We start from the raw sequence: 112,797 nt of genomic DNA, 5'->3' as shown, positions 1-112,797 counted from the left end.
CTGTCCTATGTAGAACTTGTCGCAATTATTACATTTGAGTTTGTATACACCTGTGTGGTCGTATTTATTTGTTTGTGTTTTTTATGTGTTGAGATGTCTTTGTAGTGTGTTTTCTGTTCTGTATGTTATGTTGTATTTCTGTTTCCTGAATGAAGATGCAAATAAATACGACCACACAGGTGTATACAAACTCAAATGTAATAATTGCGACAAGTTCTACATAGGACAGACAGGCAGATCATTCCAAACACGCTACAAAGAACACATTAAAGCTATAACCAGAGGACACAATACATCTACATACGCCGATCACATAACCAATACTAACCATACATACAATAACATAAATACGGACATGGAAATCCTACACACACAACCCAAGAACCAAAAACTCAACACACTGGAACAATATGAAATATACAAACACACTAAAACACACCCCGATCAAATCCTCAACACACAGATCAATTTCAGTACACACACACACACACTATTCGACTCCACAATTCAACACCTTCCAACAATAAAAACACACCCTCCTAACAGGCAGAGAAGTTCGAGATGACGCCGCGATCTAGTAGGCTCTATATTTCATATTTAACACGAGTAAGTCCACTAGTTCATCAATTAATTATATTCAAGTGTTAAAAGTGGTGTACGCAAGATTCAAAATGGAGTATAAGGAAAATATTTTTGATGTCACTGTATTTCCTTTACGTTGCCTATTCCTATAGTTGATTCTGGTTGAGTGGAAGGAAAGGCCTGATGGCCTTAACTCTGCCAGGGAAAATAAAACTATTATTATTATTATTGTTATTATTATTATTATTATTATTATTATTATTATTATTATTATTATTATTATTATTATTATTATTATAGTTCCAGTTTTGTATGAAAGCACCCAGTTAGATAAATATAATATTTTACATTAATTTTGTATTCAACAATGATTAAATCAAAGTGTGTGCTATACCATATATTAGGCCTATTGTCTTTCGTCTTCAGGGATTTGAGTACCTTAGGTACTGTACTAGATATCCTACTGATGCAAGGGTCCAATCCATGCTACTCATGCTGTATCAGAAGATTGTTTTAATCGTAATTTTTATAATACTCATACACCGACCATTATTATTATTATTATTATTATTATTATTATTATTATTATTATTATTATTATTATTATTATTATTATTATTATTATTATTTCCCTGTCGATAAAATTAAGGAACTAGTAATAGAGTTAAGAATAATGACAGTATAACATTGTACCTGAAACGATTTTATGTGTTTTAAAATACCTGTACTTTTTAAAATTCTGTATTTATATTTATGAAAGTATATTCTAATACATACATGAAAGGTATATGTATTTAAGAATGAGTCCACGGAGTGTTGCACTTAATATTGTAACAGCTTAAATTTTCACGAAAGTAAGGGAATGAGTGTTTTCTAAAATGTTTTATTTATTTTATACTTTTGTAAGTGGTGACTTATTCTTACATGAGTTTAATAAGTGAAAAAATTAATATCGAAACTTAATGTATTTGTATTGAAGCTATTTTTAATTTCGTATTGAAAATTGTACTGGTACGTCCTAATATTGGAGAACTGCACGTATTTGAAGTAATGTTTCCTTTATTATTCAAAGATTCATAAAGCCTTATGCTGTGGTTAAATTTTTATTGCATATTGACCCATATGAACAGTATCGATCTATCGATCGATGAATCAATCACTAAAATAACACCACAACTTTTAAGGTAGGAAGGTATTGCCAATCTCGACAATTAATTTCATGAAGTTTGGTGCACGTTACTAAAAAATTGTTATAGATATCTGAACAAGATTTCCAGGAAATATTTTTACAATCTTCATTTTTAATAATACCTACTAAATATTAAAGAGTGTTAACAGGTATTGAGATATAATTTTTTAATGTAAAAAATGTAAAACTGAGAAAAAATGATTGATGCATTTTTTTCAAAAACTATTCATCCAAAATATATGAAAATTTTTGTGTACATTAACCAGAACCAAACGACTAAAAATAGGTATGGATTTTGCTGTGATATTCTTGGAATGTAAAAGAAATACTTGTTATATTAAATTTTAGTCAAAAAAATTGTGGAGTTTAAAAAACATATCTCAATGTCTGTTAATATTTTTCAATTTGTAGCAGGTATTATTAAAGATTAAGAAAGTAAAAACGTTCCCTGAAAATCTTGTTTAGATATCTATAACAGTTTTTGAGTAACGAGCACTAAAATGTCATGAAATTAACATTTTCGAGTTAGATAGTACCTTCTTGCCTTAAGTAAATCTTTCTATGCAATAAGAACAATAAGCTGCTCATTTATTTCCTATGAAAACACTTAATAAGAAATGACACTTCAGTACTAAGTGCTGTAATGGAATTGCAGGATATTATACCTCTAGAGCAGCATTTCTCAAACTTTTTTTAAGTGGGGACCACTTAAGTCAGAACAGTTCCGCAGACCACCTTACTCTTGTTCCCTTCAAAAGCAAATTTATCATTTTCGTAGCATATTTTAATACCAGTATACTTATATTTTAAAATTGAATTAAGGTTCGGTACTTTGGTCCTCTGGTTATGAATTCGGGTGGTCCCTGCCTGAGTTAAAGGCGCGGCGCCAGATGTGCAGGGAAAAGATTTCGAGAAACACCACGTATATAGTGCTTTGAATCCCTCTTTTGCTGCTGAGAGTAGAATGGGAAGTCGATAGACGGGTAGTGTAATAAACTTCATAAAATGCAGTACTTGGAGAAGAAGCGAAATTCGATTGCCATGTGTCATTTCCAAACTCTGAGACTTTAAGCTATAGTGTGATACGCAATTCGTTTGAATTTTATTTTTTCTTCTGTATTTTTTTGAAGGACCACAGGTGGTCCGCGGACCATAGTTTGAGAAACGCTGCTCTAGAGCATCTCAGTTCACTTAAGCTGCATCTACAGGGTTCAACTTTCCATATGCGTATGCATACAATCTGGGAAGAATATTGAAAGGATCAAGATTAAAACACGCGTTCAATTAAGATGCTTGAAGATTTTGTGTCTATGGTGTGCCATTTAAATGTCATCTTCACTACGTACGGTATATATATTAATTAATATTAGGCCTATATATAAATCTTGCATTGCTTGAATGCGTAAAGTTGAAAGAAAAGTTGAACCGTGTAGATGCATCTTTAAGGTTTCTTTACTCAATGTGAAATGTGATAAGATATGTCTCGTTTGTCGTCACGTCTAGTGCGGAATTATCTTCGCACAATATAAGTAGACTTAAGATGTAAAATCGATTTTTAAATGTTGTAAATAGTATTTAATGTATTTATTAAATTGTATGATTTTAGTTGACTTCTTGTTAATATGTCTTGTATTACTTTCAAATGTAAATGAAGTTCTGAACGAAGACAGGGTCTCCTAGTCAAACAGTGTGAGTGAATGAGTTAATCTAATCAATTCAGTCCGACATTATAATCAAGTCAGTTGGTTAAGTTGTTGGTAGAAAGCACAGTATTTTAAATTGTATACTGTACATAAAGAAAAAAAATTATGAGATGAATGAACCAACTTGGAGAGGCAGTAAACTGCTGTGCAGTGATTGGGGGGAAGGGAAAGAATTATCGTAACTCTGTTACTATTCAGCTGACAATAAAACTACTGTCAGTGACACAGTTCATCTCCCCTGGAAGGAATGCGGAGTTGGGGTAGTAGTTTCGCACTAGTAGTGGATGAAGGGAAAGTTAGAAATACAATGTAGCATGCATTATAAAAACATTGATTTACCAATTCCGCGCCACTTTACTATGGAGTACACTACACATGAAAGTTATATTGCTACGTCTTAATTTTGAATATATATTTACACCAGCAATTCTATTAAGCAAACGTTCACCTTCGTCTTCCAAGTACAAATGAGGAGAGAGGAATGTTTTTTTTTTTTTTTAAGAAAATAGAAAGGGGATTAAGCAGAGGGTATTCACACCAAAAGTACCGCTAGCCAGCCGCTTGCTCCAAAGTTAGCCTCACACCCCTCTAAACAACATCCCTAACTTCCCCAAGGTTCAGGGCAGATGAGATGTGTCATCGACAGTAACCTTGTCTCATTCATAATGCAATCTGCGATGAACTCTGAATTCATCCAAATGGACTTAAGTCAAAGAGATAAAAATATGTTGTAATAGTTTCTAATATAGTAACGCCTGGTGACTAATCGCTGAATTACTCTTGTATTCCAACGAAAACTGAATACCTGTATTCATATTTTACGTAGTTAGTACTTTTGTGTGTTGTGTTACTTGTACTGTTAAATTATTTTACCTAAATTATATCAGAAATACAGAAGTACTAGTAGAGTCAGAAAGTATCGGAACTTCGAGTGGCAACGCCATGCTCTATAGGCAACTTCTCTGCCTTGTCCGTGTGGTATGTGATCTACTCTCCAGGCATATAGACTCAGTGCAGCTACGCATGAGAATGGGGAAGACTAACGTAGCCGAAAACCAATCGAAATACAGTACAGTCTTCCGCTTCGTTTAGTGAAGACGTGTATATATATGTGGTAAAATGAGCTTGAAAAGCAGAGAGGTAACATTAAATTTTGTAAATAATTGGTTAAATGGCGATCTTACTCGTGTTAATTATGTAAGCATGTGTGGCTTGCAGCTGTTTCGGTGCTACTTGACACCATCCTCAGAGTCTACTAGATCTCGGCGCTATCTCAACTTCGCTGCCTGTTGTGTGGGTACGTTCGTGTGATGAAGAGTTGTGTGAAATAGTGTGTGTTCTGAAATTGATCTATGTGTTGAGAATTTGATTAGAGTGTGTTTCAGTGTGTCTGTATATTTCATTTCGAAGTTGAGATAGCGCCGAAATCTAGTAGGCTCTGAGGATGGTGTCAAGTAGCACCGAAACAGCTGTAAGCCACACATGCTTACATAATTAACACGAGTAAGATCGCCATTTAATCAATTATTTATATTCAAGTGTTAAAAGTAGTGTACGAAAGATTCAACATGGATTAAATTTTGTGTTAAACTCGGTAAAACATTTATTGCCACTTTGGTACTCGTGCGCCAAGTGTATGGAGAAGAAGCAATGTCTCGGACTCTAGTGTATGAGTGGCACAAGCGCTTCACATCAACGGATGATGATCCACGATCAGGAAGACCCAGATCGGCAAGAACGGAAGAAATGATAGCTCGAGTTGCACAAGAAATCAGACGAGACCGCAGAAAGTCAATAGATGGTGTGGCTACTTTGTTAGGCATTTCGCTTGGTTCTGTGCAGTCCATTCTCCAAAGTGATTTGAAAATGCAACGTGTGTGTGAGCACGTTGTTCCAAGAAGCCTAACAGATGAGCAGCGGGAAGAGCAGCAACTGGTTAGCAGAGACCTGATTGACAGGGTGGACCAGGATCCAACTATCTTGCACAGAGTGATCACAGGTGACGAGACATGGTGCTTCCTTCACGACCCGCAGCCAAAGCGGCAGTCTTCAACGTGGAAATCTCCCGACTCACCACGACAAAAAGAGATTCCGTGCCGACCGATCAAAGGGGAAAGTAATGCTAGAAGTGTTCTTTGATATCCAGGGTCTCGTACATTTCGAGTTTATTCCTGAGGGTCGAACTGTAAGTAAGGAGGATGTGTTGCAATTCTTCGGCGTCTTCGTGTTGCAGTTCGACGAAGAAGACCCAACTTGTGACAAGGACAGAATTGGGTTCTCCATCATGACAATGCCCCAGCACATCCGTCGCTCTTGGTGAGCGAATTCCTTATACAGCACGAAATACCTGTCCTTCCACAGCCACCATATTCTCAAGATCTTGCTCCAGCAGATTTATACCTATTTCCAAAGGTCAAATCCCTACTCAAGGAACGGCGGTTTGCATCAGCCGAAGAGGTAAAAATTCATGCGACGCGCGCGGGCGTACTTTGAAGGCGGTGTTGTGTAAAGGTACGCGTTCACTACATCTTATCGGACGAATCGCACGTATCGGAAAAAGACTATCTTTGCTGTAATTGTTATGTAACCGCGTTCACTACATCGTATCGGACGCATCGCCTCTCGGCAAATCCATCCACGTTTCTCGGATGGGCAACTTTTCCGATGCGTGCGATCATGGCCTTCTTTAATAAATCGATTTTAATTGGTCACCTGTTACTATTATGTTGTGGCATGTTCAGTGTCGCGCCAAAATGGCAGACGGAAAAGTTATTTCGCGTGTAGAAAATTGCGAAGAATTATATAATTTGAGGCGTTCCCATTACAGTAATCAAGTAGTTTCTTGCAAATATATTATGTAACCAATATTTCTTTCGTTTCTTCCTCTTCAATTAAGACGCATGAAGCAATTACAAATATTCTTATTCGCTAACAGACGTAATTAATAGATCTCAACTCCTCTGTTTTCAGCAATGTCAATATCGTACGACGTCATGTTTTAAACAGCTGGTAGGGAAATCCGATGAGGCGATGAGGTGGAGCCGTTACAGTGAACGCACTGCACTTAAAATATCCGTTGCGTGCGATTCGTACGAGGAGTGCGATACGATGTAGTGAACGCTTACTTTTAATGGTTATATGCCATCTGCAAAAAAGGTATCCACATGCTAGCACTGAATCTATACGCCTGGAGAGTAGGTCGAATACTACATGGAGAAGGCAGAGAAGTTGCCTGTAGAACATGGCGTTGCCACCCGAAGTTCCGGTACTTTCTGACTCTACTAGCACAGTCTAGTATATACAGTCAAGAAGCTCAATACGTAGTAAATATGCATCCATAGATAGTTGCTAACCACTAGGATCGCTACTATCGCCTCATTACAGATAATGTGAAGTAGTACCTGCACAGTCGTATTGTATTGTATCTATTAACATTCCATGGTATTCATACATTGCTTCACAGCTAGAATATGGAACAAGTCAAAAAACTTAATACTATTATAAGGTTTTAATTTATAGTCACAGTCTAGATGAAATATATACAGAAGAGATTTACAATATAGTCTACTAGTACAACACAAAGTTTTAGTATCAATTTCATGAAGCGTTATTGAATATCATGAATTCACCTACAGAATAGAAGGTGTGAGAAATTAGGTACTTCTTTAATTTGGCCCTAAATAATCTTATGTTTTGAGTTTCATTTTTTATATCGATAGGGAGGCTATTAAACATTTTTACTCCCATATAACACACTCCTTTTTGATATCACGATAGACTTGCCGATGGAGTATGAAAGTCATTTTTTTGACATGTATTTATGCTATGAACTGTTGAATTAGTTACAAAGTTTTCACGATTACATGAGAGGAAGATTATTAATGAAAAGATATACTGATAAGCCATGGACATTATTTGTAGTTTTTTGAAAATAGTCCTACAAGATTCCCTAGATTTGGCACCTACTATTATTCTAATTACTCTTTTTTGTAATAGGAATATACTGTTACTATCTGTGGAATTTCCCCAGAATATTATTCTAAAACTCATTACCGAGTGGAAGTATGCAAAGTATATTGTTTTTAAGGTATTGATATTTACCATCTTTTGCATAGATCTAATAGCAAAACATGCTGAATTTAGTTTGGGGGTAATTTCTTTAATATGATTTTTCCAATTTAACACATTACCGATATCGATTTTTAGGCCAAGAAATTTGTTCCTAGTACCCTCATAAACTCAAGCTTCGTGACTGTATATACTAGACTGTGCTACTAGTATATAATATTACTAATTTTAATACACTGAAAAGTTTTGACATTAAGATCTTCAAATCATTGTAACAATGGCAGCAGAGAAGTGAAGGATTAATTTTTAAATTGTTGGACTGGCAACATTCTACTCCTTTCAATAACCTTTAGTCTCGGAACCAAAACCATTACACAATATTACGTGTTCATGAAGATAATAAATACTGTACAGGAATAAAGCAGAAGTAGGCGAAGAGAGTAAGTATAATAATTATCATGACCCAGAGTGTAATTTGCAACACAGTAGGCCTAAAGTAGACAAGACATATTTAATGTTAAGGGATATTTACTGAGATTATGTATGTTTTATACTGCATATATGTTAACAGAAAGTGATATGTTTGCAAAGTTTGTCTCTCTCCATATTTAATTCTGAATGAAATTAATATGGATAATTGCTTTTCATCAAGACTGTAAAAATACAATTCAGAAGAAAATAAACAGTCAATATCTAAATATGTTTCTTTTTCTTATTCTGGGGTGAGGGGGAGAAGGAATGAATCGATAAAAAATGAACAAGACAATGTGATGATTGTTGATGATTATGAATGTTAATGATATTCACAGTGATGTTGGCGATTACTTTTATATTGAATTGGCGAAATAGATTTAAGATGAACCTACATGGTTCAACTTTTCTTTCAGCTTTATGCATTCAAGCAATGCAATGATTGATATTTAATATTAATTAACACAGACACCCATTTATCTTGTGCACCTATTATAACTTTTTTGTTTGGATAGGTATTGGAATTTTTTGTTTTTGAGAGTTATGTCAGAACGAGGGGCTAACGTGAGTGTAGAGATTTAGTGCATGTAACTATACGTGGTACAGTCATTAAGTTCTAATACTGAGCGCATAGTGGCGTTGTGGTTCACTTTAGTGCATAGGTGGCGCCATGGTATGATACCTTGTCAGTTAGTCTCTCGACCCAACAAGAGACAGTTGAGTGCATGCACTGTAAGCAGAACTACGGTCTTTGTTGTGACGGTGATTTGAATGCGCGCGTCGGAACTCGAGTATGTTGCAGTTTGAGCAACGGGCAAACGTCACGTTCTGTCAGAAATTAGGCGAAACTGCTATAACCGATCATAACTGGAGACGAAACATGGTGTTTCCTTTACGATCCGCAACTGATGCGACAATCCGCCACCTGGAAAACGCCATTATTTCCACGACAGAAAAATCCGCAACAAGACAGGTCAAAAGGCAAGGTGATGCTTTAACAGTTTTTTTTATTCAAATGGAATTGTTCACATAGAATTCATCCCACAAGGTGCAACTGTAGACAAGATCCTCTACAAAGAGATTCTTGGCCGTTTAAGCATTTCAATTCGTCGTAAGCGTCCTGAGCTTTGGCATAGGAAGAATTGGCTGTTGCTACACGACAACGCCCCTGCACATCGCTCCATCCTTGTCCAAGAGAACTTGCAAGGCAACAGGTCGCTGTTTTGCCACACCCTCCGTACTCACCTGATCTCGCACCATGCGATTTTTTTCTCTTTCCCCTCATGAAATCAATCCTACGAGGGCGTAATTTTTATGCGGCCGAAAAGGTCATGACTGCCACAAGAGAAGCCGTGCGGCATCTTCCTGCCAACATCTTTCAGCGGTGCTTCCAGCAGCTACACCAACGTTGGCAGACGCGCATAGCGGCCAACGGCGACTATATTGAGGGAGGATGTCGATCTGTTTAAGTGTACGCCGTATCACGCGACATCTTCTGAGATATCCAGATTCTTGTGGGTGCCTACCCTTCAGGCGTCAGTGTCAGAACTTAATGACTGTACCACGTATTATGGTACAAGATACACGTGACGTCATAGCACTACATACTTTAATCATGTTACATTGATTACACACATTAAGACTAGTTCAAAAATGTATCACAATGTCACCTTCCCAATCAATAACAACAAAATGCAAAATGAATGCCATCAGAATGTGCCATATGTTGTGGTGCCCCATTCATCTTGTGCATTAACTTACACAAAATGAAAGACGACTGATGTCCGTACACGTCGTGTGTTGTGTGTTTGCTATCTTAACATGTAAACAAACCACAACTGTCGATGCCACAATCCACGTACAGTGGCCTGCACGTTCTCCGGACCTGTCGTCACTCGACTTCTTCCTGTGGGGAACTGTAAAGGACAGTGTGTACCAGAACATTCTGACAACACCAGACGACATGTAGCAACGCATTCGACAGGCTTGTGTGTCCATTCACCCAGCAACATGCCGGGCAGTCATACGGTCTTTCGGGGAACGCCTTCGAATGTGCACGTATAAGGGTGAATACATGAGGGTAAATATAGTGTATTTATCATACATGTTCATAATTTGGACGACTCAAAAGGAAATCAATGTAAGTCATTAAATGAAGGAAAAGGGAAAATGTGGGTTTTATTAGTGTTTGTTCCAAAATCCCATTAAGATTTAAAAATTAACTAATCAGTTATTCATGTGTGACATTAATTGAAGTAATTCCATACATACATAAGTGACAAACAATAAATGTAACCATTAGAGACCAAAACATAAAAAATTACCAACTTATTGTTTTTGTCCACTGAAGTTTTTTCAAATATCTTTCTGGCAGTATTGTTCTGGATCTGCTAATCACAATAGTCGTCTGTATCATCACTGTGATCACATCTCTGCAGAAGTACTGGTAGTTTCAGTAGGTTGTTTTACAACGCTTTATCGACATCTTAGGTTATTTAGCATCTGAATGAGATGAAGGTGATAATGCTGATGAAATGAGTCTGGGGTCCAACACCGAATGTTACCCAGCATTTGCTCATATTGGGTTGAGGGAAAACCTCAACCAGGTAACTTGCCCTGACTGGGAATCGAACCCAGGCCACCTAGTTTCGCGGCCAGACGCACTAACCATTACCCCACAGATGTGGACATATTGGTAGTGCTATCGACTTTTGAATGTGGTCATTTACAGAATTATCTGAATTAAAAACAAACTTAATGTTGTGATATTCCATTTGCCATTACAGTTTTTCTGCTTGTTAGTTTGTTGTATCTCTTGTTGTTCTTAGTTTCGTTTAGTTAATTCATTCCATATTTTCTTTGTATTTGATATTAATGTATGAAGAGTCCACTGCAAGAATGATGGATGTCATTTGGAATACATTTTGCAGGAGAAGCAATTGAAAGTTTGAAATGCTTAGCGCTCAAAGCTTAACTGAGATTTTCCGATCATTACTGGACAATGACTATCAGTGTTAATGCCATATAACTCTGTATGTACATTCTATATGTCTTAAGCTATGCATTGACAGTCTTGGTTCATTTTCGACAAGAAAGTGACATCCATCATTCTTGCAGTGGACTCTTCATATGCAATATCTTAGTTTCCTCTATTATTTTAAAAGTTGGGTGAAGTAAATAAATAAAATAAAGGTAAAAAACTCTCAAGCTAATTTGACTGTGTTAGTTCACTTAAAAGTTAGCTAAGTTATAGGTTACGATGGCTCCAGAAACATCTGAATCAGATTCGTGAGTACAACATTTTCTTGACTTACTTTGAATGAACACTAAAATTTTATGTAATTTTTCCACAAGCACTAATGTGCTGCTCTCTTCCGGTTAAAAATCATACTACTGGCTTAATTCAATATAGGCCTACTACTGAAGAAATGTCATAATGAAACCCTCAAGCCCACTATATCAGAATTGGATATTTAGTGACTTACACTGATAGGCATCTGAGCCGTTCATTTAAAGATCTAATTATACCCTTTTTATTAACAGATAATTAAGTAGAATTATTAATACCATTTGCAATGAATTAGAAAATTAGCATCACTGAGGCCAGTATCTCCAGTACCCCTTTCATCACTTTGTCTAAGCAGTTTGTTCCAATTGTATGTTATGCTTTGATAATGTAAATTTATTCTTTTAGTTCGTTATTTAACAATGCTGTATCAACTACTAGATTTACTGTCGATGGAATTGGTGGTATGAGGTCAAGTTGGCAATGGTACTGATAGTATAACCCAGCGTTTCTCAAACTTTTCTGAAGTGGGGACCACTTTTTTAAGTCAAAGTTCCGTGGACCACCTTACTCTTCTTCCCTTCAAAAGCTAATTTATCATTTAGGTAGCATATTTTGATACCAGTATAATTACATTTCAATGTAGAAATAATTAATTAAAATTAATTTTAATTCAATCAATTTTATATTAGTATTAACTAAGTTAATGTTAATAGAAGAAAATTTCTTATATCGTCAACTGCAAAAACAGAAATAAAAAAAATTAATGCAGAAACATGCCCGATTTTCAACAAGTAAAGATGCAATTTTGCATGTTCCATTATTGGTGTACGATGTACAGTATGTGACCATTTCAATGTGCAGACTGGGTGTCGCCAAACTATTAAGAAAGTCATCAATACATGAGAAGGTTCGGTACTTTGGTCCTGTTATGAATTCAGGTTGTCCCTAGCTGGGTTACAGGCACGGCGCCAGATGTGGACGGAAAAAACAGCGAGAAACACCATGTTCATAGTGCTTCAAATCCCTCTTTTGTTGCTGAGAGTAGAATGCGAAGTCAATAGACGGGTAGGGTAAATAAATTTCATAAAATGTCAGTACTGGGAGAAAAAGTGAAAGGTGATTGCCATGTATCATTTACAAACTCTGAGATTTTCAACTATAGTGTGATATGCCAATTCGTTTGAATTTTATTTTTTCTTCTGTATTTTTTGAAGGACCACAAGGGCAGACCTCAAGGACTACAGGTGGTCCGCGGATCATAGTGTGAGAAACGCTGGTATAACCTATTCTTACAGAAAACCTACTTTGCAAATTCACACGTATAGCCGGACCATCAGATCTGTGCCCCCGTAAGATATGCAAACTGAACTCTGATTCCTTCTCAGCCTCGGTAATTCATTTCTCTCCCTGCATTCCTATCTCTCTCCCTTTCTGTCCCCCACTACTCACAATTTTGGCCTTCTTGAGGGACAGTTTACAATATTTGCACTTGCAGTCCAGTGTTGTCAACTCAGCATGAATACTGTAGCACGGAGTGGCGAAAGAAATATTATTAAGCAAGTACGTAATAGCATTTTGCAATGAAGGGAAACACGTCAATATCTGTTTCCTATAAATCAGGCAACGAAAAGGGCAACTGATATCACAGGTGAGGCTTATTTTATTTCAATTGATTATGTACTAAAATTAATTACTTAACTAATACTAATAATACAACATTTTATGTAATTTATATAGACTGGTCAGAGCTCCTAATAAAGAAAATCAGGAGAGAGGCAGTCTGTGCAGGAGATGAAAAGCTAGAATCACCAGAGAAGAACAGACCAAGGGAACTTTTAGTTATTGTAGATGATATGAACCGATGTATTTTAAGAAGAAAGATACAAGAATTTTATACCGTTCAGAAAGAAGTTTCAACATTGAAGAAATTAGCGAAGCTTGCGAGAGAAGTAATAATTTCCAAGATTGGAGAGAAAAACTATGGAAAGTGATTCGAGACATGCGATTTAGGTTTAAAAAATGTAGAAATACAAGATGTACAGTGAAACCTGTTCAAGACAGAAGTGACATGGTCCTAATTTTTTTCCGTTGTGGACAGGTTTCCATATTATTCAGGTATGACATTAAAATGGAATATTTTGTCATTCATATACATGAAAAACAAAATGGCATGCCGCAAACTACAAGAATTACAAAATATTCCATTTAACACTCATCACATTAAATCAGCTTTCAGTCGCTCATCACGTTGGTGAATCATCTTGATTAAAATTTCATTTTCTGTATAAATATTATCGTAACTCACTCATTAGTCATTAAACATTACTAAAGTTTACTAATCTCATTCTATTTAATATCTAACACTATACTCTAATACTGTACTGCATATCACTGCACATTATTAATTAATTGGACTAGGAGCCATCTATTAGAAGCCTTGAATTCTGGTTTATTTAATTTCTTTCCCAGTTCAATAGCTTGCTTTGCAGAATAGATCCAGAAATTGGCTTGTTCTTTGAAAGGTCATGAAGATCCCACTCCCACAACAGTTCATTTATTTCCACATAAACAGTTGCTTTCTGGTTCCTTTTGTGTCACCAATATTGGCCGGACGCCACTCATTATGATCTTTATTTTTTAAAGTGTCACACCTGAGTTTTCCATAACTGTACTTCAGTATTATTCCACATAGACTTTGTTTCTAATTTTCCTTTATCTCGATAACTTTTACTTCATCACTTAATGTTAATGCCACATTTTATGCAACTTTTTTTTTTACCTGGAAATCACTACACTTGCGCTCTGTTTAGCTACGACAGTATACGGGTGTGAAGCATTGAAAATCTTTAAAGGGACTCGTCTGCCTAGTCAACAGGGTAATAAATTTATGACCGACTGGCCAACACACCCTCGTACCCTCTAGAATTTTGCAAAGAAAACTTGTTTTTATCTTAGTGACCTACATATTTCGTATATTCCTTGAAATTACACAATGTTTCAAAATATAGTATGTCCAAAATATTGTTTCCGTTTTGGACAGTAGCAGACAGTTTCAGTTTCCGTGTTGGATAGTTTCCGTTTTATTCAGGAAAAATTACACATAATACATACAAATTTCGCCAGGACCAATAAATTGTTCCGAAATAGACAGGATTCCAGATTATTCAGGTTCCGATTTGAACAGGTTTCACTGTATTTTGATTGAAAGAAATAATATTGTAGCATGGAGGACCAGTTATGCATGACACCGTTTGACGGAAGTTTGGCAACATCCCTATTCGGCAAGGTTCGTGGCCTGCTGTTTAACGTGGTGGGAGGAAAGCGGGTGGAATGGAGTGAGTACAGGTGTTAACTTTTCCAAGAACGAGGACAGTGCTGAAGGGGCACAGATCCGATGGTCTGACAATACATGAAAACAAACAAAATGGTACAATAATTTATTTGTAATTTGTTTTTTGTACAGTATCAGCACAACTTACTGAATATGGAGGGAAAAAATAAATGCTTGAAATTGTCTACTCATAAACCTAGATATGTCACAAAGAAGTTATTGGTCACTTTATGAGGAGCAGGAATGAAGTGCGTTCCTTTCACAAGATATTCGAGTCCTGCAGTAAACATCTGTTTAGCTATTTCTACACTTTGCACATTGTGATCGTTTTGCCATGACCTCACAATATCACTACAATTTTTGTGATACATATATAAAAGTTTGACAGTTTTCTTTACTTTCAGTTTACATTCTAACTTCACTTTTGTTAAATGTTCTGTATTTTCTTTCACGCTTGTAAATTCATCTTCACCTCCACTCACAAGCACATCGAGATTTTTATCCATTGCCCAGAGAAGAAGATATTGAGAATCTTTGTCGGAAAGCTTTACTTCTAACATGACACGGCATGTAATACCGAAAGTGTTATTAAATGCATTTTTCACTGTAAGTATGAAATCTTCCAAAGCTGTTGAAGTAGAACTGCCTTCATACGAGGTCGTACAGCTCCATAACTTGGCTGCTGAACTTGAACTATCACAAGTACCTAACCAGGCCAGACACCTACTGCACCTCAAAACTCGTTTAGGGCTAATATTCAGTATCAGAGTACTCAGCAATATAAAGCATAATCCATAAAAACAATCATTATCCTTGGGAGCAAGGGTAGGAGCTGGCAGGCTGGAATGTTTATGACAAAACCAATCACTGTTATCCAATTCTCCTGTTGATGGAAGCGGCAAAACTCTTGAAAATGACAGACCTTGTTTCGATATCAATTTACCACAACACTTACAAGCCAGACTACATGGTTCATCACATGGAATATTTGGCGATAACAGTTCAGGATCACTACTCATTATATCCAAAGTTTTGTCAAATGGTAATATTTCACTCGCAAACGATCCCGAAGTATTGACTGTAGGTTCAGTTTGTATACGAAAGGATACTGAATTCTTTTGAATGTGCAAACCTGAGAGACTAAGTGGTTTCAATTTGTAATTATGCAGATCTATGACTTGTACGGTTTCACCATTTTCAGACAACCATCTCACATCAACTCCTGAAGTCTTAACATTTATCTGAACAGTGTCCTCTTTGGGTAAGTCTTCTTTCATAATTAGAAAAACGTTACAGACTTGCAGTCGAGGTCTCATTTCCACAATCACTGACTGCGTCATGATTTAGTGTACCAACAACTCCTACGAAACTTTTTCAGGTTTTGAGAGAGAATGTCTCTTGACTATCCCTTTCTCTTCATACTTCAGGAATAGATTTTCTGTTTCCTTCACTACAAATGACAGTGTTGTCCTTTGATAATAATCTGATGCAATTTCAATATTACCAATGACAGTCGAGAGGAGTTGTGCTCTCTCTGCATAAATACCTGAAATGAGATGATGCACTTATTACAAACAAACTCCACATCAGAGACGGGTAACCAACCAGGAAGTTAACAATATCATTGCTCACAATTACAAACTGTGAATACAACTTATTAAACTAACAAATTCATTTAACTTTACAGATTTCCAAAACTACCAGCAGCGAAGCTCTTAACCCTTTCCGATCTGAATTTTTTTGTGTTTGAAAAAATTCTTTCTTTGCATTGATCTTGTATTCTGACCTAAGAAAAAAAAAAAAAGCAATCCTCTTCCTAATAACAGCTGGCCAAGGAACTGGTGGGTGCTGCACTCTATCAGTAAAGAACGAAACTACTTCTGGAGGATACCAAATGGAACCATCAGACAAATCATGAGTAAAAAATTACAGAAATGTTAGTGATTCCAAATGGACTCACTCGAGCGGAAAGGGTTGAGGCTTTTGAGGTTTAACCGATCCCAAAAATGTGAGTTATAATATCTAGTAATAGCAGTGGAGAACGCAGAATTTTGTCAAGGGGGAGGTCATTGTTAAAACTGTTTACAATTTACATTATATCAGTATGTTAAATGTTGTGTATTATTATTATTATTATTATTATTATTAAAATATAAACTGTCAAACACACAATACATTGAACGTTTCACAAAGTCAGAACTCTAACAGTTGAGTGAATACCGCTCTTAAAATGAGTTTAAAATCGACAACGCACAATATTTAACATCATGCAGAACTGTCAAAACAACCTTTTCAATTATATTTCACAACAAGTTAATTTCATATCGTATATAGTATGTGTGTTACATTCTAATTTTATGTAAAATGGCTCATACTCAGAGAACACTGAGATCGTTATTTGTAGAATTAAAAGAGAAATCGTTTTCAAGTTGGACATATGAAACAAAATGAGTTTACAAAGATAGGAGATCGACACTACATTTATATATGGATGGAGGAAGTCAAAATAGGAAATTTGAATTTTCATGTTAGAAGAAATATCTTTGGGTAACAGAATGCTCTGAGACAAGTAAGTTATATTGTTATACTTGTATTCTGCTTGAGGGTGAAAATGAGTGGTCATCATCTTTTTGTAGGGTCTGTGTTAGAAAAAATTGTTATAGAAAAGCCAAGAAGCATCTGCTATACAGTATAAAAAAATACAAGGTAAGCAGATTTTTCTCAGCCTACTCAGTATTTATACCTTAGCTTCGCCACTGAAAACTACACAGAATAAATGACTGAAATAATAGTCTATCAAACAGTAGTTTGGAAGTTGGATTGCAACTTTAAACAGTTTTGTGTACATAGCTTTATGATCTTTCCTCAGTGATATGCAGAGAGAAAAGATTTCTCACTTCTATTGTAGATTATTTTCTGAATGATTGTCATACCTGGTGCATCATACTTCAAATATGTGAAATGCACGTGAAGATGGTAAAACGTCGGCTGGTAGTGAATATAGATGCGTAACTGACAACTTGGGATGTTGTATTTTTCTTCGATTGCTTTCTGGAAAAATTTAAAAACAATAGTTTCAATGTTAAAAGAAAAAAAATCAATTTGTTGAAATTGAATACTGTATACAGACAGATACTTACGATTCCCTTTTCTTCTATGTTTTTCAAAAGAGGCAAATGGCTTGCTCTCAAGTCACGCAGTGATTTGATCCCTTCCTTGTGGACAATGGCTAACAAATACAGATCCTCGACTTGTTTGGCATCCCATTTTAAATCTGGCAGTAGAATGAAACCAGTTTCAGGGTCAGGATCTTCAAATATAATTCTGTCGGTTTCTGATTTATGTTCAAGAATGTTCGTAACCCACTGAAAACAGATAAAAATAATCAGTATTACATTTTATTACATCATATGTGTGTATGCAATGCCTATCTACTTCTCTTGCGTGATTCGGGTTCCGCATATTGCGGATAGATGGCAGGACTGCGACCCATTTTCAACTTGCACACCACTTTGCATGTGTAGTATCTGTGGAGAGTTATGTCGTGTACTAGGGTGAGTGTATGTGTAAGTGTAGTGTAGGGAATGAAGATGAAAATGGGGAAGGGAGAAGGGGAAACCTGATGCCGGCACATAACCTACTCGTGTCGAATAGCATCAAGGGGGCTGTCAGGCTTAATGCCCCGTCTGACTGATGAATCACTATCAACAGTGACTTATGTCTTCTCTTCATATGCACTGCTAAGAGATTTGGGATTTAACCCAGGCATATTGGTGCACAATCTAGTGATTAGAAGTTCTGCACCACCATCTCTCCTAGTTCAGAGGTAAAAAATTTCTGACCTTGCCAGGAATCTAACCCAGACCAGCTAGGCTGGGAGACAGACGTGGTGCCACAGAGCTAACTCAACGGACTTTACATCATCTATAGGATGGACAGAATAGTGGAAACAGAATCTCGACATTTCTCTATTAATATGATGGGTCACCACTTTCTCTTAATACAGCTTATAATGTATGTGTATTGTATTGTATTTATTAACATTCCATGGTATTCATACATGCTTACAGCTAGAATATGGAACAAGTCAAAAAACTTAATACTATTACAAAATCTTAATTTATAGTCACAGTCTAGATGAAATATATACAGACGAGATTTACAATATAGTCTACTAGTACAACACATAGTTTTAGTATCAATTTCATGAAGTGTTATTGAATGTCATTAATTCACCTACAGAATAGAAGGCGTGAGAAATTAGGTACTTCTTTAATTTGGCCCTAAACAATTTTATGTTTTGAGTTTCATTTTTATATATCGATAGGGAGGCTATTAAAAATTTTTACTGCCATATAACACACTCCTTTTTGATAGCACGATAGACTTGCCGATGGAGTATGAAAGTCATTTTTTTGACGTGTATTTATGCTATGAACTGTTGAATTAGTTACAAAGTTTTCACGATTACATACGAGGAAGACTATTAATGAAAAGATATACTGACAAGCCATGGGCATTATTTGTAGTTTTTTGAAAATAGTCCTATACGACTCCCTAGATTTCGCACCTACTATTATTCTAATTACTCTTTTTTGTAATAGAAATATATTGTTACTATCTGTGGAATTTCCCCAGAATATTATTCCAAAACTCATTACCGAGTGGAAGTATGCAAAGTATATTGTTTTTAAGGTATTGATATTTACTATCTTTTGCATAGATCTAATAGCAAAACAAGCTGAATTTAGTTTGGGGGTAATTTCTTTAATATGATTTTTCCAATTTAACACATTATCGATTTTTAAGCCAAGAAATTTGGTGGTTGTTATTTCTAATAGGGATCTATTGTTAATTATTGCGCTAGAAATTTGCGACGTTGAATTTGGACAGGATTCAAATTGAATTATGTTAGTTTTGTTACAATTTAATACTAATTTATTGACTGAGAACCAGTTACATATTTTGAAGAGAATTTCCTCTGTTGAAGATTGGAATGTGTTGGAGTTATTGGCTGTAATTACTATACTTGTGTCATCTGCAAATAATATGGGATGACCTACATCTTTTATAAGGGGGGCAAGATCATGTATAAACACTAGAAAAAGTAGGGGACCTAATATTGATCCTTGAGGAATTCCATTATTAATAGTTCCCCATGTCGATGTAGATTGAAATAAATTCTGAACAGAATCGAATTTTGGATCATAGGCCTACTTCATGCTGAATATCCTCACGTTTCTTTAAGTCCAACTAAGTAAGTATGAACTCTTAATATTCGACAAGTCTACCATTTTACATCGGATTTCACTTTCCAAACAGTGTACAATTCAGAGGCCATCTCTAAACATCACATTAATATCATATCTCAAGATACATGTATACTAAATTTTTTATTTTATTTTGCTTACTTACTGTACAGTTTTCTATTAGATTTGATTTTGAATTGATGTTTTATTCATCACATGTCTTCATCACTGCGACAAACAGATCAGAACTAATTCACCATTGTGTAATCATTTATAAGGACATTGTGTGATGTCTTTAAACTTTTCAAACTGATTACTCATGAGTAGCTATAATCCCCAGCACATTTCATAATCACCTGTAGACTAAATTTTTCTTCTTGCAAATGTGGCAGCGTAATTGTTTCATAGAATTCTGGTGTCTCCTTTATCAAATATAGTTCTTGTGCGGCATATTTTCTGAGATGTTTCTCCGTAGCCGGATGAATCACCGTAGCTTTAATACCTATAAAAACGAAAAAGTACGTACATACTACTACAGAATCATGTCAAAATTATAGAGATTTTGGTAAGCATATGGTATACGATTAATGCCATATACAATGATAATAAAATTATTAATTTCTATGAGTGTTCAACTGCACGGTGGATAAACTTAAAAGATTTCCTTCCTCTTCACAACCATTACACAGAAAAATAATAAAAAAAAATACGAATTTTATGAAGCTGTAATTGTGAACGCTTGTAAATAATTCAGTTCTAATTTTATAATTCCCCTATCGGACTTTCGCTCTCCTTCCAGTCACAGTCTACAAGATCATGTACCATCCTTCAACAGATCTTTAAAATTTCAAATTTTTATCACCTAATAGTCATTCCAATATTTTATCAACTTATGATTGATCAATTAATGTAGTACAACGTAGCTAAACATTTGCGGAGTTCACTCTAAATAGCACTGCAGACTTTTCATTTTTAAATTGAGCACACCGAACTGACAATAAAAAAAATAACAAATTTTCATTATCAGCCATATGGTAGAAGTGCAATGTTAGCTATATAATCACTTACTATTATATTTTACATCAGGAAAGCATTCATAACATCCATATATATCGTTACTGAATTCCTTAGTTAATGCACAATCAGAATTCAAACTTTTTTTTAATACTTCTTCATTAAAAGGCTTCTTTTCTAACAAAACAATTGCAGTTCCCTCTTTGTTACTGAAAGAACCTTCAATACAAATTGTTTTTCTCTGACTATTATCACTTAAAATTCGCTTCTGCTGGAAATCTGCAAAACTTCTTAACGCTGTATGTATAGTTTCATTAGACTCTTGTTTATCGCTTTGAATCTTGATCTTCTTCTTTGGAGACTCATCAGGTATGTCGCAGGCTTCAACAGTTTCCGCCATATTAACCCGCATTCACTTCTTCAATTGTTTCGATTCTTGCATGGCCTACCAAGTAACACCACATTGCAAAAGTAAGATTATAAGCAGGTGTACCAATACCTTTATAATTAAATTAATATTAAAAATAATTAATATATATAAACATTTCTATATGAAGTAGATGAAAAGCTATATAGACTCTATGACTACTAAGAACAAGAAACTTATTTTTAAATTTTAAAGCTACACACAATAATAATTAATTGTTCTTTATTTTCATATGTTGTCTATATTGATGAATAGTGGCAGAGGCCCACGGACCAGAATTGTTCCTACATTCTCGTCACCGGTATAAAGATGAGGTGGATAGGGTATGTATTTTCTAATTTTAGTGTTATTACATTTACTTTTAATATTCATTAACAATATTAGTGTATTAATTTCGATGTAGTGATTATTTTATATTTTTATTGTTCTGTACTTAACATACATTAGTAATTTTTTTATTATTATCCATTTCCTCGTGTTGGTCGTGTAATGATTTTAAAGATGCAATTCTGTAATTCCGTAACAATAATTCATAATGAGATTTTTTGAAGCAATGCCGCTCCTATTAGTATCATACTTTTTATGTTTATCGGTGATCATATATTATTTACTTAAGTATTGACAAGTTCTGTCGATGTCAATGTTATCTTTTATCCTTGAAGTAGGTAGGCTAAGACGTAAACATTCCATTCCAATCACTTGAGGGACTGACCTGTCCGAGTCCCACTACTTTAAATTGAATTTTTTGTCATATTATCAGTGACATCAACTTTGATTGAATTACATGTATGCAATAAATTTGTTTTTGTCAAAGGAGAAAAAAATATACTATATACAGACGAAGAATTTCAAAGATTTTTATATAAACTTACTTGTTATTTGTTCAGTAACTTCCAGGATACTGAGTCATATAGCATCACAGCTTTGACTTTCTAAATATCTTCAATTTTGTTTTGATAGTAATAATTTTATTCTACTCTTCCAAACTGAATAGAGTTGCACAAAGGCCCCATTTGCCTTTTAATTGTTTTACATCCTTTTCTACTCCTCCACCCTTAGCAGCTACACTCTCTATATCTGTAAAATTCTTCATAGGCCTATTCTATCTTCTGGGGTAAGCCCAGATAGGATTTCTATGTATTGGCAAAAAGCAACTGCAGATCGAGAGAACGTTGCTGATTGGCAGTTATTCAGCAAAGGAAGAATGTTACCTGTCCTCCACATTCAAGTCCCGAGAGCAAGAACAGGTCCGTATTAGCCAAGTCTTCAGCCTTCCGCTCTAGTGCCACGTTTTCCAAACAGATGGAATCTTATCTTCTAGCATTCAAGCTCATTGTCTTTATCTTTTATTGTTAAGTCTTCTTCTTCTTCTGACTTATTTTAGGCTCAAAACCTATTGCATACAGAGTCCTTCCATCTTTTCTCAGGGCAGCCAGGACTTTTCTTGCTTCTAGTAATGATTCCCTCGCTATTCTTACTGTTCTTTCATGTGACATTCTAAATATATGATTGTGCCATTCTATTCTTCTTTTATGACCCAGTCACTGATTGCTTGAATATTACATTTTTCCCTGATGGTATTACTTTTTACTCTGGCACATCTGGTTTTCATTACTATTTTTCTGAGTACAACCTTTTCTGTTGTTTCTAATAACTGGCCTGTTTTTATAATTTTTGCTCATGGTTCACCTGAATACTTTAATATTGGCCTTAATTCGTATTTTTGGTTCTTATTAAGATATTTATTTCTCCATTATAATATCGTCAACCTAGGTGACGCGGTCGGTAGAATGCTGGCCCGTGTCTGAGGTTGTGGCCAGGTGGATGGCACTTAAGTGTGCTTAAATGCGTCAGGCTCATGTCAGTAGATTTACTGGCATGTAAAAGAACTCCTGCGAGACAAAATTCCAGCACACCGACGACGGTGGTATAACCTCGGCAGTTGCAAGCGTCATTAAATAAAACATAATTTTAATTTTCCCTACCTATAATATTATTTAAGCATCCAGCTATTCTTGCAGCTTTATTTGCTTGAGTTTGTACTTCTGTATGCTCTGGTTATCATTAGGTAAATGTCATGATCTGTTCTGATACTTTTCCTTGGATTTCAAGTTTATAGCCTATCGAATTGGTTTTCTACGTACTACCATACATTTTGTGTTTAAGTACTAACTCAAATTTCCTTCCTGTTCCAACCAAATATCCTGAATCTGTTATTATATGCCTACATGATATCGTCTGCAAGGTCCAGGTCTTCTAGTTTTTCCCCCAAGTTCACATTGTATCTCTTCTTTTTCCTTGACAAGTTTTCTTCATTACAGTATTAAGGTACGAGCAGGAAGAGAAATGGTGACAAGATATTACCTTATCTAACTCCTGTTCCATTTCAAAAGTTTCGGTCATTTCTTCTTTGGCATTTACATTTTGCCAAGACTCTTTACTTATACCAGTACGTAATATCTTGTTGGGAATATCATGTTGTTGAAATACTGTCCACATAGTCTCTCTTGCTACCGAATGAAAAGCTTTTTCAGAATCTAAGAATTTCTTATATATATAATCTGGTATTCCACTTAATACATTATTTAATTTTTCTTTCTTCTTCCTCCTTTTCTTCTTCTTCTCCTCCTCCTCCTTCTTCTTCTTCTTCTTCTTCTTCAATTCACTTTATAGTGATAGATTGTGATAGATAGACAAGACTAACTGTAGTAATTTTCGAGGAATATCACTTTTGTTGACGTCGTACAAAATTTTGTCGAATATCCTGCTGAGAAGATTAACTCCATATGTAGATGAAATTATTGGGGATCATCAGTTTTAGGCGTAATAGATCGACTATTGATCAGATTTTTTGTATTCGACAGATATTGGAGAAAAAATGGGAGTATAAGGGTACAGTACATCAGTTATTCATAGATTTCAAAAAGGCGTACGACTCGGTTAAGAGAGAAATTTTATATAATATTCTTATTGAATTTGGTATTCCCAAGAAACTAGTTCGATTAATTAAAATGTGTCTTAGTGAAACTTACAGCAGAGTCCGTATAGGCCAGTTTCTATCTGATGCTTTTCCAATTCACTGCAGGCTAAAGCAGGGAGATGCATTGTCATCTTTACTTTTTAACTTCGCTCTAGAATATGCCATTAGGAAAGTTCAGGATAATAGACAGGGTTTGGAGTTGAATGGGTTACATAAGCTTCTTGTCTATGCGGATGACGTGAATATGCTAGAAGAAAATCCACAAACGATTAGGGAAAACGCAGAAATTCTAGTTGAAGCAAGTAAAGCGATAGGGTTGGAAGTAAATCCCGAAAAGACAAAGTATATGATTATGTCTCTTGACCAGAATATTGTACAAAATGGAACTATAAAAATTGGAGATTTATCTTTCGAAGAGGTGGAAAAATTCAAATATCTTGGAGCAACAGTAACAAATATAAATGACACTCGGGAGGAAATTAAACGCAGAATAAATATGGGAAATGCGTGTTATTATTCGGTTGAGAAGCTTTTGTCATCTAGTCTTCTGTCAAAAAATCTGAAAGTTAGAATTTATAAAACAGTTATATTACCGGTTGTTCTTTTGGTTGTGAAACTTGGACTCTCACTTTGAGAGAGGAACAGAGATTAAGGGTGTTTGAGAATAAGGTTCTTAGGAAAATATTTGGGGCTGAAAGGGTTGAAGTTACAGGAGAATGGAGAAAGTTACACAACGCAGAGCTGCACGCATTGTATTCTTCACCTGACATAATTAAGAACATTAAATCCAGACGTTTGAGATGGGCAGGACATGTAGCACGTATGGGCGAATCCAGAAATGCATATAGAGTGTTAGTTGGGAGGCCGGAGGAAAAAAGACCTTTGGGGAGGCCGAGACGTAGGTGGGAAGATAATATTAAAATAGATTTGAGGGAGGTGGGATATGATGATAGAGACTGGATTAATCTTGCTCAGGATAGGGACCAATGGCGGGCTTATGTGAGGGCGGCAATGAACCTCCGGGTTCCTTAAAAGCCAGTAAGTAGGTAAGATTGTAATAGATTTATTGATATTAGTTCACAAAAGTAAAAACTTAATAATTTCACAAAAAGATCTAGGCCTATATACAAAAGTAGTTACACATAATAAATATACAATTTCCTAAACTAATTAATTTATCGCAAATCTCAATAATTTATTGGTTCAAACTTGCACTTACATCTGGTTTTAGTGCATGTTTAAACCAATCGTAATAACCATTAAGACTTTAAACCTTATTTATCTGCTCCTTTTCACACTTTACTACCATAAATATTTTTAATACTTTTTTTTTAATTTTAACTCTACAATAAACAAATGTAAATCAATCTTTCCTGTTGCTCTATTTATCCAGTATTTATGTTTAATTTTTAGTTCTTATTTTACATAATAACTTATTATTTCAAATAGGTGAGCAGATGTCGACATACTGTAAGTCATGAATCTGAAATAGCTGAATCGGTACATTCCATATGTAGGTTAATCTTTACTCTTGCAATATTTTCTTGTCAGAAGAATCGTTTGCGTAACTTCTATGAAGACTACCGCATACCTGTTTAAACATAAACTTGACAAGTTGCTTACATAATCAACCTCAATTTAGTTTCATCATTGTATCGCATGCACTCATTTTCGATTCATTGCTATTATGACTAATAAATTTATTATAAATGCATTCTTATAATTCACTTTATAGGCTATTCCTGTTCTATCTTCACACTGCCTTCCTCCAGCTTCTCCTCAGCCATCGCACATTTCTTCCTCTTGGAGCATAATGGAGAGCTCTTTTCAACATGTTGTACCCATTTACTTCTGTAGGCTACGTCTGCATTCTTGAATTGATTGACTGTACTTGAAATTCTTACCTTGTGTCCTCATTTCTAAGCTTATCCTCTCTCTAACATCCTTCAGTTGTCTTCAAGAATTTCATTCGCAGTTCTTTATTATTTCGGTCCTTAAAATAAGTATTCTTCATGCACAAATTTGGTCTAGACGTATTTGAACGAAATGTTTCATGTTCTCTTCCAATCTTAGATTCCAACTTCTCATAAGATAACTCCAGCCATGCTTTGCAAATAAGTAGAAAATATGTAGAGGCCCATCAAATAATCTACAGGCTCACTTTCTTACTTGATTAACTGCTTCTTAAAAGCAGGCTGTTATATTTCATGTTATTGTATTGTATTTATTAACATTCCATGGTATTCATACATGCTTACAGCTGGAATATGGAACAAGTCAAAAAACTTAATACTATTATAAAGTCTTAATTTATAGTCACAGTCTAGATGAAATATATACAGACGAGGTTTACAATATAGTCTACTAGTACAACACATAGTTTTATATCAATTTCATGAAGTGTTATTGAATGTAATGAGTTCACCTACAGAATAGAAGGCGTGAGAAATTAGGTACTTCTTTAATTTGGCCCTAAATAATTTTATGTTTTGAGTTTCATTTTTTATATTGATAGGGAGGCTATTAAAAATTTTTACTGCCATATAACGCACTCCTTTTTGATAGCACGATAGACTTGCCGATGGAGTATGAACGTCATTTTTTTTTTTTTATGCTATGAACTGTTGAATTAGTTACAAAGTTTTCACGATTACATACAAGGAAGATTATTAATGAAAAGATATACTGACAATCCATGGGCATTATTTGTAGTTTTTTTAAAAATAGCCCTACACGATTCCCTAGATTTGGCAATATTCAATTTAAAGAAATATATATATTTTTTTCTCTAAGTGTAATTTGAAAAACTACATCCATATACCAACAATACCAAATTTTATTTTTCTCCTGCCAAATAATAACTTAACTAACATCTGCTACATCTAGCAAAAACCCGCCAAGTTGGCGACACTGATCGTTCAACATCAGTCGCATTTACTTTTAATAGAACTTAAATGCCATCAAAAACATCGTCTTTGGAATCTTGAAGTGACACTAAAAAAAAACAAGCCTTCTGCATATAGGCCTATATCATCATATATGGTCAGTTCAGTGAATAGTCAGGGCATGAAAGAAATTGCTGGTAAGAGAAAGTAAAAGAAACGGAGCACATGCTGTCAGGTTCCACCTTGTCCTTAGTGACGTCATGTGCTACCATACTTCACAGATTCCAGGGATGGTCTTTAGTGGTAGTAGCAAGTGTTGTAACGACGTACGTGCCTCTTATCGATCTGCTGTATAACACTGAAGAAAATTCTGGAAAAACAAGCGTTGAGGTAGTTCCGGTGATTTGGAAGTAAAAACAGTCCAATTTGTAAGGAATTTCTTGTGAAGATGGAAATGAGAGGTGCGTTGTAATGGAAGTCAAATGTTGTGGTTTCTACTGAAGAAAAGGGACACAGGGATATAAAAGACATGATACAATGTAATGTGAAGAACGGAAAACTGGTATTAATTCAATAACCACTGGAATACAGTGAAACACAACAAATAATGAAGTAGACACAAAATTCCCATATTGTAACTTCGTTTCCGCGTCATTCATTATGCTGACAACATCACTAAACAAAAATCTCTAGACTTACCTAACTTGTCACAGGTTCGTATATACAAGATATAAAATCCTAAACTAACCTGTCACAGATTCGTATATGCAAGACATAGCCTGAGTGTACACTAGCATGAAACTTTCATAATACCACCAAAGTTATGTTGGTTTTACAAAGGAGACAGCTGAAGGTGTAGAAGCGATGTGGGAATGGAACTACCTCAGTGCTTGTTTAACCAAAATTTTCGAAGAAGTATGCTCTAAGAACAAACATAATATAAGAGAAAACGTAATAGACATCGAAGTTTTAAAAATATGAAATATTCATTGCATAACGTGAATTTTTCGGTGATTTTCTTTTTAAATTCAGGTGCTTGCTGACACCAAAAACAATTTAGACATCCAGGACTTGTGGGCGTCTACTTATTTCCAAGTCTGTTCTAGGCAGAATCTTAGTTGGCACAGACAGCAATATAATTGCTCTTCAATTGTAGCAGTTAGTTAAATCTCCTTCATGTGTTGCATTAATTACAATTCTTCTTTTCCAGTCCACTAGCAATGTTCTTTTTTCTACTTGGTCTTATTTAAGGAAAATAACAAAAAAAAAAAAAAAAAATAATAATAATAATAATAATAAACACATTATGTTAAGAACATAATGAATATTAATAGGGTAATTATTTTGGGTCTTGTTTAAAATATTTAATCTGGTATTTTCTGTTTCAGGTTTACAATTTGGCTCCTCTCTGTTATTGATATAGCCCTCATATATCATGCTGATGCTGTTGATAGGAACAATTTCAAATCATGTCAGCAGAGTAGCTTTTGTCGGTATGTATGAAATCCAATTATTAAATTAATTTATCAGAATTAATTATTATTTTATCTCGGAATATGTAGGGGAGACTGTTGTACCTTTAAACACTTTTCACATTTTATTTTTTTTTAATTTTGGGAAATGAAATTTTTTAAATGAAAAAATGCTTGAAATAATTATTGAAGATTCCTTTATAACTTCCTGTATGTATTTTCCTGTTTTACAGATCTATTAAGGATGGAAAAAATAAAATGAAGGCATATGTAATGTGTTCAAAGGTACAACAGGATCATGTACCTTGGAACTTACACTCTTGTAAGTTGGAACACATGGAATATAGGAGGGAATGTAGCTGTAAAAACTGACAATCATATTTAAAATGTATTTGCAATCATAAACCAGAGCAGGCTTCTCTGATTTAGATTTTATTTCCTGGAGAAGCAATAACTGCTTCAACAGCTTTCTTCAAGGCATCCGAATCAATTGGGGACCTCTTTAATTCCAGACTTACTTCGGGACATGACCTTAAAATAAAAGAAAAACAAAAACCGATAGTATCTTGTAATTTGGAACATGTTCCATGGTACAAGATGTTTTGTGTTCAAAGGTACAAGAGGGTGCACGTTTAAACAAATATGGCTCCGAAAACTAAGAGAGTAAAATAAATCATGGAAATTAAAATATGTTATTACTCATTAGATGATAGGGAACACACCGTACTTGAAAGATATTAACAAATGCAATCTAGTTTTGTGTTAGAAAACATATATCAATGAACGAAATGTTTACTTTTGGTACTAAAAAAACTTCTTTTGTCTGCGGAACTCACACTTTGCAATAAATCAAACTGAAACTACGACCAGAGCTACTTAGCGGCTTTCTCTACAATCACTTCATTTTGAGTCCTCTAGGTAGCAGCAAAAATTAAAAAACAAAAAATGTTCAAAGGTACACTATGCTAAAGGTACAACAGTCTCCCCTATTACATGTCTTTCTCGTGTTAAATATTACTATACCTGGTTAACATGTTTCGGTCTGTTATTGACCTTCAGAACTGGTTGTTGCTGGTCTTGGCGCCTTTTGTTTTGTTTCCTTGTGGGGGTATGTTTGTGTAGTGTAATGTGGAGTCAAAGAGTGTGTGTGTTCTAAAATTGAGTTGTGTGTTGAGAATTTCATTTGGATGTGTTTTTGTGTGTCTGTATATTTCGTATTGTTCTAGTGTGTTTAGTTTCTGGCTTCTTGGTTGTGTAGAATTTTCATGTCTATGTTGATGTCTCTGTAGGTGTGGTTAGCATTTGTGATGTGTTCTGCATTTCAGAACACACACACACTCATTGACTCCAGATTACATTACACAAATACACCCCCACAGGAAACAAACCAGAAGACGCCAAGACCAGCAACAACCAGTTCTGAAGAAGGTGAATAATAGGCCGAAATATGTTAACCAGGTACAGTAATATTTAACACGAGAAAGACATATAATATATATTCCGAAATGATGTAGTGTTGAAAGTTGTGTAATCAAGATGTATAATTTTACATGATAGTGAAACTTGGATAATAATGCATTTGTCTGAAGCCCTAGTAAGTCCATTCATTTGCAGTGCCGCCAGGAAACTGAACTTGCCACATTCGACTGTCCGCAAAGTCTTTCGCAAGAATCTGAGGCTGTTTGCATACAGCGTTCAGCTAATGCAAGGTCTTCAGCCAGATGATCGTCCACACCGCACAGCATTTGCCGCGACATGCTGGCTAAAATTTACGCCAAGGAAGGGTTCCTTTGAACAAATGCACCTTGCACACATTCAGTGTCCTCCACACTTGTGCTTGCTACCCATTGCCCTTTTGCCGCAGCACACTCCCAATCTCCATGAATTTTCAGTGCCACCCTCGCATTGTTGGCCGCGATGGCAGTTCTCTTCCATATTGGGTCCGGATGGGACGTTGCACCTGTGTATCTGATCTGTCTCGATAAACCAGGATACACATTGTGCCATCTCCTGAGGTGTCCACACCTCCTTTAGTGTTATATTTCACCAAAATTCACACCTGCAACAAAAAAAACGCATTTCAACAATCCAACAAAATTCCCATAAAAGCTTCGACAGTTTCTGATTAACATGCTGAATAATTTGTTAATTACATCTGAAGTTGTAAAGGTTTGATGTGGACACCCTGTATTATATTAATGTGAAATATTTCTAGCACTTCAACAATCTTGTGGAAGTTTAATTAGCCTATGTCTTTTTTTTTCTGCTGAACAATTAAACTCCTGTTTTGACTAACATCTTCTGACAGCAATATTTATTCTCTCAGTATTTTGAAAGAAAACTGCCATATGCATTAAGTAGCAATGAAGTAACTGAAGATAGATACGAAAGGAGAATTGTACTTAGCAGACATTGGTTGCTTGCCTACTCAATATTCCTTCTCTTGACTATGATAGTATAGTGTGTTATCATTGTTTTTGTGTTTTTATTTCAGGAGGTGTCGAGGTTTACAACCTGGAAGATCAGCCTACGAACTTAATCTTAACACTTTGAAAGTGGATCCATCGAGCATTGAAGCTGAACTTGTTAACACCGAGAATGGTGTCAGATTTCACTTTCAGCTTTTTGCCTTAAAGGATGGAACGTTTAGAATGAAGATAAATGAATGGGAGCCACTTAAACCTCGATATGAAGTCCAGTATGCTCTTGTTGATGAGCCTTCCTTGGATAAGTAAGTGGAAATATCTAATTACTTCATATCACTTAATTTAAAGCATTTTCATTTTTTCTCTGCTGTGTGGAGTTTGTCTGTTTGCTGTGCAGGGCTGTAAAGTAATATGAATGGTCCAGTAAACTGCTCGCCGATTTTTCAAACTTAAAATCTTAATTTGAAAGTACGAGTAGAATTCTGAAGTGACTTGTGCTTGTATTAGCAGAATTTTACAACAAATTAATATTAATAATAACTGAAAAATGTGATGATTGAGAATGACTCGCCATTTTTCGTCTAACAGGATAAGCTCGGAAATATACGGTTTTGGGCAGGTTAAAAACTGAAGTTAGACTCCTCTCCTATCCTCTCCTCTCCTACCCTTCACTCTCCCTTCCTCTCCTATCCCTATTCCTATCCTGTCCTATCCTAATCCTATCCAATCCCTGTCCTATCCTATCCTATCTATCCTCTCCTATCCCTGTCCTGTCCTGTCCTAGCTCATCCTATACTATGCTATCCTACCCTACTCTATCCTATCCCTGTCCTGTCCTATCCTACTCTATCCTATCCTACCCTACTACAGCCTACCCTATCTTACTCTACTCTACTCTACTCTACTCTACTCTACTCTACTCTACTCTACTCTACTCTACTCTACTCTATCCTACCCTACCCTACCCTACCCTACCCTACCCTACCCTACCCAACCCTATCCTATCCTATCCCTGTCCTGTACTAACCTATCCTAATCTTATCCTATCCCTGTCCTGTCCTATCCTACCCTATCCTACCCTACTCTAGTCTACCCTACTTATCCTACCCTACCCTATCCTATCTTACCTTCCCTACCCCAGCTTATTCTATCCTACCCATCCCTGTCCTGTCCTAATCTTATCCTATCCCTGTCCTGTCCTATCCTATCCTACCCTATTCTACCCTACTCTAGTCTACCCTACTTATCCTACCCTATCCTATCCCATCCCATCTTACCTACTCTACCCCAGCTTATTCTATCCTACCCATCCCTGTCCTGTCCTACTCTTATCCTATCCCTGTCCTATCCTACCCTATTCTACCCTACTCTAGTCTACCTTACTTATCCTACCCTACCCTATCCTATCTTACCCTACCCTACCCCAGTTTATTCTATCCTACCCAACCCTATCCTATTCTATCCCTGTCCTGTCCTATTCTATTGTATCCTAATCCTATCCTATCCCCTCCTATCCCTGTCCTGTCCTAACCTACCCTACCCTATCCTACCCTAGCCTATCCTATCCTACCCTATCCTACCCTATCCTGTCCTATCCTAATCCAACACTCTCCTCTCCTATCCCTACCCTAGCCTATCCTACCCTAGCTTACCCTGTCCTATCCTATTCCTATCCTATCCTATACTATCGTATCCTAATCCTATCCTCTCCTACCCCTGCCCTCTCCTATCGTACCCTATCCTACCCTATCCTCTCCTACCTTACCCTACCCTACCCCACCCTACTCTAGCTTACTGTACCCTACCCAACCCTACTCAACCCTACCCTACCCTACCCTATCCTGTCCTATCCTACCCTATCCCTGTCCTGTCCTATCCTAATCCAACACTCTCCTATCCTATCCCTGTCCTGTCCTAACGTACTCTACCCTATCCTATCCCTGTCCTGTCCTAACGTACTCTACCCTATCCTATCCCTGTCCTGTCCTAACGTACTCTACCCTATCCTATCCCTGTCCTGTCCTATCCTACCCTACCTACCCTACCCCACCCTACTCTAGCTTACCTTACTCTACCCAACCCTACTCAACCCTACCCTATCCTATCCTTTCCCTGCCCTATCCTATCCTATCCTACTCTAGCCTACCCTTCTTACCCTACCCTACCCCACCCTACACTAGCTTACCTTACCCTACCCAACCCTACTCAACCCTATCCTACCCTACCCTACCCTATCCTATCCTATTCCTGTCCTGTCCTATCGTATCCTAAGGAGAAGGAGAATGTGACGAGTGAAACAGGTCTGATACCGAAGAAATACACTGGATTTTAATTCCAGCGAAAACTCAGACCCTGACAATGAAGGTGAGTACAAAAACGGCATTAGTAACACCGGCGAATTATTCTCAATTACCCAGTATGTTATTAATACGGTAATGTGTTGTAAATAATCTGAATTATTTGATTCATTTATAAACGAACATAAGTTCGGCACTTGAAGTAGGTATCATGGACTGTTCTTAGCTGTTGTGTCCTAGTTAAAACCACTTCTACAATTTGAAAGCCCTTGTATCCAAATTATGGTGTGTGTCCCATATGTAGAGAGTGTGTCCACTGTTATTCAGTCTGCTTGATGGCATTGTGTCTTCCACTCCTGTGACTATGGATTTATTACTATCAGCTGGCAATGGTGTTCACATTTTCTGTAATCTGTATGATATACTTAGAATTAAACACTTTAATTTATATTAATCATATGTATTATTTTTTTCTGTGACAGATTGGAAATAGCAGAGAGGACTGCAGACTTTGTGACTGTTAAATCTGGATCAAACAAAGTTATTGTCCATGCTGCTCCATTTCGTGTAGACCTTTACTCCGGAGACCAGTTGGTCATATCTGCGAATGCTAGAGGCCTTATGAAGTTTGAACACCTTCGTCATAAGCCAGAGCAGTGAGTATGCAGTGTCTGTCTTTTTTCATCTTTACAAGTCTGCAAATCCAGTAGAACCATGTTCGATTCTCTCTTTTTTTTTTAAAGTTAAATGCATATGTTATTCAGTCAATTAGAGAAACATTTTCTTTGCTTTCTCATTATACAAAATGTAAGCAGAAGATTTTGTGGCGCTGTGAAATATTTTGAAGTTTAGGAATATTGAAAAAAAAAAATGGTTTTTGGCTTGTTGTCTGTAAGCCTGCCTGTATATCTACCGCACTTACTTACATACGGCCTTTTATTCAAATTTATTAGCTGCAATCCAATCTGAAAATATAATAATAATACTGAAAATAATAAGTTAACTGTAAAAAAGTAATAGAAAATGGCTATTTACTCAACATTGTTGGCCCCCAACCCACAATTCACGTCGAAATACATATTTACTTAATTATTATGTTTTTCTTACTTTACTTTAGAGTTCATATTTGCATACATTTTTGTACTGTTTGATACAGTTAGTTGATTAGCGTTTGTAGGAAACTTCTATTTTTGTATTATAATTGAGACTGGATGATTAGCATGGATTTTTAAGATTGATAAAATCTTTAGCATCGCTAAGCTAAGGTTCCATGTAGTAGATTTATAATTTATATGTCTCTGAATGGGAAGACTCCAATACAATTAACAGATAATTTGTTGCCCATGTGAAAATTCAACTCTGCTAGTCAGCATTCTAGTCATCATGCCGTCATGAATTCCATTTCCATGTGCTCCCACCTTAGAGATGAATAATTACAGAATTGCAAAGCTCAATAAGATCCTAGATGCCAACTCTATCTAGAAACACTGGAAACCTTCACAAAACTAGGGCTACCTTTGTTTCAAAGTTCTTGCTCAAACGAACGGGTATCAGTATGTGTCAGTTATGTATCATTCTTATCAGTGAAGACAGTGAGTTGTGTTGTACTTTCAAGCCTCTTATCTTGTTAATAAAACAACTTTATCACCGTCTTATACAGCTGGGGAGCACATGTTTGTTTCCCGTTTACAGTGGAAACTCTCATTTACAGTCATCAAAGGGACGTTACAATCTATCCGCATCTTGGAGGTGTCCTTTATTGGGAGGAAGGCTCACCAATCTAGCAGTAAATTTATAATATGCATTATGTATCCCTTCACGCTTTAAATGAAATGTATTACTGTAGTTTAATTCTAAATACAGTAAATTCTTTGCAACTTTGAACTACAGTAGATAAGACCGAAAAAGGAAAATACATACTGTGCTATGCAATTTTATTCTAGTGCTACAGTTATGCAGTACTGTAATTTACTTAACCTGTACATTCAGATACCATGTCTCTCGAAACAGAACAACTGATTGTAATGAAGAGAATAATCCTACTAACCCTATCATGTGTCGAATACAATTTCACAACCGCGGAAACCTTGACCCATCAGACAGGTTAAATTTTATGACTTTGTTTATCCACCTGCTTCCAGCTAACAAGGGGTAGCCGGCTGGGCTAGTGGTAGCCTACGAGACTCCTATTGTCTTCTTTCACGTTAAGGAATTTCTGTACAGTTCTCAAAACTAAATTTTCCATTTTTATAACACATTAGGTCTTGAAAACCAAGTTCTGTCAGGAGTCAGGAGGTAAAGCAAGCTTTAGGACTGTGAAACAGCTGTCCGTGTCCATGTCTGAGAGTTAAATTTATTATTATTTCTATATTATTTCAGTTGGGACATAAAAATCTTTCCATATCTTGGGGGTGTCCGTAAGGAGAGGTTTCACTGTATTTCTACCTACTCAGCAGAGTAGCCTCCTTTCTTTAGACACTTTCAGATACAATAGAACTTGGTTATAATGACATTCAAGGGACCTTGAAAATTATGTTGTTATAAACGAGTGTCGTAGTAACCGAGATTCATATTATGAGTCTAGTGAGGTGGAAAATGAAAAATAATAAACATAATTATGCTTATTTTAGATTTATGTATTCACTTTTAAGCATACAATGAACACAATAAAATACACGTACAATTATAAATACAGTATATTTACTTACTGGCTTTTAAGGAACCCGGAGGTTCATTGCCACCCTCACATAAGCCCGCCATCGGTCTCTATCCTGAGCAAGATTAATCCAGTCTCTATCATCATATCCCACCTCACTCAAATCCGTTTTAATATTATCTTCCCACCTACGCCTCAGTCTCCCTAAAGGTCTTTTTCCCTCCGGCGTCCCAACTAACACTCAATATGCATTTCTGGATTCACCCATACGTGCTACATGCCCTGCCCATCTCAAACGTCTGGATTTAATGTTCCTAATTATGTCAGGTGAAGAATATAATGCGTGCAGTTCTGTGTTGTGTAACTTTCTCCATTCTCCTGTAACTTCATCCCTCTTAGCCCCAAATATTTTCCTAAGCACCTTATTCTCAAACACCCTTAACTTATGTTCCTCTCTCAAAGTGAGAGTGCAAGTTTCACAATCATAAAGAACAACCAGTAATATAACTGTTTTATAAATTCTAACTTTCAAATTTTTTGACAGCAGACTGGATGATAAAAGTTTCTCAACTGAATAATAACACGCATTTCCCATATTTATTCTGTGTTTAATTTCCTCCCGACTATCATTTATATTTGTTACTGTTGCTCCCAGATATTTGAACTTCTCCACCTCTTCAAAAGATAAATTTCCAATTTTTATATTTCCATTTCGTACAATATTCTCGTCACGAGACATAATCATATACTTCGTCTTTTCGAGATTTACTTCCAAACCTATCTCTTTACTTGCTTCCAGTAAAATTCCCGTGTTTTCCCTAATCGTTTGTATTCTGTATTGAAACAGTTTGTTCATTATTCACCAAACTTATTTACTGAGAAGTGAAGTAATCAGTCATTTGACTCTGTTGTCTCCTACTTGCCCAATATACACTTTCTAAATTAAATTCTATGTTCATTATTTCAGTTGCAATTTCACTGCTCCTTCTGCTAGCTTCATACTCCCACCTCTAGCTTCATAGAAATGTTCACAATTCTAATGGCTTCCAAAGTGTCACTCACTTCTTTTAGTGGCCATACTGCGTTAAAATGCATGTATTTAGTGAAAACTTCCTGTCGAAACTGACCGCATGCAGGTACCATTAATACCACATGAATTCGGGCAGGTTACAATGGGATGGGGAATCTGCCTGCATTCCAGAGGTCTGTGATAGAAGGTGACAGTAAAGGATTTGCCAGATTTCAGTAAAATATTTTGGTTCTTAGAAAATTGTATTCTAAACTGAGGTTGAAAATGACTTTCATATGCGAGTTAGACGCATATACATTTGTCGTATTAAGCAAGGTAGAAAAGCATATGTCTTACGGGGAATTAGTTGGGACCACAGAATATTTGACGTTATAGGCGAGGTGTCGCACAAACCGAGGTCGCTATAACCAAGTTCTACTGTATATATAAAAATAGCCTCAGAAGAATATCAATTAGTTAATTCTTCTGTAATAAATATAACTGATAAATGGTAGCTGCTTCAGTTCCTTACATGTTCAGTTATGCCCTTCCAGTTCAAAAAACCCTCAAACCATATTGCTGTCACAAAAATTCTATGATTATAAGTAGGGCCTGCGTTTTTCATTTTATTTTTTTTTGGTAAAAATCAGTGTTGTTTTTAAGGATTTAAAATTAATTGTGCTATTTTTTTTAATGATGTTTGTTTTATTTTTATAGATTTTCCGTTCATTTATAGCATTCTGCCAGATGCCAAGTCTTTCACTGCAAACCCAGCTTTCTCCAATCTTTCCTATTTTCCGCATTCCTCTTAGTCTCCGCATATGATCCATGTATCTTAATGTTATCTATCATCTGATATCTTTTTCTGCTTCGACCTTTTCTCCCGTTCACCATTCCTTCATTAGGCAGTTTCTTCTTCTTAGCCAGTGACCCAGTCAATTTCTTTTTCATTGCCTGATCAGTTTCAGTATTATTATTTCCTCATCATGCCCCAGAGAAAGATGCATGCAAATATGCCCCTAAAAGTTACAAAATATGCTAATAAATATGCATTAATAAATGAACAGAATTATATATCCTGTAACAGTTCCAATGTTTCCATATTGATTTGAAGATCCATTATTCCATATGTGATGTTTACTGTTAAAGTCGCCAACTATGATAAACTTGCGATCAGATGGGATCAATTGTTTTGTATCATCCATTACTAGGTTTAAGCCTGGAGGTATATATACATTGACAAGTGAAAATGAAATATTATTTTGAAGTAATAATTTTGTCCTAATGTATTCAATTTGGCCTTTAAATTGTTGTTTAGATTCAATTACATGAATGGAGTTGTGGAACATGGTAACAACAGCTCCACCCCTCTATCTTCACGAAACAGATTAAAAATTTTGTAGTCAGCAAATTTGTAAAATTTTAAAATATCAGCAATCTGAAAAGATTCTTGTATGCATATTATAGAAGGCTTTTTGCCCTGAACTTCTTGCTTTAATAAATCCATTTTGTTTATTAAAGACCTAGAGTTGCAGTGTAAAATTTTTGGAGTGTCTATATCTTTTTCATTAATGTTGCCTTTTCGTTTTAATTCTCGGTCTTTAAATGTACTACCCAATGAGACATGGAATTTATTCTTTTTAGCCTCTTTTTTTATATTACAGAGAACGAATTTTGCTTCTGCATTGGACTGACAACATACTTCAATCCTTTTTGGTATTATATTTGCCTCTTTGTCTCATTACATGGTTCTTTTCAATATTAAATTTGGCTCTGATTGACTGGACGGTGTGACTTTTGGTGTTCCAAATAAGCACTTTAGTACGATTCCTGGCATCTCTCAGTGCAGTCCCTACCCGGAGATCCGATTGAGGGACTATTTTACCTCCGGAGAATTTTACCCCACCTCTGGCTACTAGCAACAGGCATCTATAATGAACACCGATGAAAATACCCCTCATTTCTCGTGAAAAACAACAACTGAATAGACTACAGTGGACTATAGTGGACTTTATGTTGTCAGCAAAGAGCTGGATACATTAAGAAGATTGATTGATTGACAGTTCCAATGCTAATGAGTGTGTTACACTTCAGAGGTTGAAGCAGAGGTGGTTCAGTTGTCTAAAATCAGCAAAGAGTTGCAGCTCATGACGAAAGCATGGCTGAGGTTTTCAATTGAGAAACTGTGTCTCTTGTTCCTAAAGACGAAATGACGTACTTGTGGAGAGTGCGTAGGGAATTGAGGCATTGCAGTACAGATTCTCATTGAGACTGGAAAAGTGCGAGTCTTTTAAACTTACTGTGACTATAGATCATGCTATCTGGGAGGTCGGAAGGAAGTTGTAAAATTCCTTTAAGGATACTCCGGATCATCTTATCTGAGTCTTCTAGGAATTTGAGGGGGATCCGTTCTAAAGACATCATTCTTTATTATTCATGTTACATTGTGTTGTGTTACAGTATTGTCGGACCATCGGATCTGTGCCCCTTCAGCGCTGTAGTCATTCTTGGAAAAGTTAACGCCTGTACTCACTCCATTCCACCCGCTTTCCTCCCACCACGTTAAACAGCAGGCCACGAACCTTGCCGAATAGGGATGTTACCAAACTTCCGTCAAATGGTGTCATAAATAACTGGTCCTAAATCCCATGTCTCGGACCACTTTCCATATTTTTCTCTCCAACTGTGGAAATTATTGCTTCTGTTGCAAGCTTCAGTAAAAAGGTAAAGGTATCCCCGTAACATGCCATGAAGTCACTTGGGGGGCATGGAGGTAGAGCCCCATGCTTTCCATGACCTCGGCACTAGAATGAGGTGGTGTGGTCGGCACCACGCTCTGACCGCCTTTTACCCCCCAGAAAGACCCGGTACTCAATTTTATAGGAGGCTGAGTGAACCTCGGGGCCGTTCTGAAAGTTTGGCAACGAGAAAAAATCCTGTCACCACCTGGGATCGAACCCCGGACCTTCTAGTCCGTAGCCAGCTGCTCTACCAACTGAGCTACCCGGCCGCCTGCAAGCTTCAGTAATTTCTTCAATGTTGAAACTTCTTTCTGAATGGTATAAAATTCTTGTATCTTTCTTCTTAAAATACATCGGTTCATATCATCTACAATAATTAAAAGTTCCCTTGGTCTGTTCTTCTCTGGTGATTCTAGCTTTTCACCTCCTGCACAGACTCCCTCTCTCCTGGTTTTCTTTATTAGGAGTTCTGACCTGTCTATATAAATTACATAAAATGTTGTATTATTAGTATTAGTTAAGTAAGTAATTTTAATACATAATCAATTGAAATAAAATAAGCCTCACCTGTGATATCAGTTGCTCTTTTCGTTGCCTGATTTATAGGAAAGAGATATTGACCTGTTTGTTTCTCTTCATCGCAAAATGCTATTACATACTTGCTTAATAATATTTCTTTCGCCACTCCGTGCTACAGTATTCGTGTTGAGTTGACAACACTGGACTGCAAGTGCAAATATTGTAAACTGTCCCGCAAGAAGGCCAAAATTGTGAGTAGTGGGGGACAGAAAGGGAGAGAGATAGAAAAGAGATAGGCATGCAGGGAGAGAAATGAATTACCGAGGCTGAGAAGGAATTAGAGTTCAGTTTGCATATCTTACAAGGGCACAGATCCGATAGTCCGACTATACATGATTTGAAGTTCTGTTACAGTATGTGATGCTGTATAATGATTGTTCATGCTTCAGGAAACTTACTCATAACTTTGTACTTTGCTTTTAGAAATGAAGGAGGAGAGAAGGCTGAAGGTGAAGACGCTCCTGTGCATGATGATACCGAAACAGATCCTGGAGCATGGGAAGAAAACTTCAAATCTCACCATGACACAAAACCCAATGGACCCTCCGCAGTGGCAATGGATTTCTCCTTTATTGGTGCCCACTATGCATATGGTATACCCGAACATGCAGATGCCTTTGCTCTCAAATCCACCAAGTAAGTTGAATCTTGATTTGCTGTTATTGTATTAAAACTATCGAAATATTATATTCCACAGAATAGACTCGTTTTACTTTCAAATGTTTCAGTCTACAGTTTTTTTGTGTAGTTCATACTTCGTAATATATTGATTGTATTATATTGTATTTATTAATATTCCATGGTATTCATACATTGCTTACAGCTAGAATATGGAACAAGTCAAAAAACTTACTACTATTATAAGGTCTTAATTTATAGTCAAAGTGTAGATGAAATATATACAGACGAGATTTACAATATAGTCTACTAGTACAACACAAAGTTTTAGTATCAATTTAATGAAGCGTTATTAAATGTCATGAATTCACCTACAGAATAGAAGGCATGAGAAATTAGGTATTTCTTTCATTTGTTCCTAAATAATCTTATGTTTTGAGTTTCATTTTTTATATCGATAGGGAGGCTATTAAAAATTTTTACTGCCATATAATGCACTCCTTTTTGATAGCACGATAGACTTGCCGATGGAGTATGAAAGTCATTTTTTGACGTGTATTTATGCTATGAACTGTTGAATTAGTTACAAAGTTTTCACGATTACATAAGAGGAAGATTATTAATGAAAAGATACATTGACCAGCTATAGGAATTATTTGTAGTTTTTTTGAAACAGTCCTACACGATTCCCTAGATTTGGCACCTACTATTATTCTAATTACTCTTTATTGTAATAGGAATATACTGTTGCTATCTGTGGAATTTCCCCAGAATATTATACCAAAACTCATTACCGAGTGGAAATATGCAAAGTATATTGTTTTTAAGGTATTAATGTTTACTATCTTTTGCATAGATCTAATAGCAAAACATGCTGAATTTAGTTTGGGAGTAATTTCTTTAATATGATTTTTCCAATTTAACACATTATCGATAGTTTTGTGTTTTATGATCTCAATACAGGTTACAGTTAGTGAGTGCATCTTACAAGAGAATATCACTCAATGTTCAGAAAACTTCAAAACAATTTATACACCATTCGAAAGAGCATTCTAAAATGTTTTTAAATCTCTAATATTACATCCCGCGATACACGTATGAACGAGCTAGAGAGAGTTAAAGAGGCGGAGGGGAGGTCTTCACCATCCAGTGGGATTACATTTGATCTGGTGAGCACGAGGATTGGATACATATGTTGTGTTGTCTGAAGTAACATAGGGAGCCAGTGGCATTGGCAAGCAGTGAACTTTCTAAATGTAGCAAGAGGAGTTACATACAGTACATTAAAAATAATAAGGAAACACATCTCTACAATAAGCAAAGATCTTTTAGAGGTTCATTGTCATCCCCACATAAGCCTGCCATTGATCCCTATCCTGAAAAAGATTAATCCAATTAATATTTGAGGAGAAAAATTCGCTCCAGCGCCGGGGATCGAACCCGGGTCCTTGGTTCTACATACCAAGCGCTCTGACCACTGAGCTACGCCGAATTCAATCCGCAGCACTGGATCGAACTCTACTCCTTCGATATTTTCCTTTGTGGCCTGACTCCAAGTTAGGCATATACATTGACGTTTTACGTCCAAGCTAACTGCCATTATACTGTACAAGGGGCGCACTCAGCTGAGTGACTGTTTGGCTGGGATTCCGCAGTTAAGTGCACAGTAATCTGTATAGACATATGCACTGCTAGCTATGAGAATATTAAAGATTTTTTTATTAATTTCTCCTCAAATATTAATTGTGAATATTACAGATATTATTCTGTAGGACAAATTAATAAAAAAATCTTTAATATTCTCATAGCTAGCAGTGCATATGTCTGTACAGAATACTGTGCACTTAACTGCGGAATCCTGGCCAAATAAGTCACTCAGCTGAGTCAACTTGTATAATGGCAGTTGACTTGGACATAAAACGTCAACATATGAGGAGCATCGTTTCAAAACGTATTATGTGCCCCTTACAATTTTTTTACACGAACGACGAAAAACTGGATTACTCGTAAACTGGAGAAGTTTTCAAAACACTACACAAAACCATTTTAAGTACTGGTTTAACAGTTTACAAATATGACGACTTGGAACCATCAGACTTCACAGCATGAAAGATAATTAAATAGAAAGTCATCATCATCATCATCATCATCATATCCCTCACGTATTAGACCCTACAGGATCTGTTACAGTCTCATGCCAGCGCTTTCGTGGTCTTCCCAATTTCCTCTTTCCTCTTGGTACATAAGTAAGAATCTGTTTAGGCCATCTAGTGCGATCCATCCTTTCGACATGTTTTTTCCACTGAAGTCGATATTGTTGAACAAAATTAACTATAGGATCCATTTTTAGTTCCTGCAATATGTCCACATTTTTACGGTGTTCCAGCAAAGAGCATCCCGCCGTTTGTCTCATGAACCTCATTTCCGCTGTCGTCAGCCTTTGCTCATCAGCTTTTCTGATTGTCCATGCCTCGCTACCGTAAGTGAGGACCGGTCGAGCTAGTGTTTTATATACCTTTAGCCTTGTATGTTTCCGAACATGGGAGGATTTGAAGACGGCGTTAATGACGCCAGTGATTTTTATAAATTTAGATATTTTGTTTGACATATCTTCATCAGTGATGTAAGAGAGGTTATAACCTAAATAGTTAAATGAATTAACACTTTCAATTAAAGTATTATTTATCATGATCTTACTTGGAATTGGGTTCTCTCCCGAAAATGCCATGACTTTTGTTTTCTCTTTTGAGATTTCCATATTGAAATCAGAGGCGATTATTTGCAAATTATAAATGGCTCTTTGTAAAGCATCCTCTGTTTTAGCGATAATAACCTGATCGTCGGCAAACATTAGTGTATCGAGAACTGTGTTTCGATTAATTTGAATTGCAGCATGATGACTTTGCCTCCAAATGTATAAAATATGGTTCATATATATAATAAACAACAGAGGGGAAAGACCGCACCCTTGTCTAACACCTTGGTTGATGGAAGTCCAGCTAGTAGTTCCGCTTTCAGTTCTTATGGCAATTTCATTTTGTTGATATAAATTATAAATGGAGAGAATGATTTGGTTTGGCACATTATCATAGCGTAAAATCTCTAAAAGTTTATTTCTATCAACTCTATCAAAAGCTTTTATGAAATCAATAAAAGCTAAGTGGGTTGGAATATAGAAAGTAACAAATTTAATTTCGTCCACTGGGGGACTTAATACGTTTTGAAACGATGCTCCTCATATATGCCTAACTTGGAGTCAGGCCAAAAGGAAAACATTGAAGGAGGACAGTTCGATCCGGTGCTGTGGATTGAATTTAGCGTAGCTCAGTGATCAGAGCACTTGGTATGTAGAACCAAGGACCCGGGTTCGATCCCCAGTGCCAGAGCAAATTTTTCTCCTCAAATATCAATTGTCAATATTACAGATATTATTCTGTAGGACAAATTAATAAAAAAATCTTTAATATTAAGATTAATCCAGTCTCTACCATCATATCACACCTTTCTCAAATCCATTTTAATATCCTCCCATCTACGTCTCGGCCTCCCAAAGGTCTTTTTCTCTCTGGTCTTCCTACTAACACTATATGCATTTCTGGATTCGCCCATACATGCTACATGCCCTGCCCATCTCAAACGTCTGGATTTAATGTTCCTAAGGTGAAGAATGCAATGCATGCGTTGTGTAACTTTCTGCATTCTCCTGTAACTTCATCCCTCTTAGCCCCATTGTCAGTAGTTTGTCATTTATGTTGTTTGTGATTGTAAATTTATCAAAGTTTTTTTTCCCGCACTTTTTCAGAAGCACAGATCCTTACCGCCTGTACAACTTAGATGTATTTGAATATGAACTCAATAATGGAATGGCTCTCTATGGTTCTGTACCTGTACTCTTGGCTCATGGGTGAGTATGTGTAGAGGGTGGAACAAATAGTCACGTGCATTTGTAATAGAATATGAAAAAGTTATGCTTCATTTCTGATATTTTAAATTACTAATTTGATTTAGTAACAATGCTTCATAAACATTATTAAAAATAAATTTGCATTATGCACGGACTTAGGACAGTTTAGAGTTTCTTTACAAGTGTGGTACCATAATTATGTTAACATTTCAGTTGTTCTCTGTTACAAGTTCTCATGACATCATGGTTTGCTGCTACATTGAAAGGACTTCAAATTTTTGTTACTTAATACAAACTGTCTTGTGGATTCCAAGCAGTAGTTTTTGTTTTTCTTAACCTTTTTCGTATTGAAGTTTTTTTTATGTCTACCTACCAACTATTAGTGAAATTAAAATTCGAAGTCTTTCAAATACGAAATATCCTATCACAAATTCTTAGGAACTCTTTACATATCATTCATATTTTAAAGAAAGATAATTTTGTCAATATATATTTTGACATCAAGCAAATCCCAAATCCAAATTTAGTTTTTTTTTTCTTAATTGACTAATGACTTACAGAATAATGTAACTGTTCTGTATTCAGGATCCTTGTGGTCACCCTCACTGGAGGGCTGATGAATTTAATAAAATCTTTCTCTCTATGGCCGGGTGCACACAGAATCGTGGTGTGACGCGATGTTTTGCTTTACAATGCCTCGTGACAGTTTAACACTGTCTGCTCACGACAACTGATTTTCTGGCTGTGTGAGTTTGGAAAACTGGCCTAGGCTAGGAAATGGCGTCAAGGATAGTATTTGTAGATAGTGAAAGTGTGCAGTCATAGCCACTACTAACGCATGTGCAGTACACTGCAGCTATCAGACAGTCTCCTCGCGACGAACTTCAAGCTGTCATTCGATGTTGTCTCTCTTGTCTCCTTGTGTCTGTTCGCGGCTGTAATGCCATGTCTGATTCTGTGTGCATCACACCATAAGAAATCAACGGGAGACAAGTACCAGAGGTCTGCATCGGACGTTTTCGCTCGAACGCCAAGTAGTTCATAGCATAATCCAATAGGTAGCACACATGCATGATGGGTAAAATTGTCACGAGCGATAAATCCTCGAACGGTATAAGCCGAGCGTTAGACATTCATTCTTGTTACAGTGATGAACTGTGTAGTAACATCATAGATGTTTATCATTTCAGAACTTTGCATTGTTTAACTAACCTCTCCATAGTACAACTACAAAACTTGCTTTAAAATGTAATATAAATGTTGTAGGTAAATGTTTTTTTTTTCCACACAGGAGTGATTTTGTTTTTGCCACATCTGATAGATGTCATTGGATGTAAATGTAATTGTTATAAACGGAGAACACAATCACGATAATGCAAGAACTGTATCAAGTTTTCTAGTAGTAGTAGTAATAATAATAATAATAATAATAATAATAATAATTAGTGTATCAATCTTTGCGTCTGTAACAGCTGTGCAGCATGATTATTTGTTTTATTATATTTTCTGTGACGTTATCTCTGTACTAATATTGTTATTAATCTACTGCTATATCAATATTATTTTGTAAAACGTTTCTACATTGTCGCAGTATTTAGGCGGAACACTATTTATGGATCTATCATATTATATATGTAGTAAATCAAATATTGAATAATTATTAATTAGCAATAATAACTGTATATCGAAGTTTTTCATACTATTTTATTTATAACTTCATGTTCCTGTTTTGGTACGTTCCATTGACTGTTCCATTAAACGTTTGTCATAAACGCAGAAAATAAAGCCTTATTTTTACCGTGTGAGCAAAACATATGTGTATCTTATCTGTCGCCTTCCATACGAGATAAGACATGTCGGTGAGATGACCTTGTACTGTGCTTCTATTTATTACGAGCGTATCACGACCGATCGTATCTCACTCGAGGGTGCGACACTCGACCGAGTTCAAGCGAGCGATTTAACTCCAATGCAGCACTCTGACAAGTACCATCAGACAAAATGTCGCTTCATGCCTGATTCTGTGTGCACTAACCTAACAGTTGACAAATGTATCATTTTTGTGTTGTCTCATCCACTTCAATTTTGCATTGTCTGGCATACTTCTGTCTGTTTTTTTATGCTTTGATCATTTGACTCTTTCCACTTACTGTTAAGGTGAGAGAGAGAGGGTGGTTTGTGTGTGCGTGCGTGCGCTCGCGTTTTTTTTTTACCATAATCCCTTCAGTTGTTTAATTTATAGTTATAATATTAATATTCATCGTAGTGGAAAATATTCAATGAAAAGCAAAGGGAAAAAAAGAAAGAGTGATCACGTTATTCCTTTAGATTAGTGATTGATCCAAGAATCTGGTAGAATTACTTTATTTTCTTAGACAACAATTAACTGCATGTTATTTTCTCACAATATGGCAGTAGCATGTTGCTTGTACTGAGCATCGGCACCAAATTGGGGTTTCTTATAATAAAACATTCACTATTAGGCTCCTGTGGAGTTGGTGTCTTGGTTGGTGCATTGGTACAGTAATTACTATTGTGCTGGTTCTAAGGATGAGTTTGAATTTAAAACTGGTTATCCTGGAAAAAACTGCCCTGACATTGCCTGGTCAGCACAAATTCCACTTGGCTTCACAAGGTTTTAAACTCTGGTCTCCAGCTTGAAAATCAATTTGGAATGATTTATAAGACTCTGACGCAGCAATGGAAACCAGTTATTTACAGCAGCATGCTTTTTTTTTTAACTTGGTTATTTAACGACGCTGTATCAACTACTAGGTTATTTAGCGTCGATAGGATTGGTGATAGTGAGATGGTGTTTGGCAAGATGAGGCCGAGGATTCGCCATAGGTTACCTGACATTTGCCTTACGGTTGGGGAAAACCTCGGAAAAACCCAACCAGGTAATCAGCCCAAGTGGGAATCGAACCCGCACCCAAGCGCAACTCTGGATCGGCAGGCAAATGCCTTAGCCGATTGAGCTACGCTGGTGGCTTGGCAGCATGTTACTGATAGCAATTTCAAATAAGTGGATGCTATGTTTTAGTGCGGTTGTTAACTTCTTATTTTTATTTTCATATCACTTTTAAATTATTTGAGAGCTGATTGCTGTACTGTCAGTGAATATAATTTTATTTAATTTACATTTGTTCTTATTTTAGACATTGCAAATGGATTGCAACCATTTTTGTGAAGTGCTGATATTTGAAGTCATCCGAGGTTTGATAATGCTTTAATTACATTGATTATCCAAATATCATTGTGATATGCACGATTGGAGTGTTTGTTTCTGAAGCACTGGTTTATATTCAAGGGCTTTTGGTGGCATGCATTATTATTTAATTTTGAGTTCGCAGTACCTTAGTTTGAAATGAAGTGTGAAAAATTATGCACCAGTCTGTTTGAAAGCATTTGAAGTGTGATCAGTTTTTCCCTGTGTCTTGGATAGGAAACATAAAAAAAAAAGAAGAAAATTAGATTTACAATTCATAGAAATTTAAGCAACACTAGAAGAGGGACAAAAATTCTTCCATTGTTCGTTATGTGTTACGTTAATTTTCAAACAAACATAATTTTGCTCAATGCAGGGTCTTCAAATACACAGTTTTTTTTCTGGAATGTACTGAGTTCATCATAATCATCCCATAAGTGATATTCAATAATTTCAAGGGAAAAATTGTTCCGGGGCCGGGTATCGATCCTGGGACCTTTGGCTGAGTGCACCAACGCTCTACTGACTGAACTACCCAGGGATTACACCTGACACTGTCTCAATTTTTTTTTATTCACACACCTCAATTGAATTGTGGCCAAAGGTCCCGAGATCGATACCCCTTGAAATTATTCAAATCTGCTTCACAGGGAGCTATGCCTGAAAGCCAGATTTGCATAAAAGTGATATTCCTCGAAAGTTACTACAGTTAGTCTCTTCCCCCATCTTAAAGATTAGATAAAATTATGGATTCCTTCCATTGTTCTGGTACAATTTCCTTTTCCCACATACAGTAGTAAGCAGAAGTTTATAAATTTCGCTAGATAATGTGCTTCCACCCTCTTCTATTTCTGCTGGAATTTGATCAACACCTGGAGACTTGTACTTTTTCAGCTTTCCTATTGCAATTTCGACTACAGAAATTGTGGTTCGGGTATAAATGGCTCAACAGTTTGTATTTGAATTTTATCTCGATCATTTCCACTTGGCTTACGTGCATTTAGTAGTTTCCCAAAATGTTTTTCCCATCTGTTCAGGATTGAATGAGTTTGCAAACAAGTCACCATTCTCATCCTTGGTCACATTTACCCTTGCCTGATATCCTTTCTTGAATTCCATTGTGCATAATAAATGAATAAAGGAATAGAATATTGAAATATCATTTGAAGAACAATTAGAAATGTAGCAGTGAATTTTTAGGTTGGCATAAAAGTAACAGTAGATTAGAGGTAGAACAGATTTGCAAAATCTATATGGAGAAAAGGAGATGCTTGGGAGTTTTCATATTTATTTCTGTAAGTTGCTTTAATTTTGAGGTTCATCTTGTATGTCCACACCTGTGGAGTAATGGTCAGCGCGTCTGGCCGCAAAACCAGGTGGCCCGGGTTCGAATCCCGGTCGGGGCAAGTTACCTGGTTGAGGTTTTTTCCGGGGTTTTCCCTCAACCCAATACGAGCAAATGCTGGGTAACTTTCGGTGCTGGACCCCGGACTCATTTCACCGGCATTATCACCTTCATTTCATTCAGACGCTAAATAACCTAGATGTTGATACAACGTCGTAAAATAACCCAATAAAAAAAATTCATCTTGTACAGGAAAGCGTCTTACACGTAGAAAAATAAGTTATTATTATTATTATTATTATTATTATTATCATCATCATCATTATCATAACGTGATTGTTACTTAATTTCACGGAAAGTTATGGACAAAATAATGAAATCAATTTTTGTTTCACAGTACTACCAATACTGTCGGAATTTTCTGGATGAATGCAGCTGAGACATGGGTAGACATCTTGGGCACCTCAGACCAGAATGTGGTTTCCTCGATAGTGAACTTCGTGTCTGGATCAGCCCCAGCTCCACAAGTCGACTCCCACTTCATGTCTGAGAGTGGAATCATAGACACGTTTTTCATGCTTGGTCCAAAGCCGAAAGATGTATTCAGACAATACATCAAACTTACTGGCCCTGCTCCATTACCTCAGGTACCACAGTTGCTTCGTCCACGCAAATCTCTGAAGTACATATGATATTTCCGTGCAGGAATTCTGCATTACCATGGTGAAGAATGGGTAGAACGGAGAAAAATTCTCTCCAGCACTGGGAATTGAACCTGGGTTTTCAGCTCTACGTACTGACACTTTATCCACTAAGCCACCATTCTACCCATTCTTCATCATAATAATTTTGGGTGTAAGTAAAGAAGGAATTGTTCATATATATATATATATATAATTTGAACTGGTAATGGAAATTACGGGAAAAAGGATGAACGGATTTTAATAAATGACCCCTCATTTTGAAGCTTGGAACTCAAAGTTTTTCAGAAAAATAGTAGTTTTCATTGAAATGTCAATTTTTCAACATAATTTTCCTCTTTTCCAAAATCCATCTGTCGTCAGTTTTGAGAACTAGCTAATTGCATTTCAGAATAAAACAAAACTCACACTACAGTAAACAATATTACACGAAGGCCATGATCTGGAAGAATGCTGACATATTTAGAGCTCAAATTAAATTGGTTATTAAAAACTTAACTTACTAAAAATAATATACAGGTTCGATTCTGTGGTATGTAATTTTCTGGGTACAGCTGTGTATTGGATATTAAAAACTACAAAACTTGAGGTGGTTTGATGACATTATTACCATTAGAAATGAAATATTATTGTAGTTAATGCCATGATTTGACTATTTTGCATTACTTATACATATTAATGCTATATTGATGATATGAAAGTGAAATGTTTTGGGGTTATATAAGTAGATGTAGAGAATAACTTAAATTAGATTTTGATTTCTATATTTTACTGAGTGGTGGCTATATAGTATATGTTACTGAAAGCTATAAAACTTACGTAAGATAATAATATTATTAAAAATCAAATATTTTTATAGTTATTAATCAAGTGGTGTTGGGTCTTTTTCATATATTTAATGGCGGTGTGGTGTAGATATTTATATGCGTGGTTCTCTTCAGTATTGGCTCGAGAGAGAGTATCTTTCATTATTATGGAAGCAAATAACTTTCAGAATGTCTGGTATTCTTCATTGAAAATAAATCTGAAAAATGTTTATTTGAACGTCTAATGAACTTAGTTTGCAGCATTTGCTGCACAAGCCACTAGTTTAATATAAATTGCTTCAAAAGACTTTATGATTTGACCATAATACTACAGTGAAACTTCCCTTAATGGACACTTCCCAATAGCAGACTCTTCTCAGTAGCGGACATTTTAAAATTCCCCTGCAAAATAACATTGGCCCTTATGATAAAATTCTTCCAAATAGCGGACATTCTCAATAACGGACGCGGACACTGAAATGTATCTCGAACAACAATTAAAACTTCCAAATAACGGACAGCGTGAAAGAAAGAAAAAACAGAAAGAAAAAGACGATTGTAAATTAAACTGAATTCTTTGCAACAATCATCGTGCATTTGAACGTTCTTGCACTTTATTGAAGGTAAGCAGCACAGTTGTTAGTTGTGATACTGTACGTGAGCAGTCCGTACTTTCTTAGTTTGTCAAGTTGAGTGTTCGGAAGTACAGTCACATTAAAAATGTCACAAAAACGTAAACTTTCGTCACTAAAAGAGAAAGTGGATATTGTAAAGCATAGTGAGAAGAAGAAATTAAGTGTTCGTGAGCTGGCCACAAGTTTAATGTGGGAAAAACTCAGGTTAGTGATGTTCATTTCCTTTACAAAACATTTACTGGTACGATTTCTCTCTGAATGAATACTGTAAACAATCTACTGTCTACTGTACTGTACTGTAAAATATAGTGTTGAATATGTATGAGAAATTTTAATGTACTGTATATAGGCCTATACTAACGATTTTCTAAATAGCGGACATTTAATTTTACCCTGGCAGTGTCCGCTGTTGGGAAGTTTCATTGTATTAGATTTGTTGTTGTTTTCTAATGCCAGGCGTTTGACAATAAAGTCATTTGACCTCTTGCACTCCAATATTTTTCAAAGATATTATCATGGTCAGCCACTGAAGATTTAACTTATACTAGTGGCTTGTGCAGCAAATGCTGCTGCAAACTAAGTTCGTTAGATGTTCAAATAAAAATTTTTCAGATTTATTTTCAATGAAGAATACTTGTCTTTTTGATAGTTATTTGCTTCCATAATAATGAAACATACTCCCTCTGAATGGATTTTTTAGGCCAAATACTTTTTCTTGAACCTATCCAACTTCAGTTTTTGAGTTTCAACGCAAAAACGCAAATATCAATACCATGACGATAGCAGTAGCTATTTCAGGTCATTGTGGATGTAGGAAAAAGTTAAAAAAATGTCAGGTTTGCTAAGCTTTCGAACAATAGCATTTTCGTACAGCTGCTGCATGTAGAACTTGAAATGTAGAGCATAAAATCATTTTATCCTACTAAGAGATCTTGCTGAAATGATCTGGAGACTACAAAATTTTCTAGGCCTCTTATTTTATCAGTAATACCTTTTTATCTTTCCTTAAGAACTGTAATTTTTCCGCTCTCTCGAGCCAATACTGAAGACAATGACACATATCAATATCTACACTACACCGCCATTAAGTATAAGAAAAAGACCCAACTCCACCAGGTTAATAAGTATAAAAATATTTAATTTTTAATAACAATATTATTATCTTAAGTTTTGTAGTTATATATAGCAGCCAATCAGTAAATTAAAGAAATGAAGATCTAAATTAAGATATTCTCTACATTTACTTACATAAACTCAAAACGTTTCACTTTCATGTCATCAATATAGCATCAATATTATGTACAATTAATGAAAAATGGATGCATCATGATATTAACTATAATAATATTTAATTTCTAATGGTAATAATGTCATCAAACCACCTCAAGTTTCGTAGATTTGAATATCCAATACACAGCTGTACTCAGAAAATTATACACTGCAGAATCAGTTTTTAATAACAAATTGAATTGAGCTCTAAATATGTCGGCAATCCTGCAAGTCATGGCCTTCGTGTAATAGCCTATTGTTTATTGTAGTGTGTTTTTTGTTCTGAAATTCAATCAAGTTGGCCGTGATTCAATAAAATTAGTTCTCAAAACTGACAAGAGATGGATTTTGGAAAATAGGAAATTTATGTAGGAAAATTGACATTTCACTGAAAACCACTACTTTTCCGAAAAACTTTGGATGCCAGGCATGAAAATGAGGGGTCACTCATTAAAATCCGTTCAGCCATTTTCCCGTAATTTCCATTACCAGTTCAAATTATATATATAGATTACAGTGAATCAATTGCATTTTATTTATTGCAGTATTTTGCCTTGGGTCACCACCAGTGCCGATGGAATTACAATGACCAGGATGATGTGAGAAATGTGGACAACAAGTTTGACGAATATGACATCCCCAATGATGTGATGTGGCTGGATATTGAGCACACTGATAATAAGAAGTACGTTTACAATTTTTATGTTTAAAAGAGCAATTCACATACATAAATAATCTAACATCTTGCTGTTTTTACAGAATGCAATGAGGATATCGTTTCTTTGATTTAAAAATTGTACTTTATACAAGTACAATGTCTACGAAGCACTCTTGATAGTAGTACTATACCACATATAATATTGAATGGGATTATTGTCAAGTACAGAGAAATAGTTAAAAACCTTGGCATTTTTATGGATAGCGATCTAAATTGGAACACTCAAGTAACACACACTTGCAAAAAAATATTTTCTCACCTTCACTCCTTGTTTCATATGAAAGAATTTCTACCACTTAGTCTAAAAAAGAATCTTATTCAGAGGCTTGTAATGCCCCATTTTGATTATTGCGATTCCTTACTAACTAATGTTGTTGTTTTCTAATGCCAGGCGTTTGACAATAAAGTCATTTGACCTCTTGCACTCCAATATTTTTCAAAGATATTATCATGGCCAGCCACTGAAGCACAGATTTTGAGGTGTTCCGAATCCATTTCTTGGTTTGAGTTGCACAATGGGCAGTTAGGGGACTGATATATTCCAATTCTATGCAGGTGTTTGGCCAAACAATCATGGCCTGTTGCCAAACTAAATGCAGCTACAGACGATTTTCGTGGTAAATCGGGAATGAACTGTGGATTTTGATGCAGAGAGTTCCATTTTTTCCCTTGGGATTGTGTTATCAAATTTTGTTTGTTGAAGTCTAAGTATGTAGATTTAATAAATCTTTTCACAGAGTAATACGTAGATTTAGTAACAGGTCTGTAAGTAGCAGACTAACTAATGTAAGTTCACGCTTAGCTGAGAGACTACAACGTGTTCATAATGTGTGCATACGATTCATCTGCAATACTCGTAAATTTGACGATATAACACCCTCCTTCCAGTTACTTTCATGGGTGCGTCTGAAGGAACGAAGAACAATACATTCACTGTCTCTTCTGTTTAGAATACTTCTACTCCGAATTATCTCTTATCATGCTTTCAATTGGTTACAACTCTTCGAAACCGCATCAAGCACTTCTTTCTATCCCTCGTCATAGAACGTCTTTATACTCATCCTCCTGCACTGTAGAAATACCTCGCCTCTGGAATTTGTTACCTAATGATGTCAGGGACTGCCGGACTTTATCACAATCCAAATTAAATTGGAAAATTTTGTCTTATTTAATGCTTTTTAGGTATTGCTAGAAGTGTTGATTTGTGTGTTTTTTTCTTTTTTAATCTAGACTAAAATTGCAAGTTTCTTGTTTATGTTAATTAGTTAGGATACAATTAATTATGATACTTAATCACTCATTTAAAGTTTGTGTGCCTGCAACCTGTGTATATTTTTGTGTGGCTTTACTTTGTTTTTAGTGTTTTTGTTTCCTTCTTATTTCTGTTATTGTATTTGTATTTCTGGTGGTGTGGAAGAGAAGGCCTGATGGCCTTAACTACACCAGAATAAATAAATAAATAAATGTAATATTTTATTTTTGAGCCACAACAATTTTATTTTTAAATTTGCTGGCTGTTCAGGAAATCCTAAGGTGCTGTAATTTATAACACGTAATTGTTCTGTTCCAGGTACTTTACATGGGATTCCATAAAATTCTCTCAGCCTATGGACATGGTTAATAATTTGACAGCTAAGGGCAGAAAATTGGTGACAATTGTTGATCCTCATATCAAGAGAGATGCAAGCTATTTCCTACATAATGATGCGGAAAACAATGACTATTATGTGAAAACAAAGGATGGCAAAGTTTTTGAAGGTATGCTAGTTTTAGTTTCTTGCATCATGTACCAAAGTAATAAATATGCAGGGGCATTTTTTATTTTCTGTAAATGAAGGGGCCAGAAAATTCTCATTATTAAATGTATGGAGAATACAAGATTCAATATTAATGCTCCTGAACCACCACAGTGGTCTAATGGCTAGAGTACTGGACTCATAATCCTGTGGACCCAGGTTCGTTCCCTGGGATAAACCCAATTTATAACGTGTGTTGGGCAAGCCCATGGTCCAGGTAACACGAGTTTTCTGTAGGAGTTTCAGTTCCCCTTCGGCATCCCAGCAAGTCTTCATCATCTAATATAATAGCAGGTGTAGCTTAGACCAGGTGTAGCGCATCCTGGCAACAACTCTATCGGTAAATTATTCTACACAACTGGCTTCATAAAGATCAATCTTCTTAATGTATCCAGCTGTTTGCTGACAACATAAAGTCCACTGTAGTCTATTCAGTTGTAAGCTGTAAGTTTATCATAGTTGGTGACTTTAACAGTAAACATCACATATGGAATAATGGACCTTCAAATCAATATGGAAACAATCTACAAATGGTTACTGAATAATGACATCATTTTACTTAATGACAACAAAACAGCTTCATATAGATGAGTGACGAACAGTGAAGTATTCGCCATTAGAAAAAAAAATACTGCATACTCAACAAGAGGGCTATAGTAGGAGAGAGGGGCATATAAGCCGGATTAAGTCTAATCTGTCAAAAAAGCTTCTTGCAGCCACGAGTGGAGTGCCACATTTACAAAAAATGGCGGGAATTTCAAACGACTTCTCTGCACCTCCCTGCTGTATTCATATTTACATTAATGTTTGAAATGTAACCATCCTTATTATACTTTTTTACTTTTTTCCCCTCCATTTTGTCACTAAATGAAAATCTATATAAATTGTAAAAACTGAAAATTGATGCCGAAAATACCCCTCATAAGTTTTTTAATACCTCATGCCAGAATTATAAAACTGGCTTATACCTATATATAATTTTAAAATAACACCGCCGAATTGGCAATAACACCTAAAGCTTCAAATTTTAAAGCCGAGCGTCGATGCAATTGGTGATAGCGAGATGAGGCCGAGGATTCATCGTAGATTACCTGACATTTGTCTTATGATTGGGGAAAACCTCGGAAATAACCCAACCAGGTAATCAGCTCAAGCGGGAATAGAACTCGCGCTTGAGCGCAACTCCAGACCGGCAGGCAAGTGTGAAAGTGATCTTCGGCATGTTACTAATAAAGGTGTATACTAGGGTCAGTGACGAGAATCGAAGTATGTACTGTTGGAGAAGAAAAAAATAACACACTGAAAATTGTGGGTTGCAGGTTGGTGCTGGCCAGGATCTTCCAGCTACTTGGATCTTCTGAACCCAGAAGTTCGCAGCTACCTGTCCTCCAGATACTTGCTTGAGAACTACCAGGGTTCAACATCAGATCTCTACATTTGGAATGATATGAATGAGCCTTCAGTGTTTAATGGGCCAGAAGTCACAATGCACAAAGATTGTGTTCATCATGGAGGATGGGAACATCGTGACATTCACAATATTTATGGTTTACTCCATGTAAGTATATTCTAGAGGTGTTCACAATCACGTAAATCACAAATACATTGCAAGCTATTCGAGTTTGAAAAATTGTCTTAACTGCTAGCTAATTAGTGATGGTTTAAAATAACTATAAAGTTGGATCATTGGTTTCATAACTACAGTACTACTAAGTCATTCACTTCCCCTCGCTTCCTTTCTATGAAAGGTTCAGAATAACTTGTGACAACAAGAGTACATTGTCTTTGATGGTCAAATGACTATCAGCTTGTCCTTGGACTTACATAATAGCCTATTGTGATATGAACTCCATTCAGGGTGGTGGCTTTTTAACCTGCTTGACTTAACTTCTTTGAAAGGGAACAAAAAGTAATAAGTTTCTAGCAGTGGCATATACTGGTTAAAGGTTTTGGGCTACCACTGACCCTATTATTACACAAAATATATTTTAAAATCCCTATAATAAAATTCCTTACATATTTATGTGAATTCCAGACGTCTTGATTGGGACGAAAATACGTTGATGACTTCGTCATTGAAATTACAGTTGGGCCACTTGCAAAGTTTCTGTAGAAATGACTTTTCAATGGATATTAGTGGCAAGCCGGATAAACGTTCTTGTGTATGAGTTGATCTACAGTAGGATTTTATTCTCTTCAACGCAGAAAATGTTCTTTCTACCGATGCTGACGTAGCTGGTATTGTCAGAATTAATGTTGCCAATTTAAGGACTTCAGGAATAACTTGGTTCAGCTGGTTTTCATATATGGCAGATAATATTTCATGGATAGGTTTGTTCGAAAAATCAAAGACTTCTGCTGAATATATTACACTTAATTCATTTTTCAAACATACTTGATCAAAGTGACTGTTATAGGACTGAAATAATTTGTTTAGTGCTTCATTCGGGAAGTTTTCTCTATAAGCAGAAAATTTTTGAGAATCTAGAAGATGTGTGAACTGAAGCTTTCCATAATCAGAAAATCTGTCAGTAATTTCCATGTGCATACGATCTAGTATGCTGTAATACAGCTGCCTGTATTTCAATTCATCATCTCCTTTTCTTCGCTTTAATGGTGGTTCCATTGTATTGGCTGAAGAATGTTCATTTTCCATATTACTCCATATGGACGGAAACCCACTACGTCTGAACTCGGATATAGTATTTTTTTTTTTAACTTTGATACCTCTTGCAAGTAGTATGCTATGTCTTGACTTTTTGTTGAAGAATATTGTAGAGCACATCTGTATGTGCGAACACTCTAGCATAGACTTCAAGAAGAAATATATTCTGAAACTGTGCGAAAAAATTCAAATATCCTTGAGCCTGCACAATTACAGCATCATCCCAGTTTTCTTCCGAGTCATTACAAATGATATTTTTAAAGAAAGCAGTCCGTTTTTCTCTGTATTCCTTTACTGTATTTACAAGCCGAGATGTAAAATTCAATCTAGTTGGTGCTACTTTTGGGAGTTTCTTGTTCATAAATTTCTTGAGTTTTCTGATCTTTTAGGAGATGATGAGAAAAATGCAGCTAAACCCGACAGTGTTTTGAAAAAAATGCGGCATTCTGGAATGGATGAAGTAGTTTGTTGCAAAACTAAATTGAGAACATGGCTGTAACAATGTACAAATAGTGCTTGAGGATACTTTTCTTGAACTTTTGTTTTTAAGCCATTAATATTTCCCGCCATAACTGAAGCACCATCGTATGTCTGTGCAATTAACTTATTGCCGACATTGTATTCTGCTGTAACACCTTCCACATGCTGAAACAAAGTAGCAGCAGTTTTGTCCGAACTGACATTTGTGAATCCTATAAACTGTTCTTGAACATTGGCAGTATTGTCGACGTATCTTAAAACAGTGGGCAATTGACTCTGATTAGAGCAGTAATTTGTTTCATCAACAACAATGGCCACAAAAGGTTTTATGTTCTTTATCATAACCCCACTTATAGCAAATATTAAGTCATTCTGAATTGCAGGAGAATTACCACGAAATACTGTTGAACTCTCAAGATGATTGGCCAGTAAATGGTCAAATTCACTTAAGGAACTTAAATATTCAATATAATTTCGTATATTGTCTGATTCCACACTCTCGTTATGACCCTGAAAAGCCAATTCTTGTTTTCCTAGAAAGCAGACTGCGTTAATAAGACGCAGTAAAATCTCCCGATTTTTTTTTTTCACAAGAGCATTGTGTTGGTTGATGTGTAGAGCTTTTTGCTTATCTAGCTGTAAATCAATTCTTGTCTTCCCAAAGTTTGCAAAGTTCATGCTACTACAAATATGAGCTTTTGATTTGTCGTATTCTAGGACTGCCGTTCGAAGGGAGTTCATATTAGAAAACCCCTCTTTTGATCACACATTAGTTTCGCGGCTAAATAACAAACATGGCCAGCAAAATAGTTTAGACAGTTTAGAACTACCACACAACCAATTCCACTTACCATATGATGTTGAAGTGAAATGGCGTGTGTACTCTCGCTGTTTTTCTTTTATGTCCATGGACAAATTTAACTCAGGAGTTGGTCTTTCCATTTTCACAATTTCAACTTTCTCGTTGTTATGTACGACTGTTAAAAGGCACTTTTAATAAACCTTCTATTACACAGCCATTTTCAACACAAACCTCTCCAGAAACTTGTTCTGCCATATTTTTCACAATATCACTTAATTGGGAAATTAAAAACTTAATAATTCACAATTAATATAACTCTTAGACACTCGAACAAATCACAGATTTAAAATAATGCACTGCAAGAACACAATCACATTCAATTGCTAGTGTACTAAGCATATTGCTGCTTCGCGCCTGCGAAGAAACCGATCACGAGAGCGGCAACTCGCCCGCCTACAGTGCACGATGGAAACAGAAGGGAGTGGGGGGGACGGGCAGTTGTGCGAAGGACAGCGTGAGTGAAACGGTCACAGGCTACCTCACGTAGCAAGCGGTTTCTCCAGCGATGCCGCCTTGACAACTTGTTTCTTTTCGAGAGCAGAGAGCGCATGTAAATCTAACAATTACTTTAATTTTAATTACTATGGTAAAACTAATGATACAAATTTATTACATTATGTTATATTATAAACTTTTTCATTTGTAATTTCCTTGGGCTACCGCTGGTAGCCCCGGTAGTCCGCAAAATACGCCCCTGATTTCTAGGAGCAAAAGAACCTCCAGTCAAAATTAATGGATAATAAAATTGTTTCTTTTCAACCAAACGAAGTTCCTTTGTTTCATGTCAAACATATCTCGAAGTCTAGAGACCTGCAGACAAGTCCAGAAATAAAGTTTCGATCTGCAATTTGTCAACGAACACTGCACTGACCTGCTCATTTCACCTACTAGGCTTTGTGTGTGTGCGAAGTAAATTTATCTTGCACAGAAGACTTCTTCTTCCACTTATATATTGTACTGTTTGCAGTAAATCAGACAAGACAATTTATTAAAACAGATGAGTTTTTTCTTTGCTTAACTTTAAATGTACATTGAGGGGTGGAAATGTTTAACTATCATGAAAATAGGTAGCATCCTCAGTACACGCTCCTTCTCATATCTCTGCAATGTTAATTTCACCTAACACTTTGATTTTAAGGTGCTTGATTGGAAGTTCTTGGCGTTGGTACAGTCTCAGTAGACTGCAAATAGTCACTTTATATCTACTCTGTACAGCGATTGTGGCATGCGTTGTGTTCAGTCTCTAGTACAGCTATAGTTGTGACTTGACTGACGTCATGTTTGATTAAAAGGAAAGAATTTTACTAAATAATGTTATGCTAGACTAGAAATAAAAAAAAAACAGATTATTATGTATAAGTTGGCATTTATTCAGATATTTCGAAAACAGTTTTATACAAGGCAGTGAAATACAATGCAGTCCTCTCCCCACCACCTTTCTTCATCTTCACTGGAGTGATATCCTGTTTCGTGGTTCAACAGTAGACACCAGCGTAGAGAGATTACGAAGAATAGTCACAGTGAATTTTCCTTTTCCTGGCATCTTTCTCTGCGTGTATAATTCCTGTTTGATGTAGGCACTGTGCATACTGTTAGGGTAGACACCAGCATGGAGAGATTACGAAGAATGGACACAGTGAATTTCCCTTTTCCTGGTATCTTTCTCTGCGTGTATAATTCCTGTTTGCTGTAGGCATTGTGCATACTGTTAGGGTTGACACCAGCATGGAGAGATTACGAAGAATGGACACAGTGAATTTTCCTTTTCCTTTTCCTGGCATCTTTCTCTGCGTGTATAATTCCTGTTTGATGTAGGCACTGTGCATACTGCTAGGGTAGACACCAGCGTGGAGAGATTACGAAGAATGGACACAGTGAATTTTCCTTTTCCTGGCATCATTCTCTGCGTGTATAATTCCTGTTTGATGTAGGCACTGTGCATACTGCTAGGGTAGACACCAGCGTGGAGAGATTACGAAGAATGGGCACATTGAATTTTCCTTTTCCTGACATCTTTTTCTGCGTGTATAATTCCTGTTTGCTGTAGGCACTGTGCATACTGCTAGGGTAGACACCAGCGTGGAGAGATTACGAAGAATGGACACAGTGAATTTCCCTTTTTCTGGCATCTTTTTCTGCGTGTATAATTCCTGTTTGATGTAAGCACTGTTAAAACTGCTAGGGTAGACACCAGCGTGGAGAGATTACGAAGAATGGACACAGTGAATTTCCCTTTTCCTGGCATCTTTTTCTGCGTGTATAATTCCTGTTTGATGTAGGCACTGTTAAGACTGCTAGGGTAGACACCAGCGTGGAGAGATTATGAAGAATGGACACAGTGAATTTCCCTTTTCCTGGCATCTTTTTCTGGGTGTATAATTCTTGTTTGATGTAGGCACTGTTAAGACTGGTAGGGTAGACACCAGCGTGGAGAGATTACGAAGAATGGACACAGTGAATTTCCCTTTTCCTGGCATCTTTCTCTGCGTGTATAATTCCTGTTTGATGTAGGCACTGTTAAGACTGCTAGGGTAGACACCAGCGTGGAGAGATTACGAAGAATGGACACAGTGAATTTTCCTTTTCCTGGCATCTTTCTCTGCGTGTATAATTCCTGTTTGATGTAGGCACTGTGCATACTGCTAGGGTAGACACCAGCATGGAGAGATTACGAAGAATGGACACAGTGAATTTTCCTTTTCCTGTCATCTTTTTCTGCCTGTATAATTCCTGTTTGATGTAGGCACTGTGCATACTGCTAGGGTAGACACCAGCGTGGAGAGATTACGAAGAATGGACACAGTGAATTTCCCTTTTTCTGGCATCTTTTTCTGCGTGTATAATTCCTGTTTGATGTAAGCACTGTTAAAACTACTAGGGTAGACACCAGCGTGGAGAGATTACGAAGAATGGACACAGTGAATTTCCCTTTTCCTGGCATCTTTTTCTGCGTGTATAATTCCTGTTTGATGTAGGCACTGTTAAGACTGCTAGGGTAGACACCAGCGTGGAGAGATTACGAAGAATGGACACAGTGAATTTCCCTTTTCCTGGCATCTTTTTCTGCGTGTGTAATTCCTGTTTGATGTAGGCACTGTGCATACTGCTAGGGTAGACACCAGCGTGGAGAGATTACGAAGAATGGACACAGTGAATTTTCCTTTTCCTGGCATCTTTTTCTGCGTGTATAATTCCTGTTTGATGTAGGCATTGTGCATACTGCTAGGGTAGACACCAGCGTGGAGAGATTACGAAGAATGGACACAGTGAATTTTCCTTTTCCTGGCATCTTTCTCTGCGTGTATAATTCCTGTTTGATGTAGGCACTGTGCATACTGCTAGGGTAGACACCAGCGTGGAGAGATTACGAAGAATGGACACAGTGAATTTTCCTTTTCCTGGCATCATTCTCTGCGTGTATAATTCCTGTTTGATGTAGGCACTGTGCATACTGCTAGGGTAGACACCAGCGTGGAGAGATTACGAAGAATGGGCACATTGAATTTTCCTTTTCCTGACATCTTTTTCTGCGTGTATAATTCCTGTTTGCTGTAGGCACTGTGCATACTGCTAGGGTAGACACCAGCGTGGAGAGATTACGAAGAATGGACACAGTGAATTTCCCTTTTTCTGGCATCTTTTTCTGCGTGTATAATTCCTGTTTGATGTAAGCACTGTTAAAACTGCTAGGGTAGACACCAGCGTGGAGAGATTACGAAGAATGGACACAGTGAATTTCCCTTTTCCTGGCATCTTTTTCTGCGTGTATAATTCCTGTTTGATGTAGGCACTGTTAAGACTGCTAGGGTAGACACCAGCGTGGAGAGATTATGAAGAATGGACACAGTGAATTTCCCTTTTCCTGGCATCTTTTTCTGGGTGTATAATTCTTGTTTGATGTAGGCACTGTTAAGACTGGTAGGGTAGACACCAGCGTGGAGAGATTACGAAGAATGGACACAGTGAATTTCCCTTTTCCTGGCATCTTTCTCTGCGTGTATAATTCCTGTTTGATGTAGGCACTGTTAAGACTGCTAGGGTAGACACCAGCGTGGAGAGATTACGAAGAATGGACACAGTGAATTTTCCTTTTCCTGGCATCTTTCTCTGCGTGTATAATTCCTGTTTGATGTAGGCACTGTGCATACTGCTAGGGTAGACACCAGCATGGAGAGATTACGAAGAATGGACACAGTGAATTTTCCTTTTCCTGTCATCTTTTTCTGCCTGTATAATTCCTGTTTGATGTAGGCACTGTTAAGACTGCTAGGGTAGACACCAGCGTGGAGAGATTACGAAGAATGGACACAGTGAATTTTCCTTTTCCTGGCATCATTCTCTGCGTGTATAATTCCTGTTTGATGTAGGCACTGTGCATACTGCTAGGGTAGACACCAGCGTGGAGAGATTACGAAGAATGGACACAGTGAATTTCCCTTTTTCTGGCATCTTTTTCTGCGTGTATAATTCCTGTTTGATGTAAGCACTGTTAAAACTGCTAGGGTAGACACCAGCGTGGAGAGATTACGAAGAATGGACACAGTGAATTTCCCTTTTCCTGGCATCTTTTTCTGCGTGTATAATTCCTGTTTGATGTAGGCACTGTTAAGACTGCTAGGGTAGACACCAGCGTGGAGAGATTACGAAGAATGGACACAGTGAATTTCCCTTTTCCTGGCATCTTTTTCTGCGTGTGTAATTCCTGTTTGATGTATGCACTGTGCATACTGCTAGGGTAGACACCAGCGTGGAGAGATTACGAAGAATGGACACAGTGAATTTTCCTTTTCCTGGCATCTTTTTCTGCGTGTATAATTCCTGTTTGCTGTAGGCACTGTGCATACTGCTAGGGTAGACACCAGCGTGGAGAGATTACGAAGAATGGACACAGTGAATTTCCCTTTTTCTGGCATCTTTTTCTGCGTGTATAATTCCTGTTTGATGTAGGCACTGTTAAGACTGCTAGGGTAGACACCAGCGTGGAGAGATTACGAAGAATGGACGCAGTGAATTTCCCTTTTCCTGGCATCTTTTTCTGCGTGTATAATTCCTGTTTGATGTAGGCACTGTTAAGACTGCTAGGGTAGATACCAGCGTGGAGAGATTACGAAGAATGGACACAGTGAATTTCCCTTTTCCTGGCATCTTTCTCTGCGTGTATAATTCCTGTTTGATGTAGGCACTGTTAAGACTGCTAGGGTAGACACCAGCGTGGAGAGATTACGAAGAATGGACACAGTGAATTTCCCTTTTTCTGGCATCTTTTTCTGCGTGTATAATTCCTGTTTGATGTAAGCACTGTTAAAACTGCTAGGGTAGACACCAGCGTGGAGAGATTACGAAGAATGGACACAGTGAATTTCCCTTTTCCTGGCATCTTTTTCTGCGTGTATAATTCCTGTTTGATGTAGGCACTGTTAAGACTGCTAGGGTAGACACCAGCGTGGAGAGATTACGAAGAATGGACACAGTGAATTTCCCTTTTCCTGGCATCTTTTTCTGCGTGTATAATTCCTGTTTGATGTAGGCACTGTTAAGACTGCTAGGGTAGACACCAGCGTGGAGAGATTACGAAGAATGGACACAGTGAATTTCCCTTTTCCTGGCATCTTTTTCTGCGTGTGTAATTCCTGTTTGATGTAGGCACTGTGCATACTGCTAGGGTAGACACCAGCGTGGAGAGATTACGAAGATTGGACACAGTGAATTTCCCTTTTCCTGGCATCTTTTTCTGCGTGTGTAATTGCTGTTTGATGTAGGCACTGTGCATACTGCTAGGGTAGACACCAGCGTGGAGAGATTACGAAGAATGGACACAGTGAATTTTCCTTTTCCTGTCATCTTTTTCTGCCTGTATAATTCCTGTTTGATGTAGGCACTGTTAAGACTGCTAGGGTAGACACCAGCGTGGAGAGATTACGAAGAATGGACACAGTGAATTTCCCTTTTCCTGGCATCTTTTTCTGCGTGTATAATTCCTGTTTGATGTAGGCACTGTTAAGACTGCTAGGGTAGACACCAGCGTGGAGAGATTACGAAGAATGGACACACTGAATTTCCCTTTTCCTGGCATCTTTTTCTGCGTGTATAATTCCTGTTTGATGTAGGCACTGTTAAGACTGCTAGGGTAGACACCAGCGTGGAGAGATTACGAAGAATGGACACAGTGAATTTCCCTTTTCCTGGCATCTTTTTCTGCGTGTATAATTCCTGTTTGATGTAGGCACTGTTAAGACTGCTAGGGTAGACACCAGCGTGGAGAGATTACGAAGAATGGACACAGTGAATTTCCCTTTTCCTGGCATCTTTCTCTGCGTGTATAATTCCTGTTTGATGTAGGCACTGTTAAGACTGCTAGGGTAGACACCAGCGTGGAGAGATTACGAAGAATGGACACAGTGAATTTTCCTTTTCCTGGCATCTTTCTCTGCATGTATAATTCCTGTTTGATGTAGGCACTGTGCATACTGCTAGGGTAGACACCAGCGTGGAGAGATTACGAAGAATGGACACAGTGAATTTCCCTTTTTCTGGCATCTTTTTCTGCGTGTATAATTCCTGTTTGATGTAAGCACTGTTAAAACTGCTAGGGTAGACACCAGCGTGGAGAGATTACGAAGAATGGACACAGTGAATTTCCCTTTTCCTGGCATCTTTTTCTGCGTGTATAATTCCTGTTTGATGTAGGCACTGTTAAGACTGCTAGGGTAGACACCAGCGTGGAGAGATTACGAAGAATGGACACAGTGAATTTCCCTTTTCCTGGCATCTTTTTCTGCGTGTGTAATTCCTGTTTGCTGTAGGCACTGTGCATACTGCTAGGGTAGACACCAGCGTGGAGAGATTACGAAGAATGGACACAGTGAATTTCCCTTTTTCTGGCATCTTTTTCTGCGTGTATAATTCCTGTTTGATGTAGGCACTGTTAAGACTGCTAGGGTAGACACCAGCGTGGAGAGATTACGAAGAATGGACACAGTGAATTTCCCTTTTCCTGGCATCTTTCTCTGCGTGTATAATTCCTGTTTGATGTAGGCACTGTTAAGACTGCTAGGGTAGACACCAGCGTGGAGAGATTACGAAGAATGGACACAGTGAATTTCCCTTTTCCTGGCATCTTTCTCTGCGTGTATAATTCCTGTTTGCTGTAGGCACTGTGCATACTGCTAGGGTAGACACCAGCGTGGAGAGATTACGAAGAATGGACACAGTGAATTTCCCTTTTCCTGGCATCTTTCTCTGCGTGTATAATTCCTGTTTGCTGTAGGCACTGTGCATACTGCTAGGGTAGACACCAGCGTGGAGAGATTACGAAGAATGGACACAGTGAATTTCCCTTTTTCTGGCATCTTTTTCTGCGTGTATAATTCCTTTTTGATGTAAGCACTGTTAAAACTGCTAGGGTAGACACCAGCGTGGAGAGATTACGAAGAATGGACACAGTGAATTTCCCTTTTCCTGGCATCTTTTTCTGCGTGTATAATTCCTGTTTGATGTAGGCACTGTTAAGACTGCTAGGGTAGACACCAGCGTGGAGAGATTACGAAGAATGGACACAGTGAATTTCCCTTTTCCTGGCATCTTTTTCTGCGTGTATAATTCCTGTTTGATGTAGGCACTGTTAAGACTGCTAGGGTAGACACCAGCGTGGAGAGATTACGAAGAATGGACACAGTGAATTTCCCTTTTCCTGGCATCTTTCTCTGCGTGTATAATTCCTGTTTGATGTAGGCACTGTTAAGACTGCTAGGGTAGACACCAGCGTGGAGAGATTACGAAGAATGGACACAATGAATTTCCCTTTTCCTGGCATCTTTCTCTGCGTGTATAATTCCTGTTTGCTGTAGGCACTGTGCATACTGCTAGGGTAGACACCAGCGTGGAGAGATTACGAAGAATGGACACAGTGAATTTCCCTTTTTCTGGCATCTTTTTCTGCGTGTATAATTCCTGTTTGATGTAAGCACTGTTAAAACTGCTAGGGTAGACACCAGCGTGGAGAGATTACGAAGAATGGACACAGTGAATTTCCCTTTTCCTGGCATCTTTTTCTGCGTGTATAATTCCTGTTTGATGTAGGCACTGTTAAGACTGCTAGGGTGGACACCAGCGTGGAGAGATTACGAAGAATGGACACAGTGAATTTCCCTTTTCCTGGCATCTTTTTCTGCGTGTATAATTCCTGTTTGATGTAGGCACTGTTAAGACTGCTAGGGTAGACACCAGCGTGGAGAGATTACGAAGAATGGACACAGTGAATTTCCCTTTTCCTGGCATCTTTTTCTGCGTGTGTAATTCCTGTTTGATGTAGGCACTGTGCATACTGCTAGGGTAGACACCAGCGTGGAGAGATTACGAAGAATGGACACAGTGAATTTCCCTTTTTCTGGCATCTTTTTCTGCGTGTATAATTCCTGTTTGATGTAAGCACTGTTAAAACTGCTAGGGTAGACACCAGCGTGGAGAGATTACGAAGAATGGACACAGTGAATTTCCCTTTTCCTGGCATCTTTTTCTGCGTGTATAATTCCTGTTTGATGTAGGCACTGTTAAGACTGCTAGGGTAGACACCAGCGTGGAGAGATTACGAAGAATGGACACAGTGAATTTTCCTTTTCCTGGCATCTTTTTCTGCGTGTATAATTCCTGTTTGATGTAGGCACTGTGCATACTGCTAGGGTAGACACCAGCGTGGAGAGATTACGAAGAATGGACACAGTGAATTTTCCTTTTCCTGGCATCATTCTCTGCGTGTATAATTCCTGTTTGATGTAGGCACTGTGCATACTGCTAGGGTAGACACCAGCGTGGAGAGATTACGAAGAATGGGCACATTGAATTTTCCTTTTCCTGACATCTTTTTCTGCGTGTATAATTCCTGTTTGCTGTAGGCACTGTGCATACTGCTAGGGTAGACACCAGCGTGGAGAGATTACGAAGAATGGACACAGTGAATTTCCCTTTTTCTGGCATCTTTTTCTGCGTGTATAATTCCTGTTTGATGTAAGCACTGTTAAAACTGCTAGGGTAGACACCAGCGTGGAGAGATTACGAAGAATGGACACAGTGAATTTCCCTTTTCCTGGCATCTTTTTCTGCGTGTATAATTCCTGTTTGATGTAGGCACTGTTAAGACTGCTAGGGTAGACACCAGCGTGGAGAGATTATGAAGAATGGACACAGTGAATTTCCCTTTTCCTGGCATCTTTTTCTGGGTGTATAATTCTTGTTTGATGTAGGCACTGTTAAGACTGGTAGGGTAGACACCAGCGTGGAGAGATTACGAAGAATGGACACAGTGAATTTCCCTTTTCCTGGCATCTTTCTCTGCGTGTATAATTCCTGTTTGATGTAGGCACTGTTAAGACTGCTAGGGTAGACACCAGCGTGGAGAGATTACGAAGAATGGACACAGTGAATTTTCCTTTTCCTGGCATCTTTCTCTGCGTGTATAATTCCTGTTTGATGTAGGCACTGTGCATACTGCTAGGGTAGACACCAGCATGGAGAGATTACGAAGAATGGACACAGTGAATTTTCCTTTTCCTGTCATCTTTTTCTGCCTGTATAATTCCTGTTTGATGTAGGCACTGTGCATACTGCTAGGGTAGACACCAGCGTGGAGAGATTACGAAGAATGGACACAGTGAATTTCCCTTTTTCTGGCATCTTTTTCTGCGTGTATAATTCCTGTTTGATGTAAGCACTGTTAAAACTACTAGGGTAGACACCAGCGTGGAGAGATTACGAAGAATGGACACAGTGAATTTCCCTTTTCCTGGCATCTTTTTCTGCGTGTATAATTCCTGTTTGATGTAGGCACTGTTAAGACTGCTAGGGTAGACACCAGCGTGGAGAGATTACGAAGAATGGACACAGTGAATTTCCCTTTTCCTGGCATCTTTTTCTGCGTGTGTAATTCCTGTTTGATGTAGGCACTGTGCATACTGCTAGGGTAGACACCAGCGTGGAGAGATTACGAAGAATGGACACAGTGAATTTTCCTTTTCCTGGCATCTTTTTCTGCGTGTATAATTCCTGTTTGATGTAGGCATTGTGCATACTGCTAGGGTAGACACCAGCGTGGAGAGATTACGAAGAATGGACACAGTGAATTTTCCTTTTCCTGGCATCTTTCTCTGCGTGTATAATTCCTGTTTGATGTAGGCACTGTGCATACTGCTAGGGTAGACACCAGCGTGGAGAGATTACGAAGAATGGACACAGTGAATTTTCCTTTTCCTGGCATCATTCTCTGCGTGTATAATTCCTGTTTGATGTAGGCACTGTGCATACTGCTAGGGTAGACACCAGCGTGGAGAGATTACGAAGAATGGGCACATTGAATTTTCCTTTTCCTGACATCTTTTTCTGCGTGTATAATTCCTGTTTGCTGTAGGCACTGTGCATACTGCTAGGGTAGACACCAGCGTGGAGAGATTACGAAGAATGGACACAGTGAATTTCCCTTTTTCTGGCATCTTTTTCTGCGTGTATAATTCCTGTTTGATGTAAGCACTGTTAAAACTGCTAGGGTAGACACCAGCGTGGAGAGATTACGAAGAATGGACACAGTGAATTTCCCTTTTCCTGGCATCTTTTTCTGCGTGTATAATTCCTGTTTGATGTAGGCACTGTTAAGACTGCTAGGGTAGACACCAGCGTGGAGAGATTATGAAGAATGGACACAGTGAATTTCCCTTTTCCTGGCATCTTTTTCTGGGTGTATAATTCTTGTTTGATGTAGGCACTGTTAAGACTGGTAGGGTAGACACCAGCGTGGAGAGATTACGAAGAATGGACACAGTGAATTTCCCTTTTCCTGGCATCTTTCTCTGCGTGTATAATTCCTGTTTGATGTAGGCACTGTTAAGACTGCTAGGGTAGACACCAGCGTGGAGAGATTACGAAGAATGGACACAGTGAATTTTCCTTTTCCTGGCATCTTTCTCTGCGTGTATAATTCCTGTTTGATGTAGGCACTGTGCATACTGCTAGGGTAGACACCAGCATGGAGAGATTACGAAGAATGGACACAGTGAATTTTCCTTTTCCTGTCATCTTTTTCTGCCTGTATAATTCCTGTTTGATGTAGGCACTGTTAAGACTGCTAGGGTAGACACCAGCGTGGAGAGATTACGAAGAATGGACACAGTGAATTTTCCTTTTCCTGGCATCATTCTCTGCGTGTATAATTCCTGTTTGATGTAGGCACTGTGCATACTGCTAGGGTAGACACCAGCGTGGAGAGATTACGAAGAATGGACACAGTGAATTTCCCTTTTTCTGGCATCTTTTTCTGCGTGTATAATTCCTGTTTGATGTAAGCACTGTTAAAACTGCTAGGGTAGACACCAGCGTGGAGAGATTACGAAGAATGGACACAGTGAATTTCCCTTTTCCTGGCATCTTTTTCTGCGTGTATAATTCCTGTTTGATGTAGGCACTGTTAAGACTGCTAGGGTAGACACCAGCGTGGAGAGATTACGAAGAATGGACACAGTGAATTTCCCTTTTCCTGGCATCTTTTTCTGCGTGTGTAATTCCTGTTTGATGTATGCACTGTGCATACTGCTAGGGTAGACACCAGCGTGGAGAGATTACGAAGAATGGACACAGTGAATTTTCCTTTTCCTGGCATCTTTTTCTGCGTGTATAATTCCTGTTTGCTGTAGGCACTGTGCATACTGCTAGGGTAGACACCAGCGTGGAGAGATTACGAAGAATGGACACAGTGAATTTCCCTTTTTCTGGCATCTTTTTCTGCGTGTATAATTCCTGTTTGATGTAGGCACTGTTAAGACTGCTAGGGTAGACACCAGCGTGGAGAGATTACGAAGAATGGACGCAGTGAATTTCCCTTTTCCTGGCATCTTTTTCTGCGTGTATAATTCCTGTTTGATGTAGGCACTGTTAAGACTGCTAGGGTAGATACCAGCGTGGAGAGATTACGAAGAATGGACACAGTGAATTTCCCTTTTCCTGGCATCTTTCTCTGCGTGTATAATTCCTGTTTGATGTAGGCACTGTTAAGACTGCTAGGGTAGACACCAGCGTGGAGAGATTACGAAGAATGGACACAGTGAATTTCCCTTTTTCTGGCATCTTTTTCTGCGTGTATAATTCCTGTTTGATGTAAGCACTGTTAAAACTGCTAGGGTAGACACCAGCGTGGAGAGATTACGAAGAATGGACACAGTGAATTTCCCTTTTCCTGGCATCTTTTTCTGCGTGTATAATTCCTGTTTGATGTAGGCACTGTTAAGGCTGCTAGGGTAGACACCAGCGTGGAGAGATTACGAAGAATGGACACAGTGAATTTCCCTTTTCCTGGCATCTTTTTCTGCGTGTATAATTCCTGTTTGATGTAGGCACTGTTAAGACTGCTAGGGTAGACACCAGCGTGGAGAGATTACGAAGAATGGACACAGTGAATTTCCCTTTTCCTGGCATCTTTTTCTGCGTGTGTAATTCCTGTTTGATGTAGGCACTGTGCATACTGCTAGGGTAGACACCAGCGTGGAGAGATTACGAAGATTGGACACAGTGAATTTCCCTTTTCCTGGCATCTTTTTCTGCGTGTGTAATTGCTGTTTGATGTAGGCACTGTGCATACTGCTAGGGTAGACACCAGCGTGGAGAGATTACGAAGAATGGACACAGTGAATTTTCCTTTTCCTGTCATCTTTTTCTGCCTGTATAATTCCTGTTTGATGTAGGCACTGTTAAGACTGCTAGGGTAGACACCAGCGTGGAGAGATTACGAAGAATGGACACAGTGAATTTCCCTTTTCCTGGCATCTTTTTCTGCGTGTATAATTCCTGTTTGATGTAGGCACTGTTAAGACTGCTAGGGTAGACACCAGCGTGGAGAGATTACGAAGAATGGACACACTGAATTTCCCTTTTCCTGGCATCTTTTTCTGCGTGTATAATTCCTGTTTGATGTAGGCACTGTTAAGACTGCTAGGGTAGACACCAGCGTGGAGAGATTACGAAGAATGGACACAGTGAATTTCCCTTTTCCTGGCATCTTTTTCTGCGTGTATAATTCCTGTTTGATGTAGGCACTGTTAAGACTGCTAGGGTAGACACCAGCGTGGAGAGATTACGAAGAATGGACACAGTGAATTTCCCTTTTCCTGGCATCTTTCTCTGCGTGTATAATTCCTGTTTGATGTAGGCACTGTTAAGACTGCTAGGGTAGACACCAGCGTGGAGAGATTACGAAGAATGGACACAGTGAATTTTCCTTTTCCTGGCATCTTTCTCTGCATGTATAATTCCTGTTTGATGTAGGCACTGTGCATACTGCTAGGGTAGACACCAGCGTGGAGAGATTACGAAGAATGGACACAGTGAATTTCCCTTTTTCTGGCATCTTTTTCTGCGTGTATAATTCCTGTTTGATGTAAGCACTGTTAAAACTGCTAGGGTAGACACCAGCGTGGAGAGATTACGAAGAATGGACACAGTGAATTTCCCTTTTCCTGGCATCTTTTTCTGCGTGTATAATTCCTGTTTGATGTAGGCACTGTTAAGACTGCTAGGGTAGACACCAGCGTGGAGAGATTACGAAGAATGGACACAGTGAATTTCCCTTTTCCTGGCATCTTTTTCTGCGTGTGTAATTCCTGTTTGCTGTAGGCACTGTGCATACTGCTAGGGTAGACACCAGCGTGGAGAGATTACGAAGAATGGACACAGTGAATTTCCCTTTTTCTGGCATCTTTTTCTGCGTGTATAATTCCTGTTTGATGTAGGCACTGTTAAGACTGCTAGGGTAGACACCAGCGTGGATAGATTACGAAGAATGGACGCAGTGAATTTCCCTTTTCCTGGCATCTTTTTCTGCGTGTATAATTCCTGTTTGATGTAGGCACTGTTAAGACTGCTAGGGTAGACACCAGCGTGGAGAGATTACGAAGAATGGACACAGTGAATTTCCCTTTTCCTGGCATCTTTCTCTGCGTGTATAATTCCTGTTTGATGTAGGCACTGTTAAGACTGCTAGGGTAGACACCAGCGTGGAGAGATTACGAAGAATGGACACAGTGAATTTCCCTTTTCCTGGCATCTTTCTCTGCGTGTATAATTCCTGTTTGCTGTAGGCACTGTGCATACTGCTAGGGTAGACACCAGCGTGGAGAGATTACGAAGAATGGACACAGTGAATTTCCCTTTTCCTGGCATCTTTCTCTGCGTGTATAATTCCTGTTTGCTGTAGGCACTGTGCATACTGCTAGGGTAGACACCAGCGTGGAGAGATTACGAAGAATGGACACAGTGAATTTCCCTTTTTCTGGCATCTTTTTCTGCGTGTATAATTCCTTTTTGATGTAAGCACTGTTAAAACTGCTAGGGTAGACACCAGCGTGGAGAGATTACGAAGAATGGACACAGTGAATTTCCCTTTTCCTGGCATCTTTTTCTGCGTGTATAATTCCTGTTTGATGTAGGCACTGTTAAGACTGCTAGGGTAGACACCAGCGTGGAGAGATTACGAAGAATGGACACAGTGAATTTCCCTTTTCCTGGCATCTTTTTCTGCGTGTATAATTCCTGTTTGATGTAGGCACTGTTAAGACTGCTAGGGTAGACACCAGCGTGGAGAGATTACGAAGAATGGACACAGTGAATTTCCCTTTTCCTGGCATCTTTCTCTGCGTGTATAATTCCTGTTTGATGTAGGCACTGTTAAGACTGCTAGGGTAGACACCAGCGTGGAGAGATTACGAAGAATGGACACAATGAATTTCCCTTTTCCTGGCATCTTTCTCTGCGTGTATAATTCCTGTTTGCTGTAGGCACTGTGCATACTGCTAGGGTAGACACCAGCGTGGAGAGATTACGAAGAATGGACACAGTGAATTTCCCTTTTTCTGGCATCTTTTTCTGCGTGTATAATTCCTGTTTGATGTAAGCACTGTTAAAACTGCTAGGGTAGACACCAGCGTGGAGAGATTACGAAGAATGGACACAGTGAATTTCCCTTTTCCTGGCATCTTTTTCTGCGTGTATAATTCCTGTTTGATGTAGGCACTGTTAAGACTGCTAGGGTGGACACCAGCGTGGAGAGATTACGAAGAATGGACACAGTGAATTTCCCTTTTCCTGGCATCTTTTTCTGCGTGTATAATTCCTGTTTGATGTAGGCACTGTTAAGACTGCTAGGGTAGACACCAGCGTGGAGAGATTACGAAGAATGGACACAGTGAATTTCCCTTTTCCTGGCATCTTTTTCTGCGTGTGTAATTCCTGTTTGATGTAGGCACTGTGCATACTGCTAGGGTAGACACCAGCGTGGAGAGATTACGAAGAATGGACACAGTGAATTTCCCTTTTTCTGGCATCTTTTTCTGCGTGTATAATTCCTGTTTGATGTAAGCACTGTTAAAACTGCTAGGGTAGACACCAGCGTGGAGAGATTACGAAGAATGGACACAGTGAATTTCCCTTTTCCTGGCATCTTTTTCTGCGTGTATAATTCCTGTTTGATGTAGGCACTGTTAAGACTGCTAGGGTAGACACCAGCGTGGAGAGATTACGAAGAATGGACACAGTGAATTTTCCTTTTCCTGGCATCTTTTTCTGCGTGTATAATTCCTGTTTGATGTAGGCACTGTGCATACTGCTAGGGTAGACACCAGCGTGGAGAGATTACGAAGAATGGACACAGTGAATTTTCCTTTTCCTGGCATCTTTCTCTGCGTGTATAATTCCTGTTTGATGTAGGCACTGTGCATACTGCTAGGGTAGACACCAGCGTGGAGAGATTACGAAGAATGGACACAGTGAATTTTCCTTTTCCTGGCATCATTCTCTGCGTGTATAATTCCTGTTTGATGTAGGCACTGTGCATACTGCTAGGGTAGACACCAGCGTGGAGAGATTACGAAGAATGGGCACATTGAATTTTCCTTTTCCTGACATCTTTTTCTGCGTGTATAATTCCTGTTTGCTGTAGGCACTGTGCATACTGCTAGGGTAGACACCAGCGTGGAGAGATTACGAAGAATGGACACAGTGAATTTCCCTTTTTCTGGCATCTTTTTCTGCGTGTATAATTCCTGTTTGATGTAAGCACTGTTAAAACTGCTAGGGTAGACACCAGCGTGGAGAGATTACGAAGAATGGACACAGTGAATTTCCCTTTTCCTGGCATCTTTTTCTGCGTGTATAATTCCTGTTTGATGTAGGCACTGTTAAGACTGCTAGGGTAGACACCAGCGTGGAGAGATTATGAAGAATGGACACAGTGAATTTCCCTTTTCCTGGCATCTTTTTCTGGGTGTATAATTCTTGTTTGATGTAGGCACTGTTAAGACTGGTAGGGTAGACACCAGCGTGGAGAGATTACGAAGAATGGACACAGTGAATTTCCCTTTTCCTGGCATCTTTCTCTGCGTGTATAATTCCTGTTTGATGTAGGCACTGTTAAGACTGCTAGGGTAGACACCAGTGTGGAGAGATTACGAAGAATGGACACAGTGAATTTTCCTTTTCCTGGCATCTTTCTCTGCGTGTATAATTCCTGTTTGATGTAGGCACTGTGCATACTGCTAGGGTAGACACCAGCATGGAGAGATTACGAAGAATGGACACAGTGAATTTTCCTTTTCCTGTCATCTTTTTCTGCCTGTATAATTCCTGTTTGATGTAGGCACTGTTAAGACTGCTAGGGTAGACACCAGCGTGGAGAGATTACGAAGAATGGACACAGTGAATTTCCCTTTTCCTGGCATCTTTTTTTGCGTGTATAATTCCTGTTTGATGTAGGCACTGTGCATACTGCTAGGGTAGACACCAGCGTGGAGAGATTACGAAGAATGGACACAGTGAATTTCCCTTTTTCTGGCATCTTTTTCTGCGTGTATAATTCCTGTTTGATGTAAGCACTGTTAAAACTGCTAGGGTAGACACCAGCGTGGAGAGATTACGAAGAATGGACACAGTGAATTTCCCTTTTCCTGGCATCTTTTTCTGCGTGTATAATTCCTGTTTGATGTAGGCACTGTTAAGACTGCTAGGGTAGACACCAGCGTGGAGAGATTACGAAGAATGGACACAGTGAATTTCCCTTTTCCTGGCATCTTTTTCTGCGTGTGTAATTCCTGTTTGATGTAGGCACTGTGCATACTGCTAGGGTAGACACCAGCGTGGAGAGATTACGAAGAATGGACACAGTGAATTTTCCTTTTCCTGGCATCTTTTTCTGCGTGTATAATTCCTGTTTGCTGTACGCACTGTGCATACTGCTAGGGTAGACACCAGCGTGGAGAGATTACGAAGAATGGACACAGTGAATTTCCCTTTTTCTGGCATCTTTTTCTGCGTGTATAATTCCTGTTTGATGTAGGCACTGTTAAGACTGCTAGGGTAGACACCAGCGTGGAGAGATTACGAAGAATGGACGCAGTGAATTTCCCTTTTCCTGGCATCTTTTTCTGCGTGTATAATTCCTGTTTGATGTAGGCACTGTTAAGACTGCTAGGGTAGATACCAGCGTGGAGAGATTACGAAGAATGGACACAGTGAATTTCCCTTTTCCTGGCATCTTTCTCTGCGTGTATAATTCCTGTTTGATGTAGGCACTGTTAAGACTGCTAGGGTAGACACCAGCGTGGAGAGATTACGAAGAATGGACACAGTGAATTTCCCTTTTTCTGGCATCTTTTTCTGCGTGTATAATTCCTGTTTGATGTAAGCACTGTTAAAACTGCTAGGGTAGACACCAGCGTGGAGAGATTACGAAGAATGGACACAGTGAATTTCCCTTTTCCTGGCATCTTTTTCTGCGTGTATAATTCCTGTTTGATGTAGGCACTGTTAAGGCTGCTAGGGTAGACACCAGCGTGGAGAGATTACGAAGAATGGACACAGTGAATTTCCCTTTTCCTGGCATCTTTTTCTGCGTGTATAATTCCTGTTTGATGTAGGCACTGTTAAGACTGCTAGGGTAGACACCAGCGTGGAGAGATTACGAAGAATGGACACAGTGAATTTCCCTTTTCCTGGCATCTTTTTCTGCGTGTGTAATTCCTGTTTGATGTAGGCACTGTGCATACTGCTAGGGTAGACACCAGCGTGGAGAGATTACGAAGATTGGACACAGTGAATTTCCCTTTTCCTGGCATCTTTTTCTGCGTGTGTAATTGCTGTTTGATGTAGGCACTGTGCATACTGCTAGGGTAGACACCAGCGTGGAGAGATTACGAAGAATGGACACAGTGAATTTTCCTTTTCCTGTCATCTTTTTCTGCCTGTATAATTCCTGTTTGATGTAGGCACTGTTAAGACTGCTAGGGTAGACACCAGCGTGGAGAGATTACGAAGAATGGACACAGTGAATTTCCCTTTTCCTGGCATCTTTTTCTGCGTGTATAATTCCTGTTTGATGTAGGCACTGTTAAGACTGCTAGGGTAGACACCAGCGTGGAGAGATTACGAAGAATGGACACAGTGAATTTCCCTTTTCCTGGCATCTTTTTCTGCGTGTATAATTCCTGTTTGATGTAGGCACTGTTAAGACTGCTAGGGTAGACACCAGCGTGGAGAGATTACGAAGAATGGACACAGTGAATTTCCCTTTTCCTGGCATCTTTTTCTGCGTGTATAATTCCTGTTTGATGTAGGCACTGTTAAGACTGCTAGGGTAGACACCAGCGTGGAGAGATTACGAAGAATGGACACAGTGAATTTCCCTTTTCCTGGCATCTTTCTCTGCGTGTATAATTCCTGTTTGATGTAGGCACTGTTAAGACTGCTAGGGTAGACACCAGCGTGGAGAGATTACGAAGAATGGACACAGTGAATTTTCCTTTTCCTGGCATCTTTCTCTGCATGTATAATTCCTGTTTGATGTAGGCACTGTGCATACTGCTAGGGTAGACACCAGCGTGGAGAGATTACGAAGAATGGACACAGTGAATTTCCCTTTTTCTGGCATCTTTTTCTGCGTGTATAATTCCTGTTTGATGTAAGCACTGTTAAAACTGCTAGGGTAGACACCAGCGTGGAGAGATTACGAAGAATGGACACAGTGAATTTCCCTTTTCCTGGCATCTTTTTCTGCGTGTATAATTCCTGTTTGATGTAGGCACTGTTAAGACTGCTAGGGTAGACACCAGCGTGGAGAGATTACGAAGAATGGACACAGTGAATTTCCCTTTTCCTGGCATCTTTTTCTGCGTGTGTAATTCCTGTTTGCTGTAGGCACTGTGCATACTGCTAGGGTAGACACCAGCGTGGAGAGATTACGAAGAATGGACACAGTGAATTTCCCTTTTTCTGGCATCTTTTTCTGCGTGTATAATTCCTGTTTGATGTAGGCACTGTTAAGACTGCTAGGGTAGACACCAGCGTGGATAGATTACGAAGAATGGACGCAGTGAATTTCCCTTTTCCTGGCATCTTTTTCTGCGTGTATAATTCCTGTTTGATGTAGGCACTGTTAAGACTGCTAGGGTAGACACCAGCGTGGAGAGATTACGAAGAATGGACACAGTGAATTTCCCTTTTCCTGGCATCTTTCTCTGCGTGTATAATTCCTGTTTGATGTAGGCACTGTTAAGACTGCTAGGGTAGACACCAGCGTGGAGAGATTACGAAGAATGGACACAGTGAATTTCCCTTTTCCTGGCATCTTTCTCTGCGTGTATAATTCCTGTTTGCTGTAGGCACTGTGCATACTGCTAGGGTAGACACCAGCGTGGAGAGATTACGAAGAATGGACACAGTGAATTTCCCTTTTCCTGGCATCTTTCTCTGCGTGTATAATTCCTGTTTGCTGTAGGCACTGTGCATACTGCTAGGGTAGACACCAGCGTGGAGAGATTACGAAGAATGGACACAGTGAATTTCCCTTTTTCTGGCATCTTTTTCTGCGTGTATAATTCCTGTTTGATGTAAGCACTGTTAAAACTGCTAGGGTAGACACCAGCGTGGAGAGATTACGAAGAATGGACACAGTGAATTTCCCTTTTCCTGGCATCTTTTTCTGCGTGTATAATTCCTGTTTGATGTAGGCACTGTTAAGACTGCTAGGGTAGACACCAGCGTGGAGAGATTACGAAGAATGGACACAGTGAATTTCCCTTTTCCTGGCATCTTTTTCTGCGTGTATAATTCCTGTTTGATGTAGGCACTGTTAAGACTGCTAGGGTAGACACCAGCGTGGAGAGATTACGAAGAATGGACACAGTGAATTTCCCTTTTCCTGGCATCTTTCTCTGCGTGTATAATTCCTGTTTGATGTAGGCACTGTTAAGACTGCTAGGGTAGACACCAGCGTGGAGAGATTACGAAGAATGGACACAGTGAATTTCCCTTTTCCTGGCATCTTTCTCTGCGTGTATAATTCCTGTTTGCTGTAGGCACTGTGCATACTGCTAGGGTAGACACCAGCGTGGAGAGATTACGAAGAATGGACACAGTGAATTTCCCTTTTTCTGGCATCTTTTTCTGCGTGTATAATTCCTGTTTGATGTAAGCACTGTTAAAACTGCTAGGGTAGACACCAGCGTGGAGAGATTACGAAGAATGGACACAGTGAATTTCCCTTTTCCTGGCATCTTTTTCTGCGTGTATAATTCCTGTTTGATGTAGGCACTGTTAAGACTGCTAGGGTGGACACCAGCGTGGAGAGATTACGAAGAATGGACACAGTGAATTTCCCTTTTCCTGGCATCTTTTTCTGCGTGTATAATTCCTGTTTGATGTAGGCACTGTTAAGACTGCTAGGGTAGACACCAGCGTGGAGAGATTACGAAGAATGGACACAGTGAATTTCCCTTTTCCTGGCATCTTTTTCTGCGTGTGTAATTCCTGTTTGATGTAGGCACTGTGCATACTGCTAGGGTAGACACCAGCGTGGAGAGATTACGAAGAATGGACACAGTGAATTTCCCTTTTCCTGGCATCTTTTTCTGCGTGTGTAATTCCTGTTTGATGTAGGCACTGTGCATACTGCTAGGGTAGACACCAGCGTGGAGAGATTACGAAGAATGGACACAGTGAATTTTCCTTTTCCTGTCATCTTTTTCTGCCTGTATAATTCCTGTTTGATGTAGGCACTGTTAAGACTGCTAGGGTAGACACCAGCGTGGAGAGATTACGAAGAATGGACACAGTGAATTTCCCTTTTCCTGGCATCTTTTTCTGCGTGTATAATTCCTGTTTGATGTAGGCACTGTTAAGACTGCTAGGTTAGACACCAGCGTGGAGAGATTACGAAGAATGGACACAGTGAGTTTCCCTTTTCCTGGCATCTTTTTCTGCGTGTATAATTCCTGTTTGATGTAGGCACTGTTAAGACTGCTAGGGTAGACACCAGCGTGGAGAGATTACGAAGAATGGACACAGTGAATTTCCCTTTTCCTGGCATCTTTTTCTGCGTGTATAATTCCTGTTTGATGTAGGCACTGTTAAGACTGCTAGGGTAGACACCAGCGTGGAGAGATTACGAAGAATGGACACAGTGAATTTCCCTTTTCCTGGCATCTTTTTCTGCGTGTATAATTCCTGTTTAATGTAGGCACTGTTAAGACTGCTAGGGTAGACACCAGCGTGGAGAGATTACGAAGAATGGACACAGTGAATTTCCCTTTTCCTGGCATCTTTCTTTGCGTGTATAATTCCTGTTTGATGTAGGCACTGTTAAGACTGCTAGGGTAGACACCAGCGTGGAGAGATTACGAAGAATGGACACAGTGAATTTTCCTTTTCCTGGCATCTTTCTCTGCGTGTATAATTCCTGTTTGATGTAGGCACTGTGCATACTGCTAGGGTAGACACCAGCGTGGAGAGATTACGAAGAATGGACACAGTGAATTTCCCTTTTTCTGGCATCTTTTTCTGCGTGTATAATTCCTGTTTGATGTAAGCACTGTTAAAACTGCTAGGGTAGACACCAGCGTGGAGAGATTACGAAGAATGGACACAGTGAATTTCCCTTTTCCTGGCATCTTTTTCTGCGTGTATAATTCCTGTTTGATGTAGGCACTGTTAAGACTGCTAGGGTAGACACCAGCGTGGAGAGATTACGAAGAATGGACACAGTGAATTTCCCTTTTCCTAGCATCTTTTTCTGCGTGTGTAATTCCTGTTTGCTGTAGGCACTGTGCATACTGCTAGGGTAGACACCAGCGTGGAGAGATTACGAAGAATGGACACAGTGAATTTCCCTTTTTCTGGCATCTTTTTCTGCGTGTATAATTCCTGTTTGATGTAGGCACTGTTAAGACTGCTAGGGTAGACACCAGCGTGGAGAGATTACGAAGAATGGACACAGTGAATTTCCCTTTTCCTGGCATCTTTCTCTGCGTGTATAATTCCTGTTTGATGTAGGCACTGTTAAGACTGCTAGGGTAGACACCAGCGTGGAGAGATTACGAAGAATGGACACAGTGAATTTCCCTTTTCCTGGCATCTTTCTCTGCGTGTATAATTCCTGTTTGCTGTAGGCACTGTGCATACTGCTAGGGTAGACACCAGCGTGGAGAGATTACGAAGAATGGACGCAGTGAATTTCCCTTTTCCTGGCATCTTTTTCTGCGTGTATAATTCCTGTTTGATGTAGGCACTGTTAAGACTGCTAGGGTAGACACCAGCGTGGAGAGATTACGAAGAATGGACACAGTGAATTTCCCTTTTCCTGGCATCTTTCTCTGCGTGTATAATTCCTGTTTGATGTAGGCACTGTTAAGACTGCTAGGGTAGACACCAGCGTGGAGAGATTACGAAGAATGGACACAGTGAATTTCCCTTTTCCTGGCATCTTTCTCTGCGTGTATAATTCCTGTTTGCTGTAGGCACTGTGCATACTGCTAGGGTTGACACCAGCGTGGAGAGATTACGAAGAATGGACACAGTGAATTTCCCTTTTTCTGGCATCTTTTTCTGCGTGTATAATTCCTGTTTGATGTAAGCACTGTTAAAACTGCTAGGGTAGACACCAGCGTGGAGAGATTACGAAGAATGGACACAGTGAATTTCCCTTTTCCTGGCATCTTTTTCTGCGTGTATAATTCCTGTTTGATGTAAGCACTGTTAAAACTGCTAGGGTAGACACCAGCGTGGAGAGATTACGAAGAATGGACACAGTGAATTTCCCTTTTCCTGGCATCTTTCTCTGCGTGTATAATTCCTGTTTGATGTAGGCACTGTTAAGACTGCTAGGGTAGACACCAGCGTGGAGAGATTACGAAGAATGGACACAGTGAATTTCCCTTTTCCTGGCATCTTTCTCTGCGTGTATAATTCCTGTTTGCTGTAGGCACTGTGCATACTGCTAGGGTAGACACCAGCGTGGAGAGATTACGAAGAATGGACACAGTGAATTTCCCTTTTTCTGGCATCTTTTTCTGCGTGTATAATTCCTGTTTGATGTAAGCACTGTTAAAACTGCTAGGGTAGACACCAGCGTGGAGAGATTACGAAGAATGGACACAGTGAATTTCCCTTTTCCTGGCATCTTTTTCTGCGTGTATAATTCCTGTTTGATGTAAGCACTGTTAAAACTGCTAGGGTAGACACCAGCGTGGAGAGATTACGAAGAATGGACACAGTGAATTTCCCTTTTCCTGGCATCTTTCTCTGCGTGTATAATTCCTGTTTGCTGTAGGCACTGTGCATACTGCTAGGGTAGACACCAGCGTGGAGAGATTACGAAGAATGGACACAGTGAATTTCCCTTTTTCTGGCATCTTTTTCTGCGTGTATAATTCCTGTTTGATGTAAGCACTGTTAAAACTGCTAGGGTAGACACCAGCGTGGAGAGATTACGAAGAATGGACACAGTGAATTTCCCTTTTCCTGGAATCTTTTTCTGCGTGTATAATTCCTGTTTGATGTAGGCACTGTTCAGACTGCTAGGGTAGACACCAGCTTGGAGAGATTACGAAGAATGGACACAGTGAATTTCCCTTTTCCTGGCATCTTTTTCTGCGTGTGTAATTCCTGTTTGCTGTAGGCACTGTGCATACTGCTAGGGTAGACACCAGCATAGAGAGATTACGAAGAATGGACACAGTGAATTTCCCTTTTCCTGGAATCTTTTTCTGCGTGTATAATTCCTGTTTGATGTAGGCACTGTTCAGTCTGCTAGGGTAGACACCGGCCTGGAGAGATTTTGAAGAATGGACATAGCTAATTTACCTTGTCTTTTTCTACTCACATGAGTCCTATTCGCTGCAGTCATCGTCCAGATTGCTCCCCTCTGCTTGGAAGTGCACTGGATGATATCCTGACCTCTGTTTTGTAGGCAACAACCATGATATGTGTCCTTCGTCTTCAAATATTTTTGCTGACCTTGTAACCATCTGGCTGGCATGCACTCTCTGTTCTCAACTGAATTCAAAATCAAAATCCAAAACTACTTATTTTGTGGACCCGGAATGCGAAGAAAATGTCAAAACAAATGGTCGTTAATGTGTGTGGAGTGATCTGTTTTATAATTTGCAGCCTGTTGTGAATATTAGTTGAGATTTCTGTCCACGCCATTTATGTTCTAGTAATATCAAATATAATCATTGTATCAAATTATTTAGTCGCCTTTGAATCATTATAAATTTTAATTTAAGAAATTTCGTTCATGCACATAATGCTCGTCTGTCAAGGACATTTCCATAGAAACTATTCTTAACAAATATCTTTGAAAAATGTAGGAGTGCAAGAGGTCGAATGACTTTATTGTCAAATGCCTGGCATTAGAAAACAACAACTATTCTTAATAATCGGAAATGTTTCCTTGGCAACTACATGCTGTACATATTTATACAAAATATTGTTTGTCTTCTAGAAAAAAAATGTTTATAATAAAATTGATTACAACTTTTCAGAATCAATGTAATTAATAATTGATTTTCTTTTTCCTTCTTAGCTTTCATTGATTCTTTACTTGAAATTGTTTTTTTCTCCTGTAAACTGCCATTGTTTGTTTGTGTATTTGTTTGCCTTTTTTCTTACTCTTTTAGCTCTCATCTTCTATTTATTCTTGTATTGTTTTGTATGCTTTGTCTAATGGCAGCCTCTAATTTGAGGAAGCTTTGATAAATAAATAAGAGAAAGATTTAAAATACAGTGGGAATGAGAAGTGACAGGCAATCTGGTGGAATGGTTGCCTTGTAGTGATGAAGGAAGGACATGATGTGGGTGTACATGAACTTTCTTCTCTTTTGCATTCTCTATTAGTAATTATTCAGGATATTAAAGTATAATATTTCGATCTAGAACAAAGTTACTATTAAAATACTTTTTTTATCTCTTAAAATTTGGTGTCTTCGTAAATTTCTAATAATATTGATTTCTATTTTGTATATGTATATCCATTGTTGACTTTAAAATGTTACACATATATTTACAAATTAGACTAACATTTTCGCTTTTCATATGTGCATCTTCAGGTTTTAACAGTTTTGATATTTAAAATGTATTGCAGTAAATGTTATACTTATTTGTACAAGATAATATAAAATCTTTAAATATATAATAAAATTACAAACTGGCTGATATGTACATCTATTATCAGGCTGTACATCTCACTTTACAATATGTGTGAGAGGAAGAACAATTGTTTGTATGCATCTGAAGTCTGATTAGTGCAATATGTAGCTAATCGATGATGTATGCAATGGAGGGGGAAAGGAGCTGGTCACCCTACCCCATTAACACCTGGTCTAGTTGGCTCATAAGTGGTGCGTTGTTTGTATCACTTATGAGGTTCAAAATTGCTTGAACAGAGTTCATTGTTTACGTTTGTTAAAAATTAATACATACCACAGTACCGTTATTTACGAAAGTGTGTGTTCTGTATTATAGTTTGGTTCACAACACACTGATACACTATAGACCATACCATTACTGTAATCCTATTGACATAGATTGAGTACTATAAATGCATGCCAGTAAATATTATTCTTAAATGTTATACATCACCGTACAGATACTTAAATTCATACCACTATCATAGTCAGCCAGCATGTGTTTCAAAGTTACTCTATACTATTATTCCAACACTAAAGTATTGTAATTCACAGACTACACTCTCGTAGCAGCACTGTATATACACATTCTGACAGTGAGAAATGCTGACACCTACAGGCTAAAATACATATTAAATTTTCTACCTCTAGATATAGCACATGAACTATAGGCGTCGATGCACCTAACATTTGTAGGATAGATTCACTGTTCACTTAACGCTTTGTGCTCTTGACGAGTCATAAGCAGCCAGTTAAAGACAATTATGTCCCATGCATACTTGTAATTCCTGTATCCTCCTTGCAAAGAGCACGGCTTGTATGTGAACGCACGTTACAAAGTTTACATAAGAAATTATGCAAGATGCGGGAAGTTTGAAATATTCAATTCTGATATTATACATCCCCCACTCCCCTATGTCAGTACGGTATTACATAATAAAACTAGTCGTGCTTTAATGGAAACAAGGTGTTCCCGTGCTCTTATTGATGCACCGCCACTGGTTGAGGCAAGTATGGGCAGTTTCGAATTTTCGCAAATTTCAAAGTTGGCCGCATCTTAACAATGAACACGTGCTGTATTTTCGCTTTCTTACATTTTCACGGAATTTCGATAAAAATGTATTTAGAACTTAAAAAAAGACATTTCGTAACTATCTCTGGGGTTTGAAATATGGTCGTATAAATGTAAGAAACGTATAATTGAAATAAATTAACAGGGAAAATATAAATTTAAAAGGCATGATGGGGCCGATAAGCTAATTTTAATAACAATCAAGGTTTTATCATATACCGTCTATGCTTATCCTTTTAACAAATTTATTGTTTTTTCAATACTTTGTTACATTTATTTGATTATTGAACGTTTTCGGCTCTATTGAGCCATCATCAGAACCATTTATGCCCATATGCATGACAAAGGTACACATATATGCAATACAAATAAATATCCCAAATAACATATGGTTCCATATAAGACATTAAACATATGGCGATATTACATTGCTATATAAACTGGCTATATAAGCCATAATCAGGTGTTAAAATTGTTAATTATTAAAATATTACATGGTAGATTATCAGTAGCCAAGCGAGTAGAGCAACAAGTTAATATTACTAAATTCAATATTTTGAAATTAAAGGACGAGGAAGCTAAGCAAAATTATCAGGTCGAAATTTCGAATAGGTTTGCCACTTTAGAAAGTTCCGACGAAGTTGAGAAAGAATTAGATGTTAATAGCGTGTGGGAAAATATCAGAGATAGTATCAAAATTGCAGCTGAGCAGAGCATAGGTTATTATGAAACTAAGAAAAAGAAACCGTGGTTTGATGAAGATTGTTGCATGGTAGTAGAAAGAAGGAAACAGGCAAAATTGAAATTCTTACAGGATCCAGTTGAGGAGAAGAGAGATAATTATTTCAATGAAAGACGGGAAGCAAGTCGTACACTTAGGAATAAAAGAGAGGTTACTTGAAGGAAAAACTGAATGAGGTAGAAACAAATAGTAAGAATAAAAACATTCGAGATTTATATAAGGGTGTATAAAGGAATTTAAGAAAGGATATCAGCCAAGGGTAAACGGGCAAGGATGAGAATGGTGACTTGCTTGCAGACTCTCCATCAATCCTAAACAGATGGAAAAACTATTTTGTGCAACTACTAAATGTACATAGGCCAAATAGAAATGATCGGGACGAAATTGAAATACAAACTGCTGAGCCATTTATACCCGAACCCACGCTTTCAGAAGTCGAAATTGCGATAGAAAATCTGAAAAAGTACAAGTCTCCAGGTATCGATCAAATTACAGCAGAATTAATACAAGAGGGTGGGAGTGCATTATATAGCGAAATTTATAAACTTGTACTTCCTATTTGGGAAAAGGAAATTGTACCAGAACAATGGAAGGAGTCCATAATTGTACCTATTTTTAAAAAGGGGGACAAAACCAACTGTGGTAACTTTCGAGGAATATCACTTTTGTCGACGTCGTACAAAATTTTGTCCAATATTCTTTTGAGAAGATTAACTCCGTACGTAGATGAAATTATTGGGGATCATCAGTGCGGTTTTTGGCGTAATAGATCGACTATTGATCAGATTTTTTGTATTCGACAGATAATGGAGAAAAAATGGGAGTGTTAGGGTACAGTACATCAGTTATTCATAGATTTCAAAAAGGCTTATGACTCGGTTAAGAGGGAAGTATTATATGATATTCTTATTGAATTTGGTATTCCCAAGAAACTAGTTCGATTAATTAAAATGTGTCTCAGTGAAACATACAGCAGAGTCCGTATAGGTCAGTTTCTATCTGATGCTTTTCCAATTCACTGCGGGCTAAAGCAGGGAGATGCACTATCACCTTTACTTTTTAACTTTGCTCTAGAATATGCCATTAGGAAAGTTCAGGATAACAGGCAGGGTTTGGAATTGAACGGGTTACATCAGCTTCTTGTCTATGCGGATGACGTGAATATGTTAGGAGAAAATACACAAACGATTAGGGAAAACACGGAAATTTTACTTGAAGCAAGTAGAGCGATCGGTTTGGAAGTAAATCCCGAAAAGACAAAGTATATGATTATGTCTCGTGACCAGAATATTGTACGAAATGGAAATATAAAAATTGGAGATTTATCCTTCGAAGAGGTGGAAAAATTCAATTATCTTGGAGCAACAGTAACAAATATAAATGACACTCGGGAGGAAATTAAACGCAGAATAAATATGGGAAATGCCTGTTATTATTCGGTTGAGAAGCTCTTATCATCCAGTCTGCTGTCCAAAAATCTGAAAGTTAGAATTTATAAAAAAGTTATATTACCGGTTCTTCTGTATGGTTGTGAAACTTGGACTCTCACTCTGAGAGAGGAACATAGGTTCAGGGTGTTTGAGAATAAGGTGCTAAGGAAAATATTTGGGGCTAAGCGGGATGAAGTTACAGGAGAATGGAGAAAGTTACACAACACAGAACTGCACGCATTGTATTCTTCACCTGACATAATTAGGAACATAAAATCGAGACATTTGAGATGGGCAGGGCATGTAGCACGTATGGGCGAATCCAGAAATGCATACAGAGTGTTAGTTGGGAGACCGGAGGGAAAAAGACCTTTAGGGAGGCCGAGACGTAGATGGGAGGATAATAAAATGGATTTGAGGGAGGTGGGGTATGATGATAGAGACTGGATTAATCTTGCACAGGATAGGGACCGCTGGCGGGCTTATGTGAGGGCGGCAATGAACCTTCGGGTTCCTTAAAAGCCATTTGTAAGTAAGTAAGACTTTAAAAATATAAAACAATTGTAATTAATATGTTATTTGATGTTATTTGGGGTATTTATTTGTATTGCATATATGTGTACCTTTGTCATGCATATGGGCATAAATGGTTCTGATGATGGCTCAATAGAGCCGAAAACGTTCAATAATCAAGTAAATGTAACAAAGTATTGAAAAAACAATAAATTTGTTAAAAGGATAAGCATAGACGGTATATGATAAAACCTTGATTGTTATTAAGGAAAGTATAGGAATTATGCAGGGAGTTCAGAAAGAAAACATAGAAAAGAAATTTTATTGTAGTACATACTTATTTCAATAAATATTATACCTGCATGCAAACCAAGTAATTCTAGTATTAAATTTACCTTTCTGTTTTTTTTTCTTTCTTTTTATTCATTTTAAGATTAAAAATTTGGCCATTGATGTAAATGAAATGCATGAAGCTAAGGAGAAGGAAAACAAAATCCATTGCACTTGTACGTGACCCATGTGTATAGCAATTTACATTTGTGTTACATATTTGTTGATTGTTGTGTTTCAGACAATGGCCACATATGAAGGCTTGCTGCAGAGGTCAGGGGGCAAGCTACGACCATTCATCCTTACACGGTCTCACTATGCAGGTTCGCAGCGGTTCACATCTGTGTGGACTGGCGACAACACAGCTGAGTGGGGCCACCTCAGAATCACAATACCGATGTGCTTGTCCCTGGCAGTAGCAGGCATCTCTTTCTGTGGAGCAGATGTTGGTGGCTTCTTCAGGAACCCAGACTCTGAGCTCTTCACCAGATGGTACCAGGTAAGAACCACTACAGATTTAATCAAGATTTATACTCTTTATTTAAAGAGGTGCTTACATAATGAAAGTACCGTAGAACCCCGGTATTTCGTGGTTCCATGTAATTCGAGCCAGTCTTAAGAAAATTAAAATTTTACATAAAACTGGAGTAAAATTCCATTTTTATATGTTGTTGGCATGTATTGTCGGACCATCGGATCTGTGCCCCTTCAGCGCTGTAGTCATTCTTGAAAAAGTTAACGCCTGTACTCACTCCATTCCACCCGCTTTCCTCCCACCACGTTAAACAGAAGGCCACGAATCTTGCCGAATAGGGATGTTGCCAAACTTCCATCAAACGGTATCATAAATAACTGGTCCTCCATGCTACAATATCATTTCTTTCAATCAAAATACATCTTGTATTTCTATATTTTTTAAACCTAAATCCCATGTCTCGAATCACTTTCCGCAGTGTTTCTCTCCAACCTTGGAAAATTTTGTCTCTCGCAACCTTCAGTAATTTCTTCGATGTCGGAACTTCATTCTACACGGTATAAAATTCTTGTATCTTTCTTTTTAAAATACATTGGTTCATATCATCTACAAGAATTAAAGGTTCCCTTGGTCTGTTCTTCCCTGGTGATTCTAGCTTTTCATCTCCTGCACAGCCTCTCTCTCTCCTGATTTTCTTTGTTAGGTGCTCTGACCTGCCTATATAAATTACATAAAATGTTGTATTATCAATATTAGTTAAGTAAGTAATTTTAATACGTAATCAATTGAAATAAAATAAGCCTCACCTGTGATCGCAGCTGCTCTTTTCGTTGCCTGATTTATAGGAAACAGATATTGACCTGTTTGTTTCTCTTCATCGCAAAATGCTATTACGTACTTGCTTAATATTTCTTTCGCCACTCCGTGTTACAGTGTTCATGTTGAGTTGACAACACTGGACTGCAAGTGCGAATAAACTGTCCCACAAGAAGACTCAAAATTGTGAATGGTGGGGGAGAGAAAGGAAGAGAGCTAGAAAAGAGAGAGATAGGAATGCAGGGAGGGAAATGAATTACCGAGGCTGAGAAGGAATTAGGGTTCAGGTCGCATATCTTACGGGGGCACAGATCCGATGGTCCAAAAATACGTTTTTCTCACTTCCGAATGTGTTACATTTTGAACTTTCTTTCAATTTTCCATGTACAATACAGGTAAAACTGTCCCTCTTAGGGCTGATTGTATAAACCATTTAATCTTAGATCAGAGGTTAAATTGATCCTCGTTCTAACTGAACTTGGAATTTTGTGTTGTATGAAGTCTAATCTGAGATTAATTTGTCTCAAACTAAAGTCAACTTTGACTGAAGAAATTTCTCCGATTAGGTTAGATGATCCAAGTTCAGTTATTTCTTTTCTGTTTGAAATATACGAGTGACAGATTGTGCAAATAAAATATCCATTATTATTATTAATATTAATAGATATGGTAGGTACATTTATATATTTTTTTCAATTTCTTGCCTAAATACACAAACATTCTTATATTTTATAAGGCTCTATCGTGTTCAGCAGTATGAAATAACATAACCTATAATTATATTATGTTTATAACAGCCATTAATTATTAATGGATATGATAGGTACATTCATAAATTTTCAATTAACTGTATTACTAAACGAAAATTGTCGTTTTATAAAGCTTTATTATGTTTAGCAGTATCAAGCACCATAACATGATAACAATTTGGAGAACGGTCAACCTTCTTCTTATTGTCTGCCATTATTTACAATGCACAAAACAAACCAGTGTCTCCAACAAGAGTGTATGGAAAGTTACCAAAAAGTAGTTGGAAAGTAGCTAGATTTCTCATTATTAACAAAGAAAGATTACATTTTGTCACTATGGGGTGCTAAAAAGGTCGCTAAATCCCTATTTAAGCAATATAAAAGTTAAAAGAAATTGTCGTTGAAAAAGAGTTAGAGGTCGCTATATTGGCAACACTGAACAAACCTGTACAACATGGCCTGCGCATCACAAACTTCACCTGTTTATGCGATGTTGCCAAATTCTTTTCACGTGAACTTAGATTGCATTTGAACCAAGGTAATTTGATCGCAGAAAAGTTTTATACAATAGAAGAAGTGTCTGAACTCGGTTCACTTTCTGATCTTCGATCAAAGTTGATCTTTAGTCAGGGAGTTTTATACAATTGGGCCTTAGAGTTTTCATTCATAATGCACAGAAATAACCCTGGCCTCAAACTGCTAATGTATTTCTATTAAAGATTTCTGTTAGGTTTCAAGGAGTGTGCTTGCTGTTTCTTAGTTGTCCCTTCACTAATTGGGATCGCGCATCAATCAGTTGTACAGTGCATACCATGCTTTCAGAAAAATATTGCTATAGTACAGTAATCCCTACTCACTGACAGTGGTCACTAAAATACACATAAGTAAAAAAACACATTTTAAAGCAGTAACAGGCTGATCGTTGTTGTAGACAATACTGTAGTAAGTGCACCTAGAGATGAGCTTAAACGATATTTTCAAGTATCTGTGACAACTGTGATTGTGACAATTAAATATCTGTGACTTTTATCGGTGATTTTGTCACACCGATATTTTATATCGATACATAGTATGAATTACACCGATATTTTGTCACACCGATAAAAATTAGCAGGAAATATTGAAGAGCAATGAAATATGAATACGATTTCTGTATACACACCACTCATCAGTGATTTATATGGGAAAATCCAACAAAGAAATTATGTACGTGTACCATTAACAAATAAATACTTACCTAACTGAACAGTAACATGTCAAAAGTTAACCTAATATACCAAGAGGTTATATTGTAGATATTGAACCACTTGATAATTTTTAAATGTACTTGGGTATGGAGAAATTGAGGTTATATGATTATCCTAATTGTTTTAAAAATTGATCCTTTTTATTGTATATAATATAATGGATAAATTATTTTAAGTCGTGCATTAACATTATAATATTGAGTCATAGAATAAAAATTAATGAAACATAAGTATTCGGAAAAACATTGGAAAATAATTACAAAACAAAACAGTTGTTCAGACAGGATTTTACACAAGATTAAGTACTGGTGACCAATGGTGTTATTATTTAAATTGTGTAATAACTACATCATTTATAATAAGATGAAGAAACTACCGCCAGATTGCTGTTGTTGTATCATGCGCACGCGCAAACCTACGACGTAGAGGAGAAAATATCAGTCACAGAGTACTGAATACGGAGCAGATTTCGATAGCGATATTTTGTCACAGATATTTTGCGTCATCAGTTACAGGTTTATCTGTGACAAAAAAATACCTGTGACAAAATATCGGTTTGTGAAATATCGGCCATCTCTAAGTGCACCTGTACATTACTTCTAAAGTGCAAGTGGAAGCTACTCCAACTCTTAGAAGATGGCGTGACATTGCTGCTAAAAAATGAGGATCTATTTTAAAACAAAGAACTCTGGACAATTTCTTTAAAATGTAACTTGGAAATGTTAGCCCATATCTAACACATGTATGTACTGTATTGTTTAACCTTTATTGTGCTCATTAAATATTTATTCATGATTTACCGTTTGATGTTCACACCTGTGGAGTAACAGTTAGTGAGTCTGGCCGTGAATCCAGGTGGCCTGGGTTCGATTCCCGGTCGGGGCAAGTTACCTGGTTGAGGTTTTTTCCCAGGGTTTTCCCTCAATCCAATATGAGCAAATGCTGGGTAACTTTCGGTGCTGGATCCTGGACTCATTTCACTGGCATTATCACCTTCATCTCATTCAGACGTTAAATAACCTAAGATGTTGATGAAGCATCATAAAATAACCTTACTTACTTACTGGCTTTTAAGGAACCCGGAGGTTCATTGCCGCCCTCACATAAGCCCGCCATTGGTCCCTATCCTGAGCAAGATTAATCCATTCTCTATCATCATATCTCACCTCCCCCAAATCCATTTTAATATTATCTTCCCATCTACGTCTCGGCCTCCCTAAAGGTCTTTTTCCCTCCGGCCTCCCAACTAACACTCTACATGCATTTCTGGATTCGCCCATACGTGCTACATGCCCTGCTCATCTCAATCGTCTGGATTTAATGTTCCTAATTATGTCAGGTGAAGAATACAATGCGTGCAGTTCTGCGTTGTGTAACTTTCTCCATTTTCTCCTGTAACTTCATCCCTCTTAACCCCAAATATTTTCCTAAGCACCTTATTCTCAAACACCCTTAACCTATGTTCCTCTCTCAAAGTGAGAGTCGAAGTTTCACAACCATAAAGAACAACCGGTAATATAACTGTTTTATAAATTCTAACTTTCAGATTTTTTGACAGCAGACTGGATGATAAAAGCTTCTCAACCGAATAATAACAGGCATTTCCCATATTTATTCTGTGTTTAATTTCTTCCCGAGTATCATATATATTTGTTACTGTTGCTCCAAGATATTTGAATTTCTCCACTTCTTCTAAAGATAAATTTCCAATTTTTATATTTCCATTTCGTACAATATTTTCGTCACGAGACATAATCATATACTTTGTCTTTTTGGGATTTACTTATAACCTACTAAAAAAAAATTAGTGGGGAGAATTGTACTTAATTCACTACCTATGGATTTTCTATTAAATTTATATCATCCTATAGCCAGCGGACTCAAATTTCGCTACTTAGTCATCATTATTCCCACATCATGTGATTCAGTGTGTCATCAAATCACCCTTCACTTGGCAACTAGTACAGTAGGTCTACTGGTGTGAAAATGTTTCAGTAATATATTGTTAACATTTAGTATTGTGATCAAAGTCCGAGTCAGTATATTTTTAACAACAAAATTCTTATCAACTTTACTTCACTGCCTTTGTAAATATCTGTTTTATTTTCTTAAATCCGTCATACATCATTACCAGTGTAAGATGAACTAGCTGATATTATATTGCACACAAAATGTTGTTGTTGTTGTTTTCTAATGCCAGGCGTTTGACAATAAAGTCATTTGACCTCTTGCACTCCAATATTTTTCAAAGATATTATGATGACCAGCCAATGAAGCACAGATTTTGAGGTGTTCCGAATTCATTTCTAGGTTTGAGTTGCACAATGGGCAGTTAGGGGACTGATATATATTCCAATTCTATGTAGGTGTTTAACCAAACAATCATGGCCTGTTGCCAATCTAAATGCAGCTACAGATGATTTTCGTGGTAAATCGGGAATTAACTGTGGATTATGATGCAGAGAGTTCCATTTTTTCCCTTGGGATTGTGTTATCAAATTTTGTTTGTTGAAGTCTAAGTATGTAGATTTAATAAATCTTTTCACAGAGTAATACGTAGATTTAGTAACAGGTCTGTAAGTAGCAGTGCTGCCCATCTTTGCTAAAGCATCCTCATTCTCGTTTCCCAGGATTCCACAATGGGATGGTATCCATTGGAATATAATTCTTTCATTGAGTGATATTAATTGAGAGAGCATTTTAGTTATTTCTGCTGTTTGAGATGAAGGTGTGTGTTTAGAGACTATTGATAGAATAGCTGCTTTGGAGTCTGACAATATAACTGCATTTTTAAATTTATTGATGTGGCATAGAAGATTCCTGAGACATTCATTTATTGCAATGATTTCACCATCAAAACTTGTTGTTCCATATCCAAGAGATCTATAAGGTGAGAAGAGACAGCATGTAACACCTGCACCGGCACCTTGTTCTCTGGAGATCAAGGATCCATCAGTGTATAAATGAAGCCAGTTTTGTGGAGGGTACCTAATATTAATTCTCCCTAAAGACAACTGTTTCATTATTTCAGTGTTTACTTCTGATTTCAGTATTTCTTCTGTAAAACAAAATGTATAAATCGCTATTAACTTGGAAATAATTGCTTGTTTTCAGGCTGGAGCATTCCAACCTTTCATGAGGACTCACTCACACATTGACACAAAGAGACGCGAGCCATGGCTGTTTGATGAACAGACGTTAACGCTGATAAGGGAAGCACTTCGCAAACGTTACTCTTTCCTGCCATTTTGGTACACTTTGTTTTTTGAGTATGAACAGAATGGTTCTCCTGTGATGCGCCCACTCTGGGTTGAATATCCTTCAGAAGTGGCTACATTTCCTCTGGATGATGAATATTTATTAGGTAAGTTTCAGTTGTGTGGTAATTTATTTTTATAGACGTACTGGTGACTAAACAATTGATGTGTTAGTTCTTCATGCATGAGCTCGAATTTCCAATCACAGTAAAAGGACAAAGTGGAATTTGTGGTAGATAAAGACATTGTTGGATTTTTGTGTTATTCCACTACCTCGCCACTGGCAATATTCTAATATTCTACCCCGTAAAGTACTCAGACCTGTCAACTAAAATTAATTCACTGTTAAGACTTTGAACCTGGTGATAATACTAGTCTGCCTGGCATTTAAATTGCCAAGAACCTGATGGTAGTACTGGTACATCATCATCCTGTGTGCATGTTCAAATTTGCGATTTTTTATTGAGAAATCCAACTGAGATCTTGTCTTTGTCATAGAACCATTCAGTCCTTATATTATGCCTAAGTAGAATCGAGATTATCATCTGAGCTATTCCATCTCAAATCGACCGAAATATAGAGAAAATTGATCTTACAATTTCTAAATACAATGAAACTTTTTTTGTACGTAGAGAACTGTGATACAATGCTTTGTGCAAAGTTTGAGGCATCAGAACTTCATAGTGTTTAAATTAAAAATATTTAAATTTATCGTATTTTCATAAAATTAGCAACTTTAAACTGTTGTAGCTCCGAAACCCTTTCACCCAATGATCAAGATCATGGTTTATTTTGATGCCAAGAAATTAAAGTTTATATTGACATATAAACAGATTTTCGTACTTTTTATGGAAATGGAGAAATTTAGATTTTTCCTCATTAAGACGCCTTTGGGTAGGAAAAAATAATTTAAAAATATATAGTTAGGTTCTGCATTGAAAGTACAAATAAGCACACATTTTTTACTGATGGTATGTTGATAAGAAAGTATTGAAAATATCAAATAAAGAAAATAAATAGTACGCGCGTGAAGTAACCAGCTGACTGTGAGATGGGAGCTAGCCGAGACAAGCAAGGCCAGGAGACAAACACGTGATGTGTCATCTAGCAGCGCATGGCTGTGCTAGCTTTATCACAAGTTTTCATAAACACAGGAGTAAAATGACGCCCAATGCTCGCTTATCTTCAGCTCTCGGCCAGTGCGTGCGGTACTGTGCCATTCAAGTCTAGGCGTGTTAAAATAATCTATTTAATAACCTCGAAACTTATTGCCGTACCACTAAGCAAACAATGCCGAATCCCTCTTAATAATGGAAGGTTTTTTCTCAATATTTTTTTACATTTTTACAAATGGCCAAAAAGCCTAAAAATAAGTAAAATCAGATTATCTGTCTCTCTGTGTACAATAAAATTAAGGATTACTTCTTAACATAACCTACCAAATGTCAGCTTCAAAATAAGCTCCCGTTCAATGTTCTGCAGTAAATGGTTCCAGAGTTCTGAGCGCTGAAAGAGGCTTGTTTTTATAAAATACGCTAAATTTGTCGCTCAATAGTACGAAAACCGTTTGACTTTCGATAGTATATTTTTGAAAATGCACTCCCCTCAGCACCTTGTATAAGTAGGGAAAAAATTAGAATATAAAAAAATGCGAGGTTTTTTACTAATCGATTTCATATGGAATAGCCCATATGGTATATGGTTCTGGAGGTCAAGTCAGAAGATGAGTGATGTTTTCATTGTTCAGAAGCATGTAAGATGCATGGCAGGTGTTGATAATCGTACATCATTTATGCTTTATATGGAATTAACACATTCTAATAAGAACCATTTTTATCAAAATAGTGATTTTCATTATTGCAACACTCGTTTTAAGGTTAATTTTAATATTCCAGCACATCATTTGAGAAGTTTCAACAAACATATGGTCTATGGCTTAAAAATATATAATGATTTGTGTGATGAAATTAAAAATGTGAATGATTTAAGGTGTCTTAAAAGATATATCAAAAGAATTTGTCCCTACAATTTAGATGAAGAACATGTGGGTTTACATTGGTGGTAATTTATTGTGATTTTTATCTGTTTTAATTATTGTTTTCTGTTTTAACTATTGTTTTTCCTTTCTTTCTTTGACAAGTCCTCCGGTTTTTAATTCTTATGACAAATAAGAAAATAAATATAATATTGATGTGAATTCTTAACCATTCAACATTTCAACTTTGGAAAACAGACGTAAAAAAACTAAAATAACATTAACAAGAAACATATTTCTCCTCAAGAAGCAAACATTTCTAACATTTGAAACTCTACATGCAACATATCTATTAAGTAATTGGACACACACACAAATGGCTCTCTCATGGATCCTTAGGAAGAAGCTGGAGCAGGTGGTACTTGTGAATTCTTTTCCTTCTATAAGAATGTGGGGGAAAATACCACAAATTCTAGTGGAGAAGTTGAAGCTATTTATACATCCCTTCAAAATTTTTTTCTTTGGATTCATCATTGCAAGAATATACTGGGTGTTCATTTCAAAGTGTGTCGTGACGTCACTGTTGTGAGTCAGCGATTTGAAGCGAGTTTCAGCTTTTATGTCAGAGAAGTTGCTTATTAATCAAGGCGTTCAACCTGAACTTGAGAACGTGTACGGTATAACTTGAATGTCGTAGCAACAGATGGCGGTCTGTAAAGTCTGTGTGCTACCATAACCTCTTTCGAACTGTGTTTTGTGCGGGCAAGTCGTACGCAGGGTATTTGTTATCATCGATTGCGTACGGCAACATTCCAAAACACAAATCAAAATGCTCCGTGTCCATGTTGACCGTCCAAGTTAATGTCAACAAATACGTAAGTAATCGTCTTAACCCTCTCCCCATATCCTGACAGTAAGAAAAAAAACTCACTTCAGTATGTGTTTCCAAACAGTTCACATTCTTGCCACTACTGGCAAGTAATCTTCAGAATGAACGCCGTTCTTGCTAGGCAACTTCTCTCGCATTTAGGTAATACGCCTCTGCGGAAGTGTAGGAAGATTGAATTCTCTAGGCTCATTGGCTAGCCACATGACGACATACAGCAAGCCATGACACATTTTGAACTGAACACCCAGTAGTCATATTAAGTGAATCTAGAGTCACAATACAATTAATAGTATGAACAAATCAACCAAAAATGAAAAAAATAAAAGAATGTATGACTTGAGGCTTTCCCAGCGTTTGATGTAGAATAACTCTTCTTGGGTTCTCAGCCACATGAGTTGAAGATTTGCTTCCAAGCTTTCGACGGCTAGCTCTGCCATCTTCAGGGAATGAAGTGATGTGGGACCATGTCTAGCTGGTATATATATGCAAAAGTAGGGCTTCCCGCTGCGGGCCAATCAGGAGCTAGTTCCTAGTCCCGACTGCCAGGCGCATTCTGGTTGGTGGAACCGGCAGCCAATCAGGAGCTACTTGCTGGTCCCGACTGTCTGCCGTGTGCTGGTGGTCTAAGCGTATTGACGGCAGGTTTCCATGCTGTACTCAGCAGAACCAACCAGAATGCGCCTGGCAGTCGGGACTAGGAACTAGCTCCTGATTGGCCAGCAGCGGGAAGCCCTACTTTTGCATATATACCGGCTAGACATGGTCCCACATCACTTCTTTCCCTGAAGAAGATGGCAGAGCTAGCCGTCGAAAGCTTGGAAGCTAATCTGCAACTCACCTGGCTGAGAACCTGAGAAGAGTTATTCTAAAATAAAAGAAATTCATTCAATGATTAAACAAATCCAAAGTTTAAATAAAATCATAGTTCTTCAGTGGATTCCTAAACATTGTGGTATAAGCAGTAATGAGAGAGCCAACATTCTAGCAAAGAAAGGCACTGAAACTGAACAAAAACAAAACTATAATTTTTCATATTATTCAATAAAACGAGTATTAAAAATAAAATCGAAAATAATTATAACATCCATGGGTGCTGTCTTGTTACAATCGATATATACGGCCAGTTAAGTTTCATATTAAAAAAAATTATCAATTTTATTATAAATATAAATATATGTATAATATTATTATTATTTTATTTTTATTGAAGACATACACAAACAAGCTGAATGATGTAATGATAACAGAGCAATAACAGAGTTTATTGCAATGCCTTCTGTGTATTTGTATTTCTATTGTTTTCTAAGCAAAGTCCTTGTAACACAATATTTCAAATTGATAGCGACTTCGACTCGGCATTTCTTTTGCAGCCCATGGACATTAATTAGGATTGTCTATTGAAATCACAAGTGACTTTACTGTGAGTATGGAATTCGTGAGTGCATCAAAATGGTAGAGGAATTAAATTGTCCCACATTGTTGCTATATAAAAAGAAAACTCGTAATCATAATGATGTATTTGATTACAGGAGACAAGCTACTTGTCCATCCCGTAGTAGATAAAGGGGTGTCGGAAGTTAGTGTTTACTTCCCAGGACCCACAGATATTTGGTACGATATTGATAACTATAAGAAAATCCAAGGAGGAGGGGCAGTTAAAATACCTGTAACAATAAGCAAGGTAATTAAGTGTATTAATGCCATATAATTAATGTTGATGTATGCAAAACAAGTGAAATTCTTCAAATAAGACATATCACAGCATGGAAATACTGTTCACAGATACCATATGTTCCAAAAATTAAATTTGTATTTTTAGATTGAATTGATTTTCGTATCTTAGTCCAGTCCCATTGACATCACCAGGCACACTTGTTAATTGAATGTAATACAGTAAAACTCCGATAAGACGCTGTTCAAGGGACCGGGTGTAAAACATGTATTAACCAGGACCGTGTATTAGGCAGGTATACTAATTTTGACTTGTGCAGTATACAGTATCTATTAGCATTTTTCTTTATTGAAATACATGATTCATGAAAGGTAATACAGTATTACTCCATTATGTAATTACTGTACTGTAACGTCAAAGACATTTACAATATGTACTGTACTTAATTCTTTCGAAAAAAAAAAGCCATTTATAGTTGTTTGCCGTATTTACCACCCTTCAGTTTCCTGCGATTACATCCCGACGTCGCAGCTGTAGTGATTGAGTCGCGATTTTTTATTACCGTTCTTAATGTCGATGATGGGATTCCTAATGCATCAGAGAGTTGTTTCTGAGTAAGAGTACTGTTCTCATTGTACTTTCGTAAGATTTCCAATTTTTCCGACACAGAAGGGGCTTTTCGTTTAACACTCACTGAAATCACATTCACAGACACTTCAATACACAAAACGACAACAAACTGACCAGCAAAAATTTCCAGATTTTTATTACGGCCGAGTGAGGAATGCTGTTTGAGAGAGAGGGTTAGCAAGAGGGTGAGGTATTGTAACTGTATTTAGGCTTTAACCACGCAGATAAGGAGTCGAATAAGAGAACGTAACAAGAGGGTGGGGTATACTAAGGTATGAAGTATAAAGGTTTAAATGCGCAGGTAAAGGGTCGAATGCCAATACTTTTCAGGTTAATGGCACCAGTGAGTTCAATGATCAAGATGTTTCATTGCTGAAAATTACATGGAAAATATTCCACAAAAACAGCGTATTATGCAGGACTTGAGCGCAACAAACAGGGTATTTTATAAAGACGTTACATATGAAATGTGCAGGGACCGGACAAAAAAAGTGTATTACACGGATAGCGTAATAAGCGGGCGCGTCTTATCAAGGTTTTACTGTATTTCTGTTAGACTGCACAGGTTAATAAAGAACCACAAGTCACATGTGGAAATAAGCATGATGAATGTTTTTTCTAGTTGAGTGATTTACTGTTAGGCATATTGCAGTAGCATATTTCTCAACATAAATTCTTACAACATATTTTTAACTGCACCTTCATATTTTAGATTCCTGTATTTCAAAGAGGAGGAACCATAATTCCAAAGAAAGAAAGAATTCGTAGATCATCTGCTTTAACACACAATGATCCATATACATTGATTGTGGCATTAGATAAAAATGTAAGTATTACATTTCACATTTATCACAACAGTATTATTATCTTGTTTACTTAAATCATATTTTATGATATACATAACAAGAAAGAATGATTTTTCACTGTGGAGTTACATAGACACATAGGCCCGGTTTCTTCAACCTTTGTTAAAATGCACCTAACATAGAGTTAATTAACTGCAAGCTAAAAGTATGAATTGCTGTTAAAAATATTGCGTTTCTTCAACTTTACATTTCACATTTTAACATTTTGTTTGTTAACCCTCTGTTAGGACCAGAGATTCTAGAGTTAACCATAACCTATAACCAAGTATAGGCTCACTTCTGTTTTCTGAACTCTGACAATTGCGATTCTCGCTTGTTTCCATTGTTTGATTTAGAGAGGATAGAAGTCCTTCCTCGTCTGTATCACAATAGCGTGGAGTGGTGTATTGGTATTGCTGTATCCCAAAAATTATGATGCAATATAAACCTAGAGGACATCGTCGACCAGGAAGACCGTTAGGAAGACTGCTAGATGGGGCCGAAACAGGTCTACAGAGGCCTAATTCGTGAAGGATGATGATGATGATGATGATGAAATGGAACAAATAGAAATCGTGGGACTAATTTCTCTTTGTTCGAGAGAAGCCTTCTGCTGGAAATTATTTCGCAGTATAAACCAATTACTGAGAATAAACAAACAAACGGATCTAAGTTCAAAGTGAAAAGTGAGGCTTGGCAGAAAATAGCCTATACCTTTGTACGAACTTCTGGTCTGTCAAATCACAGAAATCATCCCCTCTGTTTATGTATTCATGGATATCATTTTATAAATAATCTAGATATATAAGTTCAACATCTAATGCACCGGCCATATTGGATACTTCTATGCTAACAGAGAGTTAAATGATTTAACTGCATGAAATTGGGCAGTTAAATTAACATAGGTTTTAACAGCCTGTTAAGACCAATCATAGTTGAGTTTACAGTTAAAATGGAATAACACACTGTTATAATTTAACAATTTGTTGGCTTTCTCATTTTCTTTGCCTTATTATAGACCATTTTGCCGCAAAGCATTGTCCAGGGTGCACCACGTGGAGGTAGGTCTATGTCGCACCCCAATAATTCAATCAGAAATAAACCTCCTAGAACAAATCACCAAAAATCAACATAGTAAAGAAAATTTAAAACAATTGGCCCTTGAAACCGTCAACATCAGATATCCGGAAGACTATTGGATAAAAATTTATACCGATGGCTCGAAAACAGACCCTCAAGGAAATGTAGGAGCTGGTATTTTTAGTTATCTTTTTTGCTTCTATCTCCCAGTTGGTTATAATCTATCTGCCTATGATGGAGAAATTGAAGCTATTAATGTTGCCTTAAATCAACTTTTATTCCATATGGATAAATTCACAAACGCCGTCATCCTCTCAGACTCAAAAGCAGCCATTTTGTCCATAAATAAAACTGATCACCCTTACACAGAACAAATCAATAATTGTCAAAAAATACTTGCAACTTTAAAAGAACATGGCAAAACAGTTGTGTTACAATGGATCCCAGGACATTGTAACCTACATGGGAATGAACAGGCTGACACATTAGCTAACAAGGATGCCATTCTCAAAATAAACCCACGGAAACCTTTATCATTTAACTCAGTAAAACAATATATCAAGCAACTACAAAAAATAATCACCAACAAGAATTGGAGTCCACACCTGTGGAGTAACGGTTAGAGCGTCTGGCCGCGAAACCAGGTGGCCCAGGTTCGATTCCCGGTCGGGGCAAGTTACCTGGTTGAGGTTTTTTCCGGGGTTTTCCCTCAACCCAATATGAGCAAATGCTGGGTAACTTTCGGTGTTGGACCCCGGATTCGTTTCACCAGCATTATCACCTTCATCTCATTCAGACGCTAAATAACCAGAGATGTTGATAAAGCGTCGTAAAATAATCTACTAAAATAAATAAAAAAAAAGAATTGGACATAAACATTTCGCAACAACGTAGGCAATTGCTGAAGGATATACCTCCTGAACCCAGAAGACTGGCAGTTGCAAGCTTTCGTCTTAACACTGGACATGACATCCTGGGTAAACACCTCAATCGTCTTGGCATCCTTCCATCAGCATCCTGCATTTTGTGCCATCAACAGGATAGACAACATCTTGCAAAATGCCCTGCTCTGAAATCCCCCAAGGAAGTCGACCGCTACTGGGAAGCCAGAGCCCGAATGTTTTTAATTACTAATCCGTAGTTTTGTTCACCACTTTCTTGTTTTTCCCTCAGTCAATGATAGTAAATAACACGTATTAGCAATTAGACAAATAAATATTAATTTAACAAAGGTTGAAGAAACTGGGCCATACACATGTTAATTCAGATATTTCAATATTGGAGGAAGTTTTAATTTCTTTCATTCTTGGTGATTAAATTGTTACAAGGCCTGTCCTTAGATCAGAGAACATCATCGTATTGTTAGAAAATAGAAGTTCTTCCAGTGTTGTCTTTTATACATTCTTACTGACTTAGGAATGGGAGAGGGAAGAAATACTGTATGAAGGCACAACTTCAAAATGTGATGGCATTAATGGAATAGGTAGTAATACCACAACTTCACTATGAATACTACTACACTCTTTTCACTGGCATTACCACAACTTTTTACTATGAACACCACTTCTTTGTACTACTGCTGCTGCTGCCACTGCCACTACTCCTCATAGAGTAAAATTTATGATGTAGCTGTTACAGTATACTGTGGTCAGAGAGGTTGGTGTCACATATTGTAATTTATAAATACGGAAATTCTACTTGAAGCAAGTAAAGCGATAGGGTTGGAAGTAAATCCCAAAAAGACTAAGTATATGATTATGTCTCGTGACCAGAATATTGTACGAAATGGAAATATAAAAATTGGAGATTTATCCTTCGAAGAGGTGGAAAAATTCAAATATCTTGGAGCAACAGTAACAAATATAAATGACACTCGGGAGGAAATTAAATGCAGAATAAATATGGGAAATGCCTGTTATTATTCGGTTGAGAAGCTTTTGTCATCCAGTCTGCTGTCAAAAAATCTAAAAGTTAGAATTTATAAAACAGTTATATTATCGGTTGTTCTGCATGGTTCTGAAACTTGGACTCTCACTTTGAGAGAGGAACAGAGATTAAGGATGTTTGAGAATAAGGTTCTTAGGAAAATATTTGGGGCTAAGAGGGATGAAGTTACAGGAGAATGGAGAACTGCACGCATTGTATTCTTCACCTGACATAATTTGGAACATTAAATCCAGACGTTTGAGATGGGCAGGGCATGTAGCACGTATGGGCGAATCAAGAAATGCATATAGAGTGTTGGGAGGCCGGAGGGAAAAAGACCTTTGGGGAGGCCGAGACATAGATGGGAAGATAATATTAAAATGGATTTGAGGGAGGTGGGATATGATGGTAGAGACTGGATTAATCTTGCTCAGGATAGGGATCAATGGCGGGCTTATGTGAGGGCGGCAATGAACCTCCGGGTTCCTTAAAAGCCAATAAGTAAGTAAGTAATTAATTTATAAATGGATTTACTGACTGTGGTTTAACTGTGGTTTTCAGCAGTTACATAGGCAAATGCCTATGGAATTTTCATTGCCACTGTCCATTTCAAGCATAAGTGTACCAATATTAATCCTGAGATATTTTGTTCTTTAGGGTTCTGCATCTGGAACATTATATATGGATGACGGTCAGAGTTTTGACTACAGGAAACAGAAATACTTGTACATATCTCTGGAATTCAGTGCAAATAAATTAAGTGCAAAGTAAGTAAGAAACTACCTTTAGTAAAATGATTTAGATAAATGTTTTCACCTTTCTCTGTTGTGGTTACTCTCTCAGTTACTTCAAAGGTGTAGGTAGTGCCTAATTACTCTGTTTGGTATTCTGTCCTCTCTTTGGACTCCAGTTACACGAAGAAATCATTTCAGCAGTTGGTGATTCTGCTTTCACCAATTTTTTTCATTGTCTGTGATTGAGATCATATTATGACTATATTGGCATGACTAAGAACTTGTAAGATTTTACTTGGGTGTCTTTCAGTGCTTAATGTTGTTGTGTTTTTGTTCTTTAATATTGTATTTCTTTTGTTTTCTTCCTAGATTTATTGATAATGCACGGTACCCTACAAAATCATGGTTAGAGAGGGTTGTGATTTTGGGTTTGCCACCAGGAGTGACGAAGGCACAAGTGGAAAGTAAAAGTAAGTACAATTAAAATGTATATTTCTGTTGAATTAAACCAACCACACAAAATGAAATAGTTGAAAAATGTCTCAGAATTTCAAATTTAGGGAGGAACATGGCATATAGTCGAAAGATGTCTCAAAATTTAAAATTTAGGGAGAAATATGGCATATTTAATGTAACACACACCTCATTAAAAAAAAAAAAATAGTTTACTAGCGATTATAACAAGCACCCATACCAACCTTCCTCTAAATATAGTCCCTTAGGTTTTCAGTATTTATAAGTACTCCCATAGTGAGGAGCAAACTTTCAAAAGCTTACATATCCATTTTCAGATAATGCTACAAATATGTGACTCTGTAATAAACGAAGATTGTTCTATGGTGAAATTTTATATGAATCTGTAGGGGAAAAAATGAGTAACTTAATATCAAAGACGGACATCTGACCTCAGATCGAAATTTAGATAATGTGGATTCTTATACATTTTTTCATGCTCTTTTCAGTTATGGTGAACTGTATGCAAACTCTCACACTTACTTAAGTGTTCGCGTAGGCTTCCCCCCCCCCCCCATCGAGACTACTATATATATTAGTACTGGCAAACTATTTCCTTATCCAACAACTGCTCTGAAGATGGCCACAATACAGCGGTCGAAACATCAGCCAATAACACCAAGACAACGCGGTAGAAGCCCTGAAGCTTATCCACACACCATCTCACACTTACTTGCTTGCTTACTTACTTACTTTACTTACTTACTTACTTTTAAGGAACCCGGAGGTTCATTGCTGCCCTCACATAAGCCCGCCATTGGTCCCTATCCTGAGCAAGATTAAATCCTTTCTCTATCATCATATCCCACCCCCCTCAAATCCATTTTAATATTATCCTCCCATCTACGTCTCGGCCTCCCTAAAGGTCTTTTTCCCTCCGGCCTCCCAACTAACACTCTGTATGCATTTCTGGATTCGCCCATACGTGCTACATGCCCAGCCCATCTCAAACATCTGGATTTAATGTTCCTAATTATGTCAGGTGAAGAATACAATGCGTGCAGTTCAGTGTTGTGTAACTTTCTCCATTCTCATTTAACTTCATCCCTCTTAGCCCCAAATATTTTCCTAAGAAAAACTCTCACACTACATCTACAAAAATAAATTGTGTTAAAATATTACAAAGAACACTGTGAAACAAACAGTGCCTCTAGATCAAAACTATGGAGACAACAGATGTCCGTCTTTGATATTAAACTACTCAAATAATCTTTAATATTTCACCATAGAAAATATTTTGTTCATTGCAGAGATGTAAGTTTTTGGCATCTGAAGTGTATTTTCTGGAAATGGACATGTTAGGTTTTGGAAGTTTGCTCCTCAATATCATAAATGTACTGTATAAGAAGGTACTTTTTAATGTAGCAACCATTACGAAAATTACTATCATACAATCATTTATGTGCTCGTTTTATTTTTGTTGTAATGTAGGCATCACATTGAATACCAACATATGAAATGTAAAGGGCTGTATTGAACATAATAATAATCTTAGGCATGATGCCCATAGAAGGGCAAGGTCGACCAGCTAATTGCTGGCCTCACGTCCACATGCCTCAGCAGAGGTGAACGATCATCCAACCAGTTCAGGGGTATCATGTGGTTAGCATGATGAATTCCCAACTGTTATAGCTACCTATTGTAGCTCCCCAAATTCATTGCGATGTTGGGTGGGTACCGATCCCATACACTGGCCGAAATTTCATAAGAAAATTCGTCCCCCATGAGGACTCGAACCGATGCTCATTCTGTAATGTGAGTGCTGGCATGATGCCTTGCTTACACTATGATGCTACAGCACGGGACACAACATTATGAATATACGAAAATTGAAGGGACCAAAAAATAATTGTGTAAATGGTGGGAAAATGGAAGTTTTGTGGACATAAAGTGGGGCTGTACTATACAGTAGAACCTCGATACGACGCGCCTGCTTATTACGCTATCCCATGTAATACGCTTTTTTTTGTCTGGTCCCTGCACATTTCATATATAACGCCTTTATAAAATACCCCGTTTGTTGTGCTGAAGTCCTGCATAATGCACTGTTTTTGTGGAATATTTTAGATGTAATTTTCAGCAATGTACTGTAACAGCAATGAAACATCTTGGTCATTGAACTCACTGGTGCCATTAACCTGAAAAGTATTGGTATTCGACCCTTTACCTGCACATTTAAACCTTCATACTTCATACCTTAGTATACCCCACCCTCTTGTTACGCTCTCTTATTCGACTCCTTATCTGCGTGGTTAAAGCCTACATACAGTTACAATACCTCACCCTCTTGCTAACCCTTTCTCTCAAACAGCATTCCTCACTCGGCCGTAATAAAATTCTGGAAACTTTTGCTGGACAGTTTGTTGTCCTTTTGTGTATTGAAGTGTCTGTGAATGTGATTTCAATGAGTGTTAAACAAAAAGTGCTTTCTGTGTCGAAAAAATTGGAAATCTTACGAAAGTATGATGAGAACAGTACTCTTACTCAGAAACAACTCCCTGATTCATTAGGAATCCCATCATCGACATTAAGAACGATATTAAAAAATCGCGACTCAATCACTACAGCTGCGATGTCGGGAGGATGTAATCGCAGAAACTGAAGTGTGGTAAACATGAGGACTTGGAGAACACGCACACAGCAAACAACTATAAATGGCTTTTTTTTTTTTTCGAAAGAATTAAGTACAGTACATATTGTAAATGTCTTTGACGTAGAGTACAGTAATTACATAATGGAGTAATACTGTATTACCTTTCTATGAACCATGTATTTCAATAAAGAAAAATGCTGATAGATACTGTATATAAGTCAAAATTAGTATATCCGCCTAATACGCGGTCCCGGTTAATATGCATTTTATACCCGGTCCCTTGAACAGCGTCTTATCGGGGTTTTACTGTATGTTGTTTATTCTAGTTTTTCTACAAGGATTTCTCTTAAATCTTGTTTCCAATATATTGTTACAGGTCAAGGAAAAGTGACAGTTGAAACGACATACAATAGTGAAACACAAAGTCTTGTTGTGAGAAAGCCGGCAGTGAGTATGGCTGAAGAATGGACAATAGTACTACAGTAGAATTTACTAGTAGTACGTAGTTTGCAGAGGAAATGACAGGCATAAAGACAGTGAAGTTAGTTAAATTGTGAATACCTAATAATCAGCTCTCAAGAGGAAAAAAAAATGCAGGCATCCCATATGTCACCAGATTTATGCATACTGAAATAAATTCATTACATTCATCTTGGAAGATTTCATTACCGGTTTAATCTCGTTTACATTCAGTAATACACATATTTATGATTTGATGTGCATAAACTTTGCAATGCACCAGTCTCTCATCAGGCCTTGAAGATTATTGAAACATTAATCTGTATTTCGAGTCATGATGCTTTGCAAGGCATATTGGTACTTGGGAGATTTCTTAGTAGTAATGTCACATATTAATGTTAAGTGTAAAATCTTCATACTCTACTGGAACTAATTCAGTTGAAAATAATAACGGTAAAATAGAGTAGAAAGAATAATGGAAACAGCATTTGAATCTTATATCAGTCTTTTCCCTGTCACCGGTGATGCATATCACCAAAATCATGTCAGTAGTTTCCTTAGCTGCATTTATTGCTTTGGTAAATAAAGTATTATGTTTTGTTCTGTGTGTACTTGCTATTCAGTGTCTAGTCATTTAATAGCTAGATCTCAGATCCATGTGATAAGAGATTATCTTTGACATAGAATTTATGCTTGGTCTATTTCATTATCATCATCATTTCATATCTTGAAGTTCAAAAAGTTTCATGGAAAGTTGAGTTACGAAATCAGAAGATCTTGAATTCTTAATGTTTGAAACTTGAGCCAAAATGGAGCAGTGATTCCAGAAACTGACAAGGTAGATGATTGAATTATACAAACTGTTGCACTTTCTAGTTAGTATCATTGGACTATGACTTTGTCCTATTGATGGTTTATTTTGTAATTTACAAATGATAGGATTTGATGACAGAAGATGTATGCAACAAGAGTTATGCTTACTTTTTTACAAAACTTCTCTAAATCGTCCAACTATTTCTTAGTCAACTGTGAGTAAATTAGAAGTGAAATTCAAAATCAGAGAACATGGACTTGCCAGAGACATAAAAAGATCATTTTCTGTTAAGAATATCTTGTTTTATGTCGTTTTCATCAATAAAACTGCTCCCGTAACTCAGGACTAACAAAATAGTTCAACAGTTTAAAACTGTTACCATAGTAACCATAACCATAGTATTTCCACAGTCTAGTATATACAGTCACGAAGCTTCAGGTGGTTTTTTTGTAACTGAGAATACTAGAAACAATAGACTGTGCCGGCACTATTTTGCATTCTCTCTGATGTGGCGATAGTAGCAATCCTAGTGGTTAGCAACTATCTATGGATGCATATTCCCTACGTATTGACCTTCGTGACTGTATATACTAGGCTGTGGTATTTCTGTATAACAAAACAAGTGAAATACTACATAAAAATATTCTCTTTCAGATGCTGTTAAAAAAATTACAGGGTGTCATTTAAAAATGTTCTCGATGACGTCGTAAATTGCACAAAAATAGTTGCAAAAAAAAAATATTTTTTTTCCATAAAAATATTCCTTTCTAAATACAACATTTGATGTGTCGGAGCATTTTGTCCAAAATCCCCATATTCAAGTTTACGGCTACGGTTAATACAAATGAGCAGGATTTCTGACAGCCATATTGATTTTCATACACTGCTTAACATAGATAAGTTCATTAGGTGGTGTGATGATAATTCATGAATTGAGCATGGATCTCGATAACCTGATAAAATTGTTGAGGCAAATACAAGATTAAATGTGAATGATTTGTGGAAAAGTGGTTGATGCTTACTTCTTTTATATTATCAGCTTCATGAACATTTTTGAAGAGAAAAAAAAATACCTTTTCAGAAAATACTATCATAAAAATTATTTTTACTATGAAAGTCTTTTGGATAGCAAAATTCGTGGTTTCCATACGTATTTATGTATGTTTAGTCAGCAGTCCGAAAGTAATGCAATTTTTTTCTTTCAGAATTACAATATGTGACATTATTACTTAAAAATATCGCAAGTTTTATGAAGTGATTGCCTTACCATAAGTTTTTAGTATGTATGTGAAAGAGATTTTCTGTTTATATTATCCACAGTTGGATTAATTACTAAAGAATCATGAAACTCAAGTCATCAACATCGTATAGCGTAAGGTAGATTTTTCTTTTTTATGAAATCATTGATAGGTAGATGGTTAATTTAAATTTACGAATTTTGAAATGCAAATGTTACATGTATTATTAATGCTGAACGTAATACTTTTTGATAACTGGTTGGTGTAAAGTTGTATTGTGCATTAGGTTTATGTGTTTCCATGATCTTTGTGAATAACTTCATTATGATGACGATTCTTTACACAGTGCAGTTTTTTTTATTTCGTTTGTGGCAAAAAAAAATCCTTTTTTTTTTCTCCCATAAATACCTGCAACTGAGCATTCAGCTCAGAATTCTTCCGTAAATGTAGTTTGATGCTCATTATTCTAATTGAATAATAAAGCTGCTCGTATACAATCAAAATTTTATCAAATTCAGTGCTTCACAAACCTTTACAAGTTTTGTTGTGCAATCACTTACGGTACTTTAGAAGTCTTCAGTTGTCTTGAAAGTAATAGTAACGTGCTCTAATTGGTCGAAAACGTGACAGTTCTTTAAAGGAATTTACCAATTTGATTCGAAAATATTATGGTGCCAATAACCACAAAAAAACATGGCGACCTAGCCAAGAAAAATGTTTGTGAGTTAATTCATTGTATGAAATAAACCCATGCATGTATGCTGTAGGTTCTGTAGAATACCACAATAAATTGAAGAAAAATAATGCACATTAGGAGATTGCAAGGCAGATATCTCGAGTTAAGAACCAATACAGATATTTTTTTTAATGAAGAAGATTCTAACCTATATCCTAGGCAAATACTAATCGTAAATATTTTGTTTTAAAATAATATCCATTCCTCGTTTTAGGGTACTGTGCAGTTAAGTAACGTTTATTTTATTCTTTTTCTACAAGGGGAAGTTGCCAAGGAGACAATAATGAGCAAAGGATGTAAAAAAAATAATAATAATAATAATAATAATAATAATAAAGTGGCTTGAATGCTGAGAAAGAATAAATTAACAATTAAAAAACAATAAAGCATCATGCAGAAATCTATAACAAAAATTTTTAAACCATTGAAATAAAACATTATACCTGGTTATACAATTAATGATGTTTAAATATTGCTGTAGAATTTTTAATAGCCTTTATATCTCGTAATAATATATTGTCAAGGCCAAAATCTTTTAAAATCTGGGCTTTCAATTTTGTATAGCCTAGTATTCTTCAAAGAAATAACATATTTATATTGTAATATTTGGTAGGTAGGTCTACATTACAATGAACTTCAAGCACTTGTTTTAAAATCTTGTCAAATCTTTAGCAGTATGAAACAGTCTTTGACAAATCTTTTTCATTATTGATCAATATTTGACAAGTATTTTTGTAAAGTATTGAATTGGAAGAAACATTTGATTGTGTACAAGCAGCTTAATAAATAAAAATTCAGTTATATTTGTATATACAGTGGAACTTCTATAGACATTCCTTGATTTATTTTTTTTCTTTTTAGCTGTATATTTGGATTTTTCTGTAAGAAAAAAAATGTCTTTATTTTTCTATATTGTGAATGTTATTTCTAGAGCCTGGATTTGTATGGAGAATTTCATGTAGCATTCTGGATAAAATATTCTTTGACAGTTTTATATGCATTTGTTTTATATTTTGATAGAAAAGATGTTCACTTCTAAAATCTAATTTCATAAGCTGTCACTTGTCTTTTAGTAGCTAAATGCCATTCCATTCAATCTTTCAATCTGTCCATTGTTTCAACTGTAGTTTTGTATTTATCATTGTTTCTGTCCTAGGTTTACTTTAATTCCCTACCATTTTTCAGGCGATATCAAATTCTATCTCT

The 112,797-nt window shown here is 37.3% G+C and overlaps 3 protein-coding genes across 3 annotated transcripts; 1 reads left to right on the top strand and 2 right to left on the bottom strand.

Annotated features, from left to right (window-relative positions):
- Positions 1-14,726: 14,726 nt before the first annotated feature.
- LOC138706690 (E3 ubiquitin-protein ligase E3D) lies at positions 14,727-15,973 on the bottom strand. Its single transcript, XM_069836272.1, has one exon. The coding sequence runs from the start codon at positions 15,971-15,973 to the stop codon at positions 14,822-14,824; it is 1,152 nt and encodes a 383-aa protein (XP_069692373.1). The 3' UTR covers positions 14,727-14,821.
- A 21-nt stretch (positions 15,974-15,994) lies between these two features.
- Dcps (Decapping enzyme, scavenger) lies at positions 15,995-21,335 on the bottom strand. Its single transcript, XM_069836274.1, has 5 exons — positions 20,951-21,335; positions 20,239-20,384; positions 17,774-17,998; positions 17,567-17,684; positions 15,995-16,179 (listed from the first exon to the last, which is right to left on the bottom strand). The coding sequence occupies exons 1-5, from the start codon at positions 21,306-21,308 to the stop codon at positions 15,995-15,997; spliced, it is 1,032 nt and encodes a 343-aa protein (XP_069692375.1). The 5' UTR covers positions 21,309-21,335.
- Positions 21,336-21,511: 176 nt separating this feature from the next.
- Positions 21,512-109,159, top strand: GCS2alpha (glucosidase 2 subunit alpha). Its single transcript, XM_069836271.1, has 17 exons — positions 21,512-21,646; positions 28,577-28,681; positions 31,155-31,391; positions 33,866-34,039; positions 40,792-41,004; positions 44,789-44,890; positions 49,841-50,090; positions 53,400-53,539; positions 55,143-55,330; positions 56,688-56,926; positions 89,185-89,442; positions 95,345-95,594; positions 99,881-100,032; positions 101,366-101,479; positions 105,162-105,271; positions 105,608-105,708; positions 108,721-109,159. The coding sequence occupies exons 1-17, from the start codon at positions 21,633-21,635 to the stop codon at positions 108,828-108,830; spliced, it is 2,757 nt and encodes a 918-aa protein (XP_069692372.1). The 5' UTR covers positions 21,512-21,632; the 3' UTR covers positions 108,831-109,159.
- The last annotated feature ends 3,638 nt before the right edge of the window (positions 109,160-112,797 follow it).

This window comes from Periplaneta americana, chromosome 9 (assembly GCF_040183065.1).
Source record: "Periplaneta americana isolate PAMFEO1 chromosome 9, P.americana_PAMFEO1_priV1, whole genome shotgun sequence".
NCBI classification, from domain to species: Eukaryota; Metazoa; Arthropoda; class Insecta; order Blattodea; family Blattidae; genus Periplaneta; species Periplaneta americana.
This window is presented reverse-complemented; position numbering and strand designations above follow the sequence as displayed.

Excerpts from the sequence above, each read along its gene's own strand:
- LOC138706690 (XM_069836272.1), bottom strand. The coding sequence starts at position 15,973 with ATGACGCAGTCAGTGATTGTGGAAATGAGACCTCGACTGCAAGTCTGT.
- Dcps (XM_069836274.1), bottom strand. The coding sequence starts at position 21,308 with ATGCGGGTTAATATGGCGGAAACTGTTGAAGCCTGCGACATACCTGAT. Across the intron at positions 20,385-20,950 it reads TCCTGATGTAAAATATAATA|GTATTAAAGCTACGGTGATT; the intron begins GTAAGTGATTAT and ends TCGTTTTTATAG. Across the intron at positions 16,180-17,566 it reads TTTGAAGTATGATGCACCAG|GTATTTATGCAGAGAGAGCA; the intron begins GTATGACAATCA and ends ATCTCATTTCAG.
- GCS2alpha (XM_069836271.1), top strand. Across the intron at positions 50,091-53,399 it reads GCCCTGCTCCATTACCTCAG|TATTTTGCCTTGGGTCACCA; the intron begins GTACCACAGTTG and ends TATTTATTGCAG. Across the intron at positions 89,443-95,344 it reads TCTTCACCAGATGGTACCAG|GCTGGAGCATTCCAACCTTT; the intron begins GTAAGAACCACT and ends GCTTGTTTTCAG.